The sequence below is a fragment of the Amphiprion ocellaris genome, chromosome 6 (assembly GCF_022539595.1).
Source record: "Amphiprion ocellaris isolate individual 3 ecotype Okinawa chromosome 6, ASM2253959v1, whole genome shotgun sequence".
Taxonomy (NCBI): domain Eukaryota; kingdom Metazoa; phylum Chordata; class Actinopteri; family Pomacentridae; genus Amphiprion; species Amphiprion ocellaris.
The window spans coordinates 17,864,214-18,008,392 of record NC_072771.1 but is presented as its reverse complement, the minus strand read 5'-3'; the positions used below and the strand labels follow the sequence as shown (position 1 = coordinate 18,008,392).

The following is a 144,179-nucleotide window of genomic DNA, read 5'->3' as shown; positions in this document are numbered from 1 at the left end:
TTTCTAAATTCTGCTGAAAACATTGACATACATTCTCTTACAAGGTTGTGTAAAAAGCAGCCTGTCCTCTGAGCTACTGAGAAATTTTCCTTAACAAAGTTTCTACGTGTAAATCAGCTCAACAAAAACTAAAGCCTCATAGAGATGAAAGTGGCTGTTGGCAAAAAACCCTGAAAATTTTTTTTCTAAGCAACTTTGCCAAGTGAGCGCCGAAGGTGCTCCAAGAGGCTGCCGAAGGCAGCCTTATGCGAGTGCCGAATAATAAATTATAATAGTGTCATTGTTACAATTAAATTAACTTAGCTTAACTTAAATTAGCATTATAGTCTTTATTAACAATAAGAATATATATAAAAAATTAAAATGACCACGCAATATTCAATGAAGATAAAAATTTAAAAATGACCAAACAATATAGATCTTCAATGGAGTCTATCTTATCAAAAGCATGCACAAATGATATCTATTCACTCAAAAAAAAATGAAAAAATTGAGGTCTATCTATTTTTGTAAAATAAAAAAAAAAAAAAAGTTCCTAGTTTGTCTAATTTCCTGACATATTCAGACAAGAAATCGTCGTTGGTATCTTTCTTTTCTAAAACATGCACAAATAATATTCATTCAAAAAAAAAAATGAAAAAAAATATTCCAAGTCCTGACCTGAAAAAAATTTCGGCAGAACTTCCCCTAAGGGCCAAGCCCAGAATTTCATAACCCCCTTCCCTCATTAAAAGAATAGCACAAAACTGTGAAAATGTTAATAAAAATGCGGAAACATTCCTGTTAGCATGTTCAGTAATGTAAACTATTCAGTAGTTTAGTACCCCATATTTCATATATTAATCATTTCATACTCTAGTCTAGATGTGTCACTAATCTATTATAAGGATTATATTATAATATCATTAAGACAGGAACCTTAAGACACAGTAAACTATCAATATATTGATATCTATTTTTGTAAAATTTAAAAAAACGTACCTGGTTTGTCTAATTTCCTGATATATTCAGACAAGAAATCGCCGTTCGTATCTTTCTCTTTTAACCACGACCACCGGAACGCGTTCTTGACTGTCGCGTCTATAGCACGCACGTCAGCGTGCCTGTCTACCTGGTTAAACATTGTCCTGACAGGTACGGGTCATTACATTTACACAAAAGCAAAGGTCGTCTATTCAATGAGCGCTATTCAATGATTAATCTCTCCTTTGTACTCAAAACTGGCGCTATTCAGTGCATCCGCTCTCGCAAATTCTCGCAGCAATGTATTCAGCATTAGATTGGAATCGTGTCAATGAACGAGATTCAAAATGGCTGCCTCCGTACAGGAATATAAACAACAAACAACGCATTAGCGATAAGAATAAGATTTTCAAAAAGAATACTATCAATCAAATTCTGATTTTCACTGAAAACTTCGATCAATTTTCCCAGATTCCCGGAAATGAACTCACAAAATTTGAAATCCCGGATTTCCGGGGAAAACCCGGAAAACTTTCATCTCTGAGCCTCAGTCAGATATAACAGGTATCGCAAATTATAAAGAACTTTGTTAACTCAGACTTTCTGCTTCAACCTCACATAAAAAGGGGAGTTTAACTCGTCAGGTGACTGAAAATGAACGGCTTGTGCATTCTAGATCCAAAAGTAGGATGTTTCAACTCATGTTTTACTACAAATACATGCAGTAATAAATAAATACAATGGCTGGTTGTTAGTTTATTCACTATTAATGTCATTTTATATACTGGATTGAACTTGAGCAGTGGAAAAGAGAAGGAATTTAATGAAAATATGGAGATTCAGAGAGGTAATGTTGCGCAATGCTAAGGGCGGTTTAATTCAAACCAGCTGAATGTTAACCTTTAGTGCAGCTCAACGGGTTTCAGTTAACCTTATAGTAAAATAACTTTTTTAAAAGCTAAAATACACAGCAGAGAAATATAGGTTGAGAAGGTCATTCTAAGAATGAGGACAGCTGCGGCAGCAACTAACACGTGTTCAGCGGTAAGTTAGCCACCTGTGTTAATTAGCCCGCTAGCTAACTTAGCCGTTTAGCTAGCTAACGCGTCCGGACCAACTGCTCAAACACGACAAAACACAACTCTTCACAAGTCGCTGACTTCACGTACAACAAAATAACGTTACAAGTATTTATCTTCTTACCGTGTTTTACTCCAAAAACAAGGCCAACAGCAGACAGAGATGCTACCAGACGTGCCGACCATAGATATGCACAGACTAGATACGCTAGCGCGCTGTCTTCTATATTATCTATGGTCTGACCAATCGCTACTCTCTGGCTCCGCCCTCTGAGAATCTTGTTGTCGTTTGGCTCCACACTTGCTGATGACCACTTCCGGTCTCAGAAAATGAAAAAACGGACCTCTTTTCGTTTCTGTCTCTTACTGATTTTACTTTCTTGTTATTCTAAATATAAAACGAAAATCAAAGCATTTAAAAAAAATGTATATCCATTTTTGATCATGAAAAGGAAAAACGCCTTGTATTTCAATTTGAATTTTTGTATTTTAAAACGAAAATCAAATAACCACTCGTTTTTTGTTTTTCAATACCCGTTTCAGAACGGAAAATCCAATTACCAGATCCGTACACAGACCATTTTTGTCAACGACAATTGAGGTTCAAGCCATATTGCTCTTTAAATGACTTACTGTTTTCAAAAATTAAACTCAGTTGTAGAGATTTGATGTGACATTTTTAATCATATGATACAAAAAATTCTTGAATCTGCCTCAAAAGCAGAATATTTCCATGTAATTTCTTTTAACCTTCAGAGTTCTCATTAAACAACACAGTCTCCTCGAGAAGCTAGGTTCCCCATCAAACTCAATTACAACAGAAAGTAACGTAATTACAACCGAATTATATAAAACAAAAATAAATATAATGACAAAGCTACTGTATTTGGCACTCCACAAATATGTAAAATATGTTTACCAACAGCATTTTGTTTTCCAAAATGTTTAGTCTTGCAGTGTTCACTTGTGATGTGTTGCAACATTCATTCTAAAAAATTGCCTTTGAATAAACCATGCAAGCAATTATGTTGCACCAAAATTTAATTGGGTAAACATTTTAGTTATGCAGAAGCATACGGCAAAGGAGACAAGGTTGCATGAAAACAATGACTTAATGTGCAGTTTAAAATGTAAAACACTAAAGCAGTAGAAAACTGCAGAATACAACGATTTTGACTTTACGTACATCTTATAATGATATAGAGTGACGACTGATGAAGTAGAATTATGTTTTCATGAAAAATATATTATTTTCATGGCATCAAATGTGAAATAATCAACCATTCAGTGGTGAACCTTAGTGACTGATACACAGGGACAATGTGATATCACCATAATGGCAGAGTCTTAATAAAAACTTCTAAAGATCGAAGGTTTTTAGTCCAGTTTGCTTCATCTCACATGTTACAACAGAGAAATAATACACATTTATAACTGTACAAACAGCAATACTAAGCAGTGAGCATTATAACCGCATTAATCCAACATTACGTCAGGCTTTTATGTGTTCAATAAATTCTTCTAGTAGCTTGTGGGCCAATATACACTGTAGTGTTACTCATCCTTTCAAGTGTTCAGGTCAGTTACTATGGCAACCTGCACAAACTGGGGATGAGATAAGGGCCGGAGCCGTGGCCTTGAGGGAGTCGTTAAGCATCTGTCTCCTGACTCCCCCCTTCAGTCTGCGTATGGAGGAGGCTGCCAGGGAGGCAGCGCATAAACAACTAAGGTGGCTCACCCCTGCTCCCTCTCCAAGGGCTGACCATCATCACGCAGAGCTAACAGTGCCACCCATCACCGACAAGTCTGACGGAGATCAAAGAGATCATGTTGAGGATTCGCAGAGTTTCTGTGTTAGATGCTTTTTCATACTTGCAGTTTGGATTCTTCTTGCACAAAAAGATCACGTTTTTGAAATTTCAGTGCACGTAGTTGTTTTGTGAGTTACATGACGGTGATTTCAGAAAAGTGTGACTTTTTCTAATTACCTTTCAACATGAGAATAAGTGGGAAACATCACTATGGATTCCTCGGGTAGCCAGGTTTAGTGGTTAACTGTTCATGAACCCGTACCAGGGTAGACGTGCTGAAAAATGAAATATTGCTTTAAATTATTCTGACTCTATTGCCGTACAAGTGTGAAGACAAGAGAGATGTCAGAGGCTAAGTTCATCAGTGGATTCTGATGAGGTTGAAGCTGCTGCTGCAGCGAGCGAGCACGCCTCACTGAGTTTCAATGCAGCTGCGCTTTTCAAGACGTTCCAATCAAGACGTTACCGTCTCCTTTAGAAAAGTGAGCTTTGTAACAGGATACAAGACCCTGAATGTGTGCTGGAAAGTCTTAGTAGATTTCAGGATGGTTTTGTTTCATAAAAATCCCATTCAAATGTGATACTGAAGTCTTTCCAAAATGGGTCTAACATGATGCTTTATTGGAGTCTTACTGTCCTCGTGGGTGTAATTCTGGAAATCCAATAAACAACAAAAACATTTCAAAATCAGACTACAAATATAGCTTAATTTTTTAAGATTATTTTAGGGTATTTTATGTCTTTGCTTGATGGAGTCTGTGGGGAGAGATAGTAGACATAAGGGGGGATGGCGCACAACACATGGTCCAGCTAGCAGGGAATTGAACCGGAGACTCACCACTCGGGGCGTCCATGTGGTATGTGCCCTTACCATTCTGCTCAGGTTGCCTCAGATTTATCTTATTTTACATATTACATCAAAGGCAGAAAGGTGTTGTAAAGACTTGCTCAGAGCCTTTCTTTTGTACTCATCAGCATCTGTCTGTGGACTGAATCCAGCTATTCCTCCACTGAATGAATTAATCATTCTCTAAACACACAAAACAGCAAGAGTCAGCTAACAAGAGGCCCCTGCTGGTTGACCACAGCATGTCAATGTCAATAACAGCAATATTTAGTGGACTCAACACCGCCGCACAACGAGGACAACAATTCGGAGGTCTGATACTCCTCCAGATACTGCCAGTCAGGGTCTCACAGGGGTACCTCTTGTGTTAAAATATCATGTTGCAGTGCAGACCGTGGTGGCTACAGTCCACCTACAGCCTCACCTAGCAGTGTGCAGACCTGGAGCAGCCAGCCTTGCTTCAGAAACAGATGATAAATAAATCAAAGTGCACTAAGCACTGCTTCCACATGGCAATCGCCTCCTTCATAGCGTCTGCACCTCATCAATCACGCCATTGTCTGCTTGAAAGGCGAGCCTTGTAAATGTCATATCCACTCAAACCCAAGGAGAGGCGGATCAGAATGCGACTGAGGTTTTTTTTTTTTTTTTTTAATTGGATAGTGTAATTAAACTAAAAAACCCTGCTAGGCTGCCTTTTGACAGGACAGATGAAGACCCCTTTTAATAGGGCTATGAAACATATTTGTTAAAAGGATGAGGCAATATGTACCATATGATTGGGTGCCCTTATGTGTCATACTTTTCATTTATGATTAAAACGGCAAAAAGGTGTCTTTATGAAAAAAGAGAGATTCTTAAAAGGCCTCAGTATATAGGAATAATTAATGAAATTTGCCATCCAAATTATACAATTTCTTGGAACCAATTGAAAAAGAAAGCCCCTCGTATATTATATAAACCAATCAGGTGCATATATCAAAGCATATGTTCAGCAGCATTTGTGAAACATTCATCTTGGGACCAAGCGATTAAGAGAGGTAGAGCTTGTTCTTGATTAAAGTAACAACTGAGAGAGGCCAAGCTATAATATTGATTACATGCACAAACGGGATACGGGTCACTTTGCTACCCACACATGCTTTCTATTTAATTTCATTACCGGCGTTCTTTCCTGATGTACTAATGTTACACAAACACCAGAGGAATACATACACGCATATACAAAAGAAAAAAAATCCCCACAGCCACTCACTGTCACATGTCCGGGGTCATAAAAACAGCGACATGCACATGCACATGCACATGCACACGCACACGCACACATGCACATTCAATATCTTGGTGCTTTAGAGTTGATTTTGATAGTTGCCGGTGAGAACCTGGCTTGAGAGGTCTCTCTTGAGAGGCAGAGTTAAGCCTTGGTACGAAAGATCGATAGGACAGGGGTGCACAAATAAATCAGCGTGCTCTAGTGATGTCTGTCATAAAGCTCCCGCCACAGTTGCAGCTCTTAGGTTTATGGCAGCGTTGAGTGTTATTGCAATCTTTTGATAGCTTTGGTTAATTTATCTGATTACAAGAGCACCCAAAGAACAAACTGCAGTCAACCCTTCACTTGTGTTGCATCTAAGCAGTTGTAGGGTTTTAATGTATGCAGACGTCGGTGCAGAATGGACATGGTTAGCAATGAGGTGTCATTCTCTTGCTCCTAATAAAGGACATCGCATGCTTTGTTGGTGAATGCATTCATGTTGTAGAAGTGTATTTAAAGGTGAAATATTGTTTTATTAAGAATGGATCTAGTGCTCTAAAGAGTCAGTAACTTTTCCAGTTGCAATAGACAAATATTTTTCATGTACTCTGCCTAACTCCAAACAGCAGACACACAAACTATGAAACTTAGTTGAGCATTTAGCAGCTAAGAAGCTATACATTTTCTACAGGAGTTGGAGGAGACCAAAACAGAGCTAAAAGGACAGTGAAAATTGAACTGAACAGAACAGAAGCTAATGTCTGCTTCTCTGTATACAAACACCAAATGCATATCAATTTTAAAGGTAATAAAATACTGCTTTTCTTTTACATCTTCCTGCTGGTCGCTAGTTCCTCAAAAATTAGAATGCCAGTTTATAATGCTGTTCTCAAATTATGCTGGTCTAGCGTTAAATCCCTGGCATCTATAGTCCAGAAGCAAGTGCGTATTTCAATAAAAATCTCAAGCCAAGTATAGTGATTGCCATTTTATAGTAAAATATACACTATAGAAGTCACTGAAACAGAAAAGAGATTTTCAAAAAGAGAGAAAAGTGAACAGTTTAGGAGTCTATAGATGGTTCTGTCCTGTTTTCAGTTTCAGAGGGACTGTTGTATTTATCTGTAGTTTCACAGAGAGTTCACAATTTCTGCTTCATTATTTCACCTTTTCTTTTTTTTTTGGTTGGCTCAACATCTGCAGCGAAACCCTCTCAATACAATATAAAAGTGAAGACTACAGACCTTATCCAAAGGGGCATTTGCCAAAAGTGAATGAACACGTCAGCTACCTCATGGTTTTAAATGAAACTGCATAAATGGCTGCCCTGCCATTCTGTCTACTGGCAGCCAGTGTGAATTGTGCTGGAAAATCTATTTTGGAGAGCTGGGCCTTTCAATTCAGAGGGAGAAGACTGACTGCTGTAGTGACATCAATCAAACCAGGACGCTGCGGTGGCTTTGCTTTACAAGTGGAGGGGTCCAGAGTTCATGGGCTAAAGCAGGCGATATAAAAAAAAAAAAAAAAAGGTGCAGAGAAAAGGCTGAGCTGGGGGCAGACTGTTGTTGGTTTCTGCTATCTCCTCAGTGGAAGCGTTGGAGAGGTACCCCCCTCCTGTATTAGCTGGACTTCATTAATCTTCATGCCATCTTCTTTAACTAGTCATGTAGAACGGCTCAATAGAAAGCCGTATAATGGGGAAGGCCCAGTGCCAATTACTAGGTTAACATAGTGTTCAGCCCCAGTGCAACAAAGGAATGAGATGGAGGAGGAGAGCTGGCTCACAGGGAGAGATGCACAGCGTCTGAATTGACAAGGGATGCAAAATGGAAGTACTTGCTGTGCTATCTGACCTGTAGAAAAACTCCAAGGCGCCAATAAAAATATCATGCAAGCACATGTTCACATCAATTCTTTTCAAGAAATCATATAGCTAACAGTGCAGTTTGACATCCACATTTGACATCACGCTGTTGAGGGGGAGATGCAGTGACTGCAACATTGTGTAAAAATCACACTTACTTTATAAACTGTAATCATTCTTGCATTTGTGACAGGCTGGACTGTTTGCACTGGATTTACCAAAGTAGTTATTAGCAAAGCTCTTAATACAGCAGAGAGGCAACAGACAGCATGCAGGTCGTAGTGTTAGTGCTGCTGTGCACCATAAAAATAATCCAACAGAATCGTTAAAAATAAATAAATGTTTGATTAATGTCATGCTAATTCTACCAAAACCCTTATTTATTTATCTTAAAATCTCATTTATTCTTAGACCACTTCAGAACTTGTTAACTTGAAATGTTTTCACTTGAAATGAGTTTTCACTCAACTGACTGAGTGGTTGGAGTTTTAAAGGTCCTTCTGGTGTTAGCAAGTCCATATGGTGTTTTTAGATTTACTGGAAGACACATCATGCGCTTGAAACTGCAAGCTCAAAAACAGTTTCAGGCTTTTGGGGTTTTAGACATATAAAATTATTATTATTATTATTATTATTATTATTATTATTATTATTATTACTATTATTATTATTATTATTATTATTATTATTATTATTATTATTATTATTATTATTATTATTATTATTATTATTATTATTATTATTATTATTCACAATCAGTTTCACGTATGTCTTAATTACTCCAATAGCACAAATTGTTATGGTGTAACTTAGAGCAGTTTTACAGTGTTTGAGCAGAGTTGCAGGTGAGCTGGTGTGCTCGAACTGCAGCTAATGGGGGTAGGTGAATAAGAAGAGAGAGGCAGGGGCTTTATACATCTGCCTTTCTAGGGAAAAACAACATAGAAACATTATACCTGAAGATTATTTTTTATGTAAAAATAAACAAATGTAGCTTGAAGACAAAGTGACAGACTTTTAGGAGTTTAATGAATTCCTTAAAGACTGCTAATACATATTAAGACAATATTAAAAATCCTAAAATCAATAATAACCATCACAAACAGCCAGAATTTCACAATTTATCAGCTGACTTTGAATGAAACATTTTGGAGGAAGCTCAAAATGTGTTACTGCATATGTTTTCAGAATTGTTTTTAGTAAACGTAGATTGATTATGTCTACTGTCGCTAAACAAAACATATTGCAGCCATATTCACTTTTTTAAAAAGAAGATAACAAGCAGAAAATGTAAATAAAAATAGAGTGACAAGAATCATCAAAAATCTTGGTTTTGTCGAATATTTTTTCCCCTATAGTTCTCAGAAACACTAAGTATCACTCTTGTCATCTTCAGATTCCATTTGCTTTGTTTTCATTCTTTATTTGACTAGAGGGGAAGTTTGTTGTGCAAACCACTTGTCATGACTGCTGTCAGAACAAGTACAGTGTTAAACTGTAGTTATTTAATTCCATGTGATTAAAATAGGACTGGGTCAGTTTGGGAAGGGCCTGTAGGCTACGGTTTTATTTAGAGGACCAAGATTAAACTCAAGTAAAATGGAAATGTCACACCGTCATGGAAGATGCTGCGGGAGTTGTGAGAAGGATAATATTATTGTGATGTGAAGTGATAATTCCGCCCTGTCCACCCTCATTATCCAGCAGCCTAGTGTATTTCTGGCTCGCAGCTGTATGGAAGTGTGTTTGCGTGTGTGTGTGTGTGTGCAGATGCCCTTTCCTTCCTCAACACACTCACTGCAAATTCGCATAACAGGAAACATGGGGAAAAACATTTGGCATCTTTGCTTTTTATTGTCGTCCAGGCTCCCAAATTGGGGCGCTGGGGTGTCACGGTGTGCATGTGTGTGTGTGTGTGTGTGTGTGTGTGTGTGTGTGTGTGTGTGTGTGTGTGTGTGTGTGTGTGTGTGTGTGTGTGTGCGTGTGTGTGTGTGTGTGCGTGTGCACAATGAAGGGTGTGGCCACGCATGAGTGTGTGCGTTTGGATTGTGTTGTTCTTGCAGAAACTCAGCTACACTCAGTATCAAAAAGCAGTTCCCCTCACCTCCACCGACAGCAGCAACGACACAAACCAAAGCAGAAGATCCCGTCCTGGGTTACATCCAGAGGAGCAACACAACAGCAGAAATAACAAGAGCCCTAACAAACAGCAACAGCCCATCCAAATGCAACACAAAGAAATTGAACAAGAAGATGATCTGGAGAGGCTCCACATTCACGCGGACCCCAGCAGTCCGAGATAAGGTATATTTTTGTCTGGCAAGATAAGAGAGAGAAAGCAAACATATTACAGGGCTCAAAATTCTATATCTATAGCTCCTTTTCGTGAGACCAATAATTCATTCATTCATGGCCTCTGTTTCCTCTGCCTCTTGGAACATCTGCCTCATACATACATCACTGCACTGATAAAGATCGCAGACAGAATTGGTAATACACTGTGAATGGGAGACTGCAGCGCTGATTAAATAACTTCAGTGGCACACTAAAATTGAAGCGGCCATGGGATGAAAGGGGACTTATCGGGGGCTTTATTAAAGGCGCTGGAGGATGATTTTAGGTTTAGGGTGATGTACACAATTTAAGACACAATGTCCTGCAACAGTGCCAGGGGATTTAAAAAAGAAAACCAAAAATGGCTATTTTGACCTCTGTCATCGTGTTCTTCCACTACACACACATAAAGGAGGAGGAAATATTACCCTATATGTGGTGGGAATAAAAAAGAAATCTAAGGTTAAGATATGTGAGGGAGACTTTAAAAGTTTTTGTGGAGTACGCCATAGCATCAAAAAGTGCTGAGGTCTGCTTTTGTTGATTTTTAAGCCGTTTTTTTCTCTAAATGAATTTCAACGGCGCATTGCAACAATCCCCCTGCTTAGCTGCCTATTCTTTAAATCTCCTGCTATCATTTAATTTTAAAATAAGGAGAAACTCTGTTGAAATTAAGTCCCATCATCTCACCCTAGTGGCAGATTCATTCTTAGATCAGTCTCCCTGACATTTTATAGTTGCAGATGATGACAGGGTTTGACCAGTATCTAATCTAGCCTGGTAATGACTCTTTTAATCAGTCACATTGTTCCATCAACGCACCTCTCAGCATATGAAACACTACCTTCCTGTCAGGAGTCTTGGCTAATGTCTCGCATAATGTTTTGAAGATGTCCCTCATAAATTCTGTAGATGTTTCTGAATACCCGTGTTTTGTTCGGGCTCTGACAGAGTCCACTACTGCATGTAGTAAAAAAAAATGGTGATAATTTCTTCAAATATTCTACAATTGTCCTCTAATCGGATTAAAAAGCATTGAAGAAGTTTTGCTATTTATCACTACCTTGCTTGAACAGTTGATGAAGGTGGTACCAAGTAAGTTGATATTTTTGGTTTGCAGTCAGTTACCCCTGAGGCCTTTTTTTTAAATTAAGAAATTGCTCAAAAAATCCTAAAAAAAGAAATCTAAATGTCCTTATTTATGATTCAGGAGGATGGTGTGTAAAGATTGTGTCTTGGACTCATTCATAAGTAATGCGTTGTTTGTTTTCTGCGGTTGGCATCAGTTCAGATTCATGTTTATGAGCAATTCACGAAGTATCAAAGTAATTAATCAGCATTCATTTGCATCAGATTTTCTGTTTGTTTTCCATAGTGTGTATGTACTGTGAATGCTTTGGCATGCAATGTCAAATAAAGCCACTTTTGTTCATATAGGCCAAAAATCATACATTTTCCTCAAAGGGTTTTAAAGTCTGTATGATTCTAACCTTTAGCTCAGATGAAGGAAATAGGAACAGCTGTACAAATACAAATACAAAATTCAAAATTCAGTTGTATGATCATTATGTCTGAGCATGATTGGTCAGGTGTGAATTGTGTTAGTGAATGTGAATTTACCTCTTTGATGAAACAGACTTAAGAATGCAAAATTCATTTAAACGTAAGCTGACAATTATCGTATTGTATATGTGCATAAACAATAGAACATCTAGACAGCTGAAAATTAAAGGGAAAAGGTAATATTTTTTTTAATTTAGAAACAGCTTTCAGGAAAACATCCACTCTGAGCCTTTCAGCTGGAGGTTTAACAGGAGTTTTTCTTGCTGTTCTTGCTCTTTGTTAGTTTTATATTGAATTCCTGTTCTGCCGAGTTCCTGCCAAACAATAAAACTTTTGATTTTAAATTTCTATTTTTCCTTTCACTCGATTCAGATCCTATTTACATGCGGCTGTGAGATAGCCTCGGCGGAATTTACCAGCGCAGTTAATCCACTCTGATGGTCTAACAGGGATTGTCTGCACAGTATCTCTGCAGCCAAATCATACAGTATGAAACTGCATCAAATGAACAGATGGCAGTGACACGAATTAAAAGCACAGAACAATAGTAGAATATAAACCAGAAATGACACCCAAAGTGGCTGTTGATTTATAGCCGTGGCGAGTTTGGTACTGGGCTTCCATGTATATTAGTGCTACAAATCTGGGTCCATTTAGCAGGGAGATGCTCATACATACATCACCGACTCCTGCTCCAAGCCAAGGTCAGTCCTTATTGCATCAATCTTTTCAACAGAGGCTACTCTACACAGCAGCAGTTTTGTAACTGTCGCAGCTGTAATGGAATCTTTTTTCTCGCGCTTCATCTTTCTCTTATCACATGAAATATATATTCAACTTCTCTTCTTTCCCTCATTCTCCTGATTCTTTTTATTTTATCTGTAAAACATTCCCGGGGACCTCATTCCTTTTCTGGGGGGACACACTCCAAGTAGCACAGATTTTAACCCTTCAAGGCCCGGATCACACCGAGTCTCTTTGGAATACATAGATATAACAAAATAAAAATTTTAAACGCATTACGTGAAAATTGATTTGTCCCATTTATAGGACGACTTGAGTCAGTGACAAGACATTTATAAAAATCCTTTCACTTCCCTCTGGTGCATATATTATTCACAAAGTCATTTCCCAAAGGTTTGACAGACATAAAAGCACCTAACATATGTGCCCCGCTCAAAGTGTTTCTTTAAATAGGACTCTTTGAAACATAAGTGCTATTTTTCCTGAATTTTACCTTAAATTTAATTTAAATAAAACCTCCTGAGTGTGTTGTGCCTAATGGATGTAGTCAAAACACTCATAAAGAAGACACGAGTCCGACTTGCTGAAATGTGAAGTGCCAATTTAAGACATTCGTGCTGAGTCAGTTTCTGTTGTCCTGATTACTCACGCTAAAGCCTCACGTAGTACTTTAATAAATGAAGAAATAATAAAATCAATCATTTTAAATAGCACCGGACCGTTTACAGCGAAGGCAGGGGGAAAAAAAGAGCAGACTTTTAATTGATGAACTTGACCTGCTTTTCCCTGATAACAAATTTCATTTGTTCTATAAAAATTATGCTCAAGTGACATTATTTGACGGGATCTTTATCACCTGCAGAGTAAATAAGAGTAATTTATGCTGTTTAATTTTGAGCGTGGATTATAAATCATAGCTCTATCATACATTACGGAGCTTGCATTGATGAAGGCAGTGAGAGTGGGGCCAGCTGATTGGGCTGTTAAAGCAGCAGCACAAAGCAACAGTTACAGCAGAGACTCATTCTCTCAGCATGCTTCTTTACAGCCGAGAGCAGATTGATGCAGATGATAAACGATGATAAACACGTAGCACAGCCAAGTGGTGAAAGATAGACTTTTAAATAAATTATAAAGTATGCATCATTAAAAAATCAGACAACAGCTTGATGCAAGAACAGATTACAGGTATGTATATTGTCTTCCTTGCAAATGATGTAGCTCAAGTTAATAATCATTACTGTAAATCCGTGTGTGCTCAGGCTACACTGCTTTTGTAGTAATAAAAACATGATCAAATGATACAACAAAGTACAATGTGTAATAATAATAATAATAATAATAATAAAAAACGGAAGGTATATTGCTCTCATATGACTCAGTGTAATATAAATTAAAACAGACATAATTTCATCTGCCAGGGCTGGTAGCAGGCATCGCTCTCCTGTAGGTGAAGCCTTGCAACGCATTGAAGCAGTAAGCCGTCTCCTGGCTGAGAAGACCCTCAGATCCTCTGTCAAATGGATAGCTTCTGACAAATATCACTCTGCAGTGATGAGGACATGACAGCTGTCAATCATGTCTTAATAACAGGGAAAGCAAAGCAGCTCACATGCTGAGGGTTTGACCTGTGGGGCCACATAGACGCACACACACACACTTTACACATTTATCTGTATCAGTTTTTATTAGCAAAAATAAAATAGCATGCTGTGAAACAGGAATGATTGCTAAAACAGCAGTGGAGCGCGTTATCAAGGTAATGTAATAATACTATCTGAGCATGAAAACAATCTGGAGAAAATGCTAAAAGAAGTAGTTTTGGAAAATATGCCTTTTTGTTGCCATTTGTACCACTTGCATATCTGTCTATTAAATATATAGCTGCAATCATAAGTCAGTTTGCTTACAAGCCAGCTGACCAGACCAGAATGTCACCAGTTAGCACCTTATAACCCGACTGTTATCCCCTTGACGCCTGAATTTATTGACAATAAAAATAATTTCTTTGTGCTTTTTTGCTTTTCAGCTGATGCTAAAATAAGTGGAGATTGTTAATTTATCTATTACACATAGAACAGATATATAATAATAATAACAGATATATAACAACTAGGTTCCACTCTGACTGGTCCTATGAGAAACCAGTGCCTGCAAAAGGTTCTGAAGTACGTATAGAATATGCCAGTATTGAATATACTGGCATTGGGTGAATGGACACGCTATCTCGGCTGCAGTCTGAATGAAAGTTTGCGACAATGGGCATCAGGGGGTTAAACTGCAGTAGAACCCATACATGTTGTGGATTTGCAGGATTTGTATTAAACTATTTTTGATGCAGTAGTAGTGTTGTAATGCACAACTATGTAGATCTCAGTTTGGGTTCTCGTTTTGGGTTCACACAAACATTTATATTATAACACAGGCTGTCTCAAAGATCTTGAGATCTTTTCTTGAGTTTACACCACTTTGGCCATTATCAATGATCCACAAATCTCCAAATGTCACATAAACATGAACACATCAGAACAGAAGCCTGAACTGAAAATATTTTCAACACATATTTTTACACCCCTGGATTAATCATGGAAAATTCTTAATTTGCATGATTAATTTTTCAGTAACAGTGTTTAGTAAAATGCCCTTTATTTCTGAAGTTTTCTGGTTGAAAAATTTAATATTTCAGTTGTATGCAGCCTCAGTAGGCTCTCTTACCCATTTAATACATCCAATAAAATGATCAATAATGAAGTGCTCAGCACAATCTGGAATCTCAGCCACATTTGAGGCATTTGTGAGAATACTGTGTGAAGCTTTTGAGTTTTGAGTTTTTACTTTATTTCCATCACAGTACCTGAGCAAGACAGTGATGAAAAGGATTCTTACTGTGGTCTGAGATGGGATTGCTGTATTTCACAACATGGAAACAATAAAAAAAAAAGAATTTAATGGAATCTTGTTTTATTTACAGAATCCCAATGCATTTGTTTCAAAATGTTCTGATGTAATATGGAGGTAGCATCATAACTTAGTAGTCAGAGCATTAAAACTGAAAATACAGGATTAGAACCTGGTGTTACCATCAAATTAACTTACAGGTCTAAATATAGGAATCTTGGCAAATAACTCAGATTTGATAAATATTTTTGATGTTGCTGAAGATTGTTTCTATCATTAAAACAAATTAAAACTCTAAGAAACTAGTCATGTAAACATTATTATTTAGCAAAACTCCTTATTCTTAAATTTACTTTTCATCTCAAAACTGAAACCAAAGGTTCATTCAAGTTTTTATAACATTAGCTAGACGGCCATGTTACCTACCAATATTAGATTAAGGTGATGAATACAGACATAAGTAGTCCATTACAATAGTTGCATTGAACAGTAATAATGTACTTGTCATGTTAACAATATGACATTTCAAGATTGCAAAATTTTCCATTGTTATGGAAGGTCCTGCTAATGCTGTGGCCCAGCTGACTTAGTTTCCCTGTTCCCCTTATTACTCCGCAAAGGAACTCGGCAGTTATGTGATGATCTGCGTACTTTTGTCAGTTTGTCTGTCTGTCTGTTAGCAACATTACTCAAAAATGGACTAACTAATTTGGATGAGATTTTCAGGGAAGGTCAGAAATGACACAAGGACCGCCTGATTAGATTTTGGCAGTGATGCGACGTAGTCTAGATCCACGGATTTGTTAAAAAATTCTGTATCATTGCAAGATAGCGGCACGGTGTCCCTGTAACCATGACAACAAGTGAACACTACGTCAGCTGCCTGCCTCACATGACTGCGATCCTACTACAAATCCACCGCTGCGGACTTATTGAGACTTATCCATCGGAAATCATACAAGGAACTATTGATTAACTTGTGGGGGTGTTTCCGAGTCCCATCAATTACCGCTGCCCGCTACATATTTAGGTCATGCGATTCAGTATAACGTACATCATGTACACATGCATAACACACACCTGTGCTCAGCGCAAGGTCATTTTGTTTGTGGGTACATCTATATTAAATGGCCACATTCTATGTTGCCGTGATTTCTGATCATCAATAACTAATAAACAAATGCTGCATTTCTAAAAAAAAAAAAAAAAAAAAAAAACAAATGCTGAATTTCTGACAATGCCATATGGGGGAATAAATAGCCTTGGTGGAGCAAAGAGCTCTCTGAGTGCTTTTCTTGTTATTATTATCGTCTTTCCACCGACACAAAATGATACTAATCGTGGATTGCTGCTAGTGCTAGTACAGAGTTTCAAACCTGAACTAGGATGCTTTTCTATGTCCTACACTGTATCATATATGCCATTACATCACTGTAAATGATGGTGCAAATATTTTGTTACTGAAACTCCCTAAAATTCATTCTGAACTTCTGTCAAGGATCACAGTGCAAAGCGACACTTTGCCTCTCCCGTAGACCACTGCTGGAAAGCTAAAGGAGTCAATATTCATCTCATTGACCTGCCATTGTTTTAACTTCGACGGTCGGTGTTCATAAATGGCATTGTACATGGAAGTCGGTATTTGTGAACACTACTCTATGTGAAAGTATTTGCAACGGCATTCATAAAAGCCAGCTGATATTAGCAAATAAAATGTCATTAAGAAATGCACTTGTTTTTTTTGCACACCACTGTGGTACTCTTCATTAACACCAGAGATAATGAGACAAATATACGTCCATATCATGGCTCAGTTTTTTTTAATTATTGTTGTTGCAGTTTTTTTTTAATATCCGTGACAAAGTTTGACTTCTGTTTTTGGTTCTAGACTAGCAAAGTTTTGGTGCTGCTGGAACCAGTTTTCCTGGACACCCAGTTATTTGGCTGTTGAAATGCAGAGAAATGAAAAATAAAAAGTCCACTTCCTTTAATTTTCAGACTTGCATCACGCAGGCCGCCCTGTGCAATCATTTATTGTGATGCCGTGTAATAGTGGTCTCAAGCCTGCGTGCTGTATTGCACAGAACGTCATGTATTCTGATGAAAAAGGATTAATAATGTTCTTCCTCCTCTCATGTCGGCCTGCAGAGCTTTATGAGTTCCTTCGATCCCTGCTTTCAGAAGCCATTAGCGCTCTTCCTCTTGAGAGATAGAAGGCAAAGCCCGGAGCCATAGTGAGAGTCCTCTTCCTGCTCTAACTAGAAATGACACAATGTCAATAAGTATACTGATTATTCTGCCCATTTGTTTTGCACAATGCAGTTAACGAGCTTTATTACACAAAAGACATGGTGAAAACCTAATAACCATTCTTTATCATTTGTTTTGATGAGAGTAATAGAGTGGCTCATGTGAATGGTCTGTAGAAACTTCTGTTAGTGGAGCATACAACGGATGATTTCCTGCATCTGCAGCAACTGTAGCACAGGAACCAGCAGTGTGTAGTAGGATATAGGAACCCAGCCTCAGTCCACTCCATCGTCTTGAAGTGTTTGTGTTCCTACATCAGCTGTCCTCCCCATTCACCATTTATCTTCCCTGAACTGTCCTAACCTTTTCAAGCTTTCACTCATGACAGATTCCAGATACACTGGGCCAAGCCTCACTGGAAACCAGCTACAGTTTCATACACACAACTGTCAGTGTAAAAGGAAGCCTACACATGGCCTGGCACATTGGTTTGGCCTCCTCCTATACAGCCACATAAATTTCAGCAGCATCAGACAGGTGGGAGGAAGCTCTGGCAGACGTAGCCGGACCGCAGACAGGTCCTCTTCCCCACCTCTGGCCCTGCTCCTCTGCAAAGAGAGAAAGGGTTGTGGGAGTCTGAAATGAAGGGTGAGTTTTCTGGCTCTTGCAAAACTCTGGCAGCAAGAATCCAGATCTAAAGCACCGCCTGTCAAAAGTGTGGTCACTCTCACAAATAACATTTAAAGTAGTTATTTAAAAAAAAAAAGAAGAAGTAACATGCATTAAAAAAGAGAGGAAACACAGAGAATAAGGTAACTAACAAACATTGAACATATTAAATGTTGAACATATAAAAAATGTAAACAATCTCATACTTTAATTAAGAATGAATGAACAACAGTACCTGTTTTTCAGCAGTAACCCGTAACAACTTCAGAACAAAACTTCACCTGGGATGTGAACTGCTATTGCAAGGCAACACACTTCATTTAATTATATTAATAATTATTATATCAATAGATTTGTATTCATTATCTGGCTTAATATTGAGGTGTTATGAGTAAAATTCACCTTTTCTGTGTTTCATCTCTCTTCTGGCAAACAAATTTCACTCAAAATATGAATGTATGGAGGTGGACAACTAGAGACTAGGTTCCCTCCATGTGTGAGTGTCAACCAGCTGGTTACTGGCTAACGTGATATCATGGGATTGCATATAGATAGCTCAACACTTCAGGCAGATTTTGCTTGTCATGTCCATGCATTTAGGTTATGGTTAAGGTCAGAGAGAGCAGGTCATTCGTTGCTATTATATGGAGTGCAATGACACGGCACATGTGAAAAACGCATTCTGATGACATGCAATGTGACTTGGCGTGTTATTCCCAAGCCTTTTTATGATCTTAGGCTGTACTGGAACTCCACTATTTACAATAATATACTTAACATGACATCTATATTTAATGTTTAAAATATCAGTAATATAGCAACATGCTAATGCTACAGTCTGAAGAAATATAATGTAATAAAATATGGTAAAATAAATAACTTAATTTTTATTTACTAGCTTTTCTGTACGCTACACAAACTTAGGTTTCTGGTTCTTGTCTTCAGCTGAATTTGAAAAGTACGAGAAAACTCCCTGGTCTCATTTTTGTGTTACAACAAGCTCAAGGAAAAAAAATAGAAACATGAGATCTCTTCTTGGGTTTGCGCTCTCCTGTGGGGATAGCTGAAAACGTCATTTCTAACCGAGAGCCTTAAATGAGCAGTTCTGAAGCGTACTTGATTGACCGAACCTTACAGCTTGTCATCTAATCAGCGAGCTAACCAAGTCTGTGCTGTAGTTACCTTGCCATTCACTCCGTATTGTTGTTGGAAAGCTGATAGACCAATTCACTTTCTCCCCTCAGAGCTACAGTAACAATGCCAAGGCTGCACATTCAGGCTGCGAGGTCTGGATGAGTTAGTGTGTGCCGCTATTTTTTTAGCCTGTGAATACTTTATAACCCCAAGACGGGGGAAAAAAAAGAAGAAGAAAATAAAATTGTGAAAAGAACATGTCCCAAAATAACCAAGCTCTTAAGTGTATGGTCATGAAATGTAGTGCAGCCTCGTGTCACTTACATTTGGATTCCACAACATGGCAACTTGTCATGCTGCACAGCTCCAGTCACATGCGCCGTCTCCTCCTGTGGGCAAACAGTGAGTGTAATGTGGATTAGTTACAAGAGACTGGCTGATTTACTTATCTCTCTGTGAATGATGTGACAAGTTGACTGACGATGATCTACCGAATTTTGCTGGCCCTTCTTTACCATCGTGCAACTATGTGACAACCTTAACATTAATATTATTGCACCCAGCTACAGACATATGTGAAGCTTCTGTGTCAAAGGCCCAGCAGTGTTTGGCATGCTTACATCACAGACCTTGATACACAATGACAAGATGCAAAGAGATGAAGAAAGTGCGGAAACATTTTACATACATCTTATTCTTCTATTTCTGCAATAGGTTTTGTGTATCTAGACGTTATAGACTGCTTTTTTTTCTTGACAGAGGTACATTATTTCATATATGTGTCTGCTACACTGACCTACTGTGCTCACTTTTCATTACATATTGTTCTGACTGAGCTCAGGGACTGTACAAAAATGATTGCAATGGGAAAGTGAGCTGCATCAAAAAATCCAAATCAAAATACAGCCGCTCTCTATTTTTTGAATAAAGAGCTGCCAGGCGGTGGCCGGTAACAGCCTCAGAACGACTGGAGCAGGCAACTGAAACTTTGTTGGTGCTGACAGATTTAAGCATGAATAGAGAATATAATTCTGGCCTGAGAAAAAGTTCCCATGTGCTCCCAAGGAAAAAAAAGACTATTTCTTTTCTTATCAAGAGGTCAATGAAAGAAGAAATAGGAGCTGAACATAGCTTCCATTGCTCACAAACAAACAATAACCCCTCTGAACCTGAATGCTGCTACAGACATTTGATTGTTTTATCTCTATTTTCCTCCTTAAAAACATAGTGTGACAAAAGTCTTAATAATTATTTGATTTATTTTTACAATTAATGTTGTTATCGTGTTAATTAATAGCACTCATCTGAAGGGTCAGTAACACCTTTAAAATAACTTCAGCGGATTATGAGTCCATCAAAAGCGTCTTAACAATTAATGTGATGGGGTTGAATTTAAAGGTGCCGCTTAGCTGAGCTTATAGATGGGCTTTTGATATAAACAGTAATATTATTATGGATAGCTGCAATAACTCCAGAAAGCTCCAAAGACAGCAGGTTATCAGTAAGGATGTTTGCTCTGAGGCTCAGTGGGGGTATTCAGGGGTGGGGGCTGTTTTCACCCATCTTCTTGATGGGTTTGCATTTCAAAAGACCTTGGTCCAATCCATTAGGGGTGTAGGAAAACAAGATGTTCCTCTCCAGTTGGACTAATTAGCTGTTTTTGAGAGAAACCCTCCATATCCTTAAATTGCTGTGGGGATCCAGATGTGTAACTAGGCTAATGACTGACTGGCTAACAAAGAAAAATGGGCTATAATCCTTGAGCAGCATAATAAGTCACCTTCGTGAGGCAGCAGTGAATAGTCACTGTCCATGTAGCTCTGCTCGCTGTGGCAACCTACAGTACACAGCCAGCCTTCATATACTCTGGGGTCAAACAATATGCAAGCTCCCCATTAGACACACTCCAAATAGAGAGGTTACAAGTCCATTTACATGTGGTAACATCATCGGCGCCGAGACGGAGGAGATGAAAAGTGACCATGAGAGGATGGGAGTGGCCCGGGGGGTGAAGGGTGAGAAGGCGCGGCAGTGTTGTGCTGAAGCTGTGTGTCTGCTTTGAGGAGGAGTAGAGCTGACAGAGGCCACCTCAAGAGACTCTTCACTCTCCATCAAAGAGCTGAGAAGAAGAGGCAGGGTCTGTCAGGGGTTCCCAATTCCTACAGAGCACCCACATGCTGCACCTCCCACCCTAAACACCTTTAGTCAGTCTCACAAAGCTCCTCACGCTGCCACAAGCCTCCAGACTCATTGGCAATGCATGACCAATCCCCAGCTCAACCACCCAAACATCACCAGAGTTTAGCACTTAGAACATGACAGACATGTCCAGGGGCTTCATTTCCACACAGTCTGCAAACACTGGGGTCACATGTAACTCCTGCAGCCTGTGTGTGATAAAACTGTATTATCGGCAGCATCAGATAAAACGTACAGTGTTGTTTCAAATCACAATTATCAAACAATATTATATTATATCTGATAGAAATCCTAAACTGTTGAGACAACTCAGATAAGATTTCTCCCAGTGGAAGCAGCCTGACCATATTTGGACACCCAGTCTGACTTGTCCCCCCCTGCAAATTGAGATTCCTCCACTGCCCACCCCCACCCCTCTCAACAAGGGCTATCAGTTTTAATTTTCCAAACTTTCTCTTTTCCGTCAAAATTGGGTAGGAGGGGGGGAAAGGGGGGGAATGCAGAGGCAGAGACCACCATTCCAAGTTTTATCTGCTCTACAAAATGCCGTTATCTTAGCGCGGTGTCAAGAACTCTATCTCTTTTTTTTTCCAGGTGACAGGCACAGACGAGAGATAAGATTGGAAAAGAATCCCACTCCACTGAGTAAATAAATAATCAATACTCATCTAAATGTAAATGAGAAAGTAGCCCCCTTTGATAGGAGGGTTTTTATCAACCAACCAATTTTCTACAGGCACTCACTGGGCCTCAACCAAATCACCATCATTCAGCTCCCATGTAATGGATAAGAAAGGGGAAGAGGGGGGTGAGGGGGGTGAGGTGGAGGAAGGGGAGGAAGGGGGGGAGGCTACAGGGGGGAGAAAAGAGGAAGGGTCATCTGAGATCAGCCACGTTCAGATGGCTGCATCAATAGCACAGTTTTATTCTAATTTCCTGATTATTGCATGACAAATAATGCCACATTCACTAACCAGAATGAAAAAAAATCACCGTTAAATGTTAATTCATGGAAAACAACAAACAGCTTCTTTGTTGAAGGAAATTACACAAATCTGCAGTATTTATTGCTATTTGATTTGATGGTTTTATTGCAAAAGAGCATTACAGGACCAGAATCAGATGTAAAAATATGAATCTCGAGTGACCTTCTTATGATAAGGCATAAAATAATCATAATCATCATAATCAGAGAGCACATATTGAAATTATTTCTATTTTATTTTGTCAAAAGTAGAGAAGGCAAAATAAAAGGAAATGTGTATGCTGGTGTTTAAGAGTTAATCTGATTATGTGACCATTTATTATGTCAGTGTTCTGCACCTTAACAATCTGTAGAAAAATGTTCTACATTAAGTCCATCCCTCAGTGTTTGGTGAACCTAACTAACCACATTCATCAGTGTCATCTTAAATTCTTGCTGAATTTCTGTCAGAAAATCAACAGAGACAAGTCTGAAAACGCTGTTATTATTTGCGTTAACATTTTTGATACCTTGGCACTAGTCTAACCTTTTTTGATGTTGTGTACACTGGACAAGATTAGCATTTTATTGTCATCAGAATGCACTACTCTGACTTTAAATTGATCCAATAAAAAACCTCAAATACTATTTTCCTCATCCTCATTGCATTAGGTTTTATTTCATAACTCATATATGTCAATAATGGAAACCATTATATAGCAGTATACTCAATAACAGAATTTTCCTGCTTGAAATGCATACAGTATTGATTTCATGTTTTTCTGGGTCCATAAGGGCAAGTAGCGTGGCGGAGGTTGTTTTACTGTAGTCAGTCAGCAATGTAGAAAACAACACAGAGCACACAGAGCAACTCTCTGCTCAAAAGTGCAGCTTCAAGAAAACAATAAAAGGACCCGTCACAACACTTTTATCGCCTGATAGTGTATAAAACAAAGAAAAATTCAGACATGGCAACCAAAGTTTACATTTCTGCTTTTGTCTTGACTTTAATTATGCATGTAAGACAGCAATTTCCATGCACAATCAAAATTAAAAGGTGCTATTTTAAATGAAATACAATCACATTTTATTTAAACTGCATACATGACTGCATTAAGGTTGGCTGTGAATGCAGTGTGTGAGTTATGGGTAATTGTTGTGCAGGAAAAGTATTGTTTTTCAATTATAGTCCATTGTTTCATAAAGTGTGAGATGAATCTTGACAGCAGTATTTTTTTAACAGCAGCTGCATAGTGTCTGAGGCTGGTACTGAGCTGTGGAAGGCTCCAGGTGAAACTGCGGTCTGTGGCCAAACTGCTTTTGATTTTTATTGTGCTGAATTGGAATGACAGAGCAAAGCTTTTCACATAGTGTGTCTTCCATTTCTTCCCTGGGATCCCTCCAAGCTAGCCTCTCGTGTCCCATGGGAAACGGACCCATCCGGCTAATATGCCATAAGCTGACAGCCCTCCTCTGAAATGTGTGTTAAAGAGCCAGGTTTGGAAACATAAAGGCATTCTTCAGAAGCTGATGCAATTCCTTTAGAAAAATCACACCTCACAGTACATGCACAATGCTCATAGTTCTATCACTTTTAAACACATGCAAACAAAACAACTGGAACGTGGACATTCTCTATTAGTGCTAAAAATAAAAAGGCAGTATGTTTGAGATGAACTTCTAAATTCAGCACGGAGAGGCAACACAGTCACAGTGATGCTTTTACCAAGAGAAAAAAAACACCTTTACAGTATTATATGCTTCTGACTCACTGATATCTATGCAATTTAGCAAGCACATGAAATTGCCCCAAGTTTTCCAACCTCAACTGTAATCCGCTCAAGGAGGATTTGCAGACTGTTCCTCCAAACCATTTAAAAGCAGACAGAACTGCGAGGGTGAAAAAATAACACTTTAAAAGGAAATCTTGACAGGACAGTGCGGCGTTAACATTACACCACAGCTGCTTTTGTTTAAATCCAGCACATTCACACCTCTTAAAATTATTGCATCACTGCTGGTTTGTAATCTGCATGCAATTTTACTCTTTGATGGTCTTAAAGAATGAAAACGCCATTTCCCGACTTATTTTCATAAGAATTACAGAAAAACCTAATGTGAACATTTATCATGCTATACAGGCCAAGCTGAATTGCAACATTTAGACTAAATTCACACCTACCGAGACTTCACTTATTCAATTTAAACAAAAATATTAAAGCCAGAACTTTTAAGTTTAACAAGAGGTAATATTGCTGTTTCATAGAGCAATCTTTCACAAGCACATTGTTCAACAACAGAATCAGCAGCCATTTAAAGACCAATACCAGAGACCATAAAGCCTTTATAGTTGGTGTTGTCAACTCAATTTTCAAATTCCACAGCACAGTCTGGCTCTTCTATTGAAGTGTCATCTGATCTGCTGAATTACTGACAAGACCACAGTCATCACCGTAACGCTCTGCCTTTCTCTCCAGCAGCAGCCATAGCAGCTGCATTACATTCACCTTAAACCAAGGAAATAACAGCTCTGTGAGAAAAAATAGACCTGCTTGGAGCCATTTTGCCATCAAATTCTCAGCACCAGTGTCTTTTATCTAAAGAAGTACATTTCTCTGTTTTTCTATACAACTGTGCTATGTTGAAAATTGGATTTTTTTGGTTACATATCAAAATCCGAACCAAGAGAGTTACAATTCTCACTGATCATGCAGCAGATGATGGGAGCTGACAGAGCATGGCAAACTGCTGTACTTTAGAATCTGCAAGCTTCATTCAGTTGGTTCGTCACAGTGGTTGTACTTGTTGTTTTAATTAAAGAGTGATTATGTTCTCACAGATAATTATTTTAGTTGTACTTTACTTGGATTCAGGTTTTGAATTCAGTGCTACTGCTGCTGGTCCCAGCCCAAAAAAAGCTCTAAAAACCCAATGTACTCTGCATTCACCTGCTGAAGTGCCATATTTGTGCCAGAATGTTGGACTGACATTTGCCATATGCTACTTAAAGCGCTTTAATATATTAAAAATGACTACATGTCAATATTCTAACCATTAAATAATAATAATACGAACTCACTCTCCTTCCAAGGCATCAAATATTACTATTTTGTTTGAGCAGTGGCATCCCAAAAGCATGTACAAAGTGTCCTTTGGCATCAATGATATCTACGTCAATATTCAGATATAAATGTTGGAGTTGAGGCTGCACAGTGGCTTGATGGGTAGCGCTTTCATTTTGCAGCTAGAAGATCCCCGGTTTGTGTCCCGGCCTTCATGGGATCTTTCTGCATGGGGTCTGCATGGTCTCCCTGTGCATGTGTGGGTTTTCTCCAGGTAATCCGGCTTCCTCCCACAGTCTAAAAACATTGTAAATCAGTAACTCTCAACTGTCCGTAGGTGTGAATGTCAGTGTGACTGTCTGTATAGACTGGTGACCTGTCAAGGGTGTCCCTTACCTTCACCCCAAGTCAGCTGGGATAGACTCCAGCCCCCTGTGACCCTAATGAAGCTTAAGAAGTGTATAGATGTTGGATGGATGGATGGATGGATGGATGGATGGATGTTGGAGTTATTTGAGTTCAAAAGAGCCTTATGAACAGTTCACAGTAGTGGAGGTGGAGTAAGTCACAGGATTTTCACCGAGGAGAATCAGGTTCATGCCTGGTGTTGGATCAATATTTTCTTTCACTTATTTTTGAAACATTTTGTGACTTCAGTCTCATTTATACTCACTGACTTGTGTTTTCACTTGTTGGTGGTTGAGTTTTGGCACTAAAACTACTTGGTTCGAAGTGAGGAGCCAAAAGTGTGTGGTTAGGTTTGGGAAAACCTCCTGGTTTGGGTGAAATGCACCTTTCCTCAACAGGAGCGACACTAACAACATCAGCAGAAAACATTTGGCACTACAGACTAAAGGTATCCAATGCATTCAGATGTGAAACTAGGTGCTGCTGATACAGTGACTGTATGTTACTGTATAAAATGCCACTGCTAACAGAATGTAACTTTGCACTAGTTCTACCTGTTCTCACCTGTATTAAAATAACTACATGGTGCTTTCGGAGGCAGCAGTGATGAAATACTTTTTTTTCACTTAGGTCAACAAGAATGAGTTCAGTTTTGCAGTAGTAAGACCAACATGACCTGCAACTTATCACCACAGTAAAAGATTCAACAACCTAACAGGAGACGCTGGTCCCAGGAGCAACAGAGCGGAGGTCCTCTGGGAAAATATCAGGCTCACTAGCAAACAAAACTCAAGGACACCAAGTGCGGCATGGAAAGGTTGCCGATATGACCAATGGGGTAGTGGAACGACAAGACGGTCAAAGTGAAGAGATACAGTGAGCAGGCAGCACTATCACTGTTCATTGATAAAGTTGTCAAGCACCTGCCGTGATTCAGTTTCTGACATAATCAAAAAAGGGGCACTGGGACACTTTGTCTTTGCTCGTCATGCAGAGGTTTAATTTAACCTCTTGTCACACTACAGAATCCTCCCATATTCAAACCCTACTACAGGATTCTACTAACTTTGCACCTCTCAAATACTTGTTGGAAATCATTTCAAGCATTTGTAGCATTAAACCACAAACACTAACCACATATTTACCTACCTGCTGTTAAATGTATGTTTCGGACTAAATGATTAAAAGGACTACAGAGATTATTATAGCTTTCACTGCATGGAACACTTGCTTGTTATTGTCTAGCAGACAGTTTACTTTCTATCCTTAAGATTAATTCTTGCAGCTTCCAGTGGGTCAAAAAGTATCGACAGCCAAAACTGCAGTTTCCACTCTGGAAAACAGGTTAAACTAGTATATATCTTATTGAGGGTGAAAGGAACTTTGCAGCAAGTTCTTCAGACCAAAAAAAATTTTTTTGACTCCTCAGCTCAGCTCCTATGTGAACAAAAAACATTCCACATGGGAATCTTTTCACTGTTGTCCCCATTTTCCAGTAGATATAATTTGAATGAAACTTCTGTGTGTTTTCCTGCAGATTAGGAAGCCTCTCCGCTCACGTTTTATTTATTTTTTCCAAGTGATTGTGCTTTCTGCCTCAGGCGCCATCGTATTACAGGTCAGGAGAGACCTATATAACCGCTTTATATACTTAAGCCTGTAGAACACTGTTAGCACTTTTATTACTCATTATCAAACAGTCAAGCTGAATTGGGTATGCTGAGAGGAAGAGGAGGATCAAAATAAATGCAATATCACAAAGTTGAGCATGTGATAGTTTTATTGCATGTTGTTTCATGTTGTCTTCTAGCCTGTGTTTTAGTTTAGCTCAGTATAGTACCTTAAAATTTTACTCAGGATCAATGTAAAGCTTCATTTTAATGGGCCAGAATTTGGATTTGAAAAAAAAAAAAAAAACTTACTGCACCTAATTATTTCTGACAGTAAAGCATGTTGTCAGTGTATCAGTAAAGGCAACCTGCAGATCTTAAACCGCCAGATGGATCTTCATTGTTGCAAGCAGCCCACTGTTTTGTTTGCAACACCTACATACCTACATTTCAGCCAACAATTTTCAGTTTGAACCTTTCAAATGATTCACTTCCGTTGTATAATTGTGGTGGGCAAAGTGTCAACACCACTTGCAAATCAAACCTGCAAATGAAAACGTCTACTTGGCTGAATACCACTCGGAGTAATTGAGAAAAATATGTTTTTTAATGCTTTATATGAGCTGACCCTTTAAGTCATGCGTGTACTGAGCTCATTTTACAAGCCGGCCCTCCTCTACACATCTGCTCCTGCTAATGCTGTCTCCTAGCAGCATTCCTGATGCTCAGGTGAGTGTTCTCCTGGTGTGAATTGCAGACCTTGTGCTGAACATTGATGCACTGCCTCCATTATCGCCCTGCCTCCTTCCGAGGAGTCGACGCTATTGTTTATGACACTGACACATGCAGTAATGGGTATTTCACTTCTGCACCTATACTGAGCGTGTGTTGAAACTGGAAACATAGATAAATATGGTGCGTATCCACAACATCAGTAAATTTCTATTTCATCAACAGAAGCATTAGACTGATCACTAGAGGAACACAGCGGAGTGGTAGGAATTGCTCATTGTGCAAGCTGCCAATAGAAACAATTATAACGTTGTCTTAAAAGAGCAGAAATAGTCCCATGGGTAAAACAGAAGCTAGCACAAATTCACTATCGCTCCGTGTTTGCTCTCTTGTTATTTCTGGGTCTTAAACGTTCAGGGAATTCGAAGCACCAAACTTCTAAAAAGATTCAACTGGAACCTCTCTTCAGGAAAATCATCAAACATGTAAAGATGTGTCTCAGGGGATTTAAGAACTTCAGACATACTGTAGAAGTCAGATGAATCCTCCAGTACAATGCGTCCCTGCAGACTGGGGAACATGGCAGCTGTCACTAACAAGGAAAGTCACATGCCACTCTTCTCCTTTATGTTCAAATACAAACACAGACTCTGGTGTATTAGTGCCAGATATTTTCAATTATCTTGTGTCAACCTTTATCTCTTCACATTTGCTGCCATACAGCTGGATTGATGCCTCTCTTTTTTCATATTTCAAGCACTGTTGTACTTCAGAGGAGAAGCAGGAGGAGATCACAACAGTTTCATCCAACTTTTATGTAAGTGTTTTAGATTCTGGTAGCCTGGGGGTATATGGTGCACACTGTTAAATTCTTTAACAATGCTTTTAGCGGCACAATGATTGTAAATAAAAACGAAGGCTCCCGGGAAATGTTTGTCTTGAAGAAATCGTGTTCACCAAACAGCTCATTCATTTCAAACACAGGAATTATCAGTTCAGATAAAAGACTGATCAAGTTTGCAGATACAGAAAAAAATCCAGTGTAGTCACATTGCTGATGGTATATATTTGTATAACAGTGTAACAGTGGAGCACAGCATGGTTTTACATCTCCTCAGTAGTTTTCTATTACAGTACAACAAAAAGCCTTTTTCTGTTTACATAGCAAGCTTGCATCAAGTGGAGGATTGTGCACATAAAATTACCATAATAGGCGGCCACCGAGTTTGCTAATGTGCTTCTCTGGATGAGAGGGCATGCAGAGACTTGCTGAGGAACTGACAATGTGGGGAAAAGAAGAAAAAAAATTCCGAAAAATCCTCAGTATATCCTCATTTTTCCAGGCCCTGTTTAGTACATGGATGTGCAGCCACCCCAGGAGCAGAGAGGTTACCCCACATCTGGAGAAATGAGTTTGACCCTCTCAAAGGGCACAGGAAGTTGCCCCTGAAAGCTGCAAACAAAAGCAGCAGTGGCGAGCAGGAGCCCAGAGCGCCATTCATCGCAGCTAATGACTTGTTCATTAAGAGTGATGATGGATAAAGACTTCTCACGCTGAGATGAAATCAAGATTTATATGCGTTGTTTCCTCACCCAACTTGTGGGAAGATCATCATCATTTAATTCTATCTCTGCGGCCGGTGATGGGCATCCGGAGAGCGGGCTATCAAACGGTGCAGTCAGCTGGCAAAATCCAAAACGTGCCGTTGGCACATCTGGAGCTTGCCGTCGCAGCTGAGGGTGAGCAATGGCTGCTGGCGGGTGGCCAAATTACAGGCAGAGACGCTTCAGGACTCCACAGCCTCCACCCTGGCTTCTCCTCGTTTAGATCATCATCATTATTTATTTGCTTATTTATTATTTTTTCCATTATGTGTGCTGTGTTGCATTTCAACAGCACTTTTTATTTTTTCCTCGGCATCAGCGTATTATCACACTGCGCTAGACCCTCGACCCACCTCTCTCTGTAGGTTCTTATCTCTAGCTGGAAATAGGCCCCAAGACACTTCATCAGTGTCCTTCACCCTGCTATCTGCTGCTCCCAACTTTTATTAAAACTTCAGCCTTTATCAGCTCCTGGGTAATTCAGGCATGACAAATTGGGCACCAGATGCCACCTCCATTTGAGGCCGCTGTACATCTCTTGCTCCCCTATCAAGACAATGGGAGGTGGCGGGCTGCAGCATTGTGGGATATCCACCTTTAGCCCACCACATCAGGTTACTTCAGCAAACTTTCTACATCCATCTGAATGCTGAATGCTTTATTTGCCATGGCAAAAGTTCTTCAGTATGCATCTCCTTTACATCAGCATGGTGCCACTCACTGCAGCCCTTTTTTTTATCTGTAATGTAGTACAGAAGAAATACTACACATCACTGATAAAGTCTTCAGTTGCAAAAACTGTCCTCTGAAGCTACTTTTTGTTTTTTGTTGGAGTTTTTTTTATTACGCAATTTAATATTCTTGTAAAATATCTGTATTAAAAACTGAATTTATAAGCTATACATTCCATATGTGGCTGGACACAACTTATTCTTATATGTAAGCTACATTTAGCTGAAAATGTTCTACTTTCAGGGACACATTTGCAAAAAAAATAAAAAATCAACATTAGTTTGTATGATGTAAGAAAATGTGTATTTGAGAGCCTGTGCATATATTTCTACAGATTAACTTGTCCTTATATATGAGAGCCTGAGCTGTATTATCATTAAAAACAACAAACAAATAAAACATTTTCATGGAGGATTATGTTTCCAGGGCAGCATTGCACAATTAGCTTCCCATGGAGCTTTTGGATGCAGTCATCTTGATGACATGGGCAAGAAGAGCGCTGGACAGCTCATATTTACTGTCTCCTCCTCCTGCACATTTCATTTTGGGCATGTTTAATGATAGGACATAATTTACGATGCATTTAAAAAGAGGGAAGGTGGAGCAGTGTTGGACGCTCAGTTAAATAAAACCACACAAGACAGGATTTAGAAAAAGAATTAGTCAATGCCATTAGTTCATTCATGACTGACTGCAACGGATAATACACATCTACTGGTGTGTAAGATAACCTGATTTTGCAGTGGAGAATATTTTAAAATGGACAGCTCTGCACATAAAGAGACTAGTTGGATCACTAACTGGAACTCTCGAATTGTATTCATAGTGATACGGACAGTATTCATGGGATATGGTCCCTACCTAGACCTGCACATCATCTGCTCCTCAGGGGATTCAGTGAGGGTCCTGCCTGTAAATAAGAATCCATGATAGAGGGGCAGCAGGCGTGAAGCATGAGATTGGAAACCAAAGGCATCACACTGGGCTGGTGGATCTTAGTGATGTTTAGCAACACATAACTCCACACACAGACCCTGAATTTGGCATGAGCTAGTACACACTCATGCTCACAGGGTCAGCCATGCATGTGAACACTCTCACGCACACTGCATTACATCGAGCTCCCTCTTTCACAAATATATAATATCTTTCAAATTAGCTCGCGATAATCAAAGCCTGCTCTTGCAAAGAGCTGTTGCTTCAGACAGGGGGGATGTGTTGGGAATGAGAAGCGTGCTGACATCACAGCCCACTGTAGATCCACTCTCATTACATCAACTGGGTTCCATTTTAATTTCCCTCCAACATCCTAACGTTTGGTCCTTCCGTGCCCAATGCAGCAGTGCCGGCCAAGATGCCAGCTGTGTTTCAGGGCTAAAATGTGTTTTAAGAGCTGCTGCAGGATGGTAATGTGTTGTGCAACCTGCCAGCCCATGAGCATCCTGAGGCAAATGGGAAAAGCAGTGGTTAAAAAGCAGGCTTTTTTTGGGCCACAGCCAGGGAGTAATCTACCACATAAAGGCAGGGCATAACCGGGGGCTATCATATGGGATATGCTTCCCAAAAGATGCCATTTTTTTTTCTCGCCGGAAACCTCCTATTACATGGTGCCAATGGAATTTGGCACTGAAGGCCTCTTTTAGTCAATTAACGTTTAAAATTAAAAAGCACTTTACATAGCCATGTTAAGTACATTAGCAAACAACAGATTCATTTGTTGGTAATGTTGCAACCATCATATAACCACAGCTGAGAAACCACCCTGCTGAGCTGGAAGTGGAGGCTGACCTCAAAGACGGGATGGGGATGTGGTCTTTTTTCACACATTTACCTATTGGTTTGAAAAATATACCAATTCCCTGCTTGAAAAGCCTTTCATTTTGGCAATTTGTTATGTCAAATAAGTTTGCTGGGTGAACTGGACTTGGGTACAGAAGTCTGTGATGAATAGTATCCATTAAGCTGGAATCTTACAAACCTTAAAGAGAAAACATACCTAAAACAAGAGCATCATTAGGAAAATGAGCAAAGACCTGAACCTGGAGTGTTTCTGAGCAGAGATGAATGATGGCATCACACCTCAGTCCATTATAGACTCTATTTATACACAGGGACACAGAGGAGCAACACTAGTTAGAGGCTTCTCTCCAATTAGGTTATTACTGGTCTGGGAGCCTTTTTACTCAAGGAAATTTCAGAATAGAAATTGTGTCTTTAATCAAGCATAAGGGAATCTGTCACAGAGTAGCTCTCTTTCCTTGTTGTTTTGTTTAGTTTGGAGTCAAAACATGTACGATTTGTGCCTTGTTTAAGTGAATTTACCTGTTCAAATGTATATTTTCAACTGATCATGCATTGATTATTAGCTCTGCAATTAGTCGCAAAATGAGAAAAATAGAAAAGCTGGAGGATGCTGCAAATATAAAGATGCATCATTTAAGTAGGTTGGACTGTTTGATCTGGTTTATTCGACTGTAGTTTCAAGAGATCACCTTTCAATAAAGTAATGCTTCCAGACATACAAAAGCTTCTTTCCAGTAAAGTATGCCTGAGTGTTACATTCATGCTGCACAATTATGCTCTTGTAAATAAACAATGTTTGGGACCAATGCAGGAAGTATGCAGCTTAGATGTGGATGCCCAGCTTTTGTACAGGAAACCGGAAGTTACAAATAATATCTACTTCTTCTTTTTCTTTTCACTGTGACCTAACCTTATCTTAAACATATGTTTGAGTTGTCTAACATTAGCCTCAACCACATGCACAGTAACCCACTGAAGTAGTCAGGCATGCGTGTATACCCACAACCTGTGTTGTTTTAACACTTCAGCTATTGTATAAATGTAACAAATGGCATACGTATCAGTTTTCTTTAGAGCGACAGATAGCCATATTTCTTGCATTCCTTAAAGTCATTATGCCATGGTAATTGCATCCGAGCTCCAGCTTCACATTTAACAGACAGTTAATGCTCAATTAATGTTTGTCTGGCAGTCATGTTGCTCTTTCCATTAGTTAACTATGGAAGCAAACAAAATGCAGTGATGCTAATGGATCTATGTCACAAGCAAGAGGATTCATACTGCAAAGTTCAGCAAGAACCTGGTTAGAATCGCAACTACACACAAATAGACAGCCTGAATTATGTTTGACTGGCATTTAAAATACATGAATTCTTATGAAAATGTTACGAATCATCTTGCCGCTTAGCACATAAGGCCTTGTTCCGAAGGGTTACGCTTTGGGTTAAGAGCACAAACATGTTACCAATAAAAGTTGGCTATAATTTGAGGTATAGTGTGACCACTCGCATGCAGAATGAGTGACAGGCCAGCGTACAGCCCTGGAATCCCCCTGCGCTCCTCCTCATCGCGGGACATGGTGGCCTCACTTGAAGTCGAGCGAGGAATAAAGGATTGCCTTCTGTATTTTTTCATTAGACTTTTCTTTTGTTACTGAATACATAAATCCATTGTGGCAAGATGCAATATGTATCATGGCACTCCACCTGCGGACGTCTCATAATGGCTGCCATGTCCCTCCAGTCAGGGATGATAAGTGAACCCCCCGTGAATGTTAATGATAGTGATCATTCTGAACCAGCCCGCCTCTCCGTCTTCGCTCACAGCCCGGGTGTCACACACAGGGTGGCAAGGTTCAAGGGACTAAAATGAAAACAAACACTCATGGAGATATATAAATAAATAAAGACGGAAATGAATGAATGAGGGTCTGGGTGAATAAATGCATGTAGCCGCACCTGAGAAAAACATACCTTAGACGCATGGACCTTTTAGTATTACCTTTTTTTTCCCAGAAATTTGCAATTCCTGGCAGGATTTCGTTTTGTTGCGCTGATTAATTATTGTGTCATTTAATGCAAAAGTCCATGTTGCTGCAATATTTCTATGCAGTAGGACTTATTTCATTATTTACAAGGACCGGTAACACTGGGGAGCAGGTGGGTTCAAACAGATGTGGCTGTTTACATGACCGCAATAGTCTGGGCTTCATATCTGGTCATTGCTCGTAAATAGCTCTGACAACATGCACACTTGCTGGGCCAGACAAAGCCTTGACTCAGCTAATCAAAACTGACAATACTGAGATCACAATGAGCCTTTTTTTATCAAGTGCTACGAGTCAAATGGAAGATGAGCTTAAGTATCCCAATAATCTTGACCAGCACCCGTACAACCCGCAAAACTGGTGCTGTTAGCTACACGCACACACACACAAAAAAACATGTCTAATTTGAAACCAGTTTAATCACATTTTCCCCCACAGCCTGCTCTCTGCAACTTTCTCTGCTGTATCTGTTTTCCTCAGCGTTCGGTGGAGTGTTTTGACCAACACAGCGCCTCTCCAAGCAACACACCCAGCTCAAGTAACAGGCAGGGGAGAAAGCAAACACACAGTCCATGCCAGCTCATCCCCCTCTCTACATCTCACCGCTTCCTCCTTGTCTAACTTTGCCAAAGTCCTTGGAACTTGCCAAATCCGGTCATGCCTGCTTAGCTTGCTGGACTGATTGTGCCAGAAAAGAAAATAAGACACAGATGTATACAAACTCTTGGTGGTGCCAGTGGAGAGACAGCTAATGGCTTCATCTCGACCCTCCCATTGTAGCCGGGCACAGGTGGGGATAATTAGAGATTTCTCTCTCCCTCTCAAAGTCGATTCTTTTCTGGTTGTGACTTCCAAAAGAAGGCGAGGATGCTGGATGCTCCCATCATCAACCTCTTTAACCCCACTGCAGCCTCAGTAAGAAGAGCGAAACTTCCCTCGTACCACTCTTTTGCTATAGTTTGTGACACCATTGGACCCTGCCTACCAACGGTTTGTGTTGGTGAAAATGGAGGAAACTCAGAATTTTCCAAAGAGACACCAAGAAACATCACACTGGCGTAAAAAAAGCTCCAGGCTGTGTCATAGCAATGGAAGGAGCAAAAACCACACTCAGAGGGACTCAGCCAAGCAACTCTCAAAACAACTCAAGCTTAGTAGACATAAAAAGTCAGAAGAATGGCAAGAAATGTAATGCCTTTCAGCCTTTGGAAATCCAATACCATCGAGTGCATCATGAAAAACAGTTAGCTGTCTCAATCCAAACTGCTGCCTCATTTAATAATTTATGTTCCTACACTCCAGATGTTTGAATAAGCTCCAGAATGTGACCTCTGTCCTCTCTCTGGGAGCCTCGTAATGAAATAATCCTGCATGAGCAATTCCTGATGCAAAGCGGAGCACTATCATATAGTCCTGTGTGCTTCAAAAGGCTTGAAAAGCCCTTTTTCCCCCGTTAGCCTGAGTGACAGCAGAGAGACATGTGTCTTCAGATGAGAAGAGGCGAGTCTCATTATGCCGTATTTGGTTGACACTGAGTGATTCAAGTGTTCCTGGACAATTCAGACACACTGATATAAAACACATTAAATGTCTTTCACAGCACTTTACCTGACACTGTTCATCTACGCTCATCTGTTATCCCTGACGAGCCGGCTTTTGTCGCTGCTTCAAGTCTGGGATCAGGATTGTGGTGAGCAGCAAGTAAAAAGGAGCTGTAATGAAACACACAAAAATAAAACACAACTCGAGATCTTAAGGTGTGAAAAATCAAATCCCTTTTTTGGATTTGATTCTCAAGGAGAAATTTTAACTCCTGGGTTTTTGAAAGATAAAATACAATTCAGCTCATAAACATAATACTTTTAATACACAGCAGGGAGCGGCCGCTGGAGGCTTTTGTCAAATTTGATAGACCTCATGCAGATAAAATCAAACGGACTGTAAACTTAACTGACACATATGGGTGTCTGACAAAGTAAACTCTCCCAAAAAGGATATTTCTTGTTGTACAGTAATCATAAGTGACACACCATAATAATATTTTGAAATCCTGCATTTAAAAAAGAGAACAGTATCACAGAAAGACATATAGATGATTTACGATTTCTGTGGACATAGAGACAAGATGATGCAGAGAACTGAACAACCTGAAAGAGAATCACTGTGACAATGTGGATCTGCAGCTCAGTCAGGATATCGACGAAGCTCCACCTTCTACATACATATTCAGCACAACTCAGTGAATTAACATGTAGCTCGTCAAACCAAAGACAAAGTGATGCCTGCTTAGTGCGCAAGTGTTGTACTATTTTACATCATGCAAATATATATATATATATATATATATATATATATATATATATATATATATATATATATATATATATATATATATATATATATATATAAAAATAAATAAATAAAATAAAATAATCAGAATCTTAACTTTGCATAAGACTGACATCCCTGTGAATTAAAATGAGTAACATCTGATTAGTCACTTACATTTCAAGTGAGAGGTTGTCACTTTGTCAGTTTGGGAGAATTATCAAAAAGCAACAAAGCGAAGTTAGCACCCGGAACCGATACCTGTGAGCCCACAGTCAGAAATTGTTAGCCTACATTCCTCCTCTTTGACACTAAGGCGTTGATCCTCATTCTTGCTGCAAAGACTTTGAGGTGAGAGTGAGGCGAGGATAGAGATACGGTGGAGGCGGTGATAGGGCAGGTGAGTGGAGAGGATGCCAAGCCCAGTGGTCAGTGGGTAACAGAGAGAGGGCGGCTGTCACATCCTGCTGACTTAGCCAAGACAGATGAGACAATCAGCAACCCAAGGCCCGGACAGCTCTTCAACTCTGCCTGCATCCTGTGTTTGAGGGCAGCTTGTCCACAACATTCAAGCCTGATCTCACCTTTCTCTTTGCTGCAACTTGGAGGTGAGGTCGGGAACGTTCTCGTATGGGATGTCATTTTTAAAGCTGCTTAAATATTGTTAAAGCAATGAATCACATTTTAATCTCATTTTTAACTGTGTGTTACTCACATATGTGATTTGCTGAAAGGTATTTTAGCTCAAGGTTTTGGTCTTGAGGTCCACAGCTTCAAGGTTTTCTTTGACTCTCAACTTTATTCTAGCAACAATATGCAGCTGTTTCCAGCAAAAAATATGCTTTCTAATAAGCACTATATGCTACCTGCCCTGCACCAAACAGCAGACAAGAAACTTAGCAACTAACGACAACTTTAAAACCACTGAGAAGTATAGTGAAAAAAACATTGAACAGTTAAAAAGAAATGGACTTCTCTTTTAGTTTTGTGAGAGCGTTTTAATTCTGAGAGGCCCAGCTGCTCTTTACTGAACTTCCTTACATTACCACTTCCTGGATGACTGAATGTTTACATCAACATACTGGCCATCTTGTTACAATGCAATGTTCTGCTGGGAAACTTTGGGTCCTGACATTCATGTAGATGTTACTTTGAAACGACCCACCTAAACCACATTTGATCAACATATAAACTGTTGCACACCCACAGCAGCAACAGCACTCCCAGACAACAGCAGACATATGTGCCCCACAACACTATAAAAATGCTCAGGATTGGATTGAGGAAGATGACAGAAAGCCCACAGTGTTGGCCCGGCCTCTAAATTTCTTAGACCTCAATCCAATCCCTTGCATTTGCGGGAATCACCCAAACAAGAACCATCCTCAGAATCTCCAACCCACAACCCGTAAATGATCCATTAGCAATACTCTGACACCACAGAACAAACCAGATGTCTTGTGTCAATGCCCAGATGTGTCAGGATTGTTTTGGTGACATGAGGAGAACCTGCACAATATTCAGCAGGTAGTTTTAATGTTGTGGCTGAGTGTTAAAATTAGCTTTTTGCCTCAGGAGGAAAGTTTAATCTGACCACTCTAAATAAAGCTAACATTGGTCCGTTTCTGCTAGATGTGTAAATAAGCACACAAAAACTGAACAAGGTGATGTCAATATTGCATTTACAGTTTGATCTGCAGCCATCAAGCAGCCAAACAATCCAATAATGCAGCTTTATTTTGGTTTACATTCAATATTGAATCTCTTTTTTGTCCCGTCTACATTTTTAACCATGTGCATTACTTTAGCCCTAAACTATTCTTTGTAAACTAAATAACTGTCAGTCTCTTAAAATCTGTTGGTTCCTTCAGTGTATAATATGAAATATACTGAAAGCCTTCAACAGAAAATACTGAGTTCATTTCCCGGCGCTCTTTGTAGCAGTAAACATGACAAGGTTGCGTTCCTTGAAGCACAGACAGAGGTGAAGCTTCATCTTGATAACTGATAGCAGACAGAGTGAGATGCTGATGGCAACATGTAAACCTTGGATCAGAGCAGAAGTAAGCAAAGTGGTTTATGGAGAACGCGGTTTTAATTTTGATGAACGCTAACATCAATAAAGGTGGTGTGAGACGGGGGCAACCAATCATCTGAACCATTGTCTCATTTGTTTGTGGTAATTATACCAAGATGTCACAATTAATTTGACAATGACATATTGATGTTTGAAAAAAAAAAAAAAAAAACACAACGCTTATGCAAAGCTGCAGATAATTTGCAGAACACGTTCTGCTAATAGTGACGTTAGTATGTCCAGAACTAAAAAAACAGAACAACATTAGGACATTAGGAGGTATGTGTGTGTCTGTGTGAATGTGTGTGTGTGTGTGTGTGTGTGTGTGTGTGTGTGTGTGTGTGTGTGTGTGTGTGTGTGTGTGTGTGTGTGTGTGTGTGTGTGTGTGTGTGTGTGTGTGTGTGTGTGTGTGTGTGTCAAAAATGTCCTAAAGACCATGCTGGACCGCAGGCCAGCTTCCAGCCTCTCTCTTAATTGCATTGATTTTTAGCACAGTAAATCTCGCTGTGTCACAATCTGCACTCCCCAGGCATGATGTACTGCTCCAACACCAGCCTGCACGTCTGCTCCCAAAATTGCTGGCTTAAAATTTGAACTGTAATGGCATGATTAATGGTTAAATTAATGAATTGCTAAATATATGCTAATTGTTTAATTGGTTGCTTGATCTATATAAGATCATTTATAAATTAAATGAGTTGATTTACAAAGTTTATTGATTAAATGTGACAATGAGTTATACGGCTGACTACCTGATTTGCAATTTTCCCAATTAAATTCACAAAGCTCTTTTAAGTGTGGTTTTGCAAAGTCTGGCCCTTCCAAGTGATCTATACCAGACTTGACACTGCTGTACTTATTTATGAAATCAGACAGCTGATAATGATGCATTAATATTAATGCAAACTGTAAATTTTCATATTGCTCTGCAGAAACCAATCCAAGAACATTTGTCACTGCAACTCCAGCTATATTTCACAGTTTTAATGCAAATTAAAGTGCAAGTCCTCAGTAAGGTCAAGTATCTGAGAGGAATCAGATTTTTTTTGGCTCCACAAGCTACAGGTGAATTAGGCTGGGGACACACGGAAAAGACAATTTTATGGAAATATTAATGAATACCCTTCAGATTTCTGTTTTGCAGTTAAAAAAAAAAAAAAAAAGCAACACTAAGCATATTCACCCAAATATCCAACTATAACTTTAAACAGAAAACAGAAATATAGTGTAAAATATTTACAGCTGCTCCAAACTCAATGCGCTCAATTTATGAAAAATTGTTTACAAGCCTCTACAATGATGTGCAGTGATGGAAAGTCATTTTGAGGCACTGGTACTTTCATTGCACTATTTTCTGCGACTGTATACCTGTACTCAGTTACAGTTCAGAGTCAAATATTGTGCTTTTTACCTCACTACATTTATGGAACAACTTTAGTAGCTTTGCAGATTTAGTTTAATAATGCAAATATACAATTACCAAATAAATTATGATGCAATACTTTAAATTAACATAAAAGTTTATTCATTAGCAGCAAGAATATAAAGGCTACCCAGCAGATGGCCTAATCCGCTTCGAGATAAACAGCTCACCTTTTAATAAGATTATTTTTGTCCCTTTGATTATTGAGACAGCTGAAGAGAGACTGGAAAGGAAAGAGAGAAAGAGAGAGCAGATGAAATGCAGTAAACTGCTGCTGCCTTAGTACAAGGTGTACCTTGTACCAAGCCGTCAGGCCACCATCACATCAATATTTTTAATCAGTGATGAACTACACATTATTCTGAAATATACCATTATTAAAATTGAGTACTTTTACCTCTGATACTACAGCATGTTTTGATGCTGATAATTTTATAATTAAGTAAGTAGTGGCTGTGTTGTAGCTACTTTTAAGTACAAGAACTCAGTGCTTCTTCAAAAGTTAGCCTCGGATTCATAAGAACTGTTTTAAGATGGAATGCAGATAAACTTTAAAAGTATTTTCATCCTCTCAGCTCTAAGTATTGTTGTCCAGTTTTAAAGCACTATGCTATATTCCATATTCTATCTGTGAATTGCTTCTTTTAGGTGCATCTTCCCAGAGCTAGCCCTTTAGGAGAAACCATCTGTTGCAAGGTCTATGACGAACAATGACCTCTGACTCCAGGTCCCACAGATCATATGTATCAGTTGTGTGAAAGTCATTTTAGTTCAGGGGCCACATTCAGCCCAATTTGATCTCAAGTGGTCCAGACCAGTAAAATCACAACATAATAACCGATACTCCAAAATTTTCCCCTTACATTCTGAAAATGTTCACAATGAATGAATTATCTTTTTACAAACTATTATGAACAACCTGGAATTTCCTAAGAAAAATAAGTAAAATTTTAACATTATGCCTCAATTTGTCATTTGCACGTTACAACTTACAGATCACAGTGTATCTACAAAGGAACATAACATTTAGTCACATTTATCTGGAACTGAACAATATAGTATTTTTCAACTTGTCAAGATCTAGAAATCATTTTAAATTTATATTAATTTACACATCTGTGTTGTAATCCTGACAATCTGAACTGACACACCAAACAAACTAATGTAGGAACTATTAAGGAAGAAGGTTAGGTTATCCCCCTGCATTGTAAACGTTTCAAAGTACTCATTTTCACCTCTGTAATTTTTACACATTCTGTGAGCCGGATTAGACCCTCTGGCAGGCCGGTTTTGGCCCGCAGGCCTTATGTTTGACACTCCTGATATATATGATTATTTTAATAACACCAGCTGTAACTTCCACACAGTGTCAACACTAATGTTGGTTTGATAAATACATTTTAAGTGTAGGTGTATATTTTTCTGTTCTTTTTTTTCTGTAAATCCGTAATTGTGTTTAATTATAAAGTATTAACTCATTTACAACAAATTGCATATAATTATATGTATTAAGTATATACTCTAAATCAGGAGTCACCAACCTTTTTGAACCTGAGAGCAACTTCAAGGGTACTGAGTAGTATGAAGGGCACCTTGTTTGATACAAACTTCCTCAATAGCAAACTTGTGCCATCATCTTTAAACAATAATAATAATAATGAAAATAATATGTAAAAAGACTTTCTGATCACATTTATGTTAATTATTCCTTACAATAATTAACAATGATTTCCACAACAATGACAGTAGGAAACACACACACACACACACACACACACACACACACACACACACACACACACACACACACACACACACACACATATATGGAAATCTGTTCCAATATTTAAAAGTCAGAGGTATCCCATCTCTGAAACTTTGGTAAATATCTTTCTTGGCAGTTTTGTATGAATCAGCATATTTGCAGCATTTTGTTTAACATCACACCAGTTACATTTCTGTGCAAATTGTCACTTCTAACATTTTTAGGAAATCATTAACTGTCATCAAATCATGCTTCATTTGTGCAAACCCCTACCTTTGTAACATTTTTGAACAATTCATGAACTCTGTCCCATGTTTGTACAAATTATCAGTTATTTAAGAAAAAAAATCAACTCTTTCACATTTTGAAATGAATCCTATCACATTAGTACTAATCATCAGCATTTTTCACCAGCATTGCAACATTTTTAACAGATCATAACAACAAATCATTACATGTTTTCAACAAATTATTTCTCACATTTTTGTGTAACGACACGGTGTTTTGAATGACAACATGTTACCTCTTTCTTTGTAAATGTGTGTTAGTGGGAAGCCTGGCATTGCAGAGCTTATCATGTCTTACCTTTACCTTGCAGCTCACAGTTCAGATGGTTCAGTTTCCCAGTGATGTCCGTTAAAAATGCAAGGGCAAGAATCCACTCAGTGTCCTCAAGCAGCAAGGTGTCTTCCCTTTTGGATTGCATCAATTCTTTGATTTCGGCCAACAGTGACAAAAAACACTGCAAAACTGTTCCCCTGCTGATCCATGGGGTTTCTGTGTGTAGTAACAGGTCACCATGTTCAGCTAACAGCTCCTCCAGCAGCACCTTCAATGTCCTGGTTGTTTGGCTTTGGAGCCATTTATGATCTTCACGACATGAGTCATCACATGATCAAATCCGGCCACTTTTGTACATACATATGTCCTGCTGGTGAATGCTGCAGTGGTAATGTAGGAATGTTGGGAAGTCTGGATCACCTCTGCATCGTACAATGAAGCCTGCATGCCGACCCCTCATGGAGGAGCCCCGTCCGTCGCCACTAAAACAAGCCTTTCTAATGGTGCATGTTTCTCCACGAAGAATCTTTTCGCCGAGTAGTAGATGCCAAAGCTGTCTTTAAGTCCCGGGCTTTTGCTGTCAGTAGTGGGCATACAGTCTATGTGCGCTACCAGGTGGCTAGTTAGCATGGAAGCTAAAGTAGCGTCTCTCCACATTGTGCCGCTTTGCCGACGCAATAGTCGCCCCGCAAATAGGACGCATATCTTTCACTGTCGTGAAAAAGAACTCTTCCTCCCAGTCATCGTGAAAATAGTGTTTTCTCTTTCACTTCTCTGTCATGTTTTGGGTGTAAAAACCACACCTAGCTTCCCGAAGTATCTGCTTCCGGACGCTTCAGCAGCGTGACCTGGTGGTTTGACATGCGCAGTGAACTCTGACTCGGACAAGGTGAAAGTTCATTTACACCGAAGGCGTTGTTGTTGTTGTTTTTTTTTTTTTTTTAAATTATAATAAATATTGTAATTTAAAATCTGCATTAATGTAAGTATTTCCGATTTAAAAATAACAGCAACTATAATTTTTGATAATATTTTATAAGGAATTTCATGATGACGAGTGGGGCAACTCACCTGATCTCTGCGGGCAACCAGGCGCCCTCGGGCACCGTGTTGGCTACCACTGCTCTAAATACTTTACTTGTTTACATGATGAAGCAGATGTGGCTAAAATTTCTCGTAATGTAGAAGAACAAGTGGCCCTTGAGTTAATAGAATAATCATTCTTTTTGTCCTTTTGTGAGGATGAAACTTGCCAATTCAATGACTTTTTTTCTGTAAATAAGATTGTTGTTATACACAGAAGTGACCGAGGAGGTTGGTATACTCTTAATTTATGCCCCCATTTTACAGTTCAGTGTTACAATCCGTGACATGTATGCTTGGTCTTGCATATTTAGATCATCCAGAAGTGGGTCAGTAGTATTTTCACGTTGTCACTTAGCTTCTGCTGCTTGAGCTCAGAGAAGTTAACAATAGCCACAGAGGAGCTGCAGCTTTTGTAATCAATACTGGCCCAGAGAGTGTGGGGTGAAACACCTCCATAATTATTTTGAGTTAAACTATTCCTTATTCCTTTGTCCAACCAAAATTGCAAATACTAGTGGTCCTACGGATAGAAAAGATATTTAAAGTGAGGTAGTGTGTCATTCAGAGACTATTTTGTTTTTTAAACAAACATTCAGAATGACACCTCCGATTTTAATACAAAATATTTCTGAAATGAATTTAACTGTTCTTAATTGAAAATATGTTAGGGAAGCAGAAACTACCCAGGTCCTGATAACAAATTGCTAAGTGTATTTATAAGCTCAGAACACAGTCAGAACTAATTCTTCCTCATGCCCACACTTAACCAGCTCAACCAATGGCAAAGAGCACAAGCCAGTTATAGGCAGAGTAGCTAATCAGGCTTTCACAACCTAAAAATCCCCATAAAAGTGGACACAATGCCAACTGAAGAATAAATAGACATGCTCATCTACGTTTACTCTGCACTCCACCACTATTCATCACACGTCGATTAATTACTTAACCTATTCATAAGTTGGACTTTAGGACAAATACACACATGTAAATGGGTCAATATAATTGCGGGACTTTTTGTAACATAGTTGACAAGTGATATTGTTGCTGTTTTCAGGCCTAAAATCAACATGGCCACCTATAACCAAACACCACATGGCATTTTTAGAGGAAGATTCTGCAAAATATTATATATACAATTGAGTGAAATTGTAATTGAAAGTTATTTATAAAGATATTGTAGTAAACCTGTTGACATGCGATAAATTTACACTTGACTCACACACTACTTTATATTAAATAACTAAGAAAGCCTTGGAGTCTTGCCAGTCTTTTCCTCAGGAGGAAATGACATCATGTGGAGCAGGTCATGTGACCTGGAATTAACACACTTCCTTGAGAGGTGTTTTTGTAAAGGGTAAGTTAGCTGAAAGTGATTTCTGGGACACAGATACTATTTGATATTTTCCATATAAAATTTGATATATTGCCAAAAAAGAAATAACTGTTATGATGATCTCAATTAAATAAAAAAAAAAAAACACAATCAAAACTATTTTTGAATTAGCTAATTTTATTATTTCTTAGCTAATTAGAAGGTGGTTGTTATTAAATTCGGATGATTATTTAGTTGACATTTTAGTGATACCCAGTCATTTTTCAAGTGATTGTTTCCTGAATACATACTTATGGAATTTGTAAAGACATGATCATAAAATATATGCAAGATATAACCTATGGACTTCAAAAGTCCCTCAATTATATCATTATATATGCAAACAGCTGCATTATGGTTTTATATACTGCTTCAAATGTGAGTATGTTTCTGATGATGAGCTGCTGGTGGAATACAGATAGTGTTACCAATAAATTCAAGTAAAAATATATAGAAATATATTTTTATAAAGTGATACACACCTAATAGAAACCGTTATGATGCTAACAGGGTTGGATTTCTAATTTACTGCATTAAAATCCAAGGGTCCATGTTCATATTTGCAAAAACTGTCAAACACAAGAATTTAATATCACTTTCTGAGTGTCATGCAATCAGAAGTGACAGAGCTTATCATTTTTTTAAACTTGCTCTGAAGTAATATAGGAGAAAAACTGAGGTGTGATAAGATGAAGAGTGGCTGTCACTCTTTTAGGACTGGGCTTCTCTGCTTGAAGTTAGCTTGAGGCATCAATAAATGACTCACGGATCATACTTTTTGCTAATGTGTGCAGATGTAAATATTTTAAATAGATACTGTAGGTAATAAATAAATCGCTGGTCCAATCTAGCTGGCTAAGCTCAGCACCAGATTGATAGCAAGGGTTATTTATGGTATTGAGCTCCAGCAAAACACTTTCAAATAAATAATGGACTTCATGTGTCTGCCACGGTGCACAGTGCAGCCACTGTCTGCTGTGGATCTGAGGGGGGAAGAGAGGCAAAGTTTGATGACATGATGCAGAGATGGAAAGATGGCGGTATTCCATTTTAAATAATGATTTAAACAATTTTCAGTGGTAATTGTACTTCTAATTTGGAGTAATGCATGAATAAGCACAATTATCCAAAAAAATGTTTTTCCAACTTCCAACATTATTCAAACTGGATGCCTTTTGCCTTCATATGAACTAAAGCTGTTCACTCTCATAATAAAACTGGTAGCAAAACCAAAAATAACAAATAAAACAGACTGGAAAAGAGCAAGATAGAGAAAAATTAGATCACCAAATTGGCCAGTTTGTTAAGATCCAAAGCCAAAACTTCTTTACAGTGGACAAAAAAATAATGTACGTTTGTCTGGACAAACTCCTTTTCATGCAAACACATAAATTCCAAAAATGAAATCCAGGGTTTCTATGAATTCAGACCTGCCAAGAATCCTACCTTTCAGACACATTCATCTTCTTCTTTGTCTTGTCTCCCACCGTCTGTTTATTCTGGCATTCATCAGCGCCATTACTGCCATGCCCGTCAGATCTCTTCGGGGAAATGAAAAACAGCAGTCATTTTAAGGTGCGGGCTAAAGGTTAGTTCATGTAGATGGAGTCTGGCACATCATTCCTTGCATGCGTCTCTCCCATGCTGGTAGATTCTTTATTTCACAGTGTAGAACGCAGCAAAAGTGCACCTGAAAGTTCACAAAATGCCGCTGAATTTAGTATCTGGGGTTTAAAGAAAGTCACAGGAAAAAAATGGAGCGAATAAAGAAATCTGCAGCAGTAGGTTTGAAACCAACAGACGCTGTGGGATTTGCTTTATAGGTGATATAAAAGCTTAAAGGGCTGTCAGGATTTGTTCATGAAGCAAAAATTACCAAAAAAAGGGGGAAAAAAATTCCAGGACAGCACAAAAAGTGTCCTCTGCTTTGCACTGGTCTCTTGTGAGGAGATTTACCTCTGGAAAAATTGTTCTATGAGAAAGATTCATTTTTTTTCCTGCTTCAAATGCCTCATTACATTATATCCAACCCTGCGAGTAAATGAAGAGCAATTAGCTCTGTTAAATTCTCCAAAAGGCCACAATGGCAATAAAAAGGAGTGATTGTACATGTGGCAAACATCGTCTTGTCTCCAGGAGAGGAATGCACTTTTGCTAATGTTGGTGGTGTTGGTCCAGAGGTTACATGGGTAGCTCGTGGTGAATTTTCTTTTTCTTTTTTAGTTCCTTGGAGGTGATGAATGGCAATGGGTATAGTGCCAGTAGCAATGTCTCTAGAAGTAGCTTATTCTGTGCTGCCAAGCATGATTTATGACAAGAAAAGGGAGGGGGGAATCTCTGACTTCACCATTTGCCCTCCTGCACTTTTCCATATCGTCCAAGCGGAGTTTGGGGGTATGGGATTGACACAGCAACTGCACACATCTGGTTTGGAGATACAGCCAGGCCTTTTTCATGCCAACAACCATTTAAAGGGAATAGGTGGAAATGGGAAAATGGAAATATGATGTGGTACAAGAGGGAATAATATCCATGACAAAGATTGTTATTGTTGGCTTTCAAGAACTTGTTGTCAAGTGTCCTATAACTCCGAATCAGGATTATGTGCTTGTGGGGTTTTTCACCTAAATATAGATGACAAAGAAGAGGTACCTTTTAGATGTATGTGCTCTCATGTACAGAAACACTGACTGCTGACTGGTGGACATTCAGAGAAACCGTGATGTATAAAAACACAACGTTGCTGAGTGCAGGTTTTCTGCAGGGTGTGTCAGTTGAAATATTATTGCAGCCTGATAAAGTCAAAGATTTATTTTTCTTTTCATTTTTTCTCTCTCCCCATTTTGCATAATTGAGAGGGACCTCCACTTATAGGAGTCCTGATTTTAACATAAAAATCCAAAACAGGAATAAACAATCATGAAAAAGAAAAAAAAAAGGGCAGAAAATAACCAAAAAACTAACTAAAAAAAAAAAAAACAAGCAAAAAACTTTCATACTAATGTGTGTGTATTCCTGTTACCATTCAAAAGTTTGGGGAAAGAAAGGCAGTTTTTTTCAATGAAGATAACATTAAATTAATGAGAAATACAGTCTAGACATTAGTAATGTGGTAAATAACTATTCTAGCTGGAATTTGCAGATTTTTAATGGAATATCTACATAGGGGTACAGAGGAACATTTCCAGCAACCATCACTCCTGTGTTGGCAACGCATTTCGGGCAGTTTGTCCAAGTAGACTTGTCATCGCAAATGTCGTCACACATGTGCAAATGGGCAGATAGTGGCAGAACCAAGCAACTCCACATGGAAGAAAGTAAACAGTAGTGCCCGGCTGATTTATCGGCCGGCCAATTAAATCGGCCGATTATAGCCCTTTTCAAAATAATCATCATCGGCCGGATTTTTACCGATTAAACACAGATATATTCTTAATTTATCATTAAACAGTAAATGCTGTTGTGTCGGAGTCGCGCAGAATGATGTCTTTGCGCCATTTAAACTACAGCCAGGGAACATTAAAGGAGTGGCTGAGCCGACAGGTAAGTTTAAAACGACGTTGTGAAATTAACAATGACTCAACATGTCTCCCTTTTCAGTTAAGAGAAAAAGTTAAAGTTAAAATGATGTCTATCTTCAGCTACCGTCATGATGTCATGTCACTCTTAGTTTTACTTTGTCAGAAAATACTATAACCTGACCCAGACTGTAACAGCAACTCACTGTGTGTTGTTATGAAGTAACATAAGTGTTGGACTATTTGGGATCATTATATATTTAAAATGCAACTCTGTCAAAGATGACATGTTTTACATATGAGAAAGGTGTCTCTGATTTTTATTTTGATTTATATGAGTCCTGACTTCATGGCAAAGAAAATAATGGAGCAGAGAAAATGTGATTTAATGTTAAAGGGGATCAGAGGGCTGCATAAATAATGTTTTACCAGTAACCATTTACTCCTTCTCCATCTAAATCACTGCACCAAAACATCCTCTTACTATTGACTTCATTGGTCTTTATACTATCTCTCTAGATTTTCTAAAGCCTAAAAATTGAGCCAGCAGGAGGTGCAGAAGTCTAGTTTACTCACAGACCACATAAACTTCAATATAATAAAAGGTCATTATGGAAAATTTGCCCAGTGATACAAAATGTGGTGTAACCCCCAGCTTTACAAACATTTACTCAAGAACAACACTTGTGTTCAGCTTTAAATTCTACTTTTTTTCTGTTATCCTAAATATGTAGTTTTTGCTACATTAAACTAACCATCCATAGATGAGTTGCCAGTAACTAGCAGATAGGATTTTACATAAAACCTGACGATTAGTAAATAATTATGGTTTTAGACTATAACCAACAGCTCATAGAGTATTTCTTTAATATTAATTTAAATAAACAAATGTGTAACACTAACTGGGTCTATTTACTACATTGTAAAAATCTGCAGTATTTCCAGTACTTTCAAAAAAACATGGATTTTAATACAACAAATATACAGATTACTTATAAAGAGGTGTTTTTACATTGTAATATTGCTTTTTAAACACCTTTTCCATCACGTGCTGCAAATATATTATAAATGACAACAGCAAATGCACAATTCTCCATTAAGTCATAAACAAAGAAGATTTTTCTAGTAATTGGTGGCATTTTACAGATAGAGACGTGATCCTTGGGTCAGCTGTATTCAAATTCATACACATTTGGCAAATACTATGATGCCAAGCCGCTCCTTATCTGCACCATAAACTCAGATTTGTAGCATTAAAGGAGAAAACTGCCTCCCTGCAACCTCAGGCCATTAGTCCATTCAAACAGCAGTTCAAAATTGACTTTAGTTTGTTTTTCACTCCACCATAAAGTCCGGACATCAAATGACGAAGTTCCAAACAATCCACAGTAATATACAGCCGCTATGATAAATTCACTGCTAATGATGCAACTCAGTCTCAAGTAATTCTGGTTGAGCATTTTATTGTTCAGACGTGCTTTTAAGGACCTCTGTCTTCCTAAATAATATTCATGTAAAATCAATGCGGTTAAAATGTTCAAGGAGGATTCTAGCACCATAAGGATGAATTAGACATTCAGAAACTCTATTAATTTCAGCAGTACGTGGCGTCATATTTAGATTTAATAGAAAGTTTTTAATGAAGCAGATTGGAAAAGGGATCCTTGCCTCCATTACCAGATGATGGATAACAGAGAAAGGTTAGCAGCCACTCATTAACACTCTCTTAAATTACGAAAGTACTTGCCGTTTTTTTTCTCCCCTACACCTTTCATTTTTCCCCCTTAAATGAGATAAAATAATATTGAGAGGATGAGCGTTGAATCAAGTCCAACCATAATTAAATACACTGATGGAGTGGAAGTGTTCTCTAGTGCTGCTGCTGTTTGAAAATGTTGCTGTGTGTTGCAATCACTGTTACCACTGTCTGTGGGAGTGTGATGGATACGTCTTAAAGTCTCTCATTAGCTTCAAATACCCACACACTGCACATTTCTTTTCAGAACAAGTACGATTTGAAAATGGAGATTTATTTTTGGGGGGAATAGATCTGTTCAATATTTATGATGGATTGCATGCATATCCACTTAGAGAAAAATGCAAAATATATTTTATCAGAGTAAGTTGTCAGACAACTTATTATTGAATGGTAATCTGACTAATAAGTGACATCTGTAAGGTTTTTGTTGATACTGGAAGCAACTACTGGCTCGCAACAGTTTCATAATCAGTAAACTAAACAGACAGAAACTGATAATGTAAAACTAAAAGGAGGTTTGGCTCCTAGAATGTGAGGTATTTATAAAAGCATCAGAACAATTTTAGAATAGAGACAACTGTTCATTGGAGTCTTTACAGTTTCTTCCCACCATTTAGCAGAATGAGACACACCCAAACTTTGATGCTCACAGTTTGACTGGATTGTCACAATAACACACAAGGAGGAGCGAGAATGATGGCTCATTTTGCTTGTAAGGACCAGAAATATCAAAATTATTATTTTTAAAATAATATTATTTTTAAAATAATAACCATATAAAACAACAGCAACAAATAAAATCCAACTGATCAGTTTTGAAAGAACCATATTAGACTTGGTCCCAATGGAGGATAGTAAAAAATGTACACTGAATGGCAAGCGTTTTTGCCTGGGTGGCGTCAGGGTGCAGTACATGGTTGTCCCTCTATAAAAATCCAGTTTTTCCAGGTAAATGGATTCATTTCTCAGTTCTCTTCCCTCTGTGACTTTGTCCCCCTCTATCTAACCTGGTTTCTTCTTCCTGTTGTCTTCTTTTCCATTTATCTCCATATCTTCCTCCTGTCCAGTCTTCAGTATTCTTCTTCCTGAAACACCTGAACCTGTGGCTACTTTAGAATCGACTTTTCAATTTTGATTTGCACTGTCCCAATACTCTGATCTACAGTAGTCGAGATCAGAGGACCTGGTTGAAATCCATGTATCACTTCACACTGTAGGCAGAGGTTCATTTAATGGAGTCTGGAGTCTATCCCAGCTGACTCAGGTGAAGGCAGGGGACACCCTAGACAGGTCACCAGTCTGTCGCAGGGCTACATACAAAGACAAACAAGCACTCACACATTCACACCTACGGGCAATTTAGAATAATCAATTAACCTCAGCATATTTTTGGACTGTGGGAGGAAGCCGGAGTACCCGGAGAGAACCCACGCATGCACAGGAAGAACATGCAAACTCCATGCAGAAAGATCCCGGGAAAGCCGGGACGCGAACCAGGGATCTTCTTGCTGCAAGGCGAAAGTGCTAACCACTACGCCACTGTACAGTCCCTTATTAAGACATTTTCTCCATTTTTTTTTAGCTTTTTCTTGTCATAGTGGTGGTGACATTTGTTATAGATTTTTAAATTTTTGTTTAAATTCTTTTTTTTTTTTTTGGACCGAAAAGCTGGGGGGAAAGTGCAGAAAAAAATATTTGGGGGGTCATGGATCCTCTTTTGTGATTTAGGACTAATAAATAGAACTGACTTCATCCTACACATTAGACATACTTTAGGGGGAGGTAAAGCCTCAAATCATCTTTGCTCATAACTGTTAATATCATTGATTTCGAATCTGTTGAATCATTGTTGCCAATATTATCAGTATTGTCTTGAATTTACTTAAACACTGGCTGGTTTTCATTGAAAATCCCAAGAAAAGTCATTTTTGAATTTATTATACTGATATAACAATTAAAAATGACAATGAATAGGATGAGGTAGCATATATATATATATATAAAAATAGGATTTATCTCTCTGACAGCAACATCTAATCAGAAAACATTTTCTGGTTTTGTAAATGTGCTCTACCAAACAGACCATTAAAGGATTCTTCAAAGAAAAATTGTGTTGCACTTTGAGTCAGCAAATGGAGTCATTTGCTCAAAATTAATATAAAATACAGGAAAAAAGAATGAGGCACTAATGATTTCTTTTCCTAAACTTTCTTAATGTACACTTTGCATGAATTCTAAGCTGTTGGATTTATTCTCTTGGCAGGTTAAGATCTACAGCGAAGGCAGGAGAGGGAGACAGGGGTAACAAAGCATCTGATAAAAATAGAGGTCATAAGGTATTCTTCATTTTGCTGAGTGCTACAGAATTGGAACCACTTGGGATGTTGGTATATAGGATGCCTGCTGCTAAAACACCGCCATGCAGCACCATGATTACGACTTGATCCTTCCTCCACTGAAAGCTCATGCTGGCGGAAATCAAGTACCCCGAGGCTTACAGCACGCAGCCCAAGGCCTAAAAGGTAATAGCATGAAATATAGATACGGAGGTGACAGATGTTTACAGTGCGTCGTGAGATGGCATTGAGACACAACACAGTGGCTCCCTCCATTGGAGAGGAACCTGATGAGTAGTATAGTAAAGAGATGGAGTGATATAGGAGGTGCTCTGGCAGTGTTTGCAGGGAGATCATTAGGGCCCCTCTTTAACTCAACCCCCAGTGACAATCTATTGCTCTCCTCCCCTGTCAGCGAATCATTATGGTCTGATCATTAGTGACATCGCCACATGCCCATCACTCAGGCTGGTGCCATATTGGCAGATGAACAGCCTCTGCCCCAGGCCCACTAATCTAGAGACTTCAGACAGGGAGGATGAAGGAATGTTCACTGAGCATCAAAAACTCTGGACTCACTCTTTCCACTTGGATCAAACGTGGACTTCTCAGCAGTCATGTTCAAGGAGGATAACAATAGCTGGAGCAGAGCTTACAGTGTAAATGAAACAGGCACAATTATCATCTTGGATTTAATTTGATTCTTTTATGATCTTGGAGGGAAGAGCTCTGTGGAAATCATGCATTTTAAGCAGCAATTATGAGGTTTTTCACTTCTTCACATGTCATCCAAGTGTCTGCAGAATTACAGTACTGGTGGTTGCTAGTCTCCGTCTGTTACCTCTATACATAATAACCCTAACCCTTTGCTCTTAACCCGCATCAGTACACCTCGGGCCCATGTGTAAGTTGTCATATTTTTTTATTTACACGTTGGATTTTTCAGTCCCTTTAGGTAGTTGTCACCCACATAGTTGCCATCACATAAACCAAAGCTTATTTGATTCCAACCAGGTTTGTGGTTTATATATAGAAAAATCATGTGAGGTCCATGGGGACCCCAGACAGACCCCGGCCAGACTGTGCATCTTTTATTTATGTATGTTTGTGTTATGTTGCTCTTGTGATGACTGCTTCGGTTACATTGTGTTTCATTTCAATTCAGGAGTTCTTACACTAATCCTGTAAGCAATACACTACAGTAATCATCAATAGTAATTTCATTGTTTCTTTCATATTTGTATCTATAGACGACACACGTTTTAGGAAAATATACATTGAGAGGATATGGACAGGTACAGAAATATGAAACAGATGAAATACTGAAAAATGAAGTAGGTTTTTCCACGTGTACTGATGAGGGCTAAACATTGCTGTCCTAGTAGTGGGACATTAAAACTCATGAGTCACACGTTGCGCCAAACAACTGGACTTCATACTGTAATATCACAGAGATCTGAGGCTGAATTTTGGCGAAATTTTCAATAGGATGATACACATGATATGTAGGAATACATCTATTTGATTGAATGGTGCACCAACAAAATGCATGAAGTCTTAGATAGATTTCACTCCACTCCACTCACTAAAGTGAAGACATGATGCGGAATATTGCTGTCAGACAGAGATTTGTTCAACCTTTAAGTTACATAAAGAAGAAAAATGCATGTTGCGGGCTATTTTTTTGTTTTGTTTTGGGTTTTCTTTTTGTCACCAACCACATCTCTAAGCTGCTCTGAAAAGTTTCTATTGTTCTTTTTTTGCTGGGCTAGCCAACAGCCATGTAAAATATGTGCAGCCTTTTCTTAAAAATAAACTTTTATTTGTCGGACGCTTGGCTATTCCATGAGTTCTTTAATTTGACTGATGGAATTCCTATATAGTCAAGAGAAGTCATGTTAATTTAGACAATGATAACTTGAAGGCAGATTTTAAGCCCGGTCATAAGGTTGTCTTATGATAAATTGCACTCTGATCAGTACATTTCATTAATAAACCCTCACACAAGTGTAACTGTTGCCATACATAATACAACTAGTCATCATGTCACTGTTGTTGCTATTAATTCAAGTATTTTTACAGAAAATCTTTAAATTCGTCATCGTTGAAGACAATATACTCGCTTTTTAAAATTACTATATTTATGTTAAAATATTGTCTGTACAAATGGCATCATTGTTGCTGTATACTCACAGCTTGATGGTCTAATAAAATAAAGAGATAAAATATAGTTTTTCCAGTTAACATCATTGTATTATGGATATGAATGTCGTCATAAGACAATAAGTCTGTATTTATTCTTGTTTTCTTCTTTCTCTCATCATTTCACATTTAACACAAGCTATAATTAAACAGCTACACAAGTAAAGGACCAAACCATGCATTCTGGTTCAACTTGTATACTAATACCAGCACAAAAAAAGTAATTAGTTTTGAGCATAATATGCATGTTATGATTGATTTCATGTGGAGGAGCTCCAGAGATGCTCTCGGCTCGGTGCTGTATGTTCCGAGATGATGATGCAATGGAAACAGAAATGCATGGCCTCTGCTCTGTGACCTGTAAATAATTGATAAATCAATTTTCTTGACTAGAACACCAAATAATGAAGCAATGCAATTCTTATCAATTACATTTTCGTCTTAATTGTTGACTTCACTTAGCACAAAGCAGCACAGCGAAACACCATGCCATTTTTCAATTAAAAGGTCCAGATGTTTTTGGAGGCTTCAGTAGACACAGGCAGTTGTGAGAAATGCTTTATCTGCATTGTAATAATCACTAGAACATCAGCTCCAGGCTGCATTTACATACTCATGTTTTATTCCAGCCCTCTTTCTAATGCACCGCTTAATTATACTGAGCGCAGACAATGTCAGACCCCCATAGCCCCAAATTTATTATTGCACTGTGTGAAGCTGCAACCATCAAACCTAGTGTCCCTCATCACAACACACTACACTCATCACCACTCTCATCCTATGAAATACATACCAGGCTCTCGGTATGGAACACATATCACATTTTCTGGTTTTAATCACACCAAGTGAATAAAATGAATAGCTAGCATGGCAAAATCCAAACTGAAGTCACACCTCAGTCTGATGTTCAATCCCTATCTTCACTGTTTAACTGTGCTGCAGTATATCAGATGTAGTGCTTTTTTTTCTTGAAGAATTTCCTCTGACTGACCCAGACATGCACCTTAAAGGTATTTTCACAATGAACAGGCAAACGCTAGGCTCGTTAATGTGTGTTAAGTGTCTTAATCTTTTTGCGCTATCAAGATTTGTTAATGTCACAAGTTGCTTTTTAAGATAAAGATGAGATTGTTATGAGAATCATTTTGTGAATGCGAGTCAAGATGCATAATCATGAGATCTAATTACCTTCAACTTCCAATTAGCAGTTCATCATGCTGCAAAGGATGTCTACAGCTTCAAAAAAAAAAAGTTGCCTTATTTATTTCAGTCACTTGCTTTGGTGAAAACAATCTAGTACAGTGGTTGCATCATGCAGAGACCAGTTTGGTTTTACATTTTATTTACATTGTTGTCATGTGGTGCATTTGTACTTCACTGATGAAGACGTGAATTTTTTTTGTTCTTTTTGTTTCTTTTTTACAAGTACTATTACTGCATTGAAAATATCATGTAAAGGCATTTAATGAGGGAAATGTGGGCAAAGTATCAGGGAAGAATGAACGTGTCTCTGATACTGTAAGGGCTTGACCTTCCTGTGTAAAGCGCCTTGAGATGTCATATGTCATATAAATAAAATATAGATTACATTAATGGATTATTATCACCAATGCGTTAATATGTAAGTAGTAGTTCAGAGTTGTAGTTGCTGGTTAAATCAAGCAGTGGATCAAAATTAGAAAATTTGTCAGATTTCATATTTTAGTCTGCAGGAGGAAATACATACTTCTCAGTATAAATACAGTTGATGTGAAATATACAATATTTCCGTCTGATCTCTACTGATGTAATGGTATAAAGAATCTCTAAATTGCACTTAAGTCTAATGCTTAACAACATGCATTTCCGGAACACTAAAAAAAACAAAAAAAAAAAACAAAACTCATCCAGTGATCATTGCAATGTATTTAAAAGCTCGGCTCATCATGCAGGCTGGCTTCCCATATTGTAGTTTAAAACAGACATCCTAAGTGCACAGTACATAAAAAAACACTTCTTAAAGCAATTCAAGGCGACATCTCCAGCTTGGTAAGGTCACATGTTCCATTACAGTGAGCAGAGAGTCGAATCCCCGCAAACCCCCCAAACGCTCCCCCACCCACCCAGCCACCCACCCAGCCTGACAACTCAGCCCTGCTGCACACCAATCCCTCGGAGAACAGCCGAGCATGGAAGAAATATTCTTATTTAGATGAGGGCTCAGCGAGGGGCATAGTATAGCATAACAGAAGAAGAATACAATGTACTGTGGCAAGCATTGAGAATGACTCCAATACAGCCCCCTTTACAGAAGGCAATCAAATATGGCAGTCATGTGTAAAGATACTTATCTGCCTGGAGAGGATTTCAACACCATATTTCTGGGTGAAATGGAAATCAATGCTGACAGCAGCTTGTCAGTGTTATATATTCAGAACATCTGATCTCAATAGAGAAACTTCCTTGAGAAAAAAAGCGTGAATAATGAAGAGATATTTGGTAGTAAAAGGCCAACGCTACATTGTGAATAAAGTTAAAACACAGAGCAGGAAAGATTTGTCTGTGCTGTAAGTATTCGGTATCCTGATGAGGATAGATTTTTCAAGAAAACACACTGATCTTGCCAGCATGCTTTTATCCACTTTACATTTCGTATTGCCTCAGGCATGCTCTTGCTTTTGTTTGAAATTTGGCACATTACATTGCTACATAAATAAGATCTAGCATATTTCCACATTCATAAACAAATGCCTCCCTTCTGAGATGTTTTTTTTTAAAGATACGTCGTTGTACAGTATTCTCTTGACATATCTATGAATTTTCTGCCATCTGGGGTCCCGTGAAATATGACAATACACCAGTAAAGACAGACTTTGACATGGACAAAAGCGCTTTATGAGCTGGTATTCCTGCAAATGTGGAATTATCGCCCAACCACCGAAACGACTTCACAATTCCAGCAAGCGCCGTTAATCAGATTTTCCCCTCCAGAGCTGTAGTTCATTGTCATTGCTAATGGAGCCTCCTCTGCAGGTTGTTGCTCTTCACTAAATTAGTGTGAAGTCTTATCCCAAAAACATTGACTAATACTGCACTTAATCTTAGAAACTCTCAACTCCCGTGAAAAATCTCATCTGGAATGACACTGATGCATCGGAGCGTTGCCCCGCATTGCATTCATCATGTTCCTGACAAAATTAATCTTGATAGACTGAAACCAAATTACACCTGAGTTCACACCCATTGCTCACCACAAACACTGGATAAATATTTATTGATGATATGTGCAACTTCCTCTGCACTGGTGAAGTTGTTTAAGGAAATTACGATGAAAACTTTCAAAACAAAATGCTGAATATTTTTGCTGTTTGAACTAGGATACAGAAGAGTCTGCAAAATGTTGAAAAGAGCCAAAGGCAGAGCCTCAAGGTGCGAAACTTGAAAGACTGTGAACTGGCCTCTTAAGACAATCTTTTAAGTCTTTTGAGACCGTGTTTTATCTCTTAACTTTTACCTTGATGTTGCACAAACTCCAAAAACGTGCTTCTCATTGATACAAGCACAGTGCAGTGAAAAGATTCATAAATTTACATAGTAATTAAGCAACACTGGGTGTGATTACACACATTTTCCAAGTACCTTAAATGAATCCTTTCTCTAAACATTGTTATTTTATTCACAATCTACCGTAAAATTTGATATTATTTTGTTAGGATTATGAAACCATCAGTGCTTCTTTTAAGTAGCTTCATGAGCTTTGTTAACTGTGTCTTCTCCTTCCTGAGAGAATGGGCTACAAACACCCATATTTAGCTCTGCCAACCAAAAACACGCTCAGCTCACGTTATTTATCTTCCAAATGAACTCATTTTTCACGACTAATTAAAACATGTTGAGATGAGGAGGAACATGCAAGAAGGGAAGCATTTGCTTGAGAACTGCACAGTCATTCATTCAGACATGTATGTTTGGCTTCTGTTTAAAAAAGCAACGTGATGTACGAACACAGAGCAAGCTGTTGCCACTAATAGTAAAATGGAGTCATTTGTATTGTTGCGGTGATGCTGACACACCGAACGGATTGACGGGCCTTAAAAACATTGGGAAGCCGGCCAAATTTTTTATTGTTTTTTGGCGCCTGTTTTTAAAATACATCATCCCGTCGCTTCTTTAATGCACCTTAATCTATTAGGTACACAGCAAACCAACAGGAATATTTTTAGATGATGGGTTTTATGGCTTTGTGTTGGTGATTAATTGAATAAAAAGATGGCATTTCACAAATCATCCCTTTAATTAGTCTGTGAGCGTCAGTGTGACGATGCTGCCTTCTGTCTGAAAACACGGAGACGGGGGTGGGGGTACCAGCCAGAGCTCCAGCAGGGGCCGGGGGCCGTTAGGGAGCTTTGAAAAGAGGGAGGGGGTGCAGAGGAGGAGGCAGGGGGGGACAGCGCAGCCCCAGGCAGCCTCTGCTGCACACCCAGGTGCTGTTGTCAGCTGGAGTCCTGCTCCAGCTGCTCGCCAAAGATTGATTTAATTATTTCCATTCCCTCTGTCCCTGCATTTCTTTAATTCTTTGTCTTCTCTACCTTGTTGCCTTTTGGCTTCCCTGTAAAAAACAAAAAAAACAAAAAAACCCAAAGGTGTATTGTGGTGGAAACAATGCAGCCTATATATTCAGATCTCCACATGGAAGCTATTTAATTTCATGCAAATGTAAAGCTTCTTTCATCTCATATTTGAAAGCGACACACAGGGTGTAAAATTGAAAAAAAAAAAAAGAATAAAAAAACACCAGATAATTCGCATTTCCAAGCTAAATTTTGACACTCGTATCACTTAATCTACTTCCTTTCATTCGCTTCATTTTCACACATAATGAGACAGATTCATTTTATAATTACAGATGTACTGCATTGTTACAGTCCATAAGTGCTGAAGGAGATTTCGGCTCTGGCTGCTGAGTTTGAGGTCGTAGGACTTGTGTTATCAATTCTCAATGATTTAAATTACTAAAGTTCTTTTTCTCTTATCTGATCTTTTAAAGGGCAATGAAAGGGCCCATCTTTTTACTGAAACCCGTCCTCAATCACTGTTAATGTTAACTCCATGTACACATAAGAGGGCTGATAAAGAATCATTAGTCTCGTTAATGGAATCACAGGTCCAATCCCTCCATCCTTTTCTATTGAAAAGCGCTCTTCATTTCAAAGTTGTTCTGCTTTATTAAAGCTCATTACCATTTCTCTTTTAATAAGCACTCTTTAAAGTCATTACCTGCAGTGGAGTTAAAGGCTCAGCTATTAAAAGGTTACTTTAATGTGAATAATGGCCTCCCGATATACTCAAGTTAATTACTATTGGATACTGGTTCTAGTTTAATCTAATGCTTAAACCTTAATGAAAGATATGTCACAGTACAATGAAACGGCAAAAAATTGTTCCCAATCAACAGAAGTATTTGTGCTATCTCTGCTCACACAGGCAACGTTCCTCCATCTTCAGCTCCACAGCAGCCTTCCAATACATTGAATTGCAATGTGCACTATTTTCTCTATGTATCAATAGACACATGGTTAGCATGGTTAATTGCAATTGAAGTCAATCTTATTAACACTGTCTTCATCTATCACTTTTTTCTAACGTCGTGTTGGAGTCAGTTGCTGCTCTGTTCAGTAATTCCTCAGGCAAAATGTGATAATTTTTTAGCTTAAAAGACAAACAAACAAACTGATGCCACAATCTGCTGATAGTTACTCTTTTTAAACCATTTCTACTTTTCCATTAGTGCAGACGGCAACGTAATCCACCACCTACAACCTCTGTACCGTACAAAAATCTATTTGGTTCAGTGGAAAAAAAATTCTCACTGATCATAATTCTGGCACCAATTATGCTTCCCCCAAAAACTTTATATTCCCAGAGTACTGGTAGTGTTAATGAAACTTTATGTTTCCAATGGGAACATAAATTAGGAGTATACATACATAATTCGCCGGGCACAGGGTTTCAGAATGCAACAAATGAGTGCAGAATAAAAGTCCAGCTGAGCCACCAAATATGTGCACATATTTGCAAGAAAAACAGTCAAAACCCAGAGTGCACACATCAAATTATTCACTGCTTAGAATTCACCGTAATCCCAGCCCTGTAACATGACACGTTTGACCTCTGTGTTATCTTCCTCTTCGAGGGCACGGGGTCAGATAATGAAAGCCGACCTCTTCATTTCAAACAGTTTAAATTCACAAGTGAAAAGCCTAATTGCAGTGATCTGCACAGAAGGCCAGAGGTAAAGGCTCCTGAGAAGCATTAACCTTGAGATCTTAGTCTGGTACACTCTGCAGAGAAGTTAGTGCAGCAGCAAAGAGGAGAAAAAAAAGGTAAATGCAGAGCGATTTTTACCAAACACAAAAAAAACCCTGCTCCTGCTTTTGCAAATCCTCCCACATGCCAAAACCTGAACATCTATCTTCTGTCATGTTCACCAACTTTCCACCACTACTCTGACAAACTGACTCACATTGACACTAACTGCTGAAATCCAGGATACTTATCCAACACACTGCAAACCTCTCAAATCAGCAATTTTCTCTCATTCTGATATCGTCATAAGAAAAATAATAGCAGCTATGATTTCACCATTTAATAAATTACCAGTAATAATACTAATTGCTGAGGAGCAGATTCCCTTAATGTTTAAGATAGACGAAAGAACACATCACTCTAAAGCTACATTTTTATTTTTCCGCAGTGAAATATGTGTCTTATTCATGCACAGAATTAATGTGCACCAAATGCACCACATTAGCATTTTCCAGTGATACGTTTCTCTCTTTCTTAAGGTCATGTGGCTTTAACGGGAGGCTTAAGTAAGACTCATGTGCATGTGTATGACCCATTTCATAAATCCCTTCGCCTCCTCAGTGAGATAGTGGATACTAAATGTCACAAACCAGTGGGTCATCTAATCCCTTTCCCTCAACAAACTACATTAAAACAATGTTAAGAAATGAGCAGCGGCTGTGTTGGAAGGCCTTCAGCGTGCTAAAATACTCTGATGACAACAAGCGTGTTCCATCATGTCAACAACAAACGGTGCATTCATGAATAGGTTTGTCGAGATGTGGTGGACAGATGTTGTTATAGTCATTGGTCTCCATGCTTGACAGATTATTTGCAGAACTTCAATGTATCTTTGAAGCCCAGGGGTCGCTCACTGCCAGACAAACAGAAATGGCACTGTCAGAGAGAGGATGGACAGGCGACTTCCAGCAAAGAACCGCATGATGAAAAGACACAACATTGTTACTTGATCAAGAGCAGGAGGCTTCTATTGAGCATTGGCTTTTAAGATCAAATATTTCAGCAGAAAATTGGCTGTAGCGCCGGCTGTACGGTGGCGCACTTCATAAATATTGTACTGTATGTTTCACATGAAGACAAACGGGACAAAGTCACCTGGAGATGTTTGAAGAAAGCTGACAATTAAAAGTGTAATCTTGTGACTTCATAGAAGCTAAAAATAAAGATTTTTTTGCTTTTAGCATTTATTAAAATGCCTCCTAATTACCCAAACCAGGCTGACTGCTGTTTTCATTTTTCTTTTCTTTGAGCTCTCCATACAGGACACTTAAGAGAAAAAAACGACAGCTATTGGTGAGTACGGTCACATTCACACCACTGCTTGTCAGTAACCCAACATTAATGAACTCGCTGTTGAGTTGTTTGGTACAATAGGATTATTTTCTGTCTGGCATGTTTTCCTGAGAAATAAAGGATGACAAATGTTTGGAAAGAGAAAAACAACTGTCTTAAGTAATGATGTGTGTCAGCATATCAGGCTCGAGTACTAAAAAGTAAACCTTCTTATTGCTGTAAAAGGAATATCTAGGCTCATAGAAGTTTGGAGGTATGAATCCAAAATAAGCTGTGGAAAAGGTTGTGTATTTTAAGTCAGCTCAGAATCATTGGATTTTATTTTTATTGTGCAGAAAATGTTGCATTTGTTAGTTTTTGCATTGGTTAATGGACATAATGATACTTGCTGGTTAGCTTAGCTTAGCATAAAACTGTAAACAAGGTGAAAAAAATTTGCCTAACAATAAAATATCGCTTCCAACATGTTTAAAGTTTAGTAAATAACATTCGTCTTATATGTTTAATACTTACAGAAACTACAATGTTAAATCAACATATTTTATGCATCAATCTTTGTGCTAATCTACTGTAAGCTAACTGGCAGTTGGCGTTAGCTTCATGTTTACCATAGAGGCATTAAACTTCTCATCTAATTCTTTAATTTGCCAAAATATGTAACTTAAACTTGGAACTTTGTCACAGTTGAAACCATCAGTTAGGTTTCACATGCAAATATGCATTGTGCCTCCTTTTCCGGCTTCTTCATTACTTTTTCGTCCAAAATATGTTTGTTTGCACTTGACTCTTCTTTCATGCACTGAATATTTTCAATATAAGGACCATTTCATAATGATGAGCTCTTTCAGAGCAACGCACAATATGCTCGTGTTACCCTCATTTCCTCAAGTGAGAAAGAAAAAAAAAGATAGCGACGCTGCACCACTATAAGAGCCTCATAAAAATAATGAAACTCTGACGCTAGCTGGTCTCCCTGTTTCCAGCAACACTACATTTGAACTGTATGTTGACAAAGCAACAAAGTCATCACTATCTACAGCGAGCGCTTGCATTATGCTGATGAATGGAAAGCCCTGCCAGATTACTTGATTTGATAAGCAGTACAACCCATCGGTAACATAATACATCACAAATTGTTTTGTCAACAATTTATGATACCATTTATCAAATGACCATCGCAGTGGGCTGAGTTATGGTGTCATAGCTGGCATAATGTCAATACTCAAGCTGAGTTGAGGGCAGTCTGGCCCAAGTGATTTAGACAGGCTACACTCTGACCTCTTCGGAGATTTTCTCTTCATTACCAGATAAATTGATGTTGAAAAAAAAGAAAAAAGTTGTAAAATGTAATGTTTTAATCTTTATAATTAAATATCAGTGGTGATGAGAGCTGCTGCAACTGGACAAAGACTTCAGATGTGCAAAATGGGCCCACTTCAATCTCAAATTTGACCTTACAAACCAGAACAGCTTTCGCTAAAAAGAAATTACAGACTAATTATTGCACGCCGCTTGATATTCATGGCACGTATAAAAGATATTTACATCTGTCCATCAATCCCCTAGCAGCTGATTCATATCAGTATCTCCCTGAGCTGAGCATCCCCCTCCTCTCTGACTTCCTCTAACTTTTTGTCACATTAAAAAGTTTTAGAAATCTGTCAAATTGATGTAAATTTCACAATGATAGCCCAACAATCAAGATCTGATTTTACACTGCTGTTGAGAATCAATCTGGGCTGCAGCTCTTGATGATAATTAAAATGCAAGGCCTTAAAACGCCTCCTCAAGTCAATCTGCGTCTGCGGTATTGACTAGAATATATGGCCCGTGTCCAAGCCACCACCACCACTCACTGGCCAATCTTAAAGGTTACTGCGACCACTACATGTACCCACATTAAGAGGACACTCACCTCTCTGGGTTTATGGCCTGTGTAATAATTTTAAGCAAAGAGAGAAGCGCATTCAGTGGAGACAGTAACAGCGAGAGAGTCGAGGGAGGACAAGTATAGTATGATTGATCGTGGTGAGCAGTATAGCTGTGTACCTCTCACCTCCCCCCCTTCTGATTAGTGCCTGCTCCTGATCTCTCACATCTGTCTTGACTTCCAAAAGAAACTGATTTCTTACATGTAATACTCTTGGGATTACAACTTTATGGTAAGCGGGAATTCTTAGCGAACATGCTGCTTTATTTTTCACCCATTATACACACGGATGGGGAGGCCAGAGTGTAGTTAGTAGCACAACTTACAGTAGGTGTAGTGGTTTGATTAGTAGTAGTTTAGATGTGTCCATTGTCCACATTTTCAAACTACAAATATTCTCCTGTTTCCACAATTACGCTTGAGATGTATCAATTTGGTAATTCTCCATTTAGCATTGTTAGTGGTTTATTAGTTTACCTCCCACACTAACACTTGAACTGATTTAATAACCACAGAGGGAGTTAACAGCACTCATTAGCATATGCAATATTTCCTGCATGGTTATCCACCTTTGGAATCAAACTGTATGTTTAGTCTGTGGTGGAACGTAACAATGTGCATTTAGCCAGATTCAAAAGTGTAGTTAAGTGTAGTTGTAAACTTACTTGTGCTTCACTCAAGTATTCAAATCTTTTGCTGGGGAAATACAGAATTTTACGTCATATTTACTTTATTTTAAATATATTTTTTGATGTTGATTTTCGTTCATCTGAGAGCTACTGTTAGGTTCCAGGGGATTTTACATGCAAAACATACAATCAGCTGCTCAACAAACTGCTCAAAAAGTACATAAAGTATTAATAATCAGCTCCTCCTCGACCAGCAACAACAGTAAAGTGCTAATTAAATGCTTTTTCATTTGCATAAATGATTCAGTAATATAGCACACAATAATATCATTCAGCAAGAGCAATGCTGCTGCATACTTTTAATGTTAATACTTTAGGTCCATTTTACTATTAATACTTCTGAAAGCAAGACTTGTACTACTACTGGAGGCTTTTTACACTGTGGTATTGCCACTTTTTAGTAAATGAACTATATGTGTGACCCATTCATCAGAATCTTTAACGGCACCATTTCCTGGATACTAGTTTAAAACCAGATTCAGCCGACATTCGTGTTACTTGTCTCTGCTTTCACATGTGCGATTATAATGAAGACAAAGCGAATGCATAGCGGCGACAAATATCAGGAAATAAATAAAATAAAGTACTCAAACCAGATGAAAGACTGTTCGTAATTGGGTTAGTAATGTCTCTGGCACCGTCTGCTCGGTCATTTCCTCCAGTCTCCCCGAGCAACAGGGGATGATACAGGCGACACTCAGACCAGGAGGGATCTCGCTGCCATGTGACAGGCTGCCTTCGACATTCTTTCACCATCCTCAGCAGCAGTTGTGATGGAAGGAAGGAAGGAAGGAAAAGACAAACGTCATCCTCACATGTTGGACTTGCAGCAATTTCACAAATCTTTTAATGATTTGCGACCCCTTTGTGGACGGCAAAATTGTGAACTCATGCACCCATAACTTCTCACTTAATCTGTATTACTCTCATCACAACAGAGCAAGCCACTCTATCAGTAAATGCTAATCTCCTAATTAACAAGCTAATTAGGCAATTACAGCTTTGCAGAAGGATGCCTAAATGAAATATGACAACACAGTCACTTTCTACAGCACCTGTGGGTCTTTTCAGATGTCACAATGAGAAGCATGATGACAAAGTGTTGTCTCTGCACTCATAGCTGCTTATTCCTATGCCTCGCTTAGCTCATTTGTAAAAATATTGTCATTTTATTTAACCTCATCGAGGCTACTTGTGGAAACAACTTGTCAAATTACAAGTAAATGATTTCTCTTAGAACAAGCTGACCTGCATCACTGGCGTGGCAGACTTTACCGCAGTATGATTTTAGAGGTAGAGGAGAAAACAGTGGTTAGCACGGGCCCCTGGTTATGTAAACATGGTTTTGAGAACTAGTAGTCCTGCCGTGTCTTACTGTAAGGAGCTGTCACACACGGAAATGAATTATGTTGACATATGGCTGAAAACAACGGCGAATAGGCCTGCTATGCAATGCAATGAAGAATCATGCACTGCAACAGAGGAGAGGAGCCGGAGCTGTACCTTTGAGCCCTTCTTGACAGGTATGTAGTGTGACTTGACAGCTCAGTATTTCAATGATAAATGCAGTAGTCCTGGGACTCCCATTCACTAAACTCAAGAGTGTGTTGCTCCGATACTTCAAGGTCAACCGAATGAGCAGAACCACGCAGGCCACTAAAGACAATCTGTATTGTTTTCACATACAGAAATCGATTGTGAGATTAAGATTTCCAACTTTGGTATTTATTACTTACAGCCAAGTAAACTTTGGGTTGTTTTACCAGCAGTGATGTCCTCAAATGAAATACTTTCAACCCTACTGCTGAGAGTTTACTAATAATACTCCATATATTGACATATTTTGTTCATTATTCATATTGAAAACCAGACAGGTAACAGCAGCTTGATGTCCTCTCCTATTCTGTTAAGATAATCAAAAGCTGAACAGTTATTCTAAGCAATGACTCACCGGATAATGATTTCTGATTAATTTCTTTTCCTGAAGTTTCCTCCTTTTCTGAAGATTAATCTAGTCACTCAGTTCTGACTCATGAAGATGAATCATTTCCTGAGACTATTCCCGACTTTGTCCTCACCTTTAAGAACACACAGTGTTAAGAACATATAGGCTCTCATACCATCACTGGCTGATAGCAGGAGTATATTTTAACTGGTGCACCTAACTCAGAATACTGATATATACTGGAATAATGAGCAACAAACAATGCAAACTGAATAAAATGTGGTGAAAATAGTGCTTTATCATCAATCGTGTTATGTAAATCTGATCTGTAGTAAGAAAAGTGAGTTAAATTAACACAACAGTTAACAACTGTGTAACATCACTGTCAAAACACAATATACTTTGAATTAATCACCATAAAGAAGCTTCTACGTCAGAGATGCTGCTGATGTTTGTCTAATTCAAACCTACGCTGTCCAAAACACTAGCTTTTTGTTTGTTTCCTTTTAGTTCTGATATTAACCCACAATTATTTTTCTCATTTGTCTTTTCCTGCTTTGATCCATGACAAAGTATTCATGATTCATATCAATGTGGTCAAAGATAATGTGTAAATGGCGATCATTCAAAGTCCTGGATGGTGCTTTAAAAGGTGAAAAAATGGGAATATATAAAATATTTTGTATGCAAGACAAAAATGAACAACTAAGCTGAACAAAACTAGCATCAACCAGAAGCCATTGAAAGCACTTTTAGAGTTTTCCCAGAAAGACTGGAGTTTCCAACACCACTGGTGACTGCAGATCAGAATACACTGTCCTCCTGTTTCACTCATCAGTGTCCTGCTTCAAAAGGAGAGTAATGAAACTAACTTTAAAAACAAATGGAAGTGTGGGAGACATTTACCAACTGGATTTTCCAGGGGTATTGCTGACCGTTGCACTTACTTCAAATGTAATAGATTTGAATTGTAGGTGGGTTTCTCCCTGTTTTCTGTCTTTTTAAAAAACTGAACTGGCTATTAAGGCTCAGTGACAAGCTGGATAGACAACTCAGAACCGTTTAGAAGCTGTGTATTGATTCTCTGGTGTCAAGTTTTGGGAGAAATGACACTCACCTTGGTTGTTTCGGCTCCCGAAGATTATTTGAGCAAACCTATATGGACAACTGTCCTTTTGTTGTGACTTTAGGATCAAATCATACAAAACCCCTTATGTCAAAAGTTCAACATTAAGGCCTTTCATAGCTCAAATCCTCCCTTCAAACGTGTGCTGCCTCCTTAAAACTCCAGTGCAGCTAAAACATCCCTATCTGCACTGAGACATTCTTTATTCCTACATGGTTATCGTGAGAATCCCTTAAACTGAAGGCAACCCCCTTATTTTTCTCATGTTTTCCCTCCTTTTTCCCCCTCACGAGTCCGTGATCTCGCTGCTTATTGTGGAGGTGCGCAGTATATCTGCTGCCATGCACCCAGCTCAACAACTTGTCTGCTGCCATAGCAACTGCGGAGGAGCACGGAGCAGCGCCGCCTGCTTGTGCAATGGATGTCACTCGTGGCAACGGCCAATCAGAAGTTGCCATCCTTTTGTGCGAGCGGGTGTGAAGATGGAGGGATGGAGTGGGTGGGCTCTCGGCATCATGCATCTGCCAGTAATAGGACACGCGGATCGTCAGTCTTCGTCATTCTGCGCCGGGATTGGTCGAGGAGCTTTACTTTCCAATAATATAAACATGTCTACTGCTTTCCTGGCTTGAACCGGGGCTTACAGGGGACTATGCAGTTCTACATCAAACTGTATAAAAACTCTCATTACGTGTTTGCCTGTGTGCTCGCAGGGCTAAATCTTTATTATTGCTAGAGAATATGCACATAGCTGTACGTGCACGCGTGAGGAAACGAGGACACCCCGCTGCCGCCGCTGCAAGAAAGAGAGAGGGGACTCTGCCGTGCTTTCATCATTATAATCACCATCCTAAGTACTAGCTCTTAACATTTTGTTTTTCGGTGTTCAGGCGAGAAGTGACAAGAATATAGACCCCTCCTCTGCAGGGCGGAGCGTGCATTTTCATTTCGTATTTTGTATTTTTTTTTATTATTTTTTTTCTACCCCTGTTCCCAGCTCTGACACGTCTGCACTGAGTGAGTGGCATTGGCACACTGTCAATCGCTCACTACCGCTGCCATCAAACAACATAAAACACACACAGGCAGAGGCTGGAGCTCATAAATTTCAGCAGGGCGAGATATTTTTTTGCGCATCGCCTTTATACAGCGCTGTATCCTAATTAATTTCTTCTCGCTGTTTCTTTTTCTTTATTTAAAAAACCCCCCAGAAATCTCCCAACTTTTCTTTTTGTACATTTCATATTTTTTTTTACAGTCACATTTGGACGCCTTATGCTGCAGATTGTGTATTTTTTGTAAGCAAATACTGTCAGTTGACGCGGGAATCATTTCTTGCACATTTACACTTGGCAACACCTGCAAAGCCTCAGATTTTTGTTTGTTGTTTTTTTTTTATTTGTTTACATGTTTCCACATTGGATATTTTTGCTCGCCGGTGCTACGCGAAGAGGATTTGGACATTTTCGAGAGGAAATGCGCCGGGAATCCCATGAAGAGCGCTAATAAATGAGAGATCACCAAAGGAGCGTTTCTGTCTACACCAGCCGTCAAAGCCCCGAGAAAAGACAGATTGGTATGAGGATTCGTGCGGGATATGATGGACCGTCAATTTTGACAAAGAAGTTTTAAGAAGAAGAAGAAAGAAAAAAGATTTATGCGTTTTTCTACTTACACAGCCACGCGTTTTGGCACTTTGGATCGCGCGTAAAGCAGCGAGAGGACAGCGAGAACTTGGACACAAGATTTACGCTAAATCATCACCGCTGTAGTGTTCTTTTTTATATAAGAAAGGAAGAAAAGAAATCGCGTGTGCTCGCTGAGAAATCACACAGTCGTGCATCCTTTTTGTCTGCAGCACATGTTTTAGCCCATTTCGTATATGAGTTTTTCAATTTGTGTGGCTCAGTGCACAGACTCTTTAGCGGCTACCATGGACGATCAAGCCCGGATCATGCAGTCGATCGGCGGTGTCAGTCTGGCTGGCCACTCGGTACAAGGAGGCATGGCACTGCCGCCTCCACATGGACACGATGGGACAGACGGAGACGGAAGAAAACAAGACATTGGTGACATTCTGCATCAAATAATGACCATAACTGATCAAAGTCTGGACGAGGCGCAAGCAAAGTTGGTTGATTTATATGTTTTATTAACTTCGCCCCCAACAAAACGCTGAACGCATCTTTATTGAGATGTGGCCCCGCTTAACTTGAGTCCCCAGTGCATAACAATAGGCTGCTGGAGTGGCTTAAATGATAATCTTACACTGAGGTGTATTTATTGCCTCGCAAAGCTTTAACACATGAGAAAGTTGCCACTGAGGGAACAACAGCATTTTATTTAAAGTGCCTGAAGTGAACCTGAGTGAGGTGTTGTGCCGAAAAGTTTGTGTGCAAACATATGTCCTTTATAAATGTTCATACATTTGAAAAACTACAGCTGCTCTGAAAAATAACCATACCTTACAATCTGAAGAAACTGGGAGTAGTATTTAAAATAGAGTATTATCATTAGTCTTGTTAAAATAACATTTATTTTAATAGTTGTTTTTTTAAAACGTTGCAAATAATATCCATGCAGTAGAAAATTATAACTTCTGACAGACATGTGGGTTGAAATATTTCAGTGGCAACTAAACTTAGTAGCTCAAATAATCCATTTACTTGTTGATGTCTTATGTGAACTTATCAGTGAACTTATTTCAATATTTTATCTTTTCTCATACTGAAACAGGAAACATGGACTGAACTGTCACAGAATGAAACCAGCACTCTTCAGCGTTCTCTGTGAAATCAAAGAAAAGACAGGTAAGATTTCTGTGTTCAAAATATTATAATATCCAACTGTAAACTCCAAGAAAAAAAACTGTGCTGGAGACACAGCACAATATCACACTGGCGTTTTTACCTCCCGGTGATCCGGTGGCAGCCTGCGTCCAGGTTACAGGGGACCTCTGCCCAAATGAATCAATCACTTTTTTAAATATGTCATTGTGCCGTGCAGAAGTAAGTGCTGTTGTCACAGTAGCTGCAGTCGGTAGATTCTCTTTCCCCCGAAGATGCTCTGCAGGAGTGTCTTTTTCCAGCACTGGTTGCTTTGATTTTAAATAGAAAGTGCGCTCCAGCTTTCACCCTGAGCACCCTGGCACTGAACAGGATGGGGGAAATCCTGCAGCATATGCTCTACACAGCTAAGATCACACAGAATTCATGCTTTATAGCCTGACAACAATTACCACGCTTTCAGCAAATAAAGGGACTAAGCTCTCAGTCAGTAATTGCATTGCATCTGTATGCAGGCTCCTTTTCTACAAATATTCATAGGTAATCCAGGTAAAATGCAAGTGACAGAATATATTGTAGAAAATAATTTTTTAAAAAATACCTTTGAAGAAAAATTTTGCCTTTTATAAGCATCAAATCTGCAAAATTTTAAGACCACAATGGAAAACTTTTAATGTGCGTGGACACTTACACACAAGTATGTGAGCAACAGCTGAAATTACATATAATGTTTTTATTTATACCTTTTATAACTCCAAATTATGATAGTATATTTTTTAGAAATCATCTTTATCAGGACAGATTGATGTTTCTACACTTTTCCCACATATATACGAGACATATAATGAACGGCATCTCTTCAAATCCTTAGATGAAGACATCGTAGATTTTTAGTGACAATAGTTTTTATGTTTATTATGTGGAGTATTTATGTTTTTATCCAGTTGCTGAAACTAGAAACAATCTGCGGTGGAACAGGCACACAACTGCTGTACATATTTTTATTCTCCTTGTAATATGGACTATAGTTTTCATTTGAAGAAAAGTAAGGATTTAGAAAAAATAGAAATGTAGAAACCCCGATGACTTGTCAGATTTGTGACCTTTGTGCAGTTTATGAGGAAATTAGCTTGAAGGAGATCATAAAAGTTTATGAACTTCCTCGACACAGGTGGCGTCCGCGGGGGCAGCCAGAGGGTCCACAGTCTAGCCGAGGTGCTCTGCTGTGCTCCTGAGCCTGTTGAGTTGAGACAATGAAAGAGATGGAGCAAGAAAAGCAGAAGATGCAGATCATACAGCGCACCATAGCTCAGCTTTGATGTGAAAATGTTTCCCAGAACAAAAGCATGTAGACGGCAGTGTAAAAATACAGTCAGATGGGTGATTTTATTTTCAAACTTATGTTAAAATATTGCTCCGATTCCCAGTGAGTCTGCAAGTTAGTTTAGTCAGCTGTTTGTTTGTCGAAACTTACGGTTTGAATGTTTGAATGCTGCGATTGAAGCCCTCAAGTTCGAATAAGCAGCTCAAAGCAGCACGAGAAAGTAAAATAAAACAGATAAATGTTAAATAAATATGTACGTTTGTGAAGGAGCGCCTGGGAATAAGTGTGTGTGAGAAAGAGATGAGACAGACGAGGAGAGGGAGAACGAGCTTGTGTGTGTGTGAGTGTGTGTGTGTGTGTGTGTGTGTGTGTGTGTGCATGGTTAACCTGTGGTTTAGAGTCACAGCCTCCCCCTCTTAGCCATTGACAGAGCTCAGCTGGTCTGGTGGCCTTGTTGACCGGCTTGTTTTTCCAGCACACAGTGAGCCTTTCACTGAGTCCTGTGGCATCCTTCACAGGGCTTCCTTGGCCCTTTCATGTCTGCTCAGATGGCACATGGGACTGCTGTCTTTTTGCCACGGAACCCACCGCTGGCTGAAAACGACTTTTAATAATAAATTTGAAAGCGGTCCAAGAATCGTCAGTGTAATTACTGTGCGCATGTATCACGTTATCAGGACTTATTGTCTGCTGATCAGATGAATAGTGAGCTTCTTATTATTCTGTGATCAAGGTGGTGAGAACGATCCCAGTTTTGATTTTCTACTTTTTTTTGGAAAGGCGAGCTTAAAAAAAACAGTGCATTTTCTAGTAATAGTGAGACATTTTTGAAGACTTTTCAGGGTGTTTAGAAGTTTATGGCACTCATCTAACTGTTATTGTAGAGCCACGGCATATTTCTGCATTGCTAATGCCCTAGAAGTATTAATTCACTTTGATATGCTAATTAGAGAGCATTATGCAAGAAATGAGATTAAGTGGCAGCATGAAGTCATTTGCCTGTCACTAAATTGAGTGTTTTTAGCAGGAGGGTTTTTTTTTCCCCCTCAAATTTCCTTGGTTTTGCATTTAGATAAGCTAAATGTGAGATCCGTTTGGCAAGTGTTGTTCTTTGTCCTTCAGTGTGTGATGTTTTTCTTTTGGTCCAAATATAAAATCTGGGGAGTAAAAATCTCTCATATTTCGAACTGTTTCCGGACAAAGGATGCATTCACGTTGTACCTTTTCCCCTGTAGGCTGCCTGTGAAGACAATGCATGCATTGAGTGAAAATTGCCCGCCATTCAGATGAGTTTTGCAGTTATTCCTCTGTGCTGGGTTTGTTTTATCCTGCTGGCTACTCCCTTGTCTTGCTCTCATGCTTGGAAGAGAGGCTCACAGCAGCAGCAACAGCGGGAGCGGCAAGAATAACAAAGGTGAAAGATTACCTCCATATGGTATTTCTGACCAGGAAAAGAGAGGTTCTGTAGCAAGACTCCTCTTTGATGTGAGGTTTAATCAATAGAAAGAGATTACAGAAAACTATTACAGGCTAAATCATGGAGTGCTACAGAGAGGCTTAGCCCTCTCCACAGCTCTCTCAGCTGCATGGCGCTTCTTTTGGCTGCGTATTGACTTGTTGTTTTCCTGACCTTTGACTCATCAGGTTCAGAAACGGGGGTCTGGAGAGGTAGGGGAGGGAGGGAGGGAATGTGGCAGATTCAGGCTGATAAATGCTGCGATCCAGTGTTTAAAGCAGTGGATTAGGGAGGGACTGCACTCACAGGTCCAGCCAGTGTCGCCGTTTTGTTGCACATGTTTGATTTGGCCTCAGAAAAAGCGAAACATGCCTCGGCGTGTATGTTTACTGGGTTGTCTGTGTTATATGTAATGTTGAACTACGAAAGACCGTGTTAACTGAATACAGTTCAGGATGAGCCAGTAATTAACCACATGCAAGGCAGACTAAAAGCATTACCTGGAGTAAATAGAGTTAGGACTGAGGAGGTAAGCATTTTTGAAATCTACAGGGAACATTAATTTCAATGTTCCCTGACAAAGTTAATGAGCCCTCTCTTTTCAATTAGGTTATTAGAATTAATACTAATTTATTATTATTATTATTATTATTATTATTATTATTATTATTATTATTATTATTATTATTATTATTATTATTATTATTATTATTAGCATTTTGCCAGTTTCAACTAAAATAAAAGAATCCCTATAAAAAAAACTAGGGCAGTAAAAATATTTTTTCCCCTTTACTTTCCTACCTTATGGGTTTTCTTCATCCTGAAAAAGCTCCAGTAAATGCATGACAGAGAACAGAAAGCTATTCAGCAGCAGAGACAATTGACTTTGGCTGCTTTTTGTCTCACAGAGCCCCAGTGATGCGGCTGCAGTGACTAGATAGTGTTGTGCCGAATGGCTCGTGCACAGCTGGGTTCCTGACTGGCTCAATGGCAGGGCCACTAGTGCTTCCTCCTCTAAAGCACAAGGGGGACCGGGGAAGATGTGGCTATTATCTAAGTAGCTCCCAAATACCCTCCATTTCCCCATCAGCAAAGATGAAAAGAAGGAGAGCCAGACAAAGAGGACAGGGAAAAAAAAAGTATACATATCAGTTTCATTTGGAAGGGTAAATGCTTTTGTGCTGTGGAGATAGATGCCTCTGCAGCGGTGCTGGCTGGTATCTGCACGTACGGCTCCTCAAATCTGTTTCTTCTTTTTCTTTCTTTTTTTTCCTGTACTATGATCCAGTGCTGTCCCTCCATCTGCACACGTCTCCCTCTCTTCCCCCTCCATCGCTCCGAGCGTTTTCTGCGGGCTCCTGCGCGATCAACAGCTCATAATTGTTTTTTGCACATACGTTATGCAAATGAGTCTTTATGGCAACTGGCATAACAATTAGCATCCTCCAACAATATTTTAGTAGGTTAATTGCGAAATTTCTGAATTGTACATCTGAGTTGTTAATTAGGCATGACAGAGGTGGTGAAATAGTTATCTTCAGGCGGTGGCAGCCAGCAGAGGCTGCTTTGGATGCAAAAAGGAAGGATTGATTGAAATTAGTTTACAGCAGTAGGAGCGTGCCTGTTGGAGACTCTTTGCATGGCCCTCTTGCTTTTTGTGGCATCTGTTTGTTGCTGAATGTAAAAAAAAAAACATAGAAACCTGAAGCAGACATGAAGAGGGTGGATCAAATTATGACCCCCTGTAGAAACAGATTGCACCGTTGTGTCGATTTGAAGCAATGCTTGACATGAATGGAGTTAATAGAATGAAACGTAAGTGTCTTGTTGGCGTGAGTTAGCAAGAATTTCTTTTTTCCATGCATGAGTGGAGCTGAGCTGTTGTCAAAACAGCAGATCTTTGACCTGTCAGACACACTTAAGCCATTTTTTTTCCTTTTTGTTACAATATGAAGTTTTTTACTATTTAAAAAGAAAGTTAATGGCAGCAGCAGAATATTACAAAAAAAGGTCAAATTTGTGCCTCCAAGGTAATTTTTTGGAGCAAGAAAAACAAAACTGTCAACACGCATTAATGAAATACAAAAAAATAAATTTCTCTCTAATGTACTTATGAAGATGAAAACACATTATTTTATTTAACAGCTCATTTGAACTTGAGCTCTTTGTATTTATTTACAGCTGAAAACAGAAAGCACTGAGATACTTTGTTTTTTTTAACTTGAACTTTTCCCTGAGTCTCCTGTGTCATGATGTTCATTACCGTGTCACTCGATGGCCGAGTCTATGTAATGCCATAGAGCCGGTTATTAGTGTAAAAAGGGTTAGAGTGAAAGACTGGTGCAAAGCAAGTCCTCTCTCAGTAATGACTCTGCTATTTATAGGTCCCTATTTCATTAGCTCTAGTGTTTCAGGGAAGAGTTTTCCTCATGGGACAATAGACACCATGATGTTCATTTACTCTGTACACATTACATGTGGACAACTAAATGACCTGTCATTTGTTAGAGCAACAACACTGAAAACAATACGGCTTTGGCTCGTATTTTTTGCCTTTGCACGAGCAGTCTCTTCTGTGTTTCGACTTTTTAGTAGACAGACTGCCTGATTTTTCGTCTGTTTTTGTAGTGAGTGTATGCGTTACTCCGACAGGTGATGGAATTTCATAGTAACAGTGATGAAAGAATTAAAGTCAGAAGACAGTAAATGTACATGTTTTAATCTTATTCGTAATATTTTGACACAGTCTGCGTCTTGTTATGTGACAAAAGCGGAGCGATACATACTTGTCACCTTTCCTTTCTTTACACAAGATTGTTTTCCAAAAAAACAGAAAAAAGTGAATCTGTGCTGTCTTTTGCTCATTTGCAAGCTTGGAAATGAAGCCCCTCTTCCCATTGTTCCAGATGCCATTGTTCCACGTTTCATACATTAGAATGATATATTGAAGGCAGAAATGGGAAAAAGACTGCAATGCAATGAAATTTTAATCAGCGTCTTCTGCTGCTTTAATAAGGCAAATAATTCTTATTGGCTGCTGTGTTAAGATTTCTAATATTTAATTCATAACAAACCTTGCATTATTCTGCTGTAGCCCTAAGACAAGCTCTACTCTGCTGCCTGCTAAAAGGCAACTATGGGGAGAAAAAAAAAGATTCAAAAGGAAGTGCACAGTGAGCATTTTTCTTATCAGTCGTGGCATAAATATCACATTGTTTTGATATTGCCTGTGAATTTAAATATATATTTAAAAGAATTTCAAAATAACTGTGTTGCTGGAACTAATGAGGGAGAAACGGGGGACGCCACTGCTGGTGATCAATGGGCAAACACTTAAATGCCTCTCTTTGTAATATCGTCAGCGGTCAGTAAAGTACCGACCATTTGCTAAGCAGACCATCTTTTTATTTTCTTAAGTCCTTGAAGTCCATTTTTGTGTCTGAAGTAATGGAAAGATGGCGAGGGGCCAGCAGCTAGGTGCTGGCTCATGTTACAGTGAAACGGCGGGCCCTGTTTTCGTCTCTCGGTGAAATGGCTTAATTGGTGTCAGAGCCCCAGGGATAAAGGCCTCTTGCTCTGAAACACAGCCACACAGGCCCTGTCTTCCCTCAAACCAGGACGAACGGCCGACGTCTGCTGGTGAATGAGGACTAAGCCGTGGCATAACAATACCAAATGATGTTTGGGATGACAGAAATTAATATGCACTTGCTCCCAGAAAGCTGTGATTAATGACGGCGAGCAGGGGAATGCTGTCCCTCCTTTTGCTCCTCTTTGATGGGGATTGAAAAGCAAAAAAAAGAAGAAAAAAACTGGTTTCTCCTCTCAAGTGGAGGTCATCCAGAGTACATTACTGCTATTCTTCTTTTGCTTTTTCCTCAAGCAGGAGGCAGGACAGGACTGAACGCTTGTAACGAATTTTGGAACGATTCACTAACGCTGTGGGCTGAAGTGTTGTCCCATGACATGTGGCTCAAAGACGAGACAAGACACTCGCCTTTGCAAAGATATCGATCCACCGCTCATAATTTTAACTGTGATAATTAAGGGTTTGACTATCACACTGGCAATTCATATTTTTGGTCATCTGTGAGGATCATTTGACGTGATAATTTGTACTTAAAAAGAAGCACTTTTTATTTTAATAGTGGTTTTAATAAATGATGTTCTGATGCCGCCTTCTTTTCATATAGAATTTTATACACACCCATTGATTCAGAGCCAAACGTGTGAACAAAATGGTGGTGTGCTGTTGCCATGATAATGATCTGTATCTGTTGTGTCCTAGGAGGAGACACATGAATATTTAATTGTGTCTGCTAGAGAGATCCCCAGACCCTTCTGTTCATTTCTTACTTTCTCTAATGTGTTTCCACCCTCCCAGGTACTTCCTCTCTAAGTAATGGAGAATTAAAGCGCGCATTAAAATGATATAAATTGCAATGTAAGGGATTTCTAAGGACATTTGTCTCTGCACAATGCGGTTGAAAATTCAAATGGCAAGTTTTGACAACGGACATTCTGCTGACACGGTGTATTTGCCTCACGTTGGCTCCTCAAATAAGCATTTCCTCTGTCAGAGTGATTGATATGTATTAAGCATGCACTTTTTACATCACAGTGCTCTGGAAGATGATGTGGGTGCAAGGATATGAGTTTTAAACAGTGAATGAGTTCCCCTCATATTGATCTATTTGTGTTGCCGGAGTGGCAGGTGCTATACGAAGACTGTGTCAGCTTTGATTGTTTGTGTCAGTGATCCGAGCCGACACTGAGCTCTCTTACTGTTCGTCACTGCACTTGCTTCCTCTTGATGAATGGCAGCACACTGCACAGATCCTCAAAAAAAAAAAAAAAAAACCCTCATGTCTGCTGTCTCACCAACCCAGTGAATCAACATTGGGTTTCGGAGATTGTTTATCACTTGTGTATATATTTTTTTCATGCAAATTTTTGGGACGAAGCTGAAATGTCCAGAGAGTGAGTGAGTTTTTTAATGCAATTATGTAAAAGCTTTCTCTGTGAATGGGAGTTGTTGAGGGACAGGAGGTGTGGTTCTCTCTCCTTCTCTATGTATTCAAGTTTAGTTCTTAACCTGTGTGTGAGTGTGTGTGTGTGTGTGTGTGTGTGTGTGTGTGTGTGTGTGTGTGTGTGTGTGTGTGTGTGTGTGTGTGTGTGTGTTGGCAGGCGTGCTAGCTTGTGGCGTGAAGGTGAGCCTCTGTAAGTATGCAGAGCACGGCGGGCCTCGCACGGGTGCTGAAGGAGAGCATGGAGTGGCAGAGTTAATTTATTTAATGACTGAGCGTCTTATATCTCCCCAGCCCTGATTAGAATCCATGCTTGATGAGGGAAGCGATAGAGGGGTGTGCGCTGCCCCTAGGCCCTAGCACGTACGTTCACGGTTTTCTTTCTCCAGCGCCTATTTTCCCTCTCCCCAATCCACAGGGTTTTACAATAATAAAAAAAAATAAATAAAGAAGGAAAAGTGCACCAGAAATAGGATAATTCTACTTCAGTCTGCTGCGATATTTTGCGATTATGTCTCTACATGTGATTTTTTTTTTTTTTTTCACACTGACAGGAAATGCAACTCTGAGGCTGATTAAATGTGTGTGTATATTTGTGTGTTGTGTGTGTGTGTGTGTGGCGTGCTCCGTGATAAAGACGAAGTGCTGTGGAGCTCTATGAACGTGGGAAAGCCAAACAGAGTGTGTCACTTTGGCAGCACGGCCTGTCAGCATTGGGGAGCTGCAGTTGTAAAAACCATGACCTTCCTCTTTGCCAGCATGTCTCTTGCAGAGCCAAAGCGCTGCCCTGTAGATCTGGGCTGGCTGTGGGAGGGAATACAAACACAGAGAAAAGGACAGACAGTGGAAAAAAACGGTAAGAGCCATAATTGTGAAGAAGAGGAAGGGGGGGGCGGGTTTGGTTGAAGTAATGAAATACTTCTTGGAGCTATCATAACTGAGAAGGTGAGGGAGGGAAAGCGAGAGGACTAGCAAAGAGGGGAAAAATACTCCTCGGCTTCTAACATTTCCATGAGCCATCATCAGTAATGCCGCAGCAGCCTCACAAACCAGAAATTATTTCTTCAGGCGTCGCTGTCAAGTGTTATTCAAATAACACCAGCCTCACATTTGAATAACAGCCGACATTTTGAATTAATTAATCAGACAAGATAGTCTGGGCCTTTTCTCATTAGTCTACAGGTCAGGCTGGGGAAGATATATGCGCTGGTGATGATATACTTGTCTTTAATAGTGATTTATGGAGATTTCGGATTGTACTCGATTTGTCAAAGGACCCGGTAGCAGAAAAATAGAACAGTGTATATTTCATTACCTAATCTCTGATATGTTGCGTGATGCTAAAAGATACACTCCTGTTGTTCAGATACACGGGAAGCTCTTTTATATTCGCTGCTCTGGAGTGAAGAGGTGCACATGCACACACACACACACACACACACAGACACACATTTAATCTCCTCTCATACTGTGGACCTCTCTCATTTTACTTTTCCTATGCAATTAAGCGAGGGCTGTAAATTATAACTGTGCCGTACTTTAATTATCATGGTGTAAAAATAGAGTTCCTGTCTTTGAGAGGATTTCATTAACTTCCTGAATATTCCATGTCAGCTCAGAGAATCACAAGATTATAGTGAGGTTTGTGTTTAACATGCTCCACATCAGCCGTGTTATTTAGATGCTATTTGCAATTAAAAGTGAAAAACAACACAGCACAAGTAGGTTTACATATGAATATATATTCTATTTTTTATGGCTGCTGTGGTAGATTCACTTTAGTGTCGCCTGTTTACCAGCTGCTGTGTTATTTTGGCTTCATATAGGGTGGGGAGTTTGGTGATGGAGGTGTAAATGAAAATGTATGTTTTTAAAAGGGTAGCTAGTGCTGATGATGCAATGTCACCTGCTTTATGGGGTGTTAGATATAAATAAAGATGATCAATTTAGCAGCAGATATTTGTTGTTTTTTTTCATACGCAGGTTTTAATTATCCAAAGTACACATGCAGGACATGTAGTATGCATCTGTGATTTTATATGTGTGTGTGTGTGTGTGTGTGTGTGTGTTAGAGAGTGTCAGGAAGCTACGAGCTGTTGCCATTCCGGTGAGCAGCCCACACAAAATGCACCAACACCAGTGTGACAAAACATTCAAATAAATTGCTGTCAGGCTGCCGAAACACCAAGTGCAGCGATTTTTATCTGACATGTGGAAGACCCAGACATGCAGTCCTGACAAGTAACGCCAGAGCACCTGTGAGAGACGAACGATAAAAATCAGGATATGCCTGATCCTCGGCATAACAATACCTATCATTACGTGATATTATTACTCTTCTTTAAGAGAGAGCTCAAGATGGAAAGATAGCATGAACGCGTTGGCTTCTTTTAAGTCTGGATAATAAATGATCTCTGGCCGTTGTTTGTGTAGATGCACACAAATTTATGGTTAAATTGAATAATGCAGCCTGATGGCATATCAACAAGTATTAAACTGGCTTTTATATCCATGCAGAAATGTTTATTTATTTATAGAAAATTACCATGTTGTTTAGTTTGAACATCTGCACTGTAAAAAAAAATAAATAAAAATTACTAAAATATAATAAATTAACCCTCGATAGAAAATGTATTTATTAATCTCAGTTGCACAGGTAACCACCATAGAAAAAACATTGAAGATTTATATATATATTTTTAAATGACAAAACTTTTTTATATCATTATAATTTGTCCTGTATTGTTGTTAGTTACAAATTTGAACATGATAAATTCTGCGTTTTAGTTGTGCAGTTTAAATAGAATTTAGTGCGAAATCAACCTGCATGGTGGCACTGATTGACTTTGTTCCAGGCAGCACTGAGGCACAAATAAATACTAAGAGAGTCTGTGTTGCTTCACTTATTTTCATTGAGTCTACAAAATTGACTCAGTAATTCCTAAATCCAATTGAGAAGCGTTAAAAAATGCTTTTTAGAAATTCGGAGACAAAGAACTCACTGTGGAATGTGCCATCCATTCTCTACTGTATTGTTATTTTCTCCCTTATAGGTTACTAATGAGGAATCGGCCCTTATTATGATTTTAAGGATGAGAGAGGAAAGCTTTTAATTAATGATATGTAAATGGTTCTGAATTGATTATGTTAGAATATCAAGAGAGATGGGTAGAAGCTGTGGTGTAATATATTTTAATTAAGAATTAATTAAAAATGATGGCAATTTTATAGAGGCTCACAGAAAACAGAAGAATTTATTCTCTGTCACAAGTAAATCAGCCCTTGATTAAATAAACAGACACATGCTGTATTCATTGAAGAATTATATTTATATGTTGCCAGCAAGAATTATCGCGATTATTTAAAAAATAAAAGAAAAAAAGATCAGTGCGGTATGTCGGTGGTCGACCACAAGCTGGGTTCTCTGGGGTTAATGGGGATTTATCTCATTCCTAATTCATGAGATCCTCCTGGTCTGTGTTAGGTGGATCAATAAAGCTGTGTTTCCTTTTTGAATTCAGTGTCTGCAATTAGATTTGCAACCTGGAACACAATTATAAGTAAGACATGAATGCGTGTTTTTATCTCATGTGGCAAGTGAATGTGCCACCGCCGCCCCCCACCCCTCCCCAAAAGATATCAATCTGTTTATGAGGTAAAAAGATTTGTGTGAAAAAGATGACTCGTGACTAGATGTGGACCCTAGTTAACCTTTTTAATTGCTATCTGCTTTCTTTCATTCATTCTTTCGGGGCACGGGGAAACAGAAGACGTTAGGTGCATTAACGGTGTGTGCCACTATTAAAGGGAGAGAGGTCTTTGTTTTCTGCTAACGGTGGCATACATGCTCTGTGCTAAACTCCGCGATCAATGGCAGAGAGGCTGCTATCACAGCACTCGGAGCAGGCGTAGCTCAGGGGGGAGGGAAGGGGGGTCCCTGGTGGTTCATTTTGATTGGAGCGCGGAGTTTTGTGTTGAAAGGCGAGGGAGAGACAGGCTGTTGGAAGCAAATCCCCGCGGATCAGTTAGAGCTTTGCAACAAAAACACCTTGATATTCCTGGGAACATTTGCTTAGGAAAAAGGATGAATTTAAATAAACGGGCAACGAGAGAATGAGATGATCTAAAGCGTTTCTGAAGGTTCGCATGTTCAGACAAAGCTTCTGGATCTCAGACTTAGAATTAATTTAGAAACCACTTTTCAAATCACAGCAAAGGGTAAAAAAAAAAAAAAGAAAAGAAAATTAATGTAAGTGTGTTTTGTAATGTGACTGTGGCGATGATGGTTCACATTCCAAAAATAAATAAATTAATAAAATTTACAATAGGAAGAGGGTTTGAAGATGGTGTTAAGTTGATTATGCTGTGGTTTGACTAGTGGACAGAGGCAGTGTGTGTGAGCAGAGAGCCTTTATGAGCTAAGCAGTCTGCTATGGGTGGAAGGGAGGATGTGCTGCTTGAGATGGAGGGAGTGTTGAATGGATTATTAGTCTGAGTCCCCCCATACCAGGTCGCATGTAAAAGTTTAGAGGCATCAGTCAATTGGACACACATCAAACGTCTGCATATATACACATGCAGGATGCGGAGAGGGACGTGCATTAAGAAAAACACACAGGGGCCCAGATGTGCATGCATGCATATATACAGTGCATGCACACCAATGGCTGGCTGAGCATCTTCTTTTTGACACCTGCAACTAGTTGCAATACATCACTGTCAGGATCGCTTTCTCTACCTATCCACATTTGCGCGTTAGTTATCCGTGGAGGCCTTCGTCAAAAAGTTGAGCAGTCTTGACATCAGCTCCCTAGTGGGAACAGAAAAGGTGAAGTTGTGCTGGGAGGTGCCACGGCGGGTGTCATCGCCGGCTGTATTCTCTGCACCCAACAGCACCGTAATGACAACTGAAGACCGAAATGATGCTTTAACATACAAATATTATGCCACAATTAATTCTGCGGCTGACGCGTGCAGAAGAACTGAGAATGGAAAGCATTTTTGTTTTGCCGCTGCTCTTTACACAGAAGTTGCACGGAACGCTGCGCAGTGCGTGTGCTATTTTTGTGAAGTGAAGGGAATGACATAATAAAAAGCCAGGTTGAGGTTTATTTTGCTTAGGGCCTCTCGTAGTGAATGTATGTGCTCGTGTAATTTGACAGTGAGTTTGGCTCTTGAGGAGGAAGTGAGGGCACGGCGCCTCCTGGGTGAGCTCACTGTGGAGACGAGGAGAGGCTGCCAGTGGCACTGCTAGCGGTGAGCACCAACAGCTCCGGCCACGACAGAGAGGAGGTGGGGAGTAGTGGGTGGTGGTGGTGGTGGTGGTGGCGGGGAGGGGGTCAGCATCTGAACTGGCTGATGGGAGCCAGAACATGAAACAATGCCGGGGGAACGTCTGGTGGGTTCGCTGCACAGAATTACAAGCGAGGGAGCAGGCCTGCTGAGGCAATTACAGCTTAATGGGGTCATTTGGAAGGCAATTGCCAGGGGTTAATGTAGTATGGAGAGATGAGGTGAGATTGAAGTGAAATTTTTGGCTAGAAAATGTGTTCAAATGAAAAGGGAGCAGGCAGACAAGTCGTGCACTGATGGGGTGGGAGGTTGATTGGGGGAACTGGAATGCAGGCTTTCACTGCCACACAGAGAGACATGAGGCCTGACCGCTTTCACTCGTATTCACAGCAGTGCAGACAAATGCACATGCACACAGGTGCTTTTGCACTCTTTCTCCTTCTGGCCTCTCCTTGCTTGCCCAGACTGCGAACAAGAGCTCCACTGTTTCACTTTGCTGCTGAACACCGGCTGTATTACTCACAGACAAGCCCAGTGGAGGGTTTCTTTTGTCTTGAATTACCTGTGATATCAATCCCTGCGTTGGGAGCGCCAACCGTCAGGATACAGAATAGAATGCAAAGCTGTTTTTAAGTGATACAGAGAAAGATGTGTCAGATAAACTACAAGAGGCACCTTAGAGAACGGAGATAAAAAGGATCATTATACGCTGTTACGTTAGCCAGTTCATTACCTTAATTGCCCAACATAATCCGGTGTTGGAAGGGTGCACTGGAGCTTTGGGAAGGAGGTTTTGCCAGGACCTCCTAGCCCAGGTCTCATCTCCCTGATCCCCTGATCTGCAGTAAGCACACTGATCATGCTAACGCTAAACTTTGATCAAAGCCAAACTTATTTAAGGTCAGCCATGTGAAATCTCCTGGGAGCTGCCGTGTGCGCCGAAGCGGACTGCAGTGCAGGAAGTAGTACAGCGCTGTGCCTTGCTGCTGCTGCCTGTGACCGTGCTGGATCACTGGACAGCAATAGCATTATCATCAGCCCTTTCAAGTCTTCAGCATTTTTACGCGATTATGCTCAACAGTGGAACTTAGCATCATCCACGGCTGGAGATTCCTTGAGAGTGCGTTCTCACTCCCTCTCTCACCCTTCTCTGTCTGTCTTTCTCTCCTTCTCATTTTCTGTCATCTCTGTGAAGTCTATGCCTCCCCTCCCCTCCCCTCCCCTCTCCTCTACACAGGGTTTTGGCCAAGAGCCGGCCACTTCACTGAGGCAGATTTTCCCAGGCTCCCCAAAGGCTATTTTACCAGGATTCCCATTAGGTCTTTACCCATTACCAATGTTCCAAATCATTTACAGAAGAATCTATTTATTTTATGTAGTAATGGATTCATTTGACATGGCTTTCTGTAATGAAACCCTGCTTTTAACACGCCACCTTCCCCCAGTTGAACCATTTCTTCGGTTTATTTTTATCTGTTACAGCCACAATTGTCTCATGTATGCCTCGGATCATCTCCACACTATGCTCTCCATCATAGTACAATATTGTACAATGTAGAGGTGGTGGAGCATTGTGTCAGTGCTGCAGGAAAAACAAGTATGATGCAACTGTGTTGTCATTTTAGAGTGACAAATAGACTGTGGCAGACCATCAGAAAGGGGAAGAGAGTGGAATGGTGTCGCTGACAAACTGCTATGACCTTTGGGTCCTTTGGCCTCCAGAGTGCAAGGCACATACAGTGTTTACCTCAGGTCAGCAGCAGCATGAACATACTGGTCCCCCATGGAGAAAAGCCTGTTACGCTCATCACATTTCAATTGTCAACATCAATGATCAGATAACCTTTAGTCAAAGTGGATGCATGTGTTTGGAAAATGATTTTAAAAAGTAAGGGGACGCTAAATGTCTTTTTATATTTTAAATTACTACTATTTTGGCCATGTTAAATCATACTTAATTCACAAACGGTCCATAAAGCTTAAAGCCTCTGTAACAGCAAAAGAGAAGCATGATGCCTGGAGCTAGAACACACTTCTCCTTCCCTTATTCCATGTCACCAAAGCATCCCATCAAAGCCTGCCTCCTTCCTGTTGTAAGGTAGGAAAAAAAATCAATGCCGCAATCTTTTCTTTTTGCCTCCTCCAATCCGTAATTGAAATGGAAAATCAAATGAACGGCAAGCAGATAATTGTTTTATCAATATTCCTTGCCTGCCCTACAAGGGTCAGTGCAGAATGATCATGAGTCGGGGATATGACGAGGACAAAATGTGAAATTGAACAGCTAGGAGGCAATAAATCAGCCTTGACAACTAAGAGTGACCAGCATGTAGCTGCAGCAGGCAGCTCTCCCTTCAGAATTTGTCCTAAAGCTGTCTACACTAAATGGGGAATATTCATCTCATTACTGTTGCACTTAATATTGCTATCAAATATTATTCTTAGAGTCCAGACGGGAAGTCAAGGTCATCCGTGCTATTATTGTTGTCATTGTTAGTGTGTGATATTGAGAGTATAATGGAGGGCAATGCCATATGGTCTGCTGGGCTTATGAAGAGGCAAAGAATAAATTCATTAGTACGAGTTGAGGAAAGTGGTTTGCTGTTTGGTTTGTGGTCATGACTGTTACTGCTACTTTAAATGGCTATGAAAATGTGAAGCCAGCAATACTGTGGCATAAAAACACTCAGCCCCAATAGTAACATTGCCTTTGGCCAGATTTTATGTTGGGTAGTTGCTACAATTGTCAGGTTTCACTGAGTGCTCATGTCTGTGGTACTTTGTGTTAGCTGAAGACAAAAGGAAAAGAATGAATAAAATGAAATATTAGAAATAAATCAATAACCCTGTTCACAAAAGTGACGTTAACCAGTTAAAATATGTTGATTTTCTCTTTTTTCGAGCTAAAACAACAGTCTAAATTCCAAAAATGTTCAGTTTACCAAGATGTAAAACAAAGAAACTCTTCATTTTTTACAAGCTTTAGCTATGATGGCGATCAGTTAATCGATTAATGATTAGTAGTTTCAGCTTTATGATAATGCATGCCAGCTTATTTTTGCTTCTCCTTTATTTTGTATATATATATATATATATATATATATATATATATATATATATATATATATATATATATATATATTTAAATAAACCCATTGTTGCAGCTTTCTAGGTCTTGTAAAAACTGCAGATAAAACTGTTGCCAGAAAATCGACATCTTAAATCATGTGACGTCCCTTCCCATCTGGCTCATCCAGTTGCAAGGCATTGACAAAAATATGAAATTGATTTGGTTGAAGGGTGTTAAAGAGCCGACAGGAGAATGTCACAAACAATGAATGGTCACAGCTTGGAGGAAAATCAATGACAGAGGTTGAAGCCAGTCTGGAGTGCTACTTGGCAGTATTACACTGTTCCTGGAAAAGAGCTGTCTTCTGGCCTTGGTTGTCTGATCAAATGGAAAACTTGATCGTTTTAATGATGGAGGATACGATAAAGCTGACAGCTGAAATCCAGACACCGAGGCAGAGATTGTTTGACTTCAGTGTAGGTGGCAGCTGCATGCATTGTTTGAAATTCATTTTTAATTTACTTCTGCAGGATGTCTTTATGTATATATCCGTGCTACATATGTGTACGTGGGCTCATAGTGCAGAACCACAGTGACTCTCCAGTAGCTTGTGACGCAATAGTTGTCACCTTGTAAAGCATATAGGTACCAGAACGTGTACATTATAGTATGTGCGGCACAATCATACATTTCTGAGATATGTGACAGCATCGCTCCATAAATCATACTGGCCTAGAGTCAACAGATGGCGAAAAACTCTGTGTTTTTCGAGTTGTGTTAATTTTACTGTGTGGATTATCATCCTTGAAACGAAAAAAAATGAATTGGCGGAGTGTCTTTCAAGTGGACAAAGTGATGAAAATCCCCCCCTACTTTGTTGGGATTGCAGTTGTAAGCTTTGCACCATATGCTACTTTCCTCTTTAGCTGGGATTATGCCATCATTATTGCTGATAAAAGCTGTTTACTGCCTTGGCTCCAAATCGATGCTCGGGGCGCTCTGAAACTGGCATTCCCTCTCCAGAAGAGTTCATTCCATGCCAGCTGCTCAGGATTCAACCCCCTTTTGTTTAAGATTTCACAGTTTTTTGTAATGTTTATTTTCTATTTAGTCCCCCCCCTCCCTCACGTACAAGTTTTTTTTCCCCTGCATTAGCATATGTTTGCAACAATTTGACATTTACATTTGATTTGCTTACAGCAGATTGAAGGTGTCTGAGACATGGTTCTACAATGCTCCTGCAGCTACGGTGCTAGTTAATACAGGAGAGATTGCAGAAATACAAATAATCAGGTCTGTTTTGAGGAGGTGTTTTTTTGGTGCCACAGTGGCGTTGAAGGCTCTGAATTTGGAGCAATATCCTAAAGGCTCCTTTCTCACAGCGTTACCAATCAATGGCATAATCAGTCAATGCAGATTCAGCCCGACAGCTGTGTTAAGATAACAACTGGTTCTCATGACTATACCGGCCCCAATGACCTTGTGTGCCTCAAATTAATAATGTAAAATCAACACAAGACAACCACCCCCCTGGTTCCCATGCAGACAATGATGAACTACCTTTTTGCCTTACCATCAAAGGCCACTCAGGCTAAGCCATGTTTCAAGGCGCATGCAACAATGTCACTTTTTTTTCTCGCTTTCTTTTTTTTTCCAACTTAGGCTCCATGTCCCTTAAATAATGTCTCTCACTCTTCCTCTACAGCTCCCTAGTACCCAGGGAAATCATACTGATCAATATTTCCCATTTTAGAGGAACTGCAGCAAACATTCACACAGGATTTACTGTAGCCCTCTGTTAGACTTTAATCAAGCTGTAATTTAGATCCAACAAACAAAAGGTTCTCTAGAAAAGAGATGGAAAGACTGCAATTTTACAGATTTTCTCTTTTATTAGGTTTATTTAGTCTCTTAGATTGTGTTTTACTTTTTATTTTTCACTGTGGTCTGTCTGTGTTTTTTGTACATTTACTTCCCTTTCCAGCAACTGCGTCTGCGGCTGTTCATGCATGTGCTCACATGCATTGATAATGTCTTCACAGGGCATAAATCAGAACATGCTATCTCAGTACTTCTTTATATTGGTCAAGGGCCATTGAGCAAAACAGCTTAATGCGCCCTTAACCATTTCAGTCATGGCAGGAAGTGGAAAGACTGCTGACTGGCTGACACAGGGGCCGACACCCTCTGTAAGTCTGTTTATTGTTTAATCATAACGTGTGTCGGATTTTTAGGAAAATGCATCGGAATAGAAATTGTTGAAGAGTTTCAAATACAGGTGATAGAAAGGAGATGAGACAGGATGAATCATATACTGTATACACCTATTGTACATAATGTAATTTTCAAAGTATTTTCAGATAGATAGATAGATAGATAGATATTCATTTTAAATCATTTATCGAGCTTCCCCTATGTATGCATATAGCGTGCCACAAGGAATCTAAATTTCAATATCCTTTTATATATCAAATGTTAAAACTCTCAGTGGTACATACAAGGCTAATCTTTTAGCAACAACCATCTTCAGTTTTTAAATCAATGTGTCAAATATCAATACACTGGGTGTTGACCTACAAAACAATGAAACAACCTAAAGAAAAGAAAAGACAATGATGAATGAACTGTTTATCTGTTCTTTTAGTGCCAAAGTTTTGGCAGCTGATATTCCTTTCATACCTCTCGGGTATCGTGTAGCAGCTCCTCGTTCATGCATGACTGTCGGCACACAAACTTAAGCTTAACCCTACTGAGAGAGCGCTCCCACAGCTCCTGAAGGTTTGGCAAGCTCAGGCAGGATGTGGAGGACTGACTGGAGCTCAGGCAAATCCATAATGAGCATGTAGTCACAATTTCATGGGACATATGCATGTGGAGAAATCAAAGACGGGTACATGAGGGATGTGTTGCAACTTTGTCTTGCGTTAATTTGGATGAACTTAGATTTTTCTTTACTCATGTAATCTCCACAAGCAAGAAGCCTTTGGCCAGCATGCTTGCAGTTGAAAGGGTTTCCTGACTGGAACGATGTACAAGACATTTGGGTTTGCTCTCTGATCTCTACTTGAACTTGATGAGAACTGGGTGACCAGAGTTCAGACTGTTGTTGACTATTATCCATGGCAGGTGGTGACAGAGCATGTGTGGTCCCCATCACAGGTGTGTGCAATTAGCCTGACAGCTAGTCCTGGATTGCCATGAAATAAGACCCTCCACTGTTTATGTGACAACGTGTGTGTGTTTAGGTGTCTGCTTTTGTGTGTGTGCGTATGTATGCACAGTACTTACCAGCAAATATAAACTGCTGCACCTCCACGAGATCCTTTAACAAAGCACCACGGCACAGCAGTGTTAGATGATGTTATACAGCACACCGTGTAGAGCCAAACTGGGTGTTGTTGCGAGCTAGGAGAATCTGTGTGTCATTTATTCAGCCTCCTGTAATGGGGAATGGACTTGGAAGAGAAGAGAGGGTAATGTATTGGAAAATATCCCTTTCAGCACCTCAGCATTACTTGTCATAGGTCAGGCTTAAAACGTAGCTTGATACAGTTATTAACTCTAATCCGGGCATAAACACAAATCCTCAAGCACCAGCCCAATTAATAATTTGCATAATTAACATGCATTTTAAATAGAGGCTGGTCGTGTCGTTGCCAAAGCAGGGATGGGGGTAATTAGGGCTAACGGAGCAGTGCCTAGGGCCCTTACCCGCGGACGTGCTGCAGTCATTTCCAGCAAAGGGATTGACAACTGCAAGACAAGCTCCCTCGGCTTAGAGCAAAACCCCCTTTGACAGAATTAATAGTTGACAAACTGCTCCTAAAGCCCTGGCATTGTTTCTGTCAGTTGTTTGGTTTGATGTCACTGTTAGACATTATAAATCAATAGTGTCAGGATTTAGTAATGTTTATAGCCAGCCATGGTTTATTATTTCATGTGACTGTCATGGACAAATAGTATTTATCATAGCTGTCTATAAATTACAGCAGACAGACTGTTGGTTTACCCAAACTCACTCTGCTCTTATACAGCCCATTCCAACGTCCACTTACATATTTAGAGTAATTTATTTTCGCCGCCGTAGGCTCACATTAACCCTTTGCTTTCTCATACTCCTCTGAGACTGATTGTGGCTTGATTGCTGCGCCTCCGCTGACACATTAATGCAGCTGATCAAAGCATGTTCCAAGCTGCTTGTTGTCTTTTTTTTATCGTATTTGTCTTCAAAAGGTTTTGAATTCTGAAAAGCCAAATTGACAGCCACTTCTTTTGCTCTTTTTACATTATGAAGTGACACTGGCTCCTCTTTCTTAGGTAGAAACGAGTGATTATGTGAGGTTAGTATATTCAGAAATTGTTAAATGTTCTACTAAAAAAAAAAAAAAAAAATCCACTCCTGCTTCATCACTGTCTTTTACCTGACAAATTTATAATGCATTCGTTCAGGCAGTCAGCCTTTCAATGCAACAAAATGGTCCTAACCTTTGCGTCAGTGCCACACTCATCAAAAACAATTAGAATCATCGGTTTTAATAAGATGATTGATTGGTCAGCTCTTGCAACACTTTGTCAACACTGAGCAAGAACACAATCACTGTATTCAGTGATTGATGCTATCTGTAAACATTACCATTACTTACATTAACACATGGATTTGTGTTGTTTACATTCTCTATCATAATGAATACGCAACAATGACACGTTATTGACCAATGTGCTTTGTGCTCAGCAGCAACCGTTTGGGTGTACTGATGATTTAATTTGTTTTGTTGCTATTTTTTAAATTTTATTTTAATAAACATAAATGCAGGTAACTTCCATGATTGCTCATTTAATTTTGCATTAAACCGTCTTTAATATCTTTTTTAAGGCTGTGAAAGGATGTCAGTGAACACTAAAAAAGAGAGAAGAGAGGGTAAGCTGAGCTGAAGCGGTGGTATTGATCAGCTGTGCCATCGACTATAAGGTCCACTTTCAGCAGGGAGGTCATTAGTTACTCCTGTGTGCTAATTCATCCCCGGGTTGAGGCGTATCCGTTAGAATGCTAATTCACTACTATGATCTGACAGCTGGGGTAAAGAAAGGGGCAAGCAGGCTGCCGCAGAGAGAGGACGGGGGGGGGAGCTGCAGCGGCCTACTGGTCTGGTCTTGTGTTTGGGTATAGAGGGGGACTTCAGTACATGGGATGTGGCAGAGCGTGCACGGAAAAAAGGCCTGCAGAACTGACCCCTGCTGTCTTTGCCCCCTAGCAGTAATGATGTAAAAGAAAGATGACATTTGGTGTCCACATTTAACTTGCATTTGCAGTCCACTTGAGAGGTCCAGTATGCGTGACCTACCTTGATTAAGCCTGGGGCTGCCCTGGACTGTACCCTTTAGACTGAAACAAAAAGTGGAAGCTCGCAGGAGAAAGCTGAGCCTGTATAATTGGGCCAAGTAGAGCTGCGGGAGGCAGCCAGTCTCCGCTTTGCCTTTTGTATATTCATGACCCCCCTGACTTGATTGATGGAAGGATAGCATTTGGTGACACTGTCATTTGCAAGTTGAAAAGGTAGTGTAGTGGCTGGAGCGGCGCTGTGGCTGTGCCTTAGAAGGGGCATCGAGGAGGCTCATTTCTATGCTGATGATATCCAGCCCCCTCTCATTTTCTTTGTCTCCGTTAGAAGGACATCTGCTGACAACACAGAGTTTAAAAAGAACCAAGTTGGAAATGAAAAGGCAGCAAAGAAGCATGCATCTGTGTGTTTGCATGTGAAAGGCACGTAGTCGAACTGCGATTTTAATCAGTATGAAAGTTTGCCATTTGATATCTGCATAATTTTATCTTACATTTGAGTGAAATTGAGCATTTTGGCACAGATGGGTTGAGAAATGTATTATTCAATACTGAGAAGACCCAGACTCATTGTTATTTGATCTCATAGCTTTGAACTCTTGTTATTTTAGCTGTCAAATGATCTAATGTCTATTAAGAGCAGGTAGCGCAAAGTTTGACAGATTAAAATCATATTTCACTGAGATTTTTCCCTAAGAAGCTATAACGCTCCATCCATATCTCAATTTACAGCCCTCTGAAGTAAAGCCCTCTGCTGTACTGTTATACTTTAAAGATAATTAATGACTGTTGACTTAATATGCTGTTTACACTTACAGGTTGCCTTTTGCGAGAACAGAAATGCATAAAAAGCAAAACGAAGGACATCTAAGGCATTGTAGCCACTGGTATTAAGTATTTTAACATCTATTGTCATGCCATAAACACTGTATTTGTTCTCCTTATTCTTCCTATTATTACTAAATGCATAGGTTACAGTTATCTTTAGTTCTGAGGATGGAGTTTCCTGCAGAATTCACATAAGAGGCAAAGCATCATCTCTCTATACCCTAAGATACCACATAAAAAAAAAGAAAGTATTAAATAATAAATGCCACGTTTCTGGTTATTTTAGGTGTAGCAGGCTGCTATGAGTAATTTCACACTTGGCATTTCAAAAAATACACAGCATATATTTTGTTTGATTGAATATTACTCCAACCGAATTAAGTAGTTGCAGATCTGATGGAAATTCAGAACCATATATCTATATATAATCCAGACTGGAAAACACTGTCATGTCTTGACAATTAGGTTGACAACTTGATCTTGAAATAATAAATGTGACATTTGACATCCAAAGGTAAATGGGACTTTGAAAGCCGAAGATGCGACGACGTCTTAATCTGTCTAAATATTACTCGAGCCGCGCTGCACTCTGAAAGTGCAAGGAAGGACTAGGGCTGGTGACAGAAGTATCAGTTTCCTAGAGACACTTCTGCTCTCCCTTCAGCACTACAACCCACACTTATCAGAGCCACAATTTATAGCTGCGGTGTGAAGTGCTCGCCTGCAACTCCCATCTTTGTATTTACACCAATTAGCACATAAACTCTAATTACTGAGATCAAGGCAACCGGGAGTCCATAAATGCAAAGCGACGCAGAGAGCCAAGTCAGCTGACAGGAGAGGGAAGGTGACAATAAATAGGGAAGTATCAATTAGGCATCAATGACGCGATGATGCATGTGCGTGCTGGGAGGTGTCACATGGGGGGAGGTGGGAGTGTGAAATGTGTGGGGGCAGCAGGGTCCGCTGAAAGTTGCACAGGCAGTGGGGTCTCGTAACTCACATGCTGACAAACGGAGCAGTGACACGTCGACTGTACAACACGTTGCCATATTAACACCGAGGCACAATCAGGCACTTCTCTTGTGTCTAAGTGAAAAGTAGTATTTATCACAGCACTGCGCTACTTATAAGGTAACAATTACCACATACTAATTTAAGGGGCAAAGTCAAAAGGTATAAAAGTTAGTTCAAAATAAGATGAAATTAATATGTTATAGCAAAGGGTCATTAAAGAAACTCTCATAATTGGAGGACAGATTTGACAGCTTAAACTTGTGCTTAATTATGAGGACTAAACCCAATCACAGCTGGAGAAAGTAGAGGCTTCGCATAATGACTCGAAATGGATCTCAGACTACGCGTGAACCTCAGGTTAATCCCAATAAATTGAACTTGATCAAAGACTATGGCAGTAAAAAAGTATGGCTCTGCACATTAATCTAACAAACGCATAAAACAGGACTGGCTCAGCTCTATAAATTAAACTCTGGCTGCAGGAATGCTGATCAGGAGAAATTTTGCCAGCATTGGCTCAAGCTGCCTCTGTATGTCTGAAGTCTTGTTATCCCCTTGTCTTGATCTGGAATAGTGTTATCTATTCCCTTCTCCTTGTGCAGCTTGGATTTTTTTTTTTTTTTTTTTTTTTTTTTTTTTTTTGCAGGATGGCCCAATGATGGATTTGCAGAGTGGCTGTTTACAAGAGACTGTAGAGCATTAAAGAGCTGCCAGAAGGTCCATTAACATAAATGTTTAAATCAAACACACAAACTTATGCCCCCAAAATGAAGCTGTTTCCTGCATTAATCTTCCACATCTGCCTTTGGTCCAGCAATTAGTCCCCTTTCATCCCATCTACCTCTCACTCAGTGACCAATGTTTATAGAATAAAAGACACTGAGGAGGAGATATGTGGTGCGCAATGTCACTGCTGAGGCGGCAGCTTCCAGAAATCTCCCCAGGATCCAGCAAATAATTGTCAGTCTTGTATATTACAGTCAAGTTTGTGGCATGACTGTGAGGTCTCACAGACCTCATGTGACCCACCAGACAGTTTACTTCTTCATTTTTTTCTCTCTATCAGCACATGGCTCCACTGCTGATTTAAAGCCTTGTAAAAATGTCTCGTTTTAAATACTGTTTGCATGCAGGTCCCTGGAAGACATTTCATGCTCAGCAGATTTACATTATAGCCATTATTATGATTTTATGACGCTGAAGTCTTAAAAAGTATTTCCCCAAAAGCGCTTGGGAATTGTCCGAGTAGTGCCAAGTGTAAATATTTGCCTATGCTGTGTCTGAGCTTCTCTCCCAGACATCAGTGAGATAAAAGCTGCTCCCAGAGGAGGTTAATGGCATGGTTCTCCTTGACCTAAAATCAATCGCTCAGCTTTAAGTGAACTTCCTAAAAATTTAGTGAAACAATGAAGAATAAAGCGACACACAAATAGATATCCGGCCGGTTTTCCGGGAGTGACCTTAATCATGACAAATTCCACTAGAATTTCATGTTCCTTCCCTCTCTGCTGAGATAGCAGATTTAATGGACTCATTCTTAGGCTGCGGACATCAAGGATAAGATGTCTGAAGTAGATTGGAATAGAATTAGCGTCTACTTTCCTTCATCCTCCACCGCATTTACGTACGTTATCTCATCTTTCGAGACATCGCACCCTTTTATCAAAAGTTACTCTTCACAGCATATTTCACACACACTTTTCTCTGTCTGCTTCATGCCTTGAAAGTCCTGGAAGCACTATTGGAGGCAACCCGAATGTAGCTGAGATGAATAAAGCATGTGAATTGATTCCTCCATCACCTGGATGGGCTGTTGATTTTGGGGAGAGTTATCGCTGTTTTCCTAAGTGTGGCGTGGAGATTTGCTGGAGGGCTGAGTGATCGATTCAGCAGCCTGGAGCATCCTAGTGTGTTTATACATGGCTTGTATGGCAGCTTTCATAAGACATTTACCCCATGATTTGCGATGAGCTTATGTGTGAATAATTAATGGCAATTAATCCTTAATTACAGTAATTAGGCAAGTCACAGGAAATTAGGCTGCAGCTGGAGAAGCCCGTGCCTAGGAAAAGGGAGGACTGGGGCTGAGAGAACGTGCCATTTAGTGACAGTGGAGCCATGCTACAATGATTGCATGGCAGGCCTGCATCGCTGTGTTTGCTTGCCAACAGAGATAAGAGTATAGGACGACACAGATGCTACTGGCCAGCGAGCCAGACCCTGCAAAGCAATCACAAGCTGACAGAGCAGCGACACACCTAATAAAACCTCCCTATAAAAGTCCCAGCAAGGTGACCTTTGACCTCAACAGCACTAATATTTCTTAGTTTGCTCAAAATTACACGCTAAGAGGTGATGAACCACTTCACCAGGTTGTGACTGATGAGCAAACAGTAATTGGTTAATGCTACATAGTGAGCTCCTTTTTTCTCACTTATATAAAACTAGATTTACCACTTATTAGGGCCCCCGAGGCCACAGACTTAAGCACCCAATGTGCTGCTAACACAAAGTTTATGAATTTACTGTGGCTGGAAAGAGAGACAGTCCAAGAAATATTTATTTGTACCTCCAATAAAACAATTAGCCTGGTTAGAATTATTAAAGGAAACTACAGCGGGCAGAGTTGTTTGGTTGCTGATTTCATTGTTTGGTAATTGTGGGAGAGATTAGGTGGATCTGTTCTGGGCAAAGACAGAGCACAAGAATGGGGACGAGGCTCTCTGTGTCTCGCTCGGAACTCATTTGTGCTTTTCCATGCTTGCCTTGATGAATTTCCGCTTCTTTCTGCTCCTGTTGCTTTCAATTACACTCTTACTCACAATCCTAATTGATATGCCAGTCTCAGTAGATGAACCATGGACTTTTTACAGTCCATTTTTCTATTCTTAGACCAACGTTTCTGCACAACAAAATGGGACCATGGATATCACAGATGGGAAATTTCTTTTCAGTCTTTTGTTTTCTTTAGGTGTTATTTTAAAACACTAGAATGACACATTGCTTAATGTAAAAGAAAAATAAAATATGTTTTTAATCCACCAAACCTACTCTCGTAAGGGATCTTTGAAAGGTGATTTTTTTCGGTGTAATTCGCGGGCCCTCTACCATTATGTGCTCGCACAATCGTCACCTCCTTTCATGCATTGCATACTTTTTCTTTCTTTTTTCTCCACAGAAGGACTTTTAAGCTAACAGGGAATGTAAGTGAGTTGAGGAGGCATCCAACTGTGATATTACATTAACCCATAGTGCTTGGCCATGTCTGTCAGTGACTGAAGAATAAAGAGAACATGCTCTGCTCTACTCTTAAGCCTTCAGAAGTGCTATTAGAAATAATGAGGATTTATAGTAAGATAAAAGACGCTCTCCTTGCTCCTGAGTACGGAATAGCTGGTCATATTCCACCACCAAACGCTAAATAAGGCTCATTGGTGATGCATACACAGCCCTGGTAATGTGATTAGTGAATGCATTGTATTACATATTAAAGAGCTTCTCATTTCTCTTGTATTCAGAAGCAAGCTGGGTGTTCAAAAGCAGATCTTGCACTTGGCTCTGATATGAGCTTATGCTGTATATGTAATAAAATCTTTTAATCAGAACTCGGTGGGCATGTTATGTTGTTCAGCCATTCAATGAGCAACTGCTCCGCTCACAGGCCCTTCCTTTCTGCTTTATGTATGACAAAAGAGCAGGAAGCCACTGAGTGGTTTGGTAACAATACCTGAACAGGCTCTTCACCGGCGCACTGAGATGCTGCTAACAGTGACAAGGTCAGCATGTTCTACAGGCCCCGCACATACATTCCTCACTATAAGTAATATAAATGAGGTTGTGTTAGCTGTAAACTCACAGCGTGTTGCCTGTGAGCTAAAGGGTAACTGTGCAAGAGCAACACCTCCAAATCTCCTCCTGAGCAGGTCTGACTACACATGGGAGTCTGCAGCATGAAGGATAGAGCCACCTGCTTGAATCACACCTCCTTTGTGAAGGTTTTGCAGAAAGTGAAGGAAATTATGCTAAACAAGGTTCAATTGCACACCAGAATGTATGCGTCCCCGCTCGCATTTCCTCCGTAATGTGTGCAGACTACAAGACATATGCAGAATTAGCATGTATCCGCAAACTCAGCGAAATTTGTTGAGCATACAGCTTTAACTGGGAGCAGCAGAGTTTGTGTTGTTAGGGGCATTCTTGTATCTGGAGTGGTGTTTACTCACATTGGCAATTAATTATTAATGCAGAAGCACTGAGAGGTTACAGCGATTTGGCGCTCAGGCTTTCCAAGCACTGTCTATATATGAACAGTCAACATAGTGAGAGCTTCAAAGGAGCCCTCTGAAATGTTTCAGACTCTCATGGAGAAAGCTTATTACAGTTGAAATGTTTTTCTAGGAGCCCCAGATATTCTTTGTGAATGCTATTGCCTGAAAAATATGGGGTATTTTTGTTTGTCTATATCAAGAGACGTGTAAACAAAGAGACAGTCAGCACTTGCAGCTTACTTGGCGTGAGTATTGCAGTTCACAAGTGAGAACTTGTTTGTGCAAAAAAATTGTTTTGCAAAAAAAAAATAAAAAACTGTGAAGATTTGACAAAGTGCAAAGATGTAGGATTCCATTTACCAGTCCTAGAATATAGGACTTTCTAATACAACTTATCACACAACATTTGCACAATGGAAGGCTAATCAGTTTTTCTCATTAATTTCAAACATCATATGTCCGAGTAGACACAGGCTGCAAAGGTTTTAATAATGAGCACAGAGATAAACATCGATTGGCAATCTGCTCTTTTTGAGGCGTCTTTGTTGCCTGCAGAGCCCTCTTGATGACACCTCTGTGGATCTGCTAATGGAGGAGGACCTGTAAGGCTATCCCCTGGCCTTTGTCTGACCTCTTTGTGGAGCTGAATTCTTCAGATGTTTGCAGGATCAAGTCACTTAATCTGTGGCACAGACTAGGGCCAGAAAAAAAAAGAGGACAGGGAGAGCACAGGAGAGGGAGGAGGAGGGGAAAGGGTAGCAGACAAGCGCCTCACTCTGTCTGAAGGCAGAGCATTCAGCGTGCAGGGTAAAGAACTGCAAATGTCTGCCTGTTCTGTTATGCACCATTGTTTCATACAGAGCTGGAAATAGACAGAAACAGTGTAGCAGCAGAGCTCTGGCAGGCGGTGCGTTTTATTACTGCTAGACCATAGAATTAGACATTAGTGAATATGGCTCATTAAATGGCATGGAATGTTACCATTTTACATAATTCCTCCTGTATCGTTGTTGTAAATGAAATCCTGTTTCTGTCTCTGACTGCACTCCAGTCACTCAACAGCCATTACAGCTCTCCCATCATGCCCTAGCACTCCTTGAAAGCAGCTATCTATAATTTCAGGTCTGTGTCACCCACAAAAAGCATGCTTTACAAGCCTAATGGTTTGGCGTGGTTGATGTGGAAAGGATTTTGCGCAAATAGGAGGAAATCTGAAGAAATATTTGAGAATTAGGCAATGATGTATTCAGATGGCTGGAGAGACTAGGGTGGGCAACAGATATAAATAATGTATGTGGCAGGGCTCCTAAACATAAGCTGGAATTTGCTGCCGTACTTTTTGTTCTCAATCACCTTGATGAAACAATCCCGAAGAAATGGCTTTGTGAATGAGACCACTGACAAGCTGATTTTCCACCCCTGGCATGAGGCTGCTTTCTCCACTTAATGTTCACCGATAAAGTGTAGCACAGAAGTAAACTAGAAGAGCCTCCACTCCTGACACATGTGACAGTATTTGCATCAATTATGCAGTCTACGACTGCGGCAGAAGGGAGAGGGAGAGAGGGGAGGAGATAGAAGAGAAAAGGGTTTGTGACAAGATGCAGAGGCAGAAATGAGAATTTCTCTTTAAAATGCATTCTTTAGAAAATAACATTCAAGATCATTTACATGAAAGCGGCTGCAGCGGTGAACCCGACAAAGCAGCAACAAAGTCTGTGGAGCGTTTTGACACTAAAGACTTTGGCAAACAGAGTACAGTATAATGGAGAGTTCTTTGTCTCCTCTGTATTCACTGTACACTGAATATGTAGTCTGAAGCCTACTGGAGGAGACAGTGAAATGAGGGGAGAGACTGGTTTATAGCTGAGAGGGAGGCTTGAGTCCCTTATTGTTAAATTCACCAAAAGAATAGGGTTTACATGGCTAAATAAGCCAACTAAACAGTGGTCTGCAATGGCTGGACTTTTTCTTTTTACCCTATTAAAAATCTTCTGTATTTTAAATTCAAAAAATAAGCTGATTTTCAGAGGACAGTCTCAGTACGTCAAAGAAAGTTGTTCAAATAATGTTCTGGGATTGCCTCGGACAATTTTATATTGTGCTGGCGAGCAACAATTTGGAGAAATGTGTGTAACAAAAGATATTAGCAAACCCATGAGCCTGCGATTCCTGTAAAACCACAGCAGTAGAGGAAGATGCCTGTTTATTGGCAGAAGGAATAACTTTTAAACCGTGTCCCAGTTTCAACAGACTCCAGCACAGCATTTTATTTCACTGTGTCCAACCCTATTTCACATCCTAGTTAAATACACTTACAAATCTGCTGTGCCATGGTTTCTAACCTCCCATACACATGTGAATCCACACTGGCGCACACACAAACACACACACACACAGAGTCACATCACTAGGCCTGTCACTGCCTTTTATCCATCGTCAACCTTCAGCTGTATGGTTTATCCGTAGTGACACTATAGCAAAGTGCTTGACTGCTTTTTGCCAACAGACTGCAACACTTTAACTGTACTTAGTCATGCATCATTATGGCAGACTCAAAGCGGTGTGTCTGGGAATGCCTGCAGATGGTGGAGGTTGAACCATTTGGAAAGGAAGGCTCTGTGACAATGATGCTTATTGCATGAGTAAGTGTGTATGGGCACAGGAGTGTATCTATGTAGCAGTGCTGAATAGAAAATGGTGTATTAAAAAAAGGTGCAGTGCTGTTAATTCAACAGGCCTGAGAGAACATCCACTGTTCCTGAGATATGATATATGAAATCTACATGCAAGTCTTTGTTAGAAGGAGCCTTTTATATGTGTATTGATCAGTCATTGTTTACTCCAATCGATGCTGACTTAGTGAAATGCAGCCTCCTCTCTGTTCTTTACAGAGATTTAACCCCTTTCTGCATTGCCTTTTATGGCTTTGTTCTCCCCTTCAAACCTTCCTCCTGCTGAAAATGTGATAGCAGATACTGTCACTTGTCACTTTCTCTTTATTTCAACAGATGACAAAGCTTTTACATTCAGCATTCTCCTCCACACATGGGTATTTTCAACAGATCTCTGCTGCTATTGAAAGATAAATGTTAACTTCATTCAATAGAAACCTCATTCAAGGTTCATACAATGCTGGCTTCTTTATTCTTTAAGGAAATGAAGAAACCATTAGCAAAATATTCACTCACGGAGAAAGAGAATCTTATCTTTATTCCGCATGACCATGCAGAGCCATATTCCTTTTGACATCATTATGTAAAACCAATTTCTCTTTCATATCATTTCCGCTGTGCTGCATTACCACATCTATACACACTGTTCTTTATTACAAAGTAGGTGGCCTAGAGGAAAATATATGCATTCGTTCCTTATGGCATAAAATATGCATATAGGTGCCTCATTTCATCTCCAATCTGTGTTATTCCTTTAAAAATTCACAGCTGCCTGCAGTCCCTCTTTAATATTTAATTTGACAACTTTTTAATCTGTCTTTATGTGATGAAGAAATAATCGTCAACTGTCACAAAAATGATTGAATTATACAATGGAGCTGAAGTGACTCATAGGATGTAGGCTTCATTATTTGTTTTGCTTCAGCTGTAACGTGAGCTTGAGGGAAAGAATATCCTTTTCACACACTAATTTATCTTCCATCTTTATTCATCTTTCCTCCCTGGCCCCCCACACAACACACAACTATGTATAACATTCATACATCACTCATACTTTATTTACTAGCTTCTAGTCTGAAGCAAATCCAAATGCTAGAGTGTGCAAAAGAAGAGTATTTAATTGTGCATCCCTGCTACTTGCTGTTCCAAAGTCCTTCATTTATTTCCACAGAGCAATGATAATTAGTCCCTTTTCTTAGCTCTTCTGATCTTTAATGATCACATATTATCCATCAAGCTCACTAAATAATTAGCAGGAATGTCTCATGAACAAGCCACCAACAGATGCTCCCACACCCACAAGGTGAACACGGGTGCTATTTCTCCTCGGCGAGGTTACCAGAACAGAATCGTTTGGAAAACAAAACAAACAGATAATGGAGCAACTTAAATGAACGCGGCAGCAGATGAATGATCGGCTCCGGTTCACTCACTAGCACCACCTCTGCCGGCCTCTCTGGCAATCTGGCCATGTTGGGCCCCCACTGTGGAACAGCATGGCACTGGGAGTTGTGGTAGCCAGTCCCCCCATAGCCCCAGGCTGCTTCTACCTTTGGTATGCTACTCAAGGTTAAAGGGATCCCAGTTGGGTGTTTAACAGTGTTGTGCCTGAATCTGAATGGCTTTTTTTTTTCTCTCCACTATCTGTACTGTGTGGAGCCAACCCAGAGAACTATCCAGAACTGTTCATCTTTGGAGCATTTTACATCTGTAATGTAGCTCCTGCTTCACTATTCCGGCTGTAATATTTCTGTAGCAGACCTTTAAATCCCTACACCACTGTAATACTCTTATAAAGTAGCAGGGGTAAGTGATTTGAACCATTTTACTGTGAGGATCTGCTGTTTGCTGTACACGTGCAGCTTTTGCTGACATTCATTTTGAAACCACTCGGAACACTTGCGACTCCGAGTAACAATGCAGCGGGAAAAAATGCCTGCTGAGCTCTACAGTGAATATACCTCTGACCCAGACCGAGGAAAGGGAGATTTATGAAATCCACATGTTTAATACATTTCATTTTGTCCAAGGGATTTGTATTGCTTACCACAGTATTTTAGGGTTGAAACATTCTGTATAGTCACAGCTTGTATTGTCTGAGGAGAATAAACCCTGTCCGGTTCTGGCTGCCGAAGATTTGTTTTATAGCACCACCTCCTTACACACATCAACCATGCACTGTCTGAGGTATTGCATTTTGTTGTGCTGAGGTGTTAGGTATACACACCCTTAATCTTTAATGCATAATCCCCTGAAAATCCGCTACATAAATGAAAAAGATAACCCTCATATCAGCGTGGTGACAGAAAATAAGATAGCTAGGTAATTTAATAAAGGATTGACGCTGGCCCTGGTGTGATATGGTGTGTGACCTCTGTGTATTCATTGTGTAGCACAGAGCAGGTGAGCGCTGCTTGTAGAGAGCAGTTCTTCCTATATTCTGAAAAACCCATCCTGGGAGTGTAACATCTGTGGTGACAAACAGAATGCACCATATGGATTAAAGCGCAGGGAGGGTAGTCACTGAAATATTTGCTTTCCCAAAGTGTTGACACGGGATGAAAAAAAAGGAGAACCATGGCTGCGCTTTCCTCCTGTAATCAGGTAGCAGTTATCGCAGTGAAGTGTTTGCCTACCTAATGGTGTTTCCATTTTGTGCGAGCCTGTGTCATTGGCTTCCCATTTGGCTCAGCCTCCTCCCACAGTAAGTGCCAACCTGCGGAGGCTCAGCGTGTAATACTTCTGTGTTTGCTCTGTCTGTGAGAATCAGCACAAAAGGCAAACCGGCGAATTGGTAGAGAAAGAAAAGTCTTTGGAAAAACATCATAACCGTGGTCAGCCACTGGTGTAGGAAGCGTTTAGTTCATTTAGCAGCTGGCCGCATCAAGTCATAAATACTCCTCCCAGCGAACGCTTGTTTTACATCTAAAATGCACTTGAGTGTAATGTTGACAGATATAGCTTGTGACGAGTGATAGTCAGAATGTATGAGCGCCCATAATGCCGCTGTCAACCTCTGGTGCCAGACTGAAAATAAGCAGTTCACCTCTGTTTTCATTCAGGAGAGTGCAGCAGACAGCACCGGCTTCTCCGCTGTATTTATTGACTTGTTTTACTAGCCTGAAACAGGGTGCTTTTATACGGGCCTGCTCAGTCTTAAGACTCTCCAGACATTTACATTATTCCTGACTGAGTTACACACACATATAAAGGAGCACGTCCGCAGGCTACGTTAGATATATGCTCTTTTTCCACCTCTCCTTCTCTCTTACAGTCATACAGACTCATGCACCATTTTATTACCACACCATTTTAGATATTGTTACACCGTACTTTCCCCCATTACTGCTGTATTTCATTCTTCAGCATTTGTATCTAGGCTAATTATTTACATTTTTCTGTTTTAAATGCATAAAAAACAGCTTTTTCGACTATGCTTAAATACTGCATTAAAAAAACTGTTTTTGCTGAGGCTGATTCAATAGTATAAAAGCAGAGATTTCACAAGGCTCTAAAAATCATCTTTCGCTGACTAATCTGCACGACTGCAGCGGAAGATAATGAATGCCAACTCCAGTCACAGCCGACACTATGATCCCCCCACCCAGCCTAAACCTCCAGCAGTATTTACATGATATTTCATTTTAGAATAAACCTCTTTTCTCTCCCACTGTGAAGATATTGAACTCTTTCACACAGATGTCATCTTAACCAAAGCTTATTAAAAAGATGGACATCAAAGTTGTGGGTGCCCATTTATCTTATAGCACTCTAATTGGCCACCACAGGCTGGAGAACAACTAACTCCAAAATAGGAGGCGTCGAGCGGTTGGGCTAAAAGAAGAGGATGTCTAAAGACCTCTCAGTGGATTCATTGCCAATAAATCCTGTAGAATGAAAGCAGGGCTTTTCTAGGGGGTATGGAATTTCGTAAATACATTATGAAATGCGATACGCTGAATTAACTGAACACTTATGGCCACGGGGTTCGGTTTCTTTGTTCTGCCGTGTTTTGTGGCTACATTGTCCTGCGCCTGACCTGCAACGTCAACGTTTGCTTGACATCTTTGGAGTTTTTAACATCATTGCTGATGACATGAGGCAATACACTCTGAAAAGGTCATACAGCGCAGTAGCCATGAGTGAATTGAGATTACATTTTTGCAACTCCACATAGTTTGTATTGTTTTGAATGAACCATTCACCACAGTGACTGGAACAGATTCTTTAGCCAGAGTCACCGCTACTCCATCAAACAGCACACACAGGCCTGAGGTGAATAATGTATTATGTTTTCCACTCAAGTGGGCAATAAAAACACAAAAACAAAGTCATTAATTGCCCACATACAGTAACCAAATGCCATCAAGAGCCTGTGCTCTCATTAACCTGGCACCTAATTATCTGCCTCCAGTCTGAGTCCTGACAAGCCCCACCGTCTGAACCCTCAGCTCGGTTGTGTTGTGTTGTGTTGTGTCAGCACTCGCCAACCGCAGCCAAGGCACCATTAGGTACAGAGAAGACAAAAGCTTCTCGCAGCAAAGGTTCCCTCTGCACGCGCCACCACAATGTTCCTCCTGTTAATGCCTTCCCTTCCAATTAAATCCGCAACTGTTAATTATTGTAATTATGAGAGTGAGCTCCCAGCTCTACCCCTCCCTCGCCAGTGTGTGGAGACGCTACGGGAGCTGTTGTGTTGCTTCAGTGGCGCCTTGTCTCTGCTCCAGTGAAGCCCAAGCAGGAATTGGATGCGGAGGGGGACCTGGTGCACATGACAGGGGTGACGTGAGGGAGATTGAACGGTTCATCTTGGATAACTGGGCGAGCAAGTCACAGCCAATGGCCACACCTCCAGTCTAACTCATTAAATGGTGTGTAAAGTACATGCTGGGAATAATTAGCACCAAATAACCTTTTTTTGCTACCTTGTTCTCAGGGTATTGCACAAAAAAAGGAAAAAAAAAGAAGAAGTGAAAGATCATCTGTAGGTGTACAATAAGACTATTCAGCTGGTCAAATGAAATGAGGGAGATGATATTCTCCCAGCAATCATTCACTCATTTGCCAGGAACATGCCACAGTTATTTTGCTCCTTTCTTATGGAAATGTGAAACTCTGTTCTTGCCGCGTTCTTTGAGAGACACTTGCGATGAATCCGAAGTGATGTGTTGAGTATAAGGAGAGCTGAAAAAGAGTGGATGGCAGGCCGGCTGCCTGTTAAGTCTCTGCATGTCTCAACATCCTCTTTGGCCTGCTTCTGTCACAAGCTGTTGTTTGGCCCGGACCTGATCTGCCCAGCTACTCCTCGCACTGCACTCTGCAGACCTAGCAGTAACCTGCAACATGGCTCAGACTCAGGATGCTTCCAGAAACAGCGCTCATGTTCGTGTACATTCAGCCTAAAATACTGGATGTGTTTTTGTGAGCTTTATCGGTCCTCACCAAGAGACGCTGTGTGAGAATCGGCACATCAAGCGCGGTCTTATTCCGGTGGCATAACCTCAGTTGCCTCATAGCAGAGTCCTTACACGCTACCACATCTAGCAGCGGATTCTGGCTTTACAATTTGGAGCTGAATTCTCTTCTATAAAAGACACTGAAGGAAAGAGCAGCTCCTTCTGCTTCAGGCAATGCAGCCTTTTCGTGGATACACTGCAAAATCTAAATGATGGACTGTCAACTCTCTTGCAGGAAAGGCACTGCAAAGAATAATCTCTCTGGCAGTGGATCATGGTTGGCTGTATGCTACCAATGCCGTTTCTTTGTTTATGTGAGCATGTAGCCTTCACACGCACGCATGCAGACATGAACGTATGCACAGATACACACAGCGAGAAGCACACAAATACAGAACACACACACAAAGTGCTTCAAGCCTAAATCCTTTCTTTGGAAGCATACAGTGAAATATATGGGATTAATAACCTGAATAGCATTATTTTTTCACCTCTAGCCTTTAAAATAATGCATGCTTGGCTTGGTGTCTGGATGAAGTTTTGCCTGCGTATTTGCCTGGTTATCGGTGTGTACAAGACCTGCTGTGTGACCTGGTTTCATGCAATCTCCATCTTCTAATTAGGAGGCTGCAGAAAGGCTGGAACGAGAGGAGGAGTGATTAGTTGCCTTTGGGTATTTTATAAGTGGCTTTCAGTGCCACATTTGCATTATTTGCTTGGGGTCTGAATAACAAATCAGCCTACCTTTGCAGCAAATTGAGGCTAGCAGCTAAAGACCATCAATACATGAAATATAAAATGAAACTGAAGAAAAGAAATAAGCAAAACATGCTAACACAATATAGAGGGGATCAAATGAAATATTGAAACACGAGATGCAATAACGGTCTCAAACTGATCTAAACTCCGAGTCCTAGTCAAGAGCAGGGTTTCAAATATGCTTTGACTAATATATTAAGTATATTTCTCTCCATGTTCGCCGTAGATTTGGGATGTCTGCCTGAATAACAGGAGCTTCTCTGTTGTTTGTGGCTCATTCTGTGACTAGCAGACCATGTGAACCATGTGAGCCCTATGTTGAAGCCCCATGCTGTATGTGTCCTGTAGGGTCAGTCAGTGTGCTGATCTGTAGCGGAGGTCCTGTCCACTCATTTGGCCAGTCTCCCCAACCGCTGCGTGCGGCCGCCACCGCCAGGCCTGGTCAGCCATCACTGCACCACTTGGCCGTTTGCCCACTCCGAGTCTTAGAGGGCAGGAAACAAAGTGGGCACTCACACGTCCACGTACAAACACACGAACGCACACATCGCACACACACAGACACACACACGCACACACATGCACTCATGATCACAGCGAGTGACAGTGGCTCTTGTTTACCCAGCCCTCCCACCCTCCCTCAGCCTCCTTTCATCCTCTCCCTCTAGTCTGTCATGTTGTGTGTCACTTCCCACAAATGTCAGTGCCACCGTGGGACAGTGATTAATTTTGGTGTGCCTGGCAAAATGTCTTCAAGATGTTTGTTTGGGTTGTCTTTTCCCACCCCCGTGCCCACCCCCGCTCCCCCGCACGTCTTCGGAGTCGTGGGTCGAGAGTGGCAAGCCCCCCTCCCCACCCTCCTCCCCTCACCTCCTCTTCCCCACCGCTGTCACAGCCTCCTCTTTAAAGGGGGGGGTGAAAGAGTCCCTCATCATCATCATCGAGGGACAAAGGCTACCTGAACTGACAGAGATCTTCTTTTCTGACCAGAGCCACTTTTTGTCACTCCCCACCACCACCACCACCTCCATGCGCTGTCTGTTTAGTGCGTGCTGGTGGTGTATGATGGGAGAAGTCTTGACCCAGCACTGGGGGGCTGTAACACTTCACTGTCAGCGCGGCTGATTAGCTTATCACTCACCGCACTGGGAGGAAATACATCATCATTCCAGACAGGGATTCCCCAGTTTAGGGCCCGTTCCCTGCCTTCTTTTACCCGGCATTTAATCACCAGACTTCTTTGTCCCCTCCAGTATTTCAGCCTCACCTCTAAAACCAATCCTTAGTGGTTTACAATGAGAGCTTGCTTCCTTTCGGGTGTGTTTTTTTTAGTAAAAAGTACAGTATTTGTACTTCTTAAAATTTGGGTCAGAGACATGGTTCCAGACACTCGCAGATATTTTCTGTGTGGAGGACAGCAGACTGAGCCATCTTCTTCAATTATTCTTTTCAGCTCACTCAACAAAGAAAGTGAAACACAAAGTGGCAAATGTGCCTTGGCTTCCCCACAGTGTGGTATCAGGTATGGTAATTACTCTGCCATTAACATTGGGAATAGTTAATGTGTATTAATGTGTTAATGGCATGTTAATTACTGTACATGCTAGAGAGAGCCCGCAGGCATTCTCTCAGATTCTTTGTGCCATGTGGATGTAGGCCAGCCTTAAAAAAAAAAAGCCTTTAAGAACATCGATGAAAGAGGATCCTTATGTTTCATTTGTCAGAACAAAAGATTTTCAATGGTAATTTGATCCAGCTCCCCGCTTCTGGAGCTGAAGGTTACTGATCCAGGCGCCACGACAAAGGAGATGATATGAAGTCAAAGGAGACGTGGAACGCGGCTGTAGTGACACTGGCCTCTTTGTGAAATGGATACTCTAAGCCCTCTGTAGTCTCTAGTGTTTTGCTTTGGCAGCGGGTTTTAATAGCACGGTGGATTAGAAGCCCTGGATCCTGAGTGCCAAGCTCGAGTTAAAACTCACCTTGGACGGGCCTCAGTAACAGGCGAGATGCCATGGTCCTCCTCCTCCTCCTCCCAGACGCTGCTCTCCTCACACTGTCTGCTCCACAGCTTTAAGAGAGATGACCTTTGCAAATATTGACAGAAAATAAATTCTGTTTCGATTAGTTAGCTTTGGGAGACCTTTGCAGATCAATGCAATTAGATGAACAGAGTGTCGATACATGGCCGGAGCCGTTCACTGGAGGCACTGGGTGGGAGAGGAGCTGCAGGAGGTCAGGGTTACTTGTAATGAACAGGATGTTTTGGAAACAGTGGTGGAAGTAACAGAGTCGCAGGCAAGATCACTCTACCGCCGCACAGAATCTTTTACTATCTAAAAAAAAAAACCGAAAGCATTGAGATATCGAAAGAAAAATGTTACCAAAAAAGAAAAAATGCCTGGCTTTATCTGTAAGAAGCGCTGCTCTTCCAGTGTATCGTCTGCCGTCTGACAGGGCAGTGAGTGCAGCAGAATGAGGTGAAGCCCAGAGCCACCCCTTCTCTCTTCAGCAGGCCACATTAACCCAGCAGGGCTCTGCCTTTATGGCTCTCCTGCTCACACTTCAGTGATGAGAGTAAACAAGCAGCGGGCCAAAGGTCAGCTAAGCCCACAGAATAAAAGAGGGCACAAGGGGAAAAAGAGGTGGGAGGAAAGGAGAGCGCCCCGAGGCAGTGCTCAGATCACTGTCAGGGCTTCAAGCAGGGAATGATGTACGAGACAACAGCCCCGAACCGGAAATGATTATAAACAGAGAACAGGGGAGAGTATATGAGAGAAAAGGGCCGCATTGTCTCTATCTGTCAAATTTGTTACTTCCTCGGATCAGATAACGACGGTGAAACCTGTAAAAAGTGAAAAGAAGAACCACCCCTGACTGATAGCGATGGATTAATCACACTGTCTCCTTTTGTCTCAGCCACACAAGAGAAATGAGGAACAATCATATATGCAAGTGCTTTTTCCCCACCTACCTCACCTGTATTGTTCAATGACAAATGAGGCCGATTAAGGACATGTGACATTATTATTATTACAATTTGGGGATTTTTTTTGCTTCCTTTTACATCATTACATGGTAATTAAGTGAGCCGGCATCATCATCATCAGGCCTCTGTGAAATAGCTGGAGCACGTATAGATTTTTCATTCTTAAGTTCCTGTTGCTCGCAGGCTTTACCAAGGTGACACGACTCCTGCACTTTCCCTTTGCACTGAGATTAATCCCACTTTGACTGTGGAGGTGGATTAGAGCTAAACTCGGGTGCCCAAACTTGTTTTAATACCCATATCGTCAGACAAAAACAGGATAAAGATTTGAGCAGGAAAAGCAACATTGCAGTGCTAGAATGTGACTGTGGAATTGCAAGTTACTATACAGATTTGTCAACCGCACAGCAAATTAAAGATATTATCTCGCCCGAGCTTATATTGTGGAAGTTGTGTGATGATGCCGAGCTTAGGCGGTGAATCCGCAATCTTTAGCTCCTCCAACAAAGGTGCGCGGAAAGAGACAGCATGACAGAGATATGGTTTCTTTTTTTTTTTTAATTTTTAGTATTTATGGGCTTGAGACGGACGCACCATCCCTCCCAACGTGCGTTATGAATGACCAGCCAGAGCTGCTGTGGCACAAATACACCCTGGTGGACTCCTGCAGGGCCGTCTGCTTCTCAGAGCAGCACAGTAATCATTTTTATCCTGCTGATTTCCTAAATAGAAATGGACACGTATGATAAAAATGTCACGGCCACTCCACGTGTCAGTGGACTAACAGGATTACATGTCACTTTCTAATGTCTCGCTCTGTTTTCCTTTGCTGTGAACGGCCACACTATTGCACACAGGAACTTTGTGGTAATATATGGTAAGAGACGAGTAGCTCTTTATGGCCTGTGATTATTTAGTTTGAATGAAACCAGTGATTTATGCCCATTTAGCTGAAAAGCCCTGTAAATTCCCTCAGCTGCATTTCCCCTGGATATAGAGTGAGTGGAGTGAAAGTGACAACTGGGTTTGGTGTGGAAATGTACGCTGCGTCCCAGAGTTATATTTAATATACCTGACATGAAAAACGTGCCTACCTACTTACCACCACCCTCAGCACAAAGGAAAGTGCAGCCCGCTGCGCTTGTGTTGAATCAGAGAGTGGGAGTAAATACTGAATTAGGAAAATATGAACCGCTGTGGCAGACAAACCACCAGCTATTAGAGCATGTTGAGATATGTAGCCGGGCATCTGGTCAGTCAACATTTGAATCATGTGCCATTTTGTTTCATGCTGCACAAACTGGAATAGAAACAGTCGAGTCTGTCCAGAACGATAGCTTTGGGTGGAGTTGTGCAAATGCAGTGTGATGTGGATGAGGGTTAGTGGAGCAGCGGCATATTGTCCACATGGATGGCTTGGCTCTGCAAGCCTGATGGAGCCTTGTCCAGCATCTCGATATCTCCAACACAAATAGCCACATTCATCCACTCCTCTCACACCATTACACCTAAAAGACTCAAAGCCAGCCGATCCATAAATAGAGGCAAATTTGTTTTTCAGTGGCACTGCAGTCAAACAAAACACCAACAGAGATGAAAACATGAGAGAAGTGGCCACAATATGTTTCCTTTTTTTTTTTTTTTACACCAGGATTGTGTTTATAAGAAAGATATAAAGAGGAAAAGGAGTGTTTTCTTTCTAGTATTTACTCCTGTGGATGGTGCGCAGGGTCAGTCGGTCAAAGCATGGTAAAAGGGCTTCTCTGATTGCATGCCTACTGGCTGCCACAATAGAGACACTAATCTTCTTATTTAGAATCCAAAGGCTGGCCATATCTTAATGAAGCTGTAATGAGCTGTTGAAAATCCCTGAATTGCGGGAGGGATTATTGAATTGAAACAACTCTGGTAATCATAACGTTCGAGTAGCCACTCGGTATTTACTGCCCATTGAGCCACATTTTTATCCACTTACTAGAGTGAATTGCTTGAGCCTGGTGTTTTTTTTGTTTTTTTTTTTGTTGTAATTCTGACCCGCAGTGTTTTTTTGTTTGTTTACTCTCTGAAAAAGCCTGCCATTGTGGTTGCGTTGCCAGTGCATCCAGGTGTGCATGTACGCTATCTGCTGTGTGATTACGACTTGCTGACAGCCTGGCGAGACAGAAAACCAGAGGAAATAAACAGCAGGATCTGAGAGCACAACACAGAATTCATGAATGAGCACTTTGCATAGAATTGACTCTGCACTCATTCTGCCATATGTAGATTTTTATTTTCCCCCGCACATTTTTATGACTTTTTAAAAATACTGCTAAATCAGGACTGTAAAATAGTACACTATTGAAAACTTATAAGCCGATAGAAATGAGGGAAGCGGTAGCTACTTTCTGGAGTTTCCCAGCATTCACTGTGTCAAAGACAGAGACACTTACTAGAGGTATAGTTTTCTGTTTAGCATCCTTTCACAGAGTAGAAGTGCCACTTCACCATTGAGCATTTGTCAGTTTATGGATGTTGCTGTCATGTCAGCCTTCCCGTACACACAGTGTGCAGCGCAGTGTGTAAATAAAAGAGAACAGGCATAGACATGAGCGACAGGAACACAGCACATACACTGGAGGCACTCAGTTCATACCTGCAAGGGAAACGTCACAGTATAGCAGACAATGCAGACATAATGCCCTTAATTGCATTTACCAATTCAGTCTGGGTGGGGTTTTTTATTAATAGTATTATATTTTTTCAGTCTTGACAACTGTGTCCCTGTTTTTGTGTTGCTGCAGGTCTCAGCATCCGTGGTGCCCAGGAGGAGGACCCTCCAGACCCCCAGCTCATGCGCTTAGACAACATGCTGCTGGCAGAGGGAGTGGCAGGACCAGAGAAAGGTGGTGGATCCGCCGCCGCCGCAGCTGCTGCCGCGGCCTCGGGCGGGGCGGCCGACAACTCCATAGAACATTCCGACTACAGAGCCAAACTCACCCAGATCAGACAGATCTACCACACAGAGCTGGAGAAATATGAACAGGTGAGCCCTTCGCAATCCCAGATCTTCCCAAGAACTGCTTTAAGATGGAGTTTCTGCTTGAAATAGCACACCTTCTCACACAATTTTTCTCTGCAACCAGGAAAAGAAAAATAGCAAAAACATTTTTCTCTTTTACTACTAAAAGGTTTAAATATCCATGTGACTACCGGCTGCTTTAAATTTGAATTTACTATAAATTGGACCTATTTAATCGTACATAATAGTTCACACAGCTTCTCAACGCTCAGCTTACTCCTTGCATTATGAAGAAAATTGCAGAGAATATGTATGATGTGTGAGAATGTATTATTAGCTTGAAAAAAAAATTGCAGCGTTATTCACTGAGTTGTAGTTGATTATAGAGATCCAAAGGAGTGCCCTATTCATCTGTGTTAAATGAAAGTATGATCAGCTCCTTCACCTAGCACTTGGAGCCTGCCATTAAACACAGAGGCATTATGGGCGAAAATAGAAGGTGTAACAGTGATGCCTCAGCAAGCCAGTGAGGTAAATTAGACTAATTTACTCCGCGCTCTCTGAGAGAGGAGGTGGGTATGTGGGGGCACACAACACTTCGCCTGGAGTAAATGCATCTTTCTTAAGGGTGTTTCCAGGTTTTAATTATCTAAATGTAAATACTTAACGAATTTTACTCAGAGTAATGAGCTAAAGTGTGCACTACGTAAATGAGTTATTCTAATTAATCATGTATGAACTACTGGTTTAACGAAAAGCTGTTTAAATTCACTCTGCATTAAGGCCCAGCCAAATTGCAAATCTGCATTTATTCAAAGATGACTTCACCTATTATGTCATCAAAGTCATATGCAGACGGTGCACTTTGTTGAAGCTTTCAACACACAAAGAGCTCGCATGTAATTAACGCAATTAATATATGAAAAATGTACACAACTTTGGAATATCAGTCAACGAGCCGGTAGAAGTTTTCCAAAACTTGATGTAGGAAACTCATCTTGGCTGTTTTTGTCATTCTGTTTCTTGGCAGGCATGTAACGAATTTACTACCCATGTGATGAACCTGCTGAGGGAACAGTCTCGCACGCGGCCCATCTCTCCTAAAGAGATTGAACGCATGGTGGGAATCATCCACCGTAAGTTCAGCTCCATCCAGATGCAACTGAAGCAGAGCACCTGTGAGGCTGTCATGATCCTGCGCTCCAGATTCCTTGATGCCAGGTCAGTGAATCGTGTGTTTAGAATCTATATGTGTGCGTGCATGCGTGTGTGTGTGTGTGTGTGTGTGTTTAGGTGTCTAGAAGCTTTTGTTGCTTCTCTATGACCCATATAAGCAAATCCAGTGGGCGAGGTCATTTTTAGAATGCATGCAGGTCTGAAGTTTCCTCCACTTTTCTGGCACAGCACACAGTATGAGCACTGCAAGGATGCATAATTTTAATCATGTCCGTGTTCCATGCCTTATCCATTTTCAAGACAATCATGCCCTCACACCTGAGAGCAGTTAAGACCAAATGAAACGAGGACCGAGTCGTGTGTAATGGATGGAGGGGAGGTCATCAGCAGGTGTTGTGGATTACTCTAATCGCTAACAGTGTGGCGCGGTGTGGAGCTCGGCGGAGAGCGGCACAAGTTCGGGGCCAAACAAGCCAAGTGGAAGCACATTTGCTGCCCACTGCCTGTGTGAAGCACAGTAAACAAGGCAAAATAAGCAAATGCTCAACAACATGATAAGTAGTGCCCTTGGGAGGGAAGGGGACCCAGATCTAGTTAGAGTTTGCTTGTTTCTACTGGAGATCCCTGGGGCTGTGGCACTTCAGGAACAATGCTCAACTGTGCATGCCATGATTTCTATAATGTACCGAGATGCACTCCGACTGGGCTTTGCGCTCCATCACGAAGCCCACCCATCCGCTGCACTAAACTCTACACATTACACGCTTGGACTGGAGATTGGAGACCAACAGACCAAATTAAACATTGTATGTGTTTTGTGACTCTGTGTGTTTGTTTGTGTGCGTGTGCTTGTCAGTTTATTGGTCGGAGTCGTTTTCTTTTGTGTGTTGACGGGACTCTTGGAGCAGGACACGATATTCTGCTCCTGAGGGCCCTTAGAGCCCATTCCTCATTATTTTCACCATTTATGTGTGAGATTGATTGTGCAATTTGTGCAACCCAAATGGATGAGTTAATGCTGGTCTCACTAATAGGCTCGCTCGGCCTTTCTCTCGTTTTTCTCCCCACTCAGGCGGAAAAGGAGAAACTTCAGCAAGCAGGCGACAGAAATTTTGAACGAATATTTCTACTCGCACCTCAGCAACCCGTATCCCAGCGAGGAGGCTAAAGAGGAGCTGGCCAAGAAGTGCAGCATCACAGTTTCCCAGGTGGGTAGTGCTCATCTAACAGTAGCTGGTGGGTAATCAAGGTGGGAAAGGCTAAAGCCTAGAGGGATAGTTACCGTAGGTCACACCACCAAGACACAATGTCCTTTGCTAACCTTGACATTGTGACTGCCTAATGATGCTTCAGTCAAGGCTGGTCCCAGTCAGTCAGAGCAGGGCCACAGGGAAGGGAGACCTATATCATCTTAGCCTCAATCAAAGCACTATGCTGTCCTTCCTTAGCCAACCCCCCCAACGCTGAGTCCCCTGCCATTTTCCCCTCTCATTCCCATCCACCATGTGTGCTCTCTCTGTTGCCTGGTCAGTCGCTCAGGTCATAAGCTGGGAAGAAAAAAAATGGCATCATCCATTACTTTAAGAAAAAGCAGTTAAAGTGTGGTGCTCCAAAACACTGGAAGATACAGGGTATTTATTTGTAAGTTTGCTCTTCAAGTGACCTTGCAGGAGTCTGCTAATTCACAGTTATCTTTTACACTTAAAGATGCGACTTGCCCACTTTATATATATCATAGCCTCCTCGTTGGGTAAACCTGAAGGCAATATCTCTCACACCTAACCCCCACATCCAAAGTATTATTATCCTGTGCTCTCTTTTTCTGCTATGATTGTGACTACTATCTAGGTTTTTTTTTGATACTCTATTGTTCTATGGTTGTCCTCATGAGACACAATATCAGAGAAACATGAATCTATACAATAATCTGCAGTGTTTTGTCTGTGTGGGGAGGGGGTGATGAGGGGTATATTGAGTGTAGTCATGAAGAGTCAGATACTGTAAAAGCCCATTCTTTTTTGCCTTCAGGGGGTGGGAAGCACCATCACAGTATCACAGGTATGTCATAACTTCTCCTGATCCACTGTTTTCATTTTTTTTGTACCTCCTTTGTTTATGTATGTAATAGCCTCACAGTTTTCCACTGCACAGAACCTCCTTCCCTCACACTACTGGATCAATGCTAATGTTATAAATACAGTATTTGAAGTTTGAATTTACATTAAAAAAAAAAAGAGTGGATAAGATGTTCCAGCATTTACATCCCACCTTTAAATCACACAAGCCCACAGCCTACTTTTGATTGATTCATATTTTTACACTTACACCCATGTTATCACCATATTATGTGTCTACAAATGTGTCACATGTAATTTTACTTTTTCGGCTCTTGTTTGCCACATTATCTTTTTTTTTGTTTTGTTCTGTTGTAGAGCGTTGACTAATTGTGTGGTTTTATTTTTCTCAATCTTCAAATTGCGCTCAGTTACCTCCCTCCCACCTCATGATCGCTCTGTGCTTTACAGTGGTTGACGGAATGACCAGCGGCCTGCACAAATGGAGCTCCACTCTGTTTGTTGAGTGAGTGCCTCCCAAAACAGGCCACTGTAGCAGCTCCCATGAGAACAAATCAGTCTATGCAGAAATTAGAGGGCTTTTAAAAATTCACTTGAACTCATCTCAGGCCCCATTAGTGGCGTACTCCTCGATAAGCGCAGGCCGCGGCAGACATTCTTATTGACTTATTCTTAGTGCTTTGGCTCATTTTAAGTGAGTAACAAAGTCAGAGGCTTGACATAATGCCGCATGCACCATAAGTATGTTATCCCTCATCGTGGGCCAACCTTTCAGAATCGCAAATGGATCACTGTGGTCACACTGAGGGCTCGGCTCAGTAATTTTTCAAACACCCCCAAACTCTTTTTGTGGTGCTTTGTTGATTGCACAAGTAGTTCATTAAGTAAACACCATCCGTTGTGAATGGTATGCCAATATCGCTCTGCAGCTTTGCTCGATACATCATCGCTGATGAAATACCCTGTGTCATTTTCTCAGGGATCACTTAAAATGTATGTGCTGCACAGTCATCTTCCCTGAGAACAAACGCAAATTCCTGCAGTTCAGATGCAGCGTTTCATTATGTCATTTCAACTGCCCTGAAAATGCGGCAGTAACAACTTGAAACTAATAAAATTCTGAAGGAATACGTTATTTTCTGTTTCGTATTTCTCATTTGATTGCCAAGTCCTGTTCCTTTATAGCAAACAGCCAAAGTGCAATGATGTATTGACACTGTTAATATTACCTAAGTGGGTCTCTAAATGCAGGACCTTATTTCCTCTGCGACTCTGCATGTGCATTGCAATGACGGCATGGCATTGGATGGTTGTGGTTTGTATCAGGATTTCCCGACGCTTCTGAGGCCACATTTGATGTAATCTGTGTGACTGGGACACTGCGTTCAACGTTTAAACCTGATTCAAGTGCAGAGATAAATTTACTTTGCCTAAATGTGGAGCCATTTTTCTTCTGAGTGACACTTTTCAATATTCAGACTATTTATTATTAATGCAGCCTAGTGACAGCTTTGTGTTTCGATTTAAGGCTTACCATGGGGCAGTATAAGCTCAGATATGATCATGGAGGGTCTGTGCGTTGCCATACGCTGACTACAGAATAGTATTGACCTGAAATAGGGTGAAATAGTTTGAATTATTAACTACAGCTCCACGAGCTCTCTAGTGGGCAGCATAGAAGGCAATGGCACGTCCTTGCAAGGAGTCTGCATGGTCATTAAACAATCTCTGCTTTTGTGGTCAGCCGATGTCAGGTAATTCAGTCTCACAACCTGTTTCTCACCAAACATAGGAGTCAATTGAATGCATGACCTGCCACGAGATAAAAGGGAATTAGTTCTGTAGATTGGGTTGTGCTCTACACCTTACAGTGCCGTGCATTTGTTCAATATTTAGCTGAACCCAAGAATGACTAAGGCCAGAGTCCAGTGGGCAGAAGAGAAATGTGTGTGTACAAGAAGATTTGATGCCAACACTGCAGAGTGTGTCCAGGCTTGTAACACCACGTAGTTGTAGAGTACAGTCATGCTCTACAGAGAAGAGAAAAAGTTTGTAAAAGTTGATGTTTCAGCTGTCGATATTTCATGAAACAATCAGTCTCATCTGACTGCAGTGTTTGCTTGCATCATTCCTGTATTAGTGAAAGTAATATCATGTGGTGAAATCTAAACTAGTGTATAGTCTCCATCTATTAAGTCACACTTAATTATAAAATATGCCTGCATGTGCAAACACCACAACTGGCTACGACTGACATTTTAATAAATGTAGATCTGTTTAATACACTGTTTGTGTGAACATTTTGTTAAATTAAACAGACTGATGAGCATTAGAAAACATTTTCTATGATTTTCAGGGATTTGTGGGCATACAGTGAGCTGTCTAAAAGAGCGAGAATATTGCATCGTCTTTGGCTCTACAATCCACTATAAGCAGGTTAAGTAAAAAGGATGATGGCCAGGGCTTTCATTGCTTCCAATTAAACCTTGCTTGTTAGTTTAACCTCTAGGTAAACCCATCAAACAATTGATGTCAAGGAAACCCTGCCAACAGTGGGCCTCGCCTGAATGGTCATTAATTTTAATTGCCTAGATATTAAAGATTTAGAGCACAGAGACGTGCAGGATAGAAATGATCTGATGTCCTGCAAATCCAGTCAGTTTTTACGCCACAGCATTGGCGGGCTGCTGGGGATATTAAAATTTAAGCACATGGGTGGAAATTAAATAAAGCGTCATTAGGGGCAGCTGCTCTTTGGCTGGTCCAGCCGTGGGCTGCAGGGCCTGAGAGGGGGGCTGCAGCACAGCGACAAGACACTCTAATTTATAGGACCATTAAAAACAAGCATCATCTCATTATTATTCCACTGTTATTGCAGAGCCAGCATTCACACATAAGGTTCACCCCTCAAACAACTTTTCAACGTCTGATGTTGGGTGTCATCATTTCAATTTGATAAAATTAACATTTCCAACTGCTCTAAATTTGAATATACCCAGTTTCTAACCTTAATTTGATCTCAGTTCTTCCTCGTGGCTTTAGAGTTTCACTTTACTTGAGTAAAACAGAGATTTGTTTAACACATCAGTTAACACTGACTGCCCCAATAATGTGTTTACTGCTTCACATGTCTGCAGGTCTTTACCCTCTAACACTTGTTTTTGATAATTGTAAACAAAAGTTGCTTTTCCAAATCACCAAGCATGCACACACACACATACACACACAATGGTTTTATTGCTGTATTACTGTTTTATTTTTAGTATCTAAAGCGGCATTAATTAAGAATTTATTATATGATGGTATGAATCATGTAAGAATTTTAGTCATATATGAACAATTAGCAAAGCTATGCAATATGTTTCAGTATTTACAATGTTTTTGCTAATTTTGACATGCAGCTTTGTATTTGATAAACAACTTACAGCTCTCCTAATCATTTAAGTAATTGTACAAATGTGTTTACATAAAGTGTCAATCTCCTGAACTCACTGATTTTGTTTCACTCAGCAATCTTTAGAGAATAAAATATGAACATTCATATATTTCACTAAGGGAAATAGAGAATTCATATCCTTTACAAACAGTGTGAATATGAGAAATATATATAATCCACTGACTTTGGCATCTATGCAGTAGGAGCCCCTTGTGTTTTAGTTTTGTCAGGAGACAGATCTGAGAGCATGTCATGCTCCCATCCATGAGAAGACACAAGTGGCTCCTGATTATGGCTTAATTAGCTTGTGTACCCGGCGGACATTACTGCAGGGGCTGGGAATTGGGTACTTGATGGACCCAAACATGACATCTTGAAACAATCACACTGCTCAGTGCACGGTGCTGTGGCTGCTTGACGTCTGACTCCTCTGCTCCTCCTCCTTCTGCTCTCCCACACAGGTATCCAACTGGTTTGGCAACAAAAGGATCCGGTACAAGAAAAATATCGGCAAGTTTCAGGAAGAAGCCAACCTGTATGCCGCCAAGACTGCTGTAAATGCAGCACACGCTGCAGCCGCTGCAGTGCAGAACAGCCAGGCCAACTCACCTACCACACCTAACTCCGGTAGGCACTCCTGCATATAGACAAAAAAAAGAAAGAAAAAAAAAGAGAGATCTGCCCTCTACCTCAGCCCTTAACCCGCTGCCTGCCTGCCACACTCTCTCATGCACCATTCACACAGGCAAGAGTGACAGGCTCTGCTCCCAGCTTGGGGATCACAGTGTCTCCTGTCTATAAGACAGTTGATGCCAAGCAAACTCATGCATAAAGAGAGCGTTCCTGACTTGTGAACCGAGAACACATGTATTTTTGGCAAAATAAAAAAAAGAGAGAGAGAGAGAGAGAGCGAGAATTCACAATGATGCCATGGGATTTGTTTTCCCTTGACTTTCTGTCAACTTTCTGTCATTTGTAATGTAATGGTATGTAGTCCCACTGAATGGTAGAGCTTTTATTGTGAAACATAATTACTGGGAGCATTTTATCTAAAGTGATATTATATCAAAATGGCAGTTCATATTGAGTCGTATAAAAACAGAGAGCCTAAATGGGCATGTTTAGTCCAGTTTAATGAGTAATGTCATGCTGAGTTTGGACTAGGTTGACCTGCGTCGGGATGTGGTAAGCTTATGAAGTGGTCCCTTTTTCTTGCACCCAGGATTCCAGATGAAAGATGAAGAGTTTCAGCTGGATTCTGCAGAGAGCAAAAACACTCTTTTAAGCAACATGTTTACTGGTACTGGTCTTTTCATAAGCTTCTTATTGTCCTTGTCATTTACCATGTGATACCTCCCTGCCAACTTTTAGATTGGAAGTAGGCGATGTGGTTCAAATGGGAGCTAAAGCAACCAGCCACATATAGAACCGGTCCCCTTGTGTCATGTGATGTTCATTTCATTTGTTATCACCGCATTCGTACAAAGACCTCCAGTCCTTCCGCATATCGTCCCCTTCTGTTTGGTTTTCCTGCTTCCCCTTCCTTCACCCCTGTAGTTGCTTGCTTTATGGGAGTCTTTCCTCTGTGTATTTGTCTGCTTGAGTTGGGTGTGTTCATGCAGACTGTGTGTCTGCGTTACTCGTGAGTTTGCGTGTGTGTCTGTGCTTTCCCTTTATAGCCCTCTCATGTATTCAGCTACTTACATCTTCCCTTTCCAGGTTCTTCAGGTTCTTTTAACCTCCCAAACTCTGGGGACATGTTCTTGAGCATGCAGAGTCTGAATGGGGATTCTTACCAAGGGGCACAAGTCGGAGCCAATGTACAGTCACAGGTAGGATCAACAATCAGGGGCAGTTCCTGACAGCCAGTGCAGAGAGCTGTCCTTGTCTTGCCTGTGTACTGAGCCATCCACAGTGCAGTCTGAAGCACAATAAACCAAAAATAGAAAATGAGAAAGAAAAAAAGAAACACGCTGCTCATGCGAGGGCAGTTCAAATTACCAAGTGAGGCCTCCGATAACATCCGATTGACCTGAAGTGTTTGCTGACTATTTCGCTTTGGATGGAATATTTTGGCAGCCAAAATATAATCCCACCCCACTGCTATCATGCCACAAAGCAATTTCCTGGTTACTATTCCAAAACATTTTGTGAATGCATTTGGCTTTGACTTGAGCTCTTGGGTTGGTATTGGGTTTTTGGTACTATGTTTTCCCCTTTTTTCTGTACTCTGTATTGCTATCTTCCTGTCTCATCTTGTTATTGTTTGTTGTTGATGTCTTCCATTTTGTGAGTTTAACGCAGCTACACAACCGGCACACACTCCATGCACTTATGAAAAAAAGTCTATGCCTATTTATCAGTAAGGTAAAAAATAAAACACTCATTTAAAGCAACCATAGTGTATATGTTATGTTATTTTCACTTATATTTTGGATTTTTTCAATTATTATTATTATTATTATTATTATTATTATTATTATTATTATTATTATTATTATTATTACTATTTTAATATATCAGTCCATAGCCACTATGGAAAAAATGATAGATTTAAGCATGCTTGTAATGTTAGTAGAGCTGTTTTTCTTCACTAGAAGCTATATTTTCTGGTTAGTGCACTTACTGACTCAGAACTCCTTTTTTAAATTTTTGCACTAGTTAGTGTCTTTTGCTGAGCATGTTTACAGTTAGTATTGGACTGCTGTGAGACACCCAGTTGACCAGATTGTCCACCTTGTCTGTCCCTTCAGGTGGATACCCTGCGCCATGTTATCAGTCAGACGGCAGGATACAATGATGCTCTGGGGGGAAACACAATGTATAGTCCACATGGCCTAAATGTAAGTAGAGCTTTTACTGGTTACACATGTTGAGACAAAGACGGTGTGAAATTTGTTACTACTGTTTTTCATCATTAAAATGTTCTGCATGGTTATATTTTAATTTTATTTAATGGAATAAGTGCATTTTATTGCTTTATGCAACCTGGCATGAGCGTTCCAAAGCATGTGCACTAAAATATTAGACTGTATCTTATTGCTTTGTCACCTGATCTGAGTAAAAGTTGCATTTAATAAAGCCCATTACACAGCAGGGGAATAAGATCACCAGTTTTCTTTTAATAAACATCTTTGAACACTTTGTTGGGCTCGGACCGAAAACGAGATGGAAAAAAAGCGAGTGTTTCACTCCACCGTATCTGTTGCATTTTGGCTGTTTTGAAATGCTTCACAGAATTTTCCATAGACTTATCTTCATGATAAAATATGAACATGTGATCGCCTGCAGCCTTTTCCAGACATGAATTCCATCTTCCCTGATGAGGTTTGATATGGCGCCTTTTTGTAAAGCAGCGCATAATCTGGAGCTATCAGAGTAAAGATTAATTTCGTTGATGAGAGAGGATGAAGAGTGAGGGGGAGCGAGAAAGAGAGGGAGGAATGCTATCAGACAGCTCTCTCTCTCTCTCTCTCTCTCTCTCTCTCTGCACTATATCAGAACCGCAACATTTGCTCTCTTTATATTGTTATGCCTGTTGGGTAAAATGCATGCATATTCACCGTCTAATATTATTTAAGGCTTAAGCGTCAACATAAGGTATTAAATTTACAGAGAGGTAACTGAAAATTTAAAAAAAAAAAAGATTTCTGTGAAACAAAATTAACACGCTTTATGTAAACAAATGGTGCCAGCATTCAATGCTGTTTGCTGTCATTTTGGCTTTGCTGTAGCCTTCTTGCTATAAGCTCTTTAGACATGTCAACTCTTAGCAGGATCAAGTGTTTTTCACTTTCTCACAAGGTTTCTCACTTCCATGTGCAGTGTAGACCTGTGCCTACTGGCTCACCAGAGCTCAGTATGATCCTTGCTAAAACATTAACTGACAGCACTGGATAACCTTAACACATGAAAAACGAGGATCAGAACGAAAGAGCAATGCAGTAATAAAATATGCTGAACAACAAATTGTGGCACAGCTCCTATTTGGTTTTTTTTCCTCTTTTTTTTTTTTTAGCAATAACCTAGAAATTGCCTTGTAGATATATTCGCATAGACTAACCTTTAGCTTTGTTGGTGGTGACGTAGAGGGATCCAGTAAAGGCTAGGTCACGCCTGGAGCAAAGCAAAGTCAGGCTGGCTAAGGCTGGCTCTCTTGGAGAGGCCCTGCCTTGTCACTTTCACTCAGCTCTCCCCACCTCACGCGGCCCGAGCCCTCCCTCTTCTTGACTGACAGGAGAATATGTAGCGACAAGCTGTCGGTCGCTGCTGAAATCTGCTTAGACACTGATTTCTGGGATTTCTCCCATTGGTCGGGACACGAGACAAATTTGTTTCTGAGAGTCTCTTTGCTGATGCTGCTGTAATGCAAAGACTGGACTAATCACACAGCATCACCGCATCTGCAACATTTTAATAGCAGCTGACACATTAGAGCAACCAGAATGCATTCTTTCTTCGTTTCCCTTCTATTTTGGGAGTGTCTAGAGTTTACCGGGCTCGTATTGCAGAGTATGTGATTGTAATCTTAACCTTTTCCCATTTGTGTCCCAGGCTAATGGAGGATGGCAAGATGCAACGACTCCGTCTTCTGTAATATCTCCAACAGAAGGACCTGGAAGTGTGCACTCCGATACCTCGAATTGATCCACTATTAATGCATCTTTGTCTCGAGATGGGCATGGACCTTCTAACTGGCCGACCAACTGCAGAGGATATAAAATAAAAGAAAGGAAAAAAAAACTTTTCACAAGAGATTGGTTTTCCTCTACCTTCAAATTTCCCACGACCATGCCGCACACATGCAAATTGCATCCTCCATTATGAACACCAAGTGTTTCCTGATCGCTCAGTGTTTTCTTTCTGTCTTCATAAATCAAGTGTAATCACCACGCTTTTATTTGTTTGTTGTAGGGGTAAACACATGTACAAATAGAAACAGCCCTCAGCCTGTTACTGAGTAAACTTTCAGGATAATTATCTCCTCTCAGCTCAAAATACTGGATGACACTCGTGTATTTTTTCCGTGACATTTTATGACATTTTAAATGCCCATTTGTTTGATTCTTGATTTAGTTACCACTTTCCATTTTGATAATTGGGTTGTCCTTCCGTTCTTACAATACATAGATTAAAGCAGCTGTTTCTTCGACTGTAATGTGCTCATAGTCTTGTCCAGCGACTCAACAATGCTGCTGTTGACAGCTCAATGGCAGCTTTGTAGTTACTTTCAAGATTTATTTTTGCATTACAGCTGTATACATTAGTACAAGGAAATGACTATTCAAACTCTAGAACATAAAGAAGCGTAATTGATTGCTTGACTGTAACATGACACCATTCCATATTTTATAATTTGATGTTTAGTATGTACATATGTAAACATTTTTTTTGTACTCCTTATGGAAATCAACAAATCCCCCCACAGTAGATCATTCCGTCATGGCACACGGGAGCAGGCCCCATTACACAGGAAAAGTTGTACATAATATAGCTTAAGAGTAATTATACATCCCACCAATCAATACACAGCTTTATTACCTCATTCATAGAAACCAATAATTTCCAACATTTCTGTAGCTTAGAGTGCTCACTTACTACCTCTAAACAATATCACCACCATAGTTTCTTTGGCCCTTATTTAATGTTTTTATGTAGTTATTTTGATTACATCTTGTAACACTGTAAACTCTTCATTCTCTATGTAATCTAATGTATATTTTAATCTTTTAATAAAATGACGTTGCTGCAGTGCAACTGAAAATGACAAAAATACAAAAAATGAAAATGATAACAATATTAATACCATGGGAAAATCGACGGGGAAGGGGGACTAAGAAGTTGTTGGTCTGTGGCTTTTACGAGGGAGTGCGATGAACATTGTTGATAAATTAACACCAAACAGTAAAACTGTTGTAAATACTGAAGAAGAAAAAAAAAACATTTTGAATGTTGCTCATCTTGTTACTAAATCATGCAAAAAAAAAGAAAAAAAATCACTATAAAAACTGTAATGCATAAAGGTTTCAGTATTCAGAACTGTAAATTTCCAGCTCTGTTCAACAGGGTTCAAGACTTCTTTTTCTCTTTTTTCTATTGTATGTGATTCTGAAACTGAAAAGTCATGACAAATGATTTGTGGCAGTGATTCTAATGTATTAAAAATGTTTAGTGTTACTTTCTAACCAGACTACACCCTGGACTGAAAAGTCTTCCTTGTGGTAGTTGTGTAATTTCAAACATGAATAAACCTTTTGCTTTCATGACAACAAGTTGTGTTTATTTGAACCTTTGCTGAGTGGGGAGGAGAAGCTGGGCACTTTTCTCCATCATAAACTGCCAGCAATGGATACATTTTAATGCAAGGAGGCTGCACCTGTCAGCTGGTATTAATTTAGAGCCATTAAAGCTGTTTCCTTCCTCTCATCAATGACATAACAATATATAGGTGTGTGTTTTTAGGTATAAGAATGCTTCAACTCAAATATAAATCCAGGATAATATTTCACATAATTTATTCATAATGCATGAATGTGTTTCTCACATGGTGGATAGAGGGTGAGGACTTAACCTGGTTTGCAGCTTCTGTGGAGCTGACATGGTTAGAGCAATTAACTGAAATGTCAGGCACTTCTAATTCAGGCTATTTTGTCTGTCTGTTGTGGAAAGGCTGCCTTAATGGATCATTGGTTACCAATTCCACATGGAAATTGACATCCATTTATTCTCATTTTCTCAGCAGAATTCTTCATCCCTGTCTTCTTCCTAAGCTTGTGTCCAGTGTTTCAGTCTCTGTCATGAACACCCCCCCGGATTTCCGACAACATAAAAACCACCGGAACACAGTGTGTTCAGACACTGCAGCAAGTAGAGAATATCACACATGATGAGCATGAGGTTTAAAGCTTTTGTGCGAGCGCATGCAAGCGTGCACATGTGGTATTTGGTTTTTTTAATTTTTTTTATTTCTGTGTACAAGTGTAGATAGACAAGAGGAAAAGAAAAGAGATGTAACAGCAAAGCACAAGTTTAATTCAAACGCAATGCACAGACGGTTTCCTGGGAGAGCATATTTGTCCACTCAACCAGTGCAGAACTTCATTGAACACCTTTCTCTGGAAATCATGTCTTTATCCTGATATGCCACAGATTTCAAAATGAATGAAGATATTTTTTTTTCTCACCAAAATGAATTTTATAAAAGCATTATTGACTTGGAGGTGAATCTAAAAAGAAGCATACCATTATTTTTTGTTATTATTTTGATGCAAAGGTGATTTTTATTCAACATTTAGTGCATCCACCTAAGCTGGCTTTCCTAATGGCAGTGCTGTTTAAGACCATTCTTTCCTGATAGACTGTGCATATGCATATAAATGTCTGCTCTCAGGAATTATGGAAGCATATGCAGTTCATTCCAGTGGCGCTGTACTCAGTCTACCTTTACAAATACATACATTTGCTTCCTCAAGGCTTCAACTATTTGATTTTAAGTACTGCACTCAGCGAAATTGGTCTCCGAAACCTTTTAAATAAAGAAGTTACATTTTCTGAGATTATGCCTATTAGAGGTTTTTCTAAGGTTCATTAAAGACGACATTTTCTAAGTAAAATTCACCATGAAAAGCATGCATCATTAAATATGGAAATCCAGAATTATATTAGCAATATGCACCAAGCTAGTGCCAATTAAATTAGAGAAAGATATCATTTATATTATTAAGGTAGAGTTCATATTAGATTAAATATAAAATGTAATTTTGCCACGGTTTGATTTATTGCTTATGGTGCATTGTTCACAGACCCATGTTACACTGTATTTCAATAGAGTGATTGTTTAGATTAAAATGTAAAAAGCTGTAATTGCATCACACTCTTGCTAAATTAAATTGGTAGGAGGTTCAAACAGAAATTCATAACCTGGTGTATATCTATATTTCATTCCTAAATGTGACTCTACATGCACACAACTGCCCTGAAACATAAGCAGTGTGTGCAAGCATTATGTGGTTCACTTTAGTTTTTTGTGGAATAATTAATACCTTCTGTAAGACTTAGGAATGTGATTTCAGTGAATAAAATAAATCAGCCTGAATGGAGTCCAAGACAACATAAAAAAGGTTTTAGCTTTGATCCTTGATCAAAGATTGCAGCAATACGAGGAAACATAGGAACCAACTGTAATTCTGTGGAATTTGCATGAGAAGACTGTTCCAGAAAGAGCGATATTGTGAAAGCTGATCTGAGGAACCACAGCTTATACATTCAATGCACATTTGCACACTCATCAAACAACAATCAATAATTAAGTTCACCTGCACCTGTTTTTAAAATGATATCTGAGGTGTCAAGAACAAGTTGCACCTAATGAAGAGATTTTAAGAGGCAGATTCAGTGTTTACAGCCACTATGTTGTTTCATGTTCTGGATCAGCAGCAACATCATACAACCAAACTCAGATTTGTTAGGTGTGTAGATGGATTTATTCTAATTTCAAGGCTTTAGTACTAACATGGATATTTCCAAAGATTTAGCTTACAGGTATTAAAACATACCTCTTTGTTGAGAACACATATAATGTAACTGTTAGCAGATTTTAAAGTGTTTATATAGTTGGTAAAATTTATAAAATCTCTACTTGCATTTGTTGATCATTATAACTGTGTTTTACTGTATTGTAATCATTATCACCACTCACACACCTTTGTTCAAAGTACATATATGGCTTAAAATGTGCAATGGCTTAAAATTTTTATTTTGAATCAACAGCTTGAAATAACACACATTGTTTGTCTTAAAAGGCAGATGAAAAGTTTATAGATGCATAACAATGTTTTTATTTGTGTCATCTAACAGTAATGCGAGAGCAAAAATTACTAAATAAAGCGCTGAAACTTGCTGTCTGTGCCTTTGAATGTCTGAGTTACTAGCAAAGTAATATTGTTTTAATTATGCTGTAATATTTTATCTGCTTTATGCAACTGTTATGGCAAGTGTTGCAGTAAAAACCCACCAATTATTTATACCTGCAGTGCGGCGCTTGTGTCTCCCCCTTCTGACAGTGGAAGTAATTACACAAATACAGTCGATGTGTCCTTATAACGGATGCCTCGCTGTTGACCACTTTCCTTCTTTTCTTAGACTTCATCTGAACACCAAGTTTCTGTCTCATACAGAGTATCAGAAAGATGTCTTAGATGCTTCCCCTGTTATTCTGCCACATTTGCAGTTGTTGTCGCCTTCTCTGTCTCTATCACCATTGTTGTTCCCTTCTTCAGCCCAACCAGTCATTGCCAGTTAATAAAAAACCCATTATTATTCGTACACCAGCTCAGAAGTTGGGCGAAAAACTCTGCCAGGTAAACAGACAGATTTACCTGATAGGCTTAATTAGCATTGTGTGAACTTGTTTGGCCAGGCCTTGAATGCAACATTGATGGAAACGTCCCACATTCTAGTTTTAAATAGACATAAGCTAGTTTAGCCAAGAGTTTGTATTAAATAAGTTTAAGAGTTTACTGTGGCTTATTTAGAACAGAAAATCCAGGATTCTTAAGAATTTGGATGTAAAATCTGGTTAACTTGCTAATCACCACTCTTGCTTAATGCTTCATTAAAACTTGCTTTGAGAGATGCTCAGATAGAGACATGAGCCTGAGAGTAGTGTACAGTAGTTTGATTTACTGAGCAGAGGTATAATGGGCCATAGACTGGCTGCACTGATCTCTGCAGCAGCACCGACCACTATTAAGAGATGAGTCCTGAGTGGCCTTTGAGCTTAAAACAGTGGAGTTAATTAACATTTGATCCTCCCTCTCCCTACATCTTTAGAAGTCCATTTTCAATTTCATTTCAACCCGTTCACCCATTTTGGTGCCGCGAGATTGCTTTAAGATCGCATGTAGTCTGAACTGATGGTGGCTTATCATAGCTAGTTGGGCAAAAGCAGCCACGTGAAGGCTTGTGACAGGAGACAGATGTTTGCCTTACCTCTTAGCAGACGCGCATCAGCAAGCAAGGGCTGCCTTTGTGCTGCTCAAATATACTGACACCAAGTCAGAGAAAAAATAGAAAACAGAAAAAAAAAGAAAAAAAAACATGAGCTGCTTCTTTCTGTCTCACATACACACACTACACACTGCAAATTCACAAATCACATCTAGTAACTTAATTTAATCAGTGGCTGCCCTTATTTAGAGTTTGGACCTATATAATTTCACTTCATAGAGATGTCACTACTGAGCAAAGCACGCCACAATTCACCGGACTACATGACTTACAGAGCAGGTGCAAGTCCCAGATGATAGATGCAGCATATGGTACAGAGTACAGTTTCATATGAAGCATAGCAATGTAAAATTGATTGTGGTGACCCTGCTCTTAAATCCATTTGATCTATAGAGGTGCAGCATCTGATTTTGATTACATCTGGACCTTTGTGGCCTCATTTATAGTTAATTTGTATTGTGTTTTTAAGAAACAAATATTTTAATGTAACATTTCCCAAAGGCAGGAATGTAATAATGCGATGCAACCTGAAAACTTGCCATAACAAGCAGTCATGTGGATGCACATGTACACTCAACAGCAAAATAAACCAAACACTACATTGTGAAAAACATCTATCCATTCAACCAAATCCAAATGTTCTTCCGCTTATCCAGAGACTGGTTGCTAAGGCATTTTAGTCATCAGTCTCCCCAGGATGTTTTCTGTTCTTCCTTTGGGATTCCAAGGTGGGCCCAGGCCAGATGAGATATTTAAACCCTCCAGTGAATTCTGGGTCTACCACGGGATCTCCTCCCAGGTGGCCCAGAAACTCTTGAGAAAAAGACGCCCAGGAGATCAGATGTTTCAATCACGTCAGTCAGTGTGTCCCAGCTCCGTCCGGATGTTTGAGCTCCTTACTATTTCTCTGAGGCTGAGCCCAGCCACCCTATGGAGGAAACATATTCCGGTCAGTTGTATCCACAGTCTCATTCTTTTGGTTACTGGGCAGGGCTCATGACCATGGGTGAATATTGTAATGTAGACTGATGGTAGATGGATAATTCTGCTTCCTCTTCACCATGACGGTCCAGTACAACTCCCAGAATATTACGGACACTGCAACAATCCATTTGTCCATCTTCATTATTTGTCCATTTTTCCATCACTTGTCATCAAAATCCTAAGATACTTAAACTCCTTCATCTGCAGCAGTGACTCATTCTCAACTAAGAGGAAGCAGCCCACTGGTTTCCAGCAGTGCGCCACGGCCTCAGATTTAACAGTGCTGACTCTCATTCTGCCTGCGTCATGATGTAAACCGCCCCAGTACATGCTGAAGTCTTATGAAGCCAATAGAACCGTGTCATCTGCAAAAAAACAGACGCAATTCTGAGTTTACTACCTCAGCTCGGCTGAGGCAGATCCTGTCCATGAATATCACAAAGGACTGGAGAAAAATAGCCACCTTTGTAGAGTCCAACAACTACTGAAACTGTATATTACAAATAAATGCAATGGAAAAAGAAGACCATGAGTTAGTAAAGATGGATGTAAACAATGTGCAGTTTTAAGTTTAGCTCCTTTCACTGCTTAAATGCCCCCCAAAATGAATGGCTGTTCAGTAAAGTTATAGATTTCGAAGCTTTTGTTGTAGTTGTGGTTTTCGTGAAAATAATTTGCTCTTGCTTTAATAGGGCTTAGATTCAATTCTGCTCAAAACTGTAAAACTATTCTATGCTGCCCAGTGGCAAGCTGTAATATTGGAGTTATTCAACCACATGTTTGAACTAGAAACCAGCTCTAAAGAATAATAATGTTCCATGCTCATCCTTCAGTTTATTACGTATAAAACTCTGTCTAAATCTGTATTTTTGTCATTGTCATTGGTACACTGCAGTTCCAAACAGAAATCAGCCCTGATATTGACAACTTATTTTGTTCAATAAATATGCTTCTGGCATATGAAAAAACACCAAATGGAAATGTTAACAATGTAAAAGTCTTTATTTTTGTTGGGGGAGTTTTTAAAGTAGTTATAAAATCATTTCGCAATTTGAAGAGAGACAATGAATGAAAATAGAACTTCTTATTGGTTTTATTTATTTATTTATTGACGGTGCTTTTAATGTGCACATCCTAACATGTAAGTATCTAATTTCCTCATATCCACAATAAATTTAATATTGTACATCATTACAAAAAAGAAAAACATGTCCTAAAAACACTGTAAAATATAGAACTTTCTCTACCAGTATGCATCAGTTATTCTGAAACACTGTCGTTTCTTGACATAGAAAATTCAAGGACAACATTTCTTGAAAGCTGCAGGTATTACTACAAGTATTTGGCATTTGTGTGTATATGTCAGCTAGTGGCTGGTAGAGAATACCAATAGGAAATTGTATGACTTTTAAGAGGACTAGAAAATGCTGGATTTGATTTGAAGGCCAAGGTAGAAATAAGAAAAAATGCAGAATCAAGAGTAACACCGATTTGTTACTTTGGCATTGGCTTTGGCAAGAAGAATTGCGGTGTGACTTCTGAAAAGAGTACATTGATATTTGGAAAATTAAGGGTACCATAAATGCCACTGGAAATGACATGCAGTATGTGCTATGGGAATTTGTCTTGATTCTTTAAGATTTTTTTCTCCTTCATGTCTTTTATAGAATATATCAGAAAAAAAATATTTAAGTTAATACTTACTTTTATAAAAAATACAGTAACTGCTGATACAGCCAACATTTTGATCTCCAAATGACTTAAAGATACATTCTAAATCATGCTAATGCCCTGTATTTACTTACCATCCAGGATTTTGTCTCATGTCTAGTCTCTGTCTCCCCGTCTTTACTTGGATGTATATCCTGACATTCAAAAACAAACAAGCCTGTTGTCAACTTCTGGAAAAAAGATAAAGCGGCTGAACCAATTTGTTATTCAAGATTAGGCAAGTGGGTCATTGAATACACATACAGACAACAAGGTAAATTCATTTGCAAGCTTTAAAAAAGTTATAAAGTGACAAGTCTACCTAACGTGACAACATGTTTCCGAATAGACGCCTCTGATGTTTTTATTTATTCTTTTTTCTTAAAACATAAAATGCTCTGTTAAATATCTTTTGCTACATTTGCACATGCCGGAGGTGGGATGATTCAAAACAGGGACGGCAACACGCTGAGAAAGATTATCAAAAGCTTCTTCGAGTGTTCGGAGTCGTGTTGAGCTACTAAAGGAGCGCTGCAGTCTGAATTCTATTTGATTATATTTGAGGTCTCCAACCTGGATGAACCAGTTGTTCACCCTTGTCACTGTTTGCTGCTGCAAAACTGGAGTTGTTGCAGCAATAGGTCTACCTCTGCTAAAGTGTACAAACAGACTGAAGCAGTTATTTGTTAAGCTATTAGTACAACTAGACTCATAAATTAGGAGCTGCACTATGTGGATCTAAGCCTGACTCAGGACCAGATTAACTCAGCGGGGTGCCCTGAGGCGAACACACTTGAAGAGATATTTACTGTGGCTATGAAGATTACAGAACTGACATGAAATTATAAAGCACAGGGGCACCACATGTACTACTAAAAAATGTAAAATCTAACCAAAAACGTTGACACTATAGATGGACATGGGCCTGCAAATATTACAGCAGCATTTACACTAATGCTAAAACGTGAATGCAGCTCACATCCAATGCAATACATTTTCTAAATATCAATATTTCCATCATCAATTGCCTGTCTATACGGGGATTACATGCAAAACCATTTTAATAACTAAAGGAACAATTACAGTAACTTGAATGATCACAAGTGAAGAAAACAGAATAGTGATTTATTATTCCTTACAAATCTATAAAATGACTAAAATTCTAAGTCACATACAACATGTATGAATGACCTAACTTTTCTTAATGTTTTTGAAAAACAAAAATAAAACAATTGTTTGAATTAATCCAGTAGAACTCATGTGAAGCTGCAGGCACACAGTAGGATGGATTAAATCAACCACAGTGTTACAGAGCATTGCCATCTACATATAATGATAAATAAATCTACATTTTAGATAAACATTTTCTGTCTTGACTGTGTGCATGAGAGTCCTGATTTAAATACTAAAAGTCCATTCCCCTAACTAGTTTAGATTCAATGGCCACCTGTGGTTCTGAGTTCATTCTGAACTTTTTTTCATACGTTTGCATTTCTTCCAGTAAATAATATCTATAGACAACATGGCAAATGTTTGAAAGATCTAGTCGTTGTCTTAATCGTTTGGTTCCCTCCGGCACTCATCTGATCCCATATATGGATAATCCAGCCTCGACCTCACCCATCATCTGAGTGCTTATTTCCAGCAGCACAGAAACAGATGACTGTTTACAGTCTGTTTAGATACTTGTAAATGTTGCCTCTGTGTTCGCGTCTGTCTTTCTTATTTTTACGATTTTTTACAGCATTTTTGCATTAATTGTAGAGACAACATTAAGCAAGAGGTAGAGCCGAACCCTGACCTGTGTTGTGTACCAGTCTTTTTGCATGGTTAGCATGGCGCCCAATGTGTTTTGCACTTTTATGTCTTGTTGCCCGATGTAAAGCATTTTGAGTGTTTTAAAAATGAAATGGCCATTTCAGTTTTTGCCTGTGTGAACCATGTACTCACACATGAGATCATTACTGTCAATACAGTCGAGTCGGAAGAGCTTGATAGTGAAAAGTTGATCTTTAAGTTTAGGGTAAAATATATAAAACATTTTAAAGAGATATATTTAGACAGATAGTGAGTTCAGACTGTATTCGTTCAAAGAAGTTTTAGTTAGTAAGATTGTAAACAAAATCCACTGAAATATGCCAAACTCAGTGGCATGCAGCTGGGTGTGTCTTTTACTTGTTTGGTATAATAGCTGTTGGAACAAAGAAGCAGAAGCAGCACAAACAGGGCAGCAGTGACATCTGTGTGCTTAACACTTCCAAATGTCTGCTAAATATAAAGCTGCAGCAAGCAGCAAGTTAGCTTAGCATGAGCTAGCATAAAGACTGGAAACACAGGGTAATAGCTAGCCCAGCTGTGTCCAAAGCAAGAAAAAAAGCAAGAAAAAATGTGATTAATTGTAGCTTATGTGCTGTACTATTTTTGACTGTAGGGTGCAGTAACTTTCTGTTACTTTTAAACTGTAAGTCAATTAGCACAAACACGTTATTTCACTTTTACTGTTTCCAGTTTTAACTGTCTGCTGGCTTTAGCCTCATATTTAGAAGATAGATGTGAAAGCATTACACATCTTTCATTCACTTTTCTGTAAAAAAAAAAAAAAAAACTTTGATAGCTTCGCTGAGATGCTGTCATGCTCCTTGTGATAATTTAGAGAGCACAACATCATTATAAAATACGTATAACCTCATTACATGACAAGTTGGTGAAATGTTAATTTTATTGAAATCGATTCAAACCTGAAATCCACCACCCAGCTGCTTCGATTCTGGTAATTACTTGAAATAACCACTAATTTTTACAGCACATTTTCCATCCTGAGTGCACTATCTAGTGCAGTGTAGCTATAGGCTACGTTGTTTAATGGGAAGTCATTAGCTTTTGGTCTGATGCAGTTTGTTCTCAGTCCCTCGCTGCTACATTTATATTTCATATCTTATGTTTCACACTGTATTAACAGCTGTGGCTTGTTTTTGCCATCTGCAGACAATTACTTTAGTTTACTTGGCTTTGTAATAATAACATGTTTTCTTCTTGCAACTCTCTCAATAGACAGCATACTGCAAATTCTTGACAGGTGCTGAGGCATTTGCTCGGGAGACATGGTGAGGAGGATTATTACTGCATTATTTAGTTCTCCTGAAATAAACAAACACATTCCCTTCCTGGCATCATGTGCGACTAGCAAGTCAGCATTGTGTTTTGCATCGCTCCAGCTCGCAGCAGCCAATTATGATCTACGTTTTGACTAGCAAGAACCTCAGTGCCCCTTTTCACCTCCAACAAGACCCACTTAGTGTTGAATATTTTTCCTCCCATACCCTCTCATTTGCTCAGTATCTCATCCTTTTATGACCTTTTTACATTCACCTTGCCTTGTTTCACCTACTTGCTATCACCACAGTGGCTCAGGTTCCGCTCCACAGTCTAGTTTCAGTATAATAACTTGACACTTCACATTGCATTAGTCTTAGTCCCAACAACAAGGTTATGTGACCTATAGTGTCAGAGAGCATACACCATACTTGCCTGGAGTAGCTATTTATCAAGACAGCTTTGGGCCACCTATGATTCAGAGCAGAACAAATACAGATGTGAGGCGGTTATACTGAGGACATATTTGTCCAGCAACCAGAGCTTTAGCTGGCAAACACCATCACACACTTTTCTGTCACAGAGACTTGAATGAGACTTTTAATCCTAAATCCTCACTAGAATGTATCTTTGCATTGCTAATATGAAAATAAAGCAGAAATATGCAGTCTTTTAAATTTACATTAGAAATCACAAAATATGGTACAGTATAATCATTCACTGCTAAAAGAAAAAAAAGAAGAAGAAAGAAATAGAAATGTATATATCTTGGTCTTTCATATGAATCAGTTGATGCCACAATGAGGCAAATAACACATGCTGTGTTTTCAGTTGTATTTCAGTACACAATATTTGAGCATTCATAAGCACTTTTGAGTGGAAATAGTAAAAAATATAACACATTCTGCATCCGTTCTGCATCTGTCTTCAACTATTGATTAAGGGGAGTATGAGAAAAGGCTGTAGCTGAGCTGTAAGGGCCATGTAGGATGTGGAGAAAGACACTGAGCTGCCGGCAAGGAAGACGTTCTGAAGCCTCGGGAAGTCATTCATAGACCAGTGACCTTACTGGTGCAGAGTTCAAGAAAGCTGCCTACTTGCATGATGTCATATTTTACATGCCATCAGTCATTCTACCACCTCTGGCCATTAAATCTGATGAGCATACAGATATTGACCATTTAAGAATGCTGTCATGAAGAACTGCAGACGCTGTTCCTTGTACCAAAACAGATTTCTGACCACGATTTTTGGGTTTTTTGTGACTTTAATCAAATGATGTGCAAAACATGCCCAAGGCAAGCATCATCAAACACATTCTGTGGTGCACATCTGGCCCTCAAAGCAATCCCTTAGTAACATTATAAGTGATGTCACAGGCACCTAAATTCATCTCACACATGAAGTCCACTTAACCTAACTTTTAATTTATTTATTTTTTCCTGTGGACAGAGCAGTCTGAAGCCTGAGGAAATGACCTGAATGATGTCATCAGGGTTAATATCCTTGGGCCTGGATCAAATTTTTTACCCAAATCCTGCGTTACACACTATGACATAGTCATTTACCAGGCAGGGTGAGTCTAACTAAAGATGCAATCAAAATGCTTTATTGAAAGTATATCTTTCAGTGTTCATGGGCACTCAAATAGCTTTGTGGTCTGAAAAAAATAAGGAATGAATCTAACTGGGAACCACTGTGCTGAAGCAATTTTTCTTTTGAGACATGAGACATTACTTTATATACAATATTATATTACATATTTGGACCAATGTGTACCTTCTTGTATGCAGGTGGTTCATAAATATTATCTATATCTAGCTATTATCTTATGCTCTCAATATTTTATTAGTCTCTGAGTCCTCAAGCAGCCTTGGCAGAAACTTGCTTTATAGCCACACACACACACACACACACACACACCTACACACACACACACACACACACACACACACACACACACACACAGTAACTGTATGTTGTGAATAGCTACATACATAGCAATCCTTAACACTTCCTGATCACAATTAAACAAGAGAAAAAATAAATGTGAGCTTACTGGTAAAATCTTTCAAATAACACTATGTACGTCTGTGTTCAGCAAAACCTCTTGACACTTTTCACATTTCTCTGCATTAAGCTTCAGTGTGCTTTAGGAATCACCTCAGAAGGAAATATACCAGTGTGGCTACTATGCACCACTGTGCTGCATAATTTATTTTATTGCACAAGAAGTAAACCCCTATCACTCTTCCACACAATCGCAGCCTTAGTAAATGTGTTTATCTTGTTTATTTCTCTCTCTCTGTGGGTCTCTGGGGTCCGAGTGGCCCCTGTCTGCTTCCTGGTGGTGTCTGGGAGCCCAGGTCTATGAGGCACCAGGATCATTTTCCCTCTGTAGCTGTTGTCACTAGCATGGACCCAGCTAATTCGTCTTGCTAATGGCAGGTGGGTCAGTTGAGCGCTATAATTGTGATTTCCGTTTTTTTTTTCTTCCCTGTTTTGTGGCTGTAGCTTCTTGTTTTTATAAAATAGCAAAACTAGCTTCACAATAAGTCAGCTCTACCTGCTTTGTTCATTATTGTGTTTTACCGTATCACTGGAAAGATACGCAAATTCAATTGTGTTTCTTGTTAAAAACGAAGAACCACAAATTCAAATTTCAAGGTTCAGTGCTTTCAAATGCAACGCATTTGATTGAACTTATTGTTGGATTAAATATAAAGATTTTCATTGAAATGCATATTTTATTGAAAAAAAATTGTAAGAGATTAGTGCACAATTTTAGGTAATTTAAGCGGCTGAGTGGCACTTAGATTGCATCTTTATTGTACAGAGCGAACTGCTGCTCATGAGATAAATAATAAAAGACATTTTTCCAGAATGAATATAATGAGCTCTATGCTTTTTAAAGAGTTAACAGATTTTCTTCAGAGTTACTAGAATGAAGTCAGCAGTCAGTTGGAGTCACTGGGGCATGAATCTCCAGAGAGCAGTGGACATGGAATGAGCCCGGGCTGATTTCAGTCAGGAGGAAGGTCGTCACCACACAAATGAAAAACATGAGAAGTGGTTCAAGGTCTAATCAAGTCCTCAGACTGCACTCACTGGGAGCAATTAAGTTCCTCCCTCTCCCTCAACATAGGTAACCAGATCCTCCTATTGACATTTTCAATAAAAGGTCATTTACTGTATGGATAAAATGATCAGCCTCTATTGCCTGAGACCCTTATAGCATAAAATGCACTTGAAAATTGTGGCCATAGCTATGACCAACAACAGCAAGTTATTTACAAAATTGACAAGGACATAAAATCGAAGAAATGATTCACATTAAAGAACAAGAGGAATTTAAGGGAAGGTTCAACAATAAAAGATTGTGCTCGGTATTTGGAATTTACATGCAGGATCTTCACTGCATGAATTTCAAGAACCTTGGCACTGAGTCCAGCCCAACCGCAGGAATTCATTACCATCATTGCTAGTCTGACACAAATTAAGTCCTGGTACTTTCTGCCTTGCGTCTCAGACCACAATACTTCATCATAAGTCATCCTTAATTTGTATGGTTGTCACTGGCACTTGTTGTCAAGTCTGTTAGCTTGCAGCTCCCTTTGTCAAAGCCTGTCAGGACTGTACAGACTGGCAGGGGGAGAGCGACTCGATTTTCACACTCTGATCCCACCTAGAACATCTACAAAACTCCTGTTTGCCTCTGAGCCAAAACGTAAAATACCGTCCTCCAAACAGCTCGCTGTGCTGTCTCCCGCCATGTACATTTTTCAAGTGTGACATCACAGGGGAAAGCCTATATTTCTGATGCTGTGATACCACAACAAACAGTGTATACATGGTCCAAACTGTGACACGGTGCTGTTTCCGTCGTAAAACCTTGTTTCAAAAGACAACTTTACTGACGGTGAGAACATGTTTTGTTTCTCCATCCTTCACTCCCCAGGAGGAAAAACATGTCTCTGTTTCTTCTCAGAGCATCTGGCTTTTACAACACATCCCTGTTCAAATTAAATGCAACTTTGATGCTCACCAAGTAAAATTAAATAAGGGTTGCAGATGCCGAATGATACTATAACAGTTGTGATTAACAAATATTTAGCCGTGGATCGACGCTGATTTAGGTGTGACTTATGAGTCAAACCCTGCCATTTCATTTTAACAATGAGCAGATTTAAATTCCCTTAAGCGTGTCTCGATCATCTTGAGCATTTACACGGTGCAGTAACACATATGATGGCCTCCTATTTGGGCCACCCTTGAGGGTTAAAAGCCTTACGCCCCTAGTAAAGCACACATAATGGAAATGGGATGAGAGAGTTGCGAAATCATCACCCCTTGCAGTCAGTGCTGAATATAATCTAAACAAAAGAGTCACACAGACTCTAAAATACTCTGCACTCCAGGACAACGTTTAGCAGAAGTCACAAAAATTAGCAGCCGAGAAGAGAAATTGAAATGTATGATAGTGGGGAGTCAGCTGTCATTTCACTTGAAATTCTTTTGCTGCCACCCCTCCATCTCTGTTAATTACTTCCACAGCAATGCACAAATTCCCCAGGGCTCTTTACCGAAAAGCAATAAACACTGTATCACACTGACTCACCAATGGGCCAGCAACTGCAGAAGAAACAAGAATGAAAGTAACTAATTAAACTGAAAATCCATTTGCTCTGATCAGTAACACTGTTTTTATTTTTATTTTGTGAATATTTCTGACCTCCGGCCACAAATAAATGCTCTGTTCCCCTCATTTTCATATTACAAAAATAACACCACAAATTGATATCGACTGTTTCGAAGAATCCCCACAGTCATTAAAAATCTGAAACAACCTGAATACTCATTCATTCTCTTCATGTTGTAATACATTACATTTTTTAAAACTTGTTAATGGGTTCGTATGCCTTTATTGGTATATATTTCATTATCATTGTGGGCAATATGAGGCTCTCTTAAAGATGTATTTTGGACTCTTATTAATACATTGTACCTTGTTTATTTACTTTGTAATAATATAATATGTGAAATACTGAAAATGTGAGGTCAACAGATTTCTACTGGTGCAACTTTCACGTTCTGGAGAAGTCTATCAGCAAATCTGCAATTTATTCTCAATATATAAAAACCATTTCTTCTCACTCAATGACCCTATTCTCTTTCAGAAACATATTAGTAATCTAAAGCTTGTTCCAGTACTCAGGCATGTAAGCAAATCTAAATTTTGTAAAGGACAATGATCATGTTTTCTACACAGACTTTCCTCAGCCTCTGGTTTTAGAATATTCAATTTCTTCACATTTCATGGTCTGTTTTTTTTTTTAGGTTTAGGTAATTGAATGCAGAGGCAATAGAGAAAACATGAGATTCATTTTTTACACAGCACTACACATGTTGGCACTCAGAGTCTCGTGCAATGTGCAAAATCTCACAAAGCATTTATTACATTGGGGAAAAAACGGTTTCTGGAGCAATAAAACAAATTCGGTGTTGCATGTAGTATCTGCCTTCAGTTGTTAAATTAATGTTTTACGTTATTTGGTAATAGTTCATCATTTGCTAATTCCTAAAACAAGTTCTGGTTCATGCATGCTTCATTTTACCGACTGGATCAAGAAGATAACAGCCATGTGAAATGAGAACACAAGGATCTGGAAAGAAAATGGCAGATTTTCCTCATTGTTTTCTGTCATTTGAAAACACAGCCAGCAGCTCAGCAGGCAATTAATACAGAGAATAGTGTGCACTTTTGGTCTGTACTTTAATTTTGTCAAACTTCCACATGCAGCATGTCATTCGCAGAAATAAATGCCAAGTTGTCTGTTTACTAGTTAGCACTCTGGGGTTCTTCACATTTGCAGTCATGTCAGTTTAATCACCATTTAAGAGCATGATGATTGTCTGTGTGGGCTGCAGAGGAAGACAGGTTAGAATGGAGTCATAGTGCCATCATTACCAAAAACATTTTTGTCATGGTACAACGGTGTGAACAGTTTTGAGATAAAAAGTGTTCAGATAGTGGAATAGTTCAACATTTTGGGAAATATTTGCTGTCTTGTAGAGAGCAAGATGAGAAATTTCTGCTCAGCATAAAGCAAACGTGCGAGCTGCTTTGGCTCTGTTCGAAATCCACCTGCCAGCACCACTAAAGCTCACTGGTTAGCACATTTTATCTCATTTGTTTAATCCATACGGCAACTAGTGTGGAGACATCAAGTCGTGGTTTTAAGGGGTATTAATACACAGTATTTCTGACTATTTCTTCTCGAACTCTCTGCTGGTTGCCTGTCAACCCTGTGGTGATTCAGAAAGTCACTACTTCCTGCCAAGAAATAGTTTGAGCTTCAGAGAGGTGCTGGATCAGGCATTTTCTCTTTATCTTCAGACTGACCCAGACTAGCCGATTCCTCCTGCTTCCTGTCTTTATGGTAAGCTGAGCTAACCGGTTTCTGGCCATAGTTTCATCTTTAGCTATTCTGCAGACATAATTTTCACATCAGTTTGACCAGGAATTTTCTGCACATCTCACTGATATCTTTTTATTTTTTTTGCTAAGCCGCAGCTTCCTTTCACATAGTTTATAGGTATCGATATCATCACAGTGTTTGTGTGAATTCATAAATAGAAACAATGCAGCAAAGTCTTCTGAATAAGTAAAGAGACACTATTACTAACACATTCCTGCTGGCACTATCAGCAATGAATCATGGATGTGCTGAAGGACTGTATTTATCTGCGAACAGGACGGAGACTGAAGAGGGTTATCAACAGTTTCACACATCCGCTGATTCTCTCTGAAGTGAGATGCACCATATAGGTGTAAGAACAGGAACAGCAATAGCAAGAAATGTTGGCAAAATCGTCATCTTGTAATTATTTATGGAGTATTGCAGTAATTACTGAGGTCTTTCTACAAAACAAGGCAGCCTGTGAGGTCTTTAAATTTTTATTGTCATCCTCAACTGACTTGTTCTGAATGGCTTGGGTGGAAAAGCACATTTCAGCAGAAGGAGTCACTCCCATACATCTTGTTATGTGTTCATAGTGCTTACTTGCAAAGTGACATTCTTATTCATGTCTGAGTGGGCATATGCCACACAAAGGACACCTCAAACAGAGTGGGTTCCAGTCATTGTGAGTGTGCACGGCGAGCAGAAGCAAAAGTTGCGCTGATGCATTGACGTGACATCAAAGCAAACCTCAACATCAACACATTGCTGGCTATCTTTGGAAAGTGATGATGATCTTAGCTGTGCTTCTCATCAACAGCGAGAAAGATTGCAATGTACATCCGTCTGCGTGCTACATCCCATTTGACATGTTGACACAGTAGGTCCTTAAAAGTGCATGTGTCAGGAACTCGGAACTAATAGTGCAATGTCTAACTTCAGAAGATTAGCCAAGCAATGACATAAGCTGTGGCTGCTCTGGTGTTTAGAAGCCGTTTTTGAAAAATGTGTGCGGCACTCGTACGTGAGGAGAGAGAAATGAAGGCGACGGGAAAAGGCACTGCGAGAGTGGAAAATAAGTGAAATGTAAGTCACAGGTAGCAATATTTTGATAAAGTAATCATGCTTCAGAAGCAAACCTCTGACTCTGATATGAGCCTTTGGTGATTCTGCGGAGCTCCTCTGAACATGGCAGCATCAGATTTACAAATTGAAAATCATTAATAATTCTAACCAGGATGTGATAAATCTGGAATCACTCCCGATGAACCTGGACACACTTTCATAAATCAAAAAGATTACTTGGAAATTTTTTAAAATCTGACGTCAAAGTGTCAGGCTTACTAATGGTTTTTGTAGATCCCTTACCGTGATATATCATTAATCTGAGATACATTTGAAGTGTGTCACCGGGGCAATATGTGATCCCTCTAATATTAGGAATATGCTGGTCTGTGTCAATACTGGAGATAGAAGGGATAAAAGCGGCTGGAGGTGCTGGGGAAAAGGTTCCCGTGGGTTACATTTTGATAAGGCGGTTCAATGAATATTTAAAGTGACCATACACAGCAGGAACTGAATATCTTTTTTATTTGAAACTGCTCTGGTGGTGGTGCATCATG

General features: G+C 39.8%; 1 protein-coding gene and 2 long non-coding RNA genes across 11 annotated transcripts in view; 1 reads left to right on the top strand and 2 right to left on the bottom strand.

Annotated features, from left to right (window-relative positions):
- Positions 1 to 1,099, bottom strand: part of LOC129349072 (uncharacterized) — a 7,114-nt gene extending 6,015 nt beyond the window's left edge. For both annotated transcript variants that reach the window (XR_008601917.1, XR_008601918.1), the window contains exon 1: positions 982 to 1,099. This is a non-coding gene — a long non-coding RNA (uncharacterized LOC129349072). The remainder of the gene's footprint in view (positions 1 to 981) is intronic.
- Positions 1,100 to 14,974: 13,875 nt separating this feature from the next.
- On the bottom strand, positions 14,975 to 37,211 carry LOC118469442 (uncharacterized). Its single transcript, XR_004846309.2, has 4 exons — positions 37,079 to 37,211; positions 36,182 to 36,285; positions 19,736 to 19,800; positions 14,975 to 18,216 (listed from the first exon to the last, which is right to left on the bottom strand). It is a non-coding gene; the product is annotated as an uncharacterized LOC118469442 (long non-coding RNA).
- A 31,721-nt stretch (positions 37,212 to 68,932) lies between these two features.
- pbx3b (pre-B-cell leukemia homeobox 3b) lies at positions 68,933 to 126,573 on the top strand. 8 transcript variants are annotated; one of them, XM_023295468.3, is made up of 11 exons: positions 68,933 to 70,458; positions 71,059 to 71,138; positions 113,397 to 113,638; positions 114,645 to 114,835; positions 115,863 to 115,998; positions 116,819 to 116,848; positions 120,763 to 120,928; positions 121,524 to 121,601; positions 122,021 to 122,133; positions 123,055 to 123,144; positions 124,856 to 126,573. In XM_023295468.3, exons 1-11 carry the CDS (start codon positions 70,211 to 70,213, stop codon positions 124,946 to 124,948), a joined length of 1,467 nt encoding a protein of 488 aa, XP_023151236.1. In that variant the 5' UTR covers positions 68,933 to 70,210; the 3' UTR covers positions 124,949 to 126,573. The 8 variants fall into 8 exon arrangements, with proteins under 8 accessions (XP_023151236.1, XP_023151314.1, XP_023151390.1 ...); XM_023295546.3 differs by having other exon boundaries at positions 68,937 to 70,458; positions 71,065 to 71,138; XM_023295622.3 differs by lacking the exon at positions 116,819 to 116,848 and having other exon boundaries at positions 68,937 to 70,458.
- Positions 126,574 to 144,179: the final 17,606 nt, after the last annotated feature.

Excerpts from the sequence above, each read along its gene's own strand:
- pbx3b (XM_023295468.3), top strand. The coding sequence starts at position 70,211 with ATGAGTTTTTCAATTTGTGTGGCTCAGTGCACAGACTCTTTAGCGGCT. Across the intron at positions 70,459-71,058 it reads CTGGACGAGGCGCAAGCAAA|AAACAGGAAACATGGACTGA; the intron begins GTTGGTTGATTT and ends TTTCTCATACTG. Across the intron at positions 114,836-115,862 it reads TCCAGATTCCTTGATGCCAG|GCGGAAAAGGAGAAACTTCA; the intron begins GTCAGTGAATCG and ends CTCCCCACTCAG.